The sequence below is a fragment of the Oryzias latipes genome, chromosome 3 (assembly GCF_002234675.1).
Source record: "Oryzias latipes chromosome 3, ASM223467v1".
NCBI classification, from domain to species: domain Eukaryota; kingdom Metazoa; phylum Chordata; class Actinopteri; order Beloniformes; family Adrianichthyidae; genus Oryzias; species Oryzias latipes.
In genome coordinates this window covers 4,560,972-4,705,150 of record NC_019861.2, presented here as the reverse complement: position 1 = coordinate 4,705,150, position 144,179 = coordinate 4,560,972, and the positions used below count along the sequence as shown (strand labels likewise).

The 144,179-nt window shown below is 42.5% G+C and overlaps 3 protein-coding genes and 1 long non-coding RNA gene across 7 annotated transcripts; 2 read left to right on the top strand and 2 right to left on the bottom strand.

Annotated features, from left to right (window-relative positions):
- Positions 1-33,324: 33,324 nt before the first annotated feature.
- Positions 33,325-92,490, top strand: ano1 (anoctamin 1). 3 transcript variants are annotated; one of them, XM_011486989.3, is made up of 26 exons: positions 33,325-33,418; positions 37,148-37,305; positions 48,445-48,792; positions 50,554-50,652; positions 52,691-52,842; positions 57,073-57,127; positions 57,529-57,580; positions 58,384-58,439; positions 59,893-59,928; positions 65,247-65,311; positions 66,188-66,322; positions 66,725-66,885; positions 70,410-70,495; positions 71,242-71,253; positions 73,961-74,032; positions 74,385-74,459; positions 77,865-78,063; positions 78,558-78,669; positions 78,824-78,881; positions 79,658-79,758; positions 80,317-80,453; positions 83,800-83,952; positions 85,147-85,199; positions 88,251-88,435; positions 88,608-88,713; positions 90,005-92,490. In XM_011486989.3, the coding sequence occupies exons 2-26, from the start codon at positions 37,207-37,209 to the stop codon at positions 90,248-90,250; spliced, it is 2,853 nt and encodes a 950-aa protein (XP_011485291.1). In that variant the 5' UTR covers positions 33,325-33,418; positions 37,148-37,206; the 3' UTR covers positions 90,251-92,490. The 3 variants fall into 3 exon arrangements, with proteins under 3 accessions (XP_011485291.1, XP_011485275.1, XP_011485285.1); XM_011486973.3 differs by lacking the exon at positions 33,325-33,418 and adding an exon at positions 34,342-34,982; XM_011486983.3 differs by lacking the exons at positions 33,325-33,418; positions 71,242-71,253 and adding an exon at positions 34,343-34,982.
- Positions 92,491-98,137: 5,647 nt separating this feature from the next.
- LOC110017065 lies at positions 98,138-98,601 on the bottom strand. Its single transcript, XR_002292376.1, has 2 exons — positions 98,547-98,601; positions 98,138-98,469 (listed from the first exon to the last, which is right to left on the bottom strand). It is a non-coding gene; the product is annotated as an uncharacterized LOC110017065 (long non-coding RNA).
- Positions 98,602-116,072: 17,471 nt separating this feature from the next.
- fadd (Fas associated via death domain) lies at positions 116,073-126,009 on the top strand. Its single transcript, NM_001104787.1, is given in 2 exon segments — positions 116,073-116,374; positions 125,622-126,009. Coding segments are annotated over 2 exon segments (579 nt in total). The 5' UTR covers position 116,073; the 3' UTR covers positions 125,900-126,009.
- Positions 126,010-129,154: 3,145 nt separating this feature from the next.
- Positions 129,155-134,328, bottom strand: mc6ast2 (astacin like metallo-protease). 2 transcript variants are annotated; one of them, XM_011486934.3, is made up of 9 exons: positions 134,151-134,328; positions 133,442-133,445; positions 133,245-133,322; positions 133,006-133,161; positions 132,414-132,534; positions 130,451-130,629; positions 130,161-130,242; positions 129,844-129,968; positions 129,155-129,296 (listed from the first exon to the last, which is right to left on the bottom strand). In XM_011486934.3, coding segments are annotated over exons 1-9 (807 nt in total). In that variant the 5' UTR covers positions 134,211-134,328; the 3' UTR covers positions 129,155-129,294.
- Positions 134,329-144,179: the final 9,851 nt, after the last annotated feature.

Here is a 144,179-nt window from a genome sequence, read left to right as displayed (position 1 = left end):
AAAAAAAGAAACAACATCAAGCCACCAGTCTGATGTCCATTTCAAATTTACTACTACGTCAGAGAAGCAATGGCACATGACTCGACAATAAATATGCTTAAAGATACCATAAACCAGGGGTGCTCATTACGTTGATGGTGATCGACCGGTTGATCTTCAAGAACATGAGGGTAGATCGCAGGCCAGCAAAGATAAATAACCAAACAAATAAAAACATATTTCTAAAAATTCTGTCAGCAAATTAAAATCCTCACTGAGAATTACGCGACTTAATTGACAGGCAGAACGGCTAATCGAGCATCTTCTGATAACATAAGTCACTGCACCTCCGTGTTTAAGGACACAGATCGCAAATTCTGTCTGCATCGGAAAGTCGCTACTTGCCCCACGGCACGTCACGTCCCCGGCAGAAGTCCACTGTGGCCCACTGGGGTGTTTTTTGGATGCCCGGTTCTCCTCGCGTGCCTCCAAAGTTCCCGCCCAATGGATCCGAGCTTACTGAGGCAGCAGTGTTTTCCTGTGGCATGCGCTTCTCGAGCGCTGGCCACGGAGCCAGCAACACTTTAGAGATGCCATGCTCCGCCAGTTGCATGGTTTACAGCAGAGTATGAAAAACGACAGTCACTGCTTTCTGTTTTTGTAATAAAACGCCTCATCTATTAATACAAAAGTATTTCCTCACCAATATTTGTGTACTCTTACTGTGTAGTTTTTGAATTATCAGTACATAAACAACTCATGTACTAACAGTTCCTAATAATATGTTCATTAAACAGTATTTTAGTGTCTCTCTCTCTCTCTCTCCCTCTCTCTCTCTCTGTATATAAATACACACACACACAGTGTATAGGTAGGTAGATCTTTAAGACATTGTTGTCTCTAAAGTAGCTCACATGCCAAAAAAGTGCGGGCACCCCTGCCATAGACAAATGCTGGCCTCAATACAGGAAGCAGTGTCCACCCCAACTGTGGGAATATTGGACATTTAGATGTGATCTTGTTTTGGAAGATGGTCTCATCCTGAAATGAGAGAAATTTGTCATTCGAGAGGCACTGAGAAATTACATTCTAGACATCCTTCATAGTGGTCACCAAGTGCCAGTAGTAGGATAACAGTAGGATAACACGTGCCGTTACACAGCACCGTAGATGGATGGAATAACACCACTGGACGACAATATGTCATCACCATATGAGCTGCCAAATGGCAGAAAACTAAAATCCTTACTGCCAATAAGCAAAGGAGCTCTTCTGTCACACCATCCACACGCTGACGACCACCTGAAGATGAACAGAGCAAAGCGAACGAAGCAGCAAGTGTTTAATGGCATGCGTGCTGGGAACGAGAGAAGTGACCTTCAGGACAAAGAACAAGTACATGTGAGAAACACGCTAAAACAGAAATGGGAGCCAGGAGCTATCTTGAACAGGCCTAATCCCATAAGAGAGCCCAGGACATACCTTGTTGACATTGAAGGGAAAACCTACCACAAGACAAGGGAACATCTGAAACCCAGACACACTGACACCCAGTGGGAATCGGCAGTTCAAATCCTCTCCAATAGATAAATCAAGACCAACTTCTTCATCACATCACTCACCAGAAGCAACCACATCTACCCTATCTGGCTCACTGGAGAAGACCACTCTTATTTACCCACAAAAGTCAGGAGATGTGGAGAACCCAAAAGAGAAACCCCCAGTGATGAACAACAAGGAAGGAAATCAGATGAGAAGCCGCAGTAATAGATCTGGAAGGATTAATCGCATACCACTAATGTTTAATGAGTAGATAAACTTATACTGTCCCTTTTAAAGTTAAGCAAGTTTGTTATTAAAAGAGGGGATGTCATGATACTTTTAAGTTAAGTTAGTTACAGTGTAAATAGACGACATAGATGTTGTAAGTCAAAACGAGTTTGTTATGTTCCACTAGATGGCAGTGTGAGACACCAGATGCTGCATTTCATGTTCAGAGTATACTGTTTTCGACTCTGTTTGACTGTTTTCACTGCCAAAATGTATCAAACGTTTGCTGCCAAATAAATTACAAGTTGGCTAATATCAAGCATCCTCATTTCTTCCCACACCTGTGACAGTAACATCAGTGTGTAAGACACCGCTGTCTCCAAAACAACACTTTTTATTCAACTTTCTGTTGCTGCTGTGAGTCCAACCGGTTTATTTTCCAGTTCTTGGATCCTGTTAAAAATCCTCACATGTCCGCTGCTTTTTTTTCTCAGCCTCGTGGAAGTAGCTCCTCTTTGCTTGCTGCTGTTTTCACATCTGCGCTTTGCGAGAGACCAGCGGACTGACTTTACTCCAAACAACTGAAGCGCAAGAGAGCTGGGAAAATAAAATCCAGATTTTCCCAAAAATAAATAGTCTAAAACAACAAATTCAAATCAATCAATCAATTGCACAGCCCTAGTTTGCTGTATTTTTTAAAGCATGCCCAGTAGTCTTTTCGGCTGCAGTGGCCCAGGCGGTTGATCAGGTCGGCCAATGATCTTCTTCTATAGCACTTTTGCACTTTGCTACAAGGCCCAAAGTCCTTTTTAGCCCAATTCACCCATGCACACACATTCACACACTGATTGTAGCTACGCTGCCTTACAAGCATCTAAGTGGGCACTGGTGATCAGTTTAGTGGTTCAGAGCATGAACTGTGCCCCCACCCCAACTAGAAGAACTCTGCCAGACCCGGGAAACAATGTCTCGGCGTCAGAAAAGCACCGTCTAAGGAACAGCTGAAATCCTCCAGAAGCTCCCAGGCCTCAGATGGAGGAGCTCAGTTTGACAAAGAGTGAGCCCTCCTGCAGGGGTGGGCATTTTAAAGCTCTCACCCCATCACTGTTCCATGCTTGCTAATTATCTGGATCTCTTTTGACTTTAACTTGATTAAATATTTGTTTGAATCAAAGCGACTTAGTGTTATTAATGGATACCATTCAAGTAACCAGAGTTTGGTTTCTCTGCATTTACAGCACAAATAGAGCAACCCAGTCTCATCCTAAAATGTGTAGTAGCTACATTTGTCCACATGGAAATGCGTGAGAGTTTTACAAAAACGCCCCCTAAACTGTGAGGGGGATACGTTTCATTTTTCTATTCATTTTCTACGAGCCTTCTCAGGATCACGTGACTTTGGAGGTTTGGCCTGCCGTGAGCAAAAAACATGGCGGATGCACGTTCATTTTTCGGTGGAATATCCCATAAAACAAGATATTTTGAGGACTAATTTTTATTTTGACAACATTTCTAGTGAGAAATATACCATTTTCTTTTAAAATATGCTTTCATTTTGGACATACAGTTTGTAGTTTGCTTGTTTCGTTCAACTTTTTCTCCGAAAGGCTCTGTTACGTTGGAGAAACACGTTAACTTTCATTCATATCTGCAGACGTGCGCGTGGGTCACGTGACTAATATGATTCTCTTTTTTTCCGCAGAAAATGCCATAAAATAAGAGTGATTGTGGACTAATTTATTTTTGAAAACATTTCTAGCAGTATATATCCCCTTTATTTTCGTAATATTGCAGACATGAAGTTGTTTGTTACGTTCAACTTTTCCTCAAAGGATCTGTAAGCGTCTGATCTTTTCCATTCATATATGCGGGCTGACGTGGGTCACGTGACGTGCCTTTCTCTTTTTTTCCTGTGGAAAATCTCGTAAAAAGGTACGTTGCGATTTACTAATTTGTTTTATTTACATTTCTAGGGATCCGTGTATAGGTTCTCTCGTTCCGTGTTGCTGTTGCGGCGATCAGGCTATGATTGACATGTGACAACAAACCGGAAAAATTTACACTACGAGTCTAATGGTGTGTGATAAAAAAAAACTATAAATATTATGATAAATGAGATGAAACAATTATTTTGATGGAGTTTATAAAATATTAGGATCTATTATATTCTTTTTTCTTTAACTGTCAATTTTTTGACGTATCTCATATATTATAGAATTACAATGAAGTGCTCTAATTTATCTGTTAAAAAAGGTTTCATCACTGTTTCCTGTAGTAATTCTCAATAATGTTTTAAATAGGATATATTAAATAGGATATATTATCTAAAGTAAACAGGCTTTTAAGCCTTCAATTTGCCCCAATTGACATGAAGTGCGCATTTCGAAAAGCCAGTGAACGCAGCGTCATACGGGCACCCCCACCCCACTCCCCCGGAAACCCCCGGATGAACCCGCAGGAAGGCGCGCGGCTGAAGAACTCTTGGACAGCTGGAAGGTGGGCGATGCTTTGAACTTTTCTCTGTAGAAATGTAATGTTTAGATTTGGGAAACCAGAGATGGGTTTTTAGTAAAAACGTGTTGGCTGTTTAGGATTAACGTTGAATGACGAGGCGTTTTTCCATCTTAAATTTAAAAGGCCGCAGGATCACGGTGAAGGCCTCTTCTGTATAGAGGACGGGGGCGGAAACGTCACGTGGTCTCCGCAGAGGTAAGTTTCCTTTTGGGTCATTTAGCCAGAAACGGGGGTCTGCAGCCCTTTAAACAGCTAAGAGCCTTTCAAATGTCTCACTGTCCAGAACTCAGTAGGACACACAAGGTGTCTCTTCAGCCTTTAGAAAATCAAACACTCATTTGCATTTATGTTATTTTGGAAACTGGATAACTACTGGGGTTTACAAAGGCTTTTTTTTTTACACATTGTAGATTTTATGTTGTTAGTACATCTCAGCCAGTATTTCTTTAAGGGCCTATATCATGCAACATCAACGTTTTAAAATTTTAAAGTGTATTATAATGTTAATTCCTCACAAAAACTAATCCACAGCGGTATTTTGATCCATTCACGCATCTCTCAGCATTCCTCTGAAACCCTCTGAGCACCAGCCCCTCCCAATTCACAATAAGAGGGTCCTCACATTGTGACGTCATCATAAGTGAGGAGCAGCCTCTTCTAGGAAGAGCCTGTGCAGCTAAAACCGCCTCCAGGCTAACAGACACGCCCACTTTCTCAATGGAGCTAGTGGTGATCAGCAAAATGCTTTCATTGCACAATATTCACATCCATCTTTGCAAAAGTTTGGGTGGAAGAAACGCTGCCGACGCCGACTCTAGGTTGATGTCATGAAATAGGCGACACCCACAAGAAGAGAAAGGCGGAGCCTCAGAGATCAAGGAAATAGTTTATTCTAAATGGCTAGCATGGTATAGGCCCTCTAAATTGTGCGTATTGACCTCAAATTGATTTTTTGTGGTACGTTGTCAGGTTTAAAAAAATTCTTCATAAATGCTGGAATTTCTTAAAATATTGTGCATCACCGCTTGATAGATTATTGAAGCATTATGGGTACTGTAGTCAGGAGCCTGGCACAGTAATACTTTGCTTCAACTGTTGAGTAGATCACCAAGTTGAGTAAAGTTTGACTTATCTGACTGTTTTGTTTTGCGTGATGCGCTGTGTCGTCTGAAAAATAGGATATTTGTTTGAATTAAAAACATTTTTATTTTTTGTCAGAGAACCGCAAAGGAGGGGTCAAGGAGCCACATGTGGCTGTGGAGCCTCAGGCTGCAGACCCCTGGTCTAAACAATTATGGCTGATTTGGCTGACCACATGTATTTATCCTAGCATTGTCAACAAAGTTAAAGAGCCGCTCCAATGGAAGTCATGTTTTTAAGATCAAACATTTTTCTCTTTATTGAGAACATTAACAAAAATATAAACACATACACAATAATATAAGATTAAAACTGTTTCTGAGTATTTATTCAAATCTCAATGGATCAGGAGAAGATGAAACTGTCTCAAAAAGCTTATAGTTGTGACGCTCTAACTGCCATGAATGGGCCAAAGTCTCTACTCCGCTCCAATTCTGATGCATCCACTTGCAGACAAATACCGGTAGATCCATTAATGTCCTGAGTTCCCTTGTCTGAGCTGGTATCTGGCTCAAAAGTGTACACATGGATAGCTCCAATGTTGCTCATTGATTTTTTTTTTTGCTATGCTAATGTCGGCTAGGGCTTGTGAGGTGCTATAAGCTAGCGGGAGAGAGAATCAACAAATGGTTTATGGGAAATTAGCAGAGGCAAACATCTGCACCACAGCTCTGAGGTGAAATTCTTATGAGCTGCTGTGCTGCAGAAAAATGTCTTAAAAAAACAAAATGATCGTAATTAAAAAAAACTCTGGGAACGATTTTATAATAGCTAAAAATTCTGTTGGAGTGGGACTTAAAGTCCCACTCCAACAGAATGTCTGATTCCTGATTCTTGTATGTATGTATATACATAAAAGAACCTCGTGTTTTTTTCCCTTTCCTCTCTCAGACTGGTCAGTTATGTTGAGACAACATGCACAAATAGTTCCTGGACTGATCAGAAGCTGTCAGGTTCATCTGTTTCAGGGTCCTGCATGCTCTCCCTCCATGTTGGCTGTAGCAGTGGATGGAACTTGCTAAATGTACTGTTTTGAGATCCAACTGGGTTGTGTAAAATTCTTTTCCACCTACATTTTTGATGGTAAATGTTTTTCTTATGTAAACTTTTCTGTTCTTTTAGGCTCAGTGGTTATTTGGAAGATGCGTTTTTGACCAAAAACACTGTGGTGACCTCCTTTGTGAACTGCATTCATGGGGAAATAGAATATGTAAGGTTATTTTCATGGCCTCTTCCTTAAGAAAATGAACATGCCTGCATATATGTTTTATTGTATTTTGTGTCATATCATCATGTTAATTTACGACATTTATTTGTTTTGATAGAATCCTGGAGATGGGAGATGTGGAGCAGGAAAGTTTGTGGCAGCACCAGAGTCCTCCAACAAGTCTTCTGGCAAAGTAAATGAGGAAGGATCGCAGTCTACCGTCGTGGAGTTTTGCTGAAAGGCCTGAACATGTTCCATCCATGCATCCATCTTCTTCCATTCATCAGGAACCAGGTTGTGAGGGCAGCAGTCTAAGCAAAGATGCCCACACTTCCCTCTCCTCCAGCTCCTCTTGGGGGACCCCGGGGCCAGCTGAGAGACGTAGTCTCCCCAGCGTGATCAATACTCATTGAAGATGCATCCTTTTTGTGTAGTTTGTTTTCTCAGTTTAATACATTTTGATCCTTTCATTCTGCACAGACATCCTCGCCGTTCAGCCCGGTGGCTGGAACAAGCGGAAGTCAGAAAAGCTGGAGCAGACGTGAACGGAATGATACCTCCAGGTAAAGACTGTGGTAATGTTGTAGATAAATGTTGGCTTGTTTCTTTCATGTTACTCTCATGCTGTTGATGTGGAATATCTCTTGATTTCTTCAGTATTATTAATACATTAATCTCTTCCCACAAGGACCAATCAAAATGACCCAGAGAAAAACACTGAAGGGCTTTGTCTGAGCATCAGGAAAACAAGAATCAGCTGTCATCAACAATTGTTAAAAATCTTTTGTAACCTTTGTGCTATCTTGTGACCCCACCCTCACATTGACGTGTTCTCCCTACCATGACAAAGGTGGATAAAGGTGGAAAGATTTCATGTAATCCATGGACACCACTGAAGATCACAAATCATTGAAGAAAAAAGGTTCAGAGCACTGTCTAGTGGGTCTAGATGACCCAACTCCCAATGGTAAAGTGCCTAGGATAGCACAAGGGTTACACTTTCTAAAGTTGTTGCATAACTGATCAAGCATGATGTGATGGATTGCAGGTTATGGTGCCATGGTAAAGAACTAAAGGCTCTAGGATGTCATGCTGCTGACCAGACTGTGGTTGGTGAAGTCCAGCAGCACTGCAGGTCCTTGAAGTGTGGTTGAAGAGCTCTCCTCCCAGCTTTTGGATGGTTCTGCCCCGCAAAGCCAGGAGGTTTCTCTTTGTGATCTGCATGGATGTCCAGGGCTTGTGGCATTTATGTGTTTTCTTCTTCATTTCATTTTTAGGCAGCACAGAATCATTGATGGAGAGAGAACATGAGGGACTAATTGTCTGCTGAGGAGGAGACTTTCTGCAGTTCAAGCCCCAGCTCCACCCCTAAAAAAAGGCTTATATAAAGGAAAACCTCATTTCATTTTTGTACCAATAAATGACTTTTAATTGAAATGAGAGATTTTTTTTCTGAACTGCACCAATGAAGGGTTTTTCAACCTAAATTTCAACAATTACATTGTTTTTTACCTCCGTTCAAGTTTCTACAACACTAGCTAAACATTTCAGTGCTCACACCTGTGCTGAAGACACTTCTCATTTTATCTCAAACGTTTGGCCTTTGATTTGTATGTCCAACACCTTAGAATGAAACACTGACCTATTAAACTCATATAATGTGCTATGCATCTCCAAATCCTTTGTCAGGGTACAGACTACATTTTAATTGTAGCAAGACTGAAGTAAAATGTAACAAAATGACAATGAGTTATCCTAAATTAGGGGTAAATGACATGAGAAATTAAGAATATTAGAAGTGTGGAGTGATATGTGTATCAGTATGTTAGCTGCAGGAAGGGTGCTGTCCTTGACACGTTCATTTACTCAGACAGGATGACAGGTAGGGAAGGGGGTAGCCGATGATCTGCTCCAGTATCTTCAGCACTGAAGCTTCTGTTGCTCTTCTTCAGTTTGATCTGAGAGCCAGACCATGATGCAGTTGGACTGGCTGAGCGGTAGGTTGCCAGCAGCTTCAGACGTGCTGATGTGCATTGTTGATAACGTCCTGGATGTTAGGAAACCAAGTTAGATCAGCTGAGATGGGGATGCCCAGGAAAGGGAAGCTGTGAACCCTCCTCTGTGCCTACTATAGTCCAAGATGACTTTCATGGTCTTATTTGCCGATCAGCCTTACACTATACAGTTTCCGCACTTGTCTACAAAGTTCACCTCAGTGACCTTTAATAAGTCTTTGTTATTGGCAAGTTAATTACTTATATCCAAGACATGGAGATGTGGGTCCAGTATGAGCAGGATTTGGGAAATGGCAGTTGCCAAATACTCGCATGAAGTTTCAAGGTTTTTCCCTTTATTTGGAGGAAAAAAAGTTTTTGGCCTTTGTTTGTTGTGCAGAATTGCAAACCTAGAAAGAAATCAAGTTGAAAGAATTTATATAAATGTATTTGCCCTTCTTTTGACCCTTCTACATCATGAATATTTGGTGGCTGTTGCTTGGCAACTGTGAGATCTCTCCATAGGATTGACATGGGCTGGGCCTCTCAATGACCTTGATATGATTGTTCTTCAGCCATTCCTTGGTTGCCTTGGCTGTAGGTTCTAGGTCACTAACCTGTTGGAAGACCCATCCATGACTGATTTGAAGGGTCCTTGCTTAAGGAGGGTAGGAAGTTCTCACTCAGGATTTTCCATTAATGGCTCCATCAACGTGGTGACGTAGCTCTGTGCAGAAAAATAGCCACAAAGCATAATGCTTCCACCTCCATGTTTGACAGTGGGGAAGCTGTTCTTGGGGTCATAGGTAGCAATTCTCCAAACCAATGGTTGAGTTGACGCCAAAGAGCTCAGTTTTGAGCCAAACATTCCATTATGCAGAATAAACTGATAAAGCAAACCCTATTTTTCAGTGTCTGATTTTCATTTTTTCATAAATCTTAGGAAAATTTAGATGATAAAAGTAATAAATATATGAAAACAGTATAATACAGTAAATATGTAAATATTTGATGTGATGAACAATGCTTATCTGATTTAGACCCAACATGGAATATTTTATGACAGACACACATCAAGTTGTGTTATTTAATGCACGTAATTTAGACACAAATGATAGAAATGTTTGGTTTATATGTCAAAGAGGCCATGTGAAAATTTTAGTGCAAATACGCATGCGTGCGCGCCGTGCACATTAAGCCACCCCACCCCCACGTATCCGCGCGCCGGTCGGTGGGTGTTGGGCGTCAATAAAGGTAATCTGGTTGTCGCGCGTTCTGCATCTCTGCACGAGCTAAAGAAGTCTCAAAGGTAAGAAATGTAAACACAAGAGGCATTAATGAAAATACTTTATGGTCATCTGAATGTATTTTCATCTGACAGATGAATGCAGCTGTTGTTATCACTGTGACGGCAGAGCGGTGCTTAAAAATACGGCCTCCATCGAGAGACTGAACGTAACACGACTGCAGGTTACTATGATCATCATAGAAAAATGTATTAATTATTTGTTTCGACTGTATAGTTATTGTGGTGGAGCAGAGGAAGGGAGGTTTGTGAGAATCGGGGTTACATTAGCTAATGATTATGGCAGCGCTCGCGCCACCGCCGGTTTCCCGGCAAAAAAAGGAACAGTAATTTACTGATATATTAAAGTGTTATGATTGACCTATTTAGGGTTTTTCTCCAAATTTACACACACGTTGTAACAACGATCATCTGGACTTGGTTTTGTAAATATTTTAAAACAGTCTCTGTCTCAGAGACCTGGACTGACTGACTCCTCCCCCTCACGTTCCAAACAGGAAGTACCCGCTGGCTCCAAGGAGCCAAAATCCTGTAGACTTCTAAAGAGAAACAAACAGCTGTTAGTTAGTCATTCTATGGGTCAGATTAACCATTCTTGTTGTGATACCCTTTTCAACATGTTTTTGCTAATTCCAGTTATTTGTTTTACAAAACTGTTTCTTTATCACAAGTTATTCAAATTATAGACTGACCAACAGATGCCTCAGTAATAGCATGTGCCACCTTGAATGTTTGTTTGACAAATTCCACCAAGCTCACTTTCAGTGGAAGCAGTGTGGACTTTCAACAAGCTTACTCCTGATTGGTGACAGTAGTTGCCATAGAATTGATACTCAGATCAATCACTGTCAACTGGCTCCAACGTGGTGACGTCTGTATCACAGAGAAACGACGACAGAATTGAATTTGTTATGATGGATCTGGAAGGAAATGGGTGACGTCACACTCGCTCAGACCTTTTCTCTGATCCAGTCAAACTGCTTTTTTACCAGTTTTATTCCAGAAATCATTTTGGATAAGAGGAAAGACATCTTCAGCTCAAAACCAAGTCTTCATGACCTTTTTTTATAACTTTTCTTTTTAAAATTCAGAAATAATAACCTGCACATTCTTACAAAACTGTTAGACTTCAATTGCTACCTTAATTTAATTGTAAAACTAACAACCATTAATTGTCATTAATATGGCAATATTTTCCCCAAATCTTATCAGAATGGGGAACTGGAGACATAAAAATTCTGCTTTTCCTATTTTCAGCTGAATCTGCCACGAGGCTCGACAACGTCTTCCATCAACTGTGATCGCTGTGGCCGCCAAAACATCCAAATGTAAGACGGGCTACAAAGATTTCAGGCCAAAAGAGAAAGCCTCACATGTGATGAAGTGTCTGTATTGGTATGTATTTACCATCTGTGACTCAGGGTAATTAACCAATTGTCGATCTGTTCACAGTGTTGTATGATAATTTAAATTTTGACGATGACGATACAAAAATTGCTGCCAAACCTGCCAAAAAGTCCCGCCTCTTACCACACACATGTTGTGCCCCCTAAGTTGCCCTAAGTTACCTGATCAAGCAGAAACGTGCTTTGACTGGATGAAGGCCTTGTATCAGGTATACTGGTAATAATAATTTTACATTCACCTCAGTCTGTTGTTGTTCCTCATTATTCATGGAAGCTTGATGACACGACATTTTCTATCTGCATGAACTCTAGTTTGATTAGAAACTGTCATTTTTGAACCGTCAGCAGATCTGGTCATGTCTCACCAAAACAACCACACTAATCATTTCATCATTTTCATCCATTAAGGTTGGAAAAACCAGCAGCCCTCCAGTGCTTCAGCCGTCCAACCATCAACCGTATCAGACATCCATCCTCTCACCACTTCAGCCCCACAGCCGTCCACCAGTGTCCCAACTCCTGACATTTAACTATCCTGGTACAATCTTATTTTTCTGCACAGTTAGCAAAAATGATATGTTTTTAAGAAATTCCTGTGTTTTTTTATCCTCAACAAATGTTTCTCCAAAGAAATGTGAAAATACAGAATTATTCATCTGGTGGTTATTTTTACACTTTTCCTCAAATATTTAATAAGAAAGAAATAATTCAGTTCAAGTTTACTTTAGCTTTTCTTTTTAATGGGCATTACAGTTGATATAAAACATATAACATGCAATTAAAATGCTTTGTAGTTAAAAACATTTTACACACTATTAAAAGATTCTATAAAATATTATTTAAAAAGAATCCTTTCCAAGAAAATGTTGACTACCGTATATCTTCCCATAGTAGCCCTGGCGTTTATTCCATCACAGACAGAACAGTGATGGTTAATGGGTTTATTTTGCAGCAAAACTTCATCAAGAAATGTAGACAAACACCAGCAGATGAACATTTCAGGATTTATTCAAATGATGAGAACATTGGATTGTGTTCTGATCAGCACTGGCTGTTGACGTTTCTTTTCTCCTTGAAGCATCAGCCTCCGTATCAAAAATCATGTTGGTTGTCATGAGGATCTCTTTCCTGGAGACACGCCCACCTTTCCGTCTTTGTGCAATAATTCATGTTCAAACCAGTTCTTCTAAGTTGTCGCTTTTCTTTGCATTTCCACCAGTAAAAAGTAATACGACAAAATACTTGCAGAATTTGTAAAGATTTGGATTTTGTATTATTAATTTGCCTTTTTTAGTCTTTTATTATAAAATAACTATGCATTATTACTTTATTTTAACTAACACATTTATCTTAGTTTACAGTAGTCCTCTTAAACATCTCTTAAACAAGTTTACACTTTTCATCTTTCAGAATGCAGCCGTGTGATTGTAGGAAAAGATTAATATGCAATGAGGACATTTAAAGAAAAAAGGAGCAGTTTTTATTTTACATTATTACTATTTTAAAGTAGAACTCTAATGTATATAAATGCTTTTTTTATTAATTTGTTTGGCATATTTACTGTGTTAGAGTTCTGATGATTGTTTTGAGTGGTAAACGTTTTTATTTTATTTATGAAACCCAGATGGAGTTAATGGAGTGCTAGTCATGTTTTATGTTGTATATATTATTAATGAATTTATTTATTTATTTTGAAGTGCCTATTTGCAAGTAAAGAAGCCGGGGTTATGGTTAAAATACGTGCGGACAATCCAGCAACGTGCCTCTTCAACATGAATTTCCATCAGTTTTTTTGCTTGGTCGCAAATAAATAAGTCCAAATAATAATCAGCCTAATTTGTTTTTTTGTTTATTTAAAATTATATAAATCTTTTCTAATTTTGTCAATAAAAGGACAAAAGGGGTAGATGATGGATGCATGTCCAAGTTTTATTATTCATGTTCTACGAGTTGTTAGATATTGATTATTTGATGCTTTTGTGCTATGCGTTAAAAATCAATGTAATATTGTAATTATTCATAAATATTTGAATAATACTAATATTTCCTACAAAGGATAATTGACACTAATCAAATTAAAAACAGTCGTCCTGTAAGCACTGAGTGAACAAACTGTAGCCCATCGTCTATCACTGTTTGATTGAACCTTCTCTACTTTTCTTGCAGGGGGGGGGTCATGGCCTCTACGCTGGATTCCAAAAAAGAGACAAAAAAACCCCGCCCTCAACCCCCACTCTTAGTCGGACATGTTTATTTTTTTTATTTACAATAATAAATAATATAATATGTATATTTATTTTGTTTTACTTTTTTATACTTAGTTTCCTTATTTCCTATAATATTTATTAGTAGTTGTTGTTTGTTGATGTTAGTTCTTTTTAGACCCTTTTATGTTAAAATAGACGTAAATGATCCAGATGCTGATATTCTAATATATAGACAGATTTATGAATGAATTATTCTCAACAGAAGTTCAACGCTATTGTGGTAGCAGTTTGACTGTTTTACTGTAATCTGTCGTGCCTCACCCACTGTCCATCCCATAAAAAAGAACAATTCTACATCATTAACCTTTTTTTATTTTTATTCATATGGCACATTCATAAATACAAAGTTATAAATCATACCCCCCATTTTTCTAACTTTATCAATGAGTTCAAACAAAACATGAACACAATAAGAAACTCTGACAATAAGAAAGCATTTAAAACATTCAATCTGTGCGTCAGTTTCAATGTTTTTGTGAAAAAATTCATAATAATCCCCTGGTTTGTTTCTTTCTTGTTGCTTTTTGGAATTGTTGTTTTGAATTGTTACAGTCAATAAAGTTTGTATAAAAAACAACTGCAATCTGTCATGCGACATGATACCTTCGCTCTGAAAAACATTTGATGTTTTGTTTCTTTAAGTACCTGCAAAACAAAAAGTTTGCATTAGCAATGGAAACATTAATTTCTATAAAAAATAAAAATAAACACCTGTTTGTCGCTGGGCTTATTTTTAAAACTTAATCTTCCCGATAAACGTGGGACTGGGAGCAATCACAAAACCAGTTTAGAGCCAAACGTCTTTTTTTTTATTATTTACAGTGTATTTCTTAACTCAACCAGTTGATGTTGAAAAAATACGCTTGCATGGGCGTTACGACAGAGTACATCGGTCCCTAGAAATGTTGTTAAACCTAAATATTAAACCTCAGACGATCTTATTTTACGAGATTTTTTTTCCACGGGAAAAAAAAGAAACTCGCGTCACATGACCCCACGTCAGCCCACAGATATGATGGGAAAGATCAGACATTGTACACAGCATTTAGACTTGTAGTGTGAATACTTTAACATGTAAAAGATTATTGAATAAAAAAATCGCTAAGTAAATTTAGAGAACTCTCCAGTCCGTTCATGAACAACATTCTTCCGGTTTGTTTAAATGTCCTTCAAAGTCGCAACTACACAGCATGAAACCTATACACGGGTCCGTAGAAATGTAAATAAAAATAATTAATAAATAGCAACGTACCTTTTTACGAGATCTTCTATATGAAAAAAGAGAAACTCAGGTCACGTCACGTGACCCACGTCAGCCCGCATATATTTATGGAAAAATATATGCGGCTGAAAGATCAAACGCCTTCAGATCCTTTGAGGAAAAGTTGAACGTAACAAACAAACTACGAACTGCATGTCTGCAATGAATGGATATTATGAAAATAAAGGGGATATATACTGCTAGAAATGTTTTCAAAAATAAATTAGTCCACAATCACTCTTATTTTATGGCATTTTCTGCGGGAAAAAAAGAGAATCATATTAGTCACGTGACCCACGCGCACGTCTGCAGATATGAATGAAAGTTAACGTGTTTCTCCAACGTAACAGAGCCTTTGGGAGAAAAAGTTGAACGAAACAAGCAAACTACAAACTGTATGTCCAAAATGAAAGCATATTTTAAAAGAAAATGGTATATTTCTCACTAGAAATGTTGTCAAAATAAAAATTAGTCCTCAAAATATCTTGTTTTATGGGATATTCCACCGAAAAATGAACGTGCATCCGCCATGTTTTTTGCTCACGGCAGGCCAAACCTCCAAAGTCACGTGATCCTGAGAAGGCTCGTAGAAAATGAATAGAAAAATGAAACGTATCCCCCTCACAGTTTAGGGGGCGTTTTTGTAAAACTCTCACGCATTTCCATGTGGACAAATGTAGCTACTACACATTTTAGGATGAGACTGGGTTGAATAGAGAGGATCAGTGTTCATGCTGAAGGAGGTTACTTTGCAGAACTGCTTGATCAGAACGTTCTGTATTCAGCTCATGCAATGAAAATGGGATTAAGTAAGCGTGATGTCACCCGTAAAAAATGGTTTACTTCTAGCTCCAAAATGAATTTAATTCTGTTGCCATTTTTCTGCAACATGGACGCCGCAATTTGGAGCCAGACCATGTCAGTAAGCAGTGATTGGTAAAAGTCGGTCTGAATCAAGGTTTCTATGACAACTCATAGAATCATTTGCCAATCAGGAGTGAGCATATTGGAAATCCACACCCCTTCAACTGAAAGCGAGAATCTGTCAATCCATCAGAACAAAGCATCAACTCATTTCTCAACAATATAAACCTGCCCAAGTTAAACGAAGATCAAATCACAAATTTAGACTCTCCGCTCTCGTTGTCTGAGCTTCATGAAGCTCTGTCACTTATGCCTAATGGTAAAGCACCAGGGCCTGACGGCTTTCCTGCAGAGTTTTATAAGGAATTCTGGGAACAACTGGCACCAACGTTTTATAAAACGGTAAAATTTATCAATGAAAGCCAATCTCTACCACCTAACATGAACTCTGCCAACATTATCCTTCTTCTAAGACCAGACAAAGACCCCACGAGTCCTTCAAGCTATCGCCCCATTTCTTTAATTAATGCAGATGTAAAAATTATCTGCAAAGCACTAGCACAGAGAATAGAAAAAGTCACTCCTCACATAATTGACTTTGATCAAACTGGATTCATCAAAGGCAGACACTCGGATGATAATGTCCGCAGACTCGTTAACATAATAGACTTTGCCACCATCAAAAACCAGGAAATGACTATACTATCACTGGATGCTGAAAAAGCCTTTGATAGAGTAAACTGGAAGTTCCTCATTGCTGCCCTCCATAAATTTGGGTTTGGAGAATCATTCATCAATTGGATCAAAATATTATATCACAACCCCAATGCATCAGTTAGAACTAATAAACAGACTTCCAACAGGTTTTTTCTTGGAAGAGGAACTAGACAGGGTTGCCCACTCTCCCCCTCTCTTTTTGCAATATTTATCGAGCCTCTAGCTGCAGCAATAAGACAGAATGAGAGTATTAAAGGAATTAAAACCAAACACAGCCATCATAAAATTAGTCTCTATGCAGATGACATATTACTGTTTTTAAATAATATACATTCTGTAAATGAAACGGCAACAATCATTAATGAATTCTCTTCTATATCAGACTATTCCATTAATTGGAATAAATCTGTTTTATTACCACTGAACAGTAATGCGGAGCAAGGACTCACAATACCAGTCAAATCAGGCAATATAAAATATCTAGGTATTTATTTTTCCCCCAAAATTTCAGAACTGGTGCAGCTAAACTACACCCCATTACTGAAAAACATACAGGACGATCTAACACGCTGGACCAACCTGCCTTGGTCCCTTATGGGGAAAGGTAGCCACGGTAAAAATGAAAATCTTACCCAAAGTTAATTATCTCTTCTCAATGATTCCCACACAACCGCCATTAAAATGGTTCAAAACATTAGACTCATCCATATCAAGCTTTCTATGGAACAATAAACCTGCAAGAATTAGTCTAAAAACTTTAAAATCTGCAAAAAGCTGTGGAGGATTAGAATTACCTAACTTCCACAATTACTTTCTTGCAAATAGATTACAATATATCTTAAAATGGTTAAAAAATAACCCAGAAACCAACTCATGGTTAGACTTGGAACAGGCGTTATGTGGAAAGATCAACCTGTCAGATCTTCCATTTATTAGCCAAATAGTTAAAAAACAGGATTGTTTCAAAAGTATTAATATAAATGCCACTTTAACAGCCTGGTGGGAATTTCTCAAAATATCAAAATCATCAATTCAACCGTGCAAAATGACACCCATCTGGAACAAACCAGACATCCTCATAAACAAAAAAATTATCCACTTCACAGCTTGGCAAGCAGGTCTCCGCAAGCCTCCGGTGCCTGGCGGGGGTTATTGGGGGCTCCGTTGGTCGGGGGATCGGGTCCGGCGCCTGGGTGGGGCGGGCTGGGGCGCTGCGTGGTCCTTTGGGCTTGGGTGTGGGGGTGCGTGGTGGGGGGGGTGGGGTGGTGGTCTGGCCTGGCTTGGGGGGGGGTCCCTTTTCCTGTGCTGGGGGGGGTTGGCGGGGGGCGCTGCTCGGGGGGGGGGGCCAGCGGCGCTGGATGGGCTTCCCATCTACGCCTGGGGCTGGGATCGGCCCTTCCCTGGCTCTGGGGCAGGACGGGACAACCCTCTTGGGGCCCCCGGTCGCTCTGGGTGTCCTCCGCTTCGGCTGCGGGGTCTGGGGGGGGGGGGGGGGGGTCTTGTCGGCCCTGACCTGTGGGGGGGCATTCTGGGGGAGGGGGGGGTCCACTATTGGTACGGGGCAGGGGGGGTTGACGGGTCGGGGTCTCCGCTGAGGCCATCGGCGGTTTCCCCGGCCGGTTGGCTGCCTCGGTCCCGTCGAGGCCTGACCAGAGCTCTTCTAGGGCCGGCGTTTGGGGGTGGGGGCCTGGGCTTGCTCCAGGGGGGGCCGGCGCTTTCTGGCTCCTCTCTCTCTGTGTGGGGGGGGGGTGGTGCTGGGCCTGGGGTGTCGGCGCCTCCGGGGGTGGGGCCCCTGGGCTGGGTGGGCCTGGCCCCCTTGCTGGGGGGGGGGGCGGGGGACAGCTGTTTGACCACCGGGGGACAGTCTATCAGCTGTCCCCAACTTACCCCCTTCCTCATATAACCTCATAATAGGGTGAGGGGGTGGGGGGCTTAGCCTGCGATGAGCCTTGGGGGGGGGTTTACTAGGCAGTGGCCCCCCTCCTATGGTTGCCGTATGGAGTGGGCCCCCCCTCTTTCGGTTTTATTTGCACCTTAGACATGTAGGGCCCTTGGTAGGGGGGGTGCTTGGACATCACTGCCAGCAAGCAGCGGATGTCCTCCTAGCACCCTACCCGCCAATTTTAACCGCACCTTAGACATTTAGGGCCCCTTGGTGGGGAGGGTGAGGGGACGTCACTGTGAGTAATCAGGAGATGTCCCCTTAGTGCCCTACCCGCCAATTTTAACTGCACCCCCCTTAGTACACACACCCCTCCCCCCTCAATATATACATCCCAACATAAACACACACACATGCACACACACACCATCTCAAACACACATACACGCACACACATTTTGCAAGGAAGGTGGGACCTGGGTCCATCTGTCCCCTGCCTCTTCCCTGGTGGGGGGTGCGGGCCCCTTTGCAACGGCGGCCGTGTCCCCGGGGTGCCGGCTTCCTGGGCCCGGCGGTGCTCTCTCCGCGCGGTGGGGGAGTTCACATTACATCTGAGCCGGGGGTGTCTGGTTCCTGGGGGGTGGGTTCTGGTCCTTGCTCCTGAGTGCTGGGCCCCGCCAAATTTCCAACTGTGGCCGAGCCTGGTCGGGCCATATTTATAACACCCCTTGTGGGCCCTCTTTTTTTCCCTGGGGTTCCCCCCTCCTGGGCGGGGGCGGCGGGCCCCCTGCCTCGCTCCTCCCTGGACCAACCGTGGGCCGGGCGGATGGCTGCCTGGAGTGCGGAGCGGGTCTCCCTTGGGGGGTCCTGGCTCGTACCTGGGGTTGGGGCGGGGGGATGCCCGGAACTCCTGGGTGGTGGTGGGGTGCTCGTTTGGGGCTGTGGGCGTCCTTCTCCGGTGGGGCTCTGCGTTGGGTTCTCCCGGCGCGGCGGGGGGGCTGCTCTCCTGGTTGGGCTGGGGCGGCGCTCTCTTTCCCTCCGTGCTTCCCTGGCCTCTGGCTCTGGGGGCCTTGCGGCGGCCCTGCTGGCCCTGGCCTGGGTGGCGGGCTTGGTCGCCCGGGCGGCGGTTGTTCCCTGCCGGTTCCCGTGTGGCGTTGGGGGGATTCCGGCTGCCGCTGCTGCTGCGGTGGGGGTCTTGGGGTGTGGATGGCTGGGCACTCTCCCTCCTTCTTTTCATGTTCCACCATCCATTTTAGAAGAACATAAAACCTCACCTGAGCACTGGTGTTAGCTCACCTTTGCACTAATAGCTTGCATGACTGAATGACTGAAATATTTCACACTAGTTGGTTTTAAGGCATAAGTATGCGTGTGTGAACACTATCTGTTTTGTGTACATGTCGACAGGTGGACATTTTTGCAGCTAGCAGGTGTGTTTATAACATTTGAGTGTGTGTGTGGACGGGCCCCGCCCTTTTTGTACTGCATTTGAACCTTACCATAATGATTAACAACCAGTAAACTTGTTGCTGTATGCTGCGTCATGGTCTTATCCCCCTTCCCCTCCTATTATCACCCCCTACCCCCCCCTCTCTCTAGCGTCCCTCTCTCTTCTTCCCCTCTTTCCTTTTCCGTCCGGTCCAACACCAAAGATTTTCAGACATGATTGAAATTAATAAAGTTTGGCCTCAATTACAAAAGGGGTTTATTCAGACATACCTTTGGTTTGTCAGAAGATTAATAACCCCTCTTGTTAAAGCAAAATATGTCCAACACAAAAGGCCCTCAGCTCTGGTCTGTCTGCCCAGCTGTTGGACAGGACAAGTTAAAAAAAAAAAAAAAAAAAAAAAGAGAATCTGTCAATCAAGGCAGTGGAGAACCGGGGTGATATGACAAAAGGAGATGGTGCCGGCCGCTTTCCGGCCGAGTTCTGGACCAACTGGAGAATAATTAAAGTTTTTTGAGGAAGACCGAAAAACAGGTAATTGCAGTAATTTAAGCGGGAAGTGACCAGACTGTTAACCTGACCCCTCCCATCTCACGTAGATGGGAGGGGTCACTGAGTCCAGTTCTCGTATACCCCTTGTGCTATCCTATGACCCCACCCTTACATTGACGTGTTATCCCTACCATGACAAAGGTGGATAAAGGTGAAGAGGATTTCATGTAATCCATGGACACCAGTGAAGATCACAAATCATTGAAGAAAAAAGGTTCAGAGCACTGTCTAGTGGGTCTGGATGACCCAACTCCCAATGTTAAAGTGCCTAGGATAGCACAAGGGTTAAAGTTAATGCTCTTCGCCCAATGTGTAAATGATACACCTTTAGCCACATGGTGGCAGTGTCCAACCCATCATACTGTCAGGAGTTTTTGTTTCCAGCGTGTGAGGTCAGAACCATGTGTGATGTTTCTGCCTCACGCCCCTTTTTCTTAACCAAAACCTGTCTGTCAGGTTTGCATGGAGGCTGGGTCAGATGTTAGTTCTGTCACTGGTAGTTTTCCACTCACAAGGAGTTATTTCACAATTTGGCAACTTGCATGTAACAAAACCTGTAGATACAGAGGGTCAAACTGGACTGAAGGAAGACAGGATCAGACAGTAACTAGAAAAAGGTTTTTATTTTTGTGTGTTTTCTGCAAGATGAATAAAGCCTTAACAACTTTTCAAAGAAAAATGATCCGAAATCTGCCAAAAGAGCTTCATTTATTTTCTAAATAAGAATAAGACACATGTAAAATCTAAGCATATACAAAGTTTTTTTTCATTGAGATTCCTTGGTCTGCTGGTTTTGATTTATGTGTCACAGGGAGATGAAAGGTCAGATCAGCCAAAATTTAAACTGGAACCGGGAGTTGACCTGTACTGGGTCCGTAACCCTTGTGCTATCCTAGGCATTTTAACATTGGGAGTTGGGTCATCTAGACCCACTAGACAGTGTGCTGAACCTTTTTTCTTCAATGATTTGTGATCTTCACTGGTGTCCATGGATAACATGAAATCTTTCCACCTTTATCCACCTTTGTCATGGTAGGGAGAACACGTCAATGTAAGGGTGGGGTCATCTAAGATAGCACAAGGGAAGGCATGAAAATGGAACGTACCATTTTCGTGTGTGTGGTTTGTATATTTTGAAGTATTAATAAGGCTACTGGAAGTTACATGTACTTATGGCATACAGGTGATGCTGTCGAACAGTGCCCTCACACCTGACTCCAGTTGTCATCAGGGGCAGACTTACCATCTGGCTAAACCAGGCGATTTCCTGGAGCCCTCTGGGGTCTAAACAGCTAACCCAAATGGCTTTTTCAGACAGCAAAAAAAAAAAAGAAGAAACAATGATAATTAAGGAGAAACAGTTGGGTTTTAAGGTTCTACTGCTGCGATTACAACTCAGACTACTGGATTCAGAGTCCAGAGTGCTAACCACTACACCATAGAATCCTACTAGCAGCTGCAGTTTCACAGGTTTTCACAAGAAAAAATTGTGTGAATTATATGTAAAAAACAATGTGGCTTATTTTAGACACTAACAGTGACGTGCATAGAATTTTGTTTTTTGGAAAAAGATATTTGTTTCTAGAGGCCAGAAAGCTGAAGGCATGAGGGTGTCTTTAACTTCCCTTATGGTAGTTTGAAGCACTGGATTGTTGATCATTGTTCTGTGTAACAATGATCTGTAGAGAGAACAGGTTGGGTTTCAAGGCGCTACTGAGATTTGAGCTCAGACTACTTACTGGATTCAAAGTCCAGAGTGCTAACCATTACACTATAGAACCCTATTAGCTACTAGTTTTTCACAGATTTTGTAAGAAAAATTGTAATAAATTGGATAATATGCTGACCAACACAAAAGATTTATGAATAAAATAAATATTGTTGCATATTTTGTACACTAACAGTAAAGTGCATACTTTTCTTTGGAGGGGGGGGGATTAGAGCGCAGAAAACTGAAGGTTTGTTTTAGGGTGCTGCTATTTTGGATTAGTTAATTGGAGGCACTGGACTGTTTAGATCCATGGAACAAAGATGAGTAAGGAGAGTTTCAAGGTCCTACTGAGATTTGAACTCAGACTACTTCAGCGTCCAGGGTGCTAACCACTACACCATAGAACCCTGTGTAGACTTACATTTTATATGTAAAAAATCCCAAGTTCCGGTACTAAAGGTGCTTGGTTTTTGAAAATTCAAGATGGCCGCCTCTTCCTGCGGTCAAATGTTGATGAAACTTTAGAGGTGGTTGTAGACTTAAGCTAGCGGCATGTGTGTGAAACGTTATGAAAATCAGTCTAAAGAAAGTTCATTTTCCCATATTGCGTAAAAACACAAAAATCATGTTATCGCAAATTTTGGCACAAAATGGCCGACAAACTGTTGGTTGTGTCGCCATCCCATAAAGATTTCAAAACTCCCTGTGGATATCCCCGACAAGGATATGTTGGTTTCAGTGGTCTTTTCTAAAATGGAATTCCAAATTTTTTCATTTGTTCCCACATTACTTTATCGACCTTGTAGTATGTTACATCATTTTGTTGAGCATGGGCCAGGGAATCGCATATTCATTTTTTAGGACATTCCGGTAAAACATATGCGTGCTAGCTAAGATCATAGCAGTTGCGAATTCGCCACCCACACGCTGTTCAAAATTCACGACTTCTAATTGCAACATTTCTTTTTCTCAGTATCTTGGCTTTGATGCCCGAGAAGTTACCAAACAATTGATAAAAATCCTTTCGTTTGTATCAGGAAGTAAAAGTGTTTTTTTTAATTCAAGATGGTAGCCTTTTCCCAAGGTCAAAGGTCAACAAAACTTCTGTGGTGTTTGTAGACTCGAGCTGGTGGCATGAAACAAGAGTGTCGTTTTCCCATAATGTAGAAAAACACAAAAATGGCCAATTCTCAGAGTTCTCCAGAAAATGGCCGCCAAGCAATAGGTTGTGTGGCCGTCGGCTCACTGATGTCATCGTCATGGGTGGGGTGTTGTTTAGTATGCCGAAAATTCATTTCGGCGGGTCGTAGGTGTGTGCAAATTTTGGTGACTTTTCACGCATTTGGTGGGGGTCATACTTTCGCTCAAAGAGGCAGAAATCTTTTTAATTGCGAAAACAGTATGGTCCTTGCAGTAAGTGACTGTTTCTGTGTGCCTTAAATATATGGCAAATATGCAGCGGTGATAAAAATAATAAAAAGTAAATATCTGATCAATGATCGGGAGACAACATCCGCTGCTGACTGCATCTGTAACTACTTAATTGGGTCCGATTTCTGATCACGTGATCCAATCAGGACATCCATAATTTACACTCTCCTCAAGATCTCCAAAAGGAAGTGGAGGCGGGACTTAGCATAGTTAGGTGGGTGGTAGGCCCCACCCTGGTGAGTGTCTGACAGACATCATTTCAGTCTTACTTTTGGATCAGACAAGGCATGATGATAAATGAAAATGCATTGCACCACGGGGAAGCTGTTTCGCATTTTGACACAAACAAACTACACTGCAATAGATTTAAAATTACTTCAAAAAGAATTTAAAACAAATAGTAAAGTAAAATGTCACAATTTAGTCATAAATAGAGAAATGTGATTTCAAAATGCATGACTGAATTCAACATTGAATTGTAAATTGCTAAATGCATTTTCAATTTAATTTTGGGAACAAAACCCACAATTTAAAATGCAACTGATTTTGCTCTTATTTAAATGTTTATTTTTAAATGAGTTCCATTCAATTGTAATTTCTATTAAATTCTAAATTGCAAAAGCATTTGCATATTGCAAGCCTAAATTGCATATTCAATTGTCCATCGGAAAATTAATTTTTCAATAGCATGATCAAATCGCAAATGAAATTGTCAATTGATAATTACCGTACATATTACTTTGGATTATGTGTGAAAGAACATCATAATAATGTAATGCTTTCTTAAATTTTGTATACATTCTTGACAATACTTTTACATTTCCTCACTCTCCATTTCTTAAGTAGACTAATGTTTTTTGCATTTGTCTTTTGGTTTTTTTGTTTTTTTGTGTCCAGATCTGAGGTGAAGCTGCGATGAAAAAACAGACTGAGGCAAGAAAACAACTGAGCTTTTTGTTCAAAACAATAGATCATTTGTTTTATTAATGCATATATACGTTTTTGGTAGGATTTTTACTGCTGATCACATTTAAATCAGTTGAAAAACTAACAATATCTGAAAAAGTTTTAAAAGCTTTTGACAGCCTGCAGAATTATACAGACGGCTGCTACAAAATCCTGGTTATGGAGAAGACCAGCACCACCACTAGTTCCTCCAAATGCGGCCATCCTGAAGATTCTCCCCGGGCTGCCTCATCTCAAGGCAGTGACACTTTAGATTCCAGCTCTCCAGCCTTGATTGTCGCCTGAATACTGGAGATCCTCCACAAAGAATTCCAAGGCTGGCCGGAGTCCCTGGAGTTCAGCCAGCAGCAGGTGCGGGAACTCACAGCGGAGAACCAGGCCCTCAGAGAGACCGTCAAGACCCTGAGCAGCGACACCGCTCGTCTCTCGAAGAACTGCTCCATCAAGGAAACCCTCCTGGATCTTCAGGCGAGGAGCATGAGGGACAACCTGGTGATCTCTGGGATTCCAGAGGAGGCAGGAGAAGACCCGGAAGCCATGGTGAAGTCCTTCATGGAAGCCTACCTGAAGCTCCCCAAGGAGGAGGTGCAGAAGATCGCGTTCCAGAGGGTGCACCGGCTCGGAGGAAGAAGGTCTGACAACCAGCGCCCTAGACTAATTGTTGCTAAATTTGAACACTTCAAGCAAAAGGAGCTGGTGAAGAGCCGTGGCCGGGAGCTGAAGGGAACCCACTTTAGTGTCATCGATCAGTGAACACTAGACACAACAAAGTTGAGGGTCTGCGGCGCCAAAAGATCCTTCTTCCGCTTAGAAATAAAACACCTCACCGAGTCCCGAGCTATGGTCGCCGTGGACAAGCTGTTTGTGGACGGCTCTTCCAGGACCCGGAGATCACCCCCTGGCTGTGCTGAAGACCTGATATCCATGCTGAGCTAAATACACCGGCTAAACTTACCTAAATGAATGGAAAACCGGCTCATCAACATCCACTCCTGCATCTTGTTGAAACTGTTTAATTTCTCTCCCTCTCATGTTTCTACGGAGCCCGCGATCTGACATGGGTAAAACAAATAAACAAAGCGTTCTCACAAAATAATATTTCGTTCCCAAGGAATAAATAATGCATGGGAACGGAATAATATTCTGATATAAATTTATCCTGTTGTCTTTGAATGCACCACAGTTACAGGGACACGTTGATTGGTCGAGATGCATTATGGCATATGTGTGATGCATGATGGGATACGTAGTATGTACCCTTCAGATGTTAAGTGAGTGCTAAAGAGTATGTTAATAAAAGACAAATCCTGAATATTATTATTCCTACTCGACCCTAAATTACAATACCCCATACCGCAGCTGGCTGTCTGTCTACCGGCCAGCCAGTTAACCGAATGCCGACATGACAAGCAGAAGAGCTCGGCGGCGGGCCGGAGCTCGTAGCACATAGCTCATAGCTCCAGCGAGCTAAGTCCGGAGAATCGCTGCGGTCTGGGGAAGCAGCAAGCTTGGGCATCCTAAATATTATATTATTTTTCTTATTTTCATCGAGACAAAAACGCATAGATCATTCTTGTGTTTATTTTTCCCCTCTTGAGTTAATGTGGGTCACAGAGGCTACGTTCACACTGCAGGCTTAAACGACCCAATTCCGATTTTTTTTTGCCCCTATGCAACCCAATTCCGATCTTTTCATGACAGTCTGAACGACACAGATCCGTTCTTTTCAATTGCGACCCAGGCCACTTGGGTATGCCGTCCTGATTCCGAAACGTATCCGATCTTTTCAATTGCGACCGCCGTCTGACCGGCCAGGCGGCTTGATTCCGAACCATACGTCATCGATACGCAACAAACGTCATCATTTTGCGTTGAAGTAGGCGGGAACGAGAACATAAACAACCATGGCAGACGATGCTGCTGAGACCAGTCAGTGGAAGGGAAGCGATGTCCCTGATTGGATTAATACTTGGGATGACAGCTCTATTCAAGCCAAACTCCAGGGCTCTTATCGCAACCGGGCGATTTTTGAAAAAAAATTCCAGCTAAATGGCCGAGCGTGGTGTTGAGCATTTCCCGCGATGACTTTTTTCTTTCTTTCTCCCCTTTCCGACCGTGATCAGAAGCGCTGGGGACCCAAGGCGGATCCTCCTCCTCCTCCTCCCTGTTCTGACCCTTAGATTCTCCAGGATTCTCCAGAGCGGGTTAATAGAGAATCAATAGCATTTATTCTGGGGGAAACCTTCTTCTATTACCGTTCTCCTTCCTCCGTAACACACAACATGAATGCGCGCCCACAATAATAATGATAATGGATTGGATTTATCTGCGCTTTTCAAGACACCCAAAGCACTTACATTGTGTCCATTATTCATTCACTCCTCATTCATACTTGGTGATGGTAAGCTACTGTTGTAGCCACAGCTGCCCTGGGGCAGACTGACAGAGGCGTGGCTGCCATTTCGCGCCTACGGCCCCTCTGACCATCACCGGGGTCAATCATGCGCATTCACACACCAGTGGAGCCACACTGGAGGCAAGGAGGGTGAAGTGTCTTGCCCAAGGACACAACAACATTTTGGCTGGCTGGTGGGAGCGAGGATCGAACCACCAACCCTTCGATCATTGGACGACCCGCTCAACCACCTGAGCCACTGTCACCCCCCCCCCCCCATTCTCCACCGCTGCACGAGCTCTTCTCCTGTCTGTACGGCGCGGGCGACCCAACACATCCTCATTCTACTGCAGTGGGTACAGACGATTTGCAAAAAGAGCTCCACTGTTGACATCCATTGTTCACGTTGGCTCCGCAAACAACGAGTGACGTCGTTCACCGTTGAGTACTCTTCAGCGCATGCGGGTCAGTTTTGGGTCGTCTCACGGTCACACTGGAGACCACAAAAGTTCGGATTTACTTGGAAATGTGAACGGTCTTGGAAAAAATTCAGATTTTTTCAAAAAATCCGAATTGAGCATTAAGCCCTGCAGTGTGAACGTAGCCAGAGACACGGAAGTAGTGGCGGAAAGCGGATTTTGCGGCAGGATGGAAGCGTACCGGGATGTGAATGAACGCAGACATGGAAACATGATTACAGATGCTTTTGTAGAGCTTTTTAAAATAAATAATTCTGATATCTTAACATCCTCAGTGTCTTCCATGCAATGTAATGAGACACACACAGACAGAAATGTGAAGGTATCTGCTGTGAATCTAAGTATGGCTAACACCCATGTTTATGAATGACTAATCACGTGAATAAATATTTCGTTGGCATCAATTAATTATTTCGAGGGAACGAAAATGTTATTTTGTGGGAACGTAATATTTATTATTTTACCCATGATGTCAGTTCCCGGGCTCAGTAGGTTTCTATTGTTTTTTCATTATATTTGTTTCTTTCTGATTTTCTTTTCCTCTTTTTTCTTATTGGTTCCCCCCTCTCCCCCCTCCTCCTTATATGTAAATCATCCAAAGGCAAGTTGTTATTTATTCATGCACAGAACGGGCAGGGGCACACAAGCCTGCACAAGGGCATGCACAGGCGATCCCGCAGACACTCGCTGACATCCCTCAAACATCTCACATGGGCTCACACAGGACGCACACAACACGGAGCTCACAGCCAGGAAACGTTCACGCACTCAAAACGCACAGACGGGCACACGCACTCACAAATTACAGACACACATTAAACAGCCTTATAGTCTCCCAGATCATTTCCTGTGCTGCTCACAATTTCCATGCATGTTTTCTGTATGTGAATTTTTTTTGGAGCCAACAGGTATGTTTGTAACATTTGAGTGTGTGTGGACAGACCTCGCCCCTTCTAGATTTGTATTACATATCTGTGAAAATATGTCCAACACAAGAGGCTTTCAGTCCTCATCTTTTGTCTCAGCTGTTGGACAGGAGACGTTAATAAATAAATAAATAATTGAGAAAAACATCTCTGGTGACTAAGAAAATTCAATAGTGCCAGTGAATTAAGTGAACTATCCATACAAGGATTGCATAGCACAGGACTTCCATTATTGCTTCTCTTGTTGCCTTGCCCCTCCCTCGTAATTCCTGACCAATGACTGAAGAGATCTTAACTTACATGCTTTTGTTTACAAGCTCTGGTTCGAAACAGAAATGTTCGGTGGAAAGACAGTACCTATTCAAACCAAAGACAAGGTTCAGGTCCAAATTAAGCGGACTCGGCTCGAACAAATGGTTTTTTCCGGTCTGAATACACCCTGAGATTAAAAGATCAAAAATGTATGTACTGGCCTTGAATGTGCATTATGAGTAAACAAAAGAACCATTTCAACACGTCTTGAGACACGATGTCTTCTTTTGAGTTTCTACACATGTGGACACAGCAGGTCAACATAACATGCGTGAGTGTGAAAAGAGCTCAGCTTCAGAAGCAATCCTCCAGTTTCAAACTGTATTTTAATCCCAGTACTTTTTGAAGTACAAGCAACGACAAACACATTATTCAGGTTGTGTCATTTTTACCTGGGATTTCCATGACTCTGATAAAAAACTGCTCTGCATGAGTGTGGAGGCTCCAAACAAACAAGTTTCCTAAATGTTTGGCCTAGTCATGACAGGAAGTGAGTGCATGTACTGCATGTGTGTGCACCAGAGGGATGAAGATATGGAGAATGAGTGTTTGGAGGGGTGGGAGGACAGCAGGAAGTGGTGAGGGTGCTGCATGGGAAACGGTTAATGGAGCTATTTTTGGTGGGGGTGCTTGTCTCACAACAGCTGCTTGACCTTGGTCTTGTTTATACTGATGATAAATATGGCAGCAAAGAACTAATATTAGTTCCACTAGTCATCTGAATTCAAGTTTTAATTTGATAAAAACAATAAAAAGAAATAAAAAAAAACACAAAAAGGCTGTGAATCATATTTAAGTTGGAAATTTGATGGAATTCCTTTGAAAGATGGTATTTTATCCTTTAAAGTCAGTTCATGTACATCACACAAAGTCTGGGGGAGGAGATTGCAGATACAACAGTGAAGAACATACTTTTTTTTACTTCTTAGCAGTGTCACAAACAGTAAAGAGTGGAAGCCCAGCACTGGTTTGTTTTTAATGGCAGCCTTTTCTTATACAGAGTCAGAGCAGACTAACTGAAGTCAGGGGGTAACCAGCATGGAGCACCAGTGCATCCTGGAGCCTCACAGCCATCGCAGAGGTGCACTGCTGTTCACTTTAGACTAGAAAGCCAATCTGACATCCATGTTTTTGGAACGTTTGGAGGAACCGGGGCCCCAACACATGTGAAGATAACAAACAGCATGCACCAAATTTACAGTTGTTGAGTAAAAAGGTCCAATGAAACCATTCTGATTTCTATCTCCTTGAAAATTGTTGGTGGGAATGAATTAAACTGTCTTTGATGATCAGCTCATCTGTGAAAGGATGAAAAAAACTGACTTCTGTCAGAAAAGACAAAGAGGAATTTCTGTTTTATATTTTTACCTCTTCATAATTTCCGATAATCGGTTTTCATTTTTATTCCTACTTACAGATGACAGTGCTCTCTTAACGCAAGTCGTTTTTTCCGTCATCTTTGATGGGCTCACACATTCTAACACATCTTTAGTTTGGATTTATTTACTCTTGGGCCTTTTAGTTATTGAGTGTTGTTCTGAATTACCTGCCCACGCTTTAAGCGTCATGTCATCGCTGCCATTCAAACAATCTTTAATGGGTATTTTTTTGTTGTTGACCTCAAACTTAAAGTAATAAAAGTTCGGCATGGTTAGGAAAGTTAACCAACAAAAATGCATAAATTGTATCATTTCAATGTTTTTTTTATTAGAGTCTGTTTTGTTCCAATTGCCTTTCGTGTTTTTTCTGCATCTTCTGCTGCCAAAACAATAAAAAGTAAACGGACAAGAGAATAAAAGAGGGAAGAAACAGACAAGGAAGAATTCAGACGGATGAATGGAAGATGACGGAGTATTACATCAAAATGCAAAGGCGGCTTTTTCAACATTTCTGTGGCTCATAATAACAGTGCGCTACTTTGATCAGTAAAAGGAATACTATTCAAATGATTGCACCTACAATTAATATTGAATGAAGTACTATAAGCAAAAACAAATACCGTAATGCTGTAAGCATGTGCTGACCCTGCCTGTTTACATGAGATACCAGATTAACCAAAAATGAAGTGAACAGGATACTCTGACATCCTAAAAGATTGCCGCATGAAACACAGCTGAATTTTTTCTCAACGGTCCATTGATTTCCTGCATGTTGCTTTCAGTTTGTTAAGTTCATCACAACTGAGTGAAAAAAAAAGAGGAAAACAAATCACAGGAAATGGAAGCCGTTGTGTGAACGAAAACCAAAAAGCCAAAGGCAGAAGCTCACTGAGTGACGGCCAACTGTCAGTTTCTCTTTTTGAACAAAGGATTGCTTAAGTGTGTGGACCTGTAAGCTCTGGGACTGTAGACACCTTGAGACCAAATGGGAGACGTTTTTATGCCTTTTCATGTTGTCAAAGTTTAAAGAAACCTGACCATGGACACACCCACCATGGGATCCCGGTGCTTTGTATTTTCGTTTCTCAAGTGCATGTTCATCCAGTGGCGTCTGGTTATTGCAGATTTCTAATTACTACCAGTTCTCTGACTTTGTGATAATGTAACCAGTATCACTGTTTATCCAAAATGGGTGATCTGAAAACCATCATAAGCTTCACATCTTTATGTTAGAGGAGACCTTTAAACGTCTAATCTAAACAGATTTTCCATCAATACGTGTGCTTAAACTTCCACTGCGATCATCTTTTCATCTATTGTAAAAGCGTTCACAGTGACGTTTGAATTACGATGATGCCAGGTGGAGCCAAAATCAAAAAACTGTCATTTTTACGGATATAGTTTCTGCAGAGCGGCAGGAGTTCCTCTGAGTTGAGGGCGAGACTGTTGGTGCGGACAAAGCCCACCCACACTTCCCGTCTGTTAACACGCTCTCCTCTTAGCTTACAGCCCCTCACAACCCCGATTGAACACTACTGAGCAACAAAAATGGTGAGCAATGTGGGAGCATTCCAGCTGTAAAGTTTAGATCCAGATTCCAGGTCAGACGAAGAAAACAAAGATGTACAGGGATCTATCTGTCTGACAGTGAACGAATCAGAATGGAGTGGAGCAGGAAGCTTGTATCCTGTTTGACACCACAAGTGTTTAGTGTATTTTCGTGTATTTTTTTATGTACGATCTTTTTTAAACGGCATCTTTTTGATTTGAAAAAAGAAATAATCAGAAATGCTATTTTAATCTGAATTTTATTTATATGTGTCCTTCAAATGCCACAAGAACATGTTAAAAAAGACCAAAAGCACCATTTTCATTGGAGTGGGTCTTCAGTTAAGACATTTTCACCAAATACATGTATAGATTACTGTGTCTGTTGTTGTATTTACAATAAAAACAGAAGAGCTCAGGAGGCAATACGGGAGGCATTACTGAGACGATCTCTCCGACAGCAGCCTTCTTTTCCGACGGATCAGGGAAATCTTTAGGAGGGTTTGGGTGTGGACGGCGTAACACAACACTGCAGTCATGAAAGATTCTGTGAGAAACAACAACTAAGCTCATGCAAATGTTCCCGTCCCTCCCCCCAGATCATGCCTGGGTCTTACCAGACAGGCCTGAGTCTTAACATGTCTTCATGTCAGACGGTATGTGGGCCCAGCAGTTTCCTTGGGGATAGCTGGTAAGAAGGGTTTTGAAAGAGGCTGTTTTGAAATGCTGATTTGTGTCAAACTGGAGAACAGACATGTGGTGACTTAGTTTGATTCTGTCATTGGCTGCCCCAGAATGCAGACATCCATGTGGGATGACACACCTGTCCACTCATGTTCCCCCTCCCCTGCAGGATTAGTTCCCTGTGTTTCTGGCTCTGTAAAATTCCACAGTTTCCACATGTGAACCACACCCTTTAGTGTGTGACTGTAACCCTACAGCTATACAATACAGGCAGCGCTAATCCGACCTTTTCTAAAGCCCACGCTGCCGCTTCACTGCGGCCGTTCAGTTTTCATGTTTCACGTTACCGCAGCGCAGCTGCAGCTGAAACCCATTTATGGAGGCAAACCCAGGAAGACGTCTTCTGGAAGTTTTGCTTTTTGAAAATATGGAAATGTTACATCCTCACTGATCTAGGTTTGAATTCAGACATTCTGAAAAAGTATTGTGTATTTTTCTGTCAGTCATCGACTCAACAGACTTTCCGACGTTTGGCAGCAAGACTGCTGGACTGTGACTTACACCCTCATGAGCAAGGCAGCGGTCTCGCTCACACAACAAGTACACATTGCTTGTAGATCTTGAATGAATGTTTGCTCCTTTCAGGTCAATTCGCTGTCTCAAATGCAACCTTTATGCTCCACATGCGGTTTGTTAGCTTCTCCTGGAAACAGCAGGGACCATCCTCCCCTGGAGCGCGGAAACCTGCCCAAAGCTTGGAGAAGAGAGGCGGAGGGATTTGTGTCTTTGCCCTTTTGGGTGAACTCTGGGAAGATCGGGGCTGGAAACCTACCTGCCAGCATTCTGCAAGTCGTCACACGTCTGCTCTGAAATGTTTGCTTGTGGAAGGTTCCTGGTCTGTCTGCTAGTGGATTCACTACCTTAGCAGGAATGAAATAAGCTTTGCACCTCACCGTAAGATCATGTTTAAAGCTACACTGGTTGCGTTTACTTAGGCAACAATATGAATGATGATTTCGACCTCTTTTTTTGCACACAAAGCTCAGTCTGTCAGGTCACACAGACAGACCTCCTCACTCTGTCTATAAAGACTGGCAATCCTAAACATGCGCGTTGTCATCATCAGCCAATCAGACGACTTCATGTTTACCTAGGACACCCTTCTCCGTATGGGAGGAGCCTAATCTCAGGTGCGCAGAGCACTTCTGTCTGCAGGTGATCCAAGAGTTCACTGAGACCGACGCCTGCCTCCCACAGCTGCTCCGCGTGAAGGAGGAACAGGTAACTTTTAGCGTCCTCTCTGCTCTGCTTCTCTCGGGACTTTTCTGTTTGGGTTTCATTCTCTCTGCACTCCCCGCTTCTGAGGCGTTTTCGTGCCACAGAGGAGCGTTCACTGGTTGGCCCTCATAATTCCCTTTCAGCCCCAAACGGTATGCGTTCGCGGTGTGCGGCGCGCGGGTGGTGGCGCCGGCGCTGACCACGCGCGCGCGCGCGTCTCCTGCAGCAAAAGCAAACGGGAAGCTTCCAGGAGAACTCCTGAGGCGGCGCGTGCTCGGTATGTGTGTGTGTGTGTGTGTGTGTCTGTGTGTGGGGGGGGACATGTGGACATGTGCCGCGCGCGGCTCCGCTTAACTCACTCGAGTGGGCGGAACCACAGGGAATCAGTGATGCTGGAGCTGGAGGAAGATGCTGCGTTCACGTCTCCTGGAAAACAGCATTCGCGTGAAACTCCCCGCTTCCGTTTGGAGCGACAGCTCGAAGCTGCGCTTTGAGTCAAAAGGACCCGTTCACAACCCAACAGGCTTCTCGTTGACTTCTTTACGGTTATTTCTTTGCTTAAGAAGGAAAACCAGTTCTGTGTTTTTGACATTTGATGTCTTAAAAAAGAACAAGAACAAAATATGAGGGTTTAAATGCTTTTGGGTGACATAAGAGACAAAAATGGGGTTTTTGGCTGATCTTTAGTTAGTTAGTTTAGTTAAGTTAGGACTGATGAACATCCACACTCTGCTTGTGTCATTTCTTTCTCTGAATAAAACCTGATGGATAAAGATTTCTTATTCAGCTCAGACTTCATTCACTGAGGAATCGTTTCGGTTTTAGCATCTTTGGTCTTTGTTTTCTGTATGTTGGTGCACCTTGAGCTGCAAATGGGCTCTAGCTCAAAAGAGGAGAACCGGACCTGCTTGATCGAGCCTGGTGCCGGAAAAAAACTGTGAGATCTCAAAAAACGGCTCTGTTTGACCCTGAGCAGCTCTGCCACCGACTTCCGGTCCGTTCTGTGACCTCAGTCATGGGTTCTTTGGACCAGTCCGTCCCATCGGTCAGACTCCGGTCTGTTTGAGCAGTCAAGTCAACTGCAAACACGCAACTCTGCGTGCAGACAGCCCACTTTTCCCTGCTTCTCTGCAGGAATTGAATGCATCCAGCTATTTTTTTTTTTGTTTTTTTTTCTCGCCATCGCTCCTTCTCATTGCGCGTAGTGTAGTCCATGCCGCTCTGACAGCTTCCACGCGCGCGGACCGACCGGAGCGTTTCCGTGCTGCTGGCAGATGATGAGCGGGAGTCCCGGTCCGCGGAGACCTGCAGCGTCCATCAGGCACCTGTGCTGCAAGAAGAGCGGCGTTTCCCTCTCGGCTGGACTCACTCGGTGCGCTGGAGCGGGTCAGTCCAGAATGATGAGAAGATCTGGCTTCAGCGCGTCCACGCTAGTCTGAGGGAGACCACTGCGTGGATCTCAGTCCGAGGGTCTCCGTGGAGAGCATACGCGCCCTCACCATCCCGATGGAGCGGCACCGTGAACCGGTGGGAGGCTCAACCGATCCCGATGCCGCGCAGGAGCTCGGTAAGAGATTTTCATCGTGACTGAGGAGCCAACAGCCAGAGGAACTCTAGAAAACAGCGGCTCCAGAGGAAACATAAAGCCTAAACATTGATTAGATCCGAATCAAAGGGAAACAAACGGATTTCTCCATGCATGAGGAAAACTTTGTTCTTTTATATTTTATTAAGCCTGTAGAGCCATTTGACAGATGGGCACCTCTGCGGATTTAGGGTTGAACTGTGTGTGTTCACATCATAACAAATATGAAAAAGAAATGCTGACATGTTTTCTGACGTCTGAACAAACACTTGATGTTTTGGTAGAATTCCTGTCACTGGAACAGTCATTTCGTCTTCGCTGCTATAGGTTCCCTTGCACTGCATTGGTAAAAGAATACATTTTTAAAAAGAAATGACTTATTGATATCCACCTCTTCATGATTAAACTTCACTAAATTGACAGGTTTAGAATTTGATTTATGACTCTTATTTCATTCGCTTGATCCTCTTGGCTTTCTGATGATGATCTGGGAGCAAAGCCGTCATAGAAGTATATACCCTTCATGGTGCCATTTTCTGGTCTTTGGTGTTACCTGACTGCACACTCAAAAACGCAATCATCCAGTTTCTGGGTGGACACTCCTCTGGCAGGCCACCCACCTGAGAGGTCAGGTTGTCTGGTGGAGAATTCCCAAAGCCAGACGATGAAAGAAACCAGTCAAACTAGAGCAGCGACATCCCTTTTTTTTAGGGGATTCATGTTACCGAAACCACTCATCACTAGCGGCGTTTCCATTGACTGTGAAATTGTGCAAATTGGATTTGCCATATTAACTTCATCTAATGGAAACAAGACAATTTAAAAAAAAACGAGTTTTTGTGCTCGTAGATGGTTCTTAAAGCCTATCAAAATTGACAAATTTCGCAAAACTGCAGTCACATGACCAACAGTCGGATGGCATTGCGCTTCTCGGTAGGAACTGGCCGCCTTGATGGCTGTACAGCGGGCGCCACTAGAGATCCCACAGCATCACGCAGCTCATCAAAAGTTGAGCGTGTAATGTGGAATTGTTGGATCCACAGCTCCTCTGTCAAATCACCAACCACCATTTCCTAAAATGGCTTAATCCGTAGCCACTCCCACGTGTAAGAACCTCGCCGCTTCATGGGCTGAATGAAACGCCGACGTCTTCTTTGATCGATGATGATGAGCGCTAGTGCCGTGGCAGAAATCTGAATGTATCTGCTGTAAATCAAAGTATTGTGGACATCCATGTTGTTGAATGGCTTATAGTGTGAGGTGGTTTGTAATTATTCGCATCATTAGGATTCAATGGAAACAGTGCTATTGTGAAATTGTGTTGTTTCAGCATTTCTAGAATTTTTGGTAAAGTTTTGCGCATATGTGTGACGGAAACAAAGCTACCGAGTCACTACTCTCAAATTAAACTGTCTACATCCGTTACTCCATCCATCCAAACAAACACACATGGGCTCTGACAGCCTCAAAGGCAATCTGCCATTTAGGTCTGGTTAAAGTGGAACAGAGGAGCTCTCAGTGAAGACGCTAAATTGAGGGGAGGAGGGCCTTCATCAGTATCTATAGTGAGAGCGTTTATCCAAAGGTCTGGAAAAGAGTCTTCTTGAAAAGTGTAGTCATTTCATGCTCTTCTAGCCCACAGATTGGTGGTAAAAGACTGATTCCACTGGATCACGACAACATGCTTTGCCAGAGGGACTCATGCTGGCAAAACCAGACGGTTTCCTTTTGAATGACACTAATGTTGATGCAGGACATGTAAACATGGAAAGACTTTTAAGTTGCGGTTGGTCTGGGATTTTTTTTGATTTTTTTACATTTTTTATTTTTTAGTCCTTGGAGGTGAAAATCTTTGTTCCAAACGATTGTTTGCACCAAGAATTTCACAGAACAGCAGAAATCTGAAAACCATTTAACCCCAAGGAGCCTGACGAGTGTTTGGAGTGAGAGTCTCATGGTTCCAACCGAAATGTTCATCCATGGATTGACTCCTCTTTTCATTTGGGTTAGAAGGATAAAATACAATCGTTTCAAGAATAAACAGCACAAGAGGATCACTTGATAATGACAGATGACAAACAGCAAAAGGAAAACCTAAAAGAAAAATGCTTTACCATCTCTTCTTCTGTGTGTGTTTTGTCTTCCAGGTTCGCCCGTGTCCTCCTCTTGTGAGCACTTGAGCAGTTATCAGGAGGAGCAGTCCACAATGATGAGGAGGAGTGACAACTACCTCCCTGTCCCTGGGGAAGAGAAGAACCATGATGGGAACCAGGACTGTGCAAAACCCAGGAACAATGAGTCAATAGTAAGATGCTTAGATCAGTCGTGTTTTTCCCCCCACATTTTTACAGTGACGTTCTTTGGCAATATATTGAAATGCTGGTCTTAAAGGCTACGTTCACACTGCAGGCTGAAACGACCCAATTCCGATCATTTTATATATATTTTTTTATTTTATTTTTTTGCCCCTATGCGACCGGGGGGTATTCCAGGAAGCAGGTTATGCTAGCTCCCACGGTAAGTTTGAGGCTAAGGAAGTGGATAACCTCAGTTTTCGGTTCCAGAAATGGAGGTATGTTTCAGGGTATGCCAAGTTGCCGTAGCAACTCATGCTCTGAACATAACCTGGTCTGGAGCAGGTTTAGTTGAAGGTTAGTTTGTTTACAGAGAGGTGAAGCAGCGTGGCATGTCCATTTGAAGATGATTTAGTGGATGAAGAAGCTCAGATAATACTTTTTCCACCGTGAGAGGGTGATAAGACCACATATGGATGTTGGAAAGATAAACTTTTTTACTTTGATCTAACTTAATTATTTGCTTCAGTTAAGAAATCATTTTTTTGTTGAGTCAGTTTAAAAATAACACATAGTTATCAGACAGTTATTTTACTTTCATTCAAATTAATCCAATAAGTAGGTGTAATTTTGGTGCTGCTGTTAGATCGGCACCGCAAGGGATTGTGGGATACCATTCCCTTTGCCTGTCTGGACGGATTTTGGTTTAAGTGTGGGTTTTTGACCAAATGTGTTTAGTTGTTTAGCTGTTTTACTGTGTTTTACCGTGTTTTGCTGAGTTATTTTGTCCTACTGTGGTTATGTCTCTGCACCATGAGTGAGAGTGAAGGAGAGGATGATGAGTTTATATAGCACCCCTACCGCTTGCTGATGTAAGGACAATGAAGGAAAATTCTTCAATGAATTTATGCGCAACGTTTATTTTTTCCCCGTCTTTTTTATTGTTATAAAAATGAGTATATCTGCCGGCTCATACTCATACATATGAGAGAAAAAGAAATATAATTAAGATGGAAAAAATATTAATTGAATTGGAGTAATATTACAGTTAGATAAATACATAAATTTGAGTTGTATAAACAATTATTGAGTTTTATAGACGTAAGAAATTAGGTTGAATAAATTTAACTCAATTATTTGTTACCAATAGAAGTAATTTATTTAAGTTGGCATTATTGGATAAGTTGTGCATATGTGTGTATATATATATATATATATATATATATATGCGCGTCACAAGGAAAATGGAAATAAGATCAGAAACTTGAGCGTTTACTTTGTCTGTTCTTTTTCTACAAGCAGAAACTCTTTCTTTTGATGATGCAGCCGTGTTACTTTTTTGATGGACGTATAATCTTCATCTGCCGTCATTAAAATCTCAGACTCCGTCTCACTGAAGTATAGCGCTTTTTTTTTTCACCACGCGTTCCCATGGTGACTGTAAATTGGCGATCCATTGAGGATGTCTTTAGGTGCATGCTGTGCACGTGCATTAACCCAGGGTTACCAAGTCGAGCGTAATTACGACAACTCATATCCGGTCTTTTGGAACCGACATAACCAGAGTAAGCAAGTTCAGGCGGCTTTCAGCCAGAGTTCAGGGTTAAAGTCAGGCTAGTTCAAACATGCTTCCTGGAATACCCCCCTGTATCTGATCTTGTCATGACAGTCTGAACGACACAGATCCGATCTTTTTAAATGTGACCCAGGCCACTTGGGTGTGTGGTCCTGAATCCAATACGTATCCGATCTTTTGAAATGCAACCTCCTTTCCGACCGTGGTCAGAAGCGCGGGGGAGACCGGCTTCTCCAGGGCCAAAGGCGGATCCTCCTTCGGGGTTCACTTCCCCGTTCGGACCCTCAGATTCTCCAGAGCGGGTTAAGAAAGAGTCAATAGCAGTTCTACTGGGGGAAGCCTTCTTTTATTATAGTCTCCTTCCTCCGTAACACACACACACACACACACACACACACACCCACGCACACACACACACACACACACACACACACACACGTGCGCCCAGCCCCAGCACACACACATCCCTGTTCCACAACAGTGGGTACAGACGATTCTGGCTCCAATGCCTTCTTAAAATGAGAAGATTGTTGTTGCACTGGCTCCTTTTGAGAAAATAAATTTAATAATCCAAAAAGAGCTCCGCTGTTGACAACACTGTCGTTGACATCCATTGCTAACGTTAGCTACTTCAGCAAACGAGTGACGTCATTCACCGTTGAGTACTCTTCTGCGGATGTGGGTCACTTCTCGGTCATTTCACGGTCACACAGGAGATCACAAAAGTTCGCATTTAATTTAATTTAATGTGAACGGCCTTGCAAAAAAATCGAATTTTCAAAACATTTAGCTGTTGCTGTTATGTCATGAAAGAACGTCCTCCCTAAAAGCCAAACGGGAATCTTTTTTTTTTTTTTCAATTTCAACCACTTAGTCCGCTTCATCTTCCTCATCGCCAAAGTCATCCTCACATCACCATCCTAGGATGTCTCGCTGCACTCCTCAGACACCACTTTGCAGTCCTTGATGTCTTTCAGACTGTAACATCTGAAAAAGATATGATCAACTTTCCTCCCTCCACTCTTAGGCATCACCCCATGCTCCTCCGTAAAGTCATGACCCTCAAAGATCAAAACAACAAACTTTGGTATTTAACTACCATCAAAAAAAAAAAACAACTCTTGTGATCGTCTGCATTTCTTCTGCCTAAAGAAGAACCCTTCCTGTGAAATGTTGCAAACACAATTCTTTACTCAGTTCTGTCTTTTCCAGAATCATGTGGAGAAAGTTGAACAAAAAACCTTCAGTTTCATGTGTGAAATTCCACCCCAACAGTAAAGCACGTGCTAATTTTAGACTCTATTTCTCATTAGAAACAAACTTTTTCACTGATTCAGCACAAACGATATCATCGAATGTTTCTCAGACTATCACAAAGTATGACCTTAAAAGGGGAAGGGACTGGAAAAAGAAAAAAGAAGGAAGAAAAACTGTCATGTGTTTTGTACTTGTCAAGACACCAATATATCAATTATTTATTAATCTTTGACTCCAAAAAGCCCCCCCCGAAGTGCATCGGATATTAGTGTGCATTTTTCACATAATGTGGTTTGACTACACTACCCAGAATGCCTATGTTCAATTGAATTTTATTTATATAGCCCAAATTCACAACAACGGACGTCTCAATGGGTTTCATACCTGTAATTGTTCGGTGAACATACAATCAAAAAGGATCATAAATGCATAAAATTCAAAAGGATAATACTAAAACCTTAAACAAACTAAACTAAACTGGACATCCCTGCCTTTAGACCCTCCCATGTTGTTCTTCATGTTCTCCCCTTTTATCTGCAATATTCAACCTTTGCAGACAGACCAATAATAAAACTTTATTGACAGTAACTCTTTACATTGTTCAGATGTAACACATGAAATCCAAAACCACACTCTCGCTTTTCCAGTTTATTAAGTTAAAGCTCTGTGGTTATCGCTCCATCCGGCTCCTGGCTACAATACCCACAATGCTCCAACAATCCATCATCGGGTGCGACTATGTTTTAACAGATTTTTGAATGCCGTTTAACACAGAAAACTGGTTCCAAGGCAGTAAATACCAGAATCAAACATACCAAGCACCGTATTATTGAAGACACTATGAGAAGATTTAAGGATTTTAAGAGTATTTAATTTAATCCATAAAGTAATTCACTTCATAAATGAATTACTCTTTAAAAAAGTAGCTAGTTACCTAGAAAAGTAGCTATGGTAAAAGAAAAGTTAAACGTTAACGTTTCTGATCAGTTCTCATGAGTCTGTTGACTAAAGAACATCAGACATGTGCTTATGACATGTGCTTCAGTATTTAGTACACATCAATTAAAGGATATCCTGTATTTTAAGGATTACCTGTGTAATTAAAGTAAACAGATTATAAAGCGAGTTTTACTTGATTATAAAATAAATCAAACTCTAACAGCTTGATACAATATGTCAGAAGTTGTTTTTATAGTTTCACAAAAAAAAAAATTCAAACTTTCCCTCTAACACCTGAAACTCAGCTCAAAGTCAGAAGAGAGAAACGTTCAGAAGGCGTTCTAATGCCCGAAAACATCAGTACCAAAAAAGGACCACGGTGAGACTGTGTGAGCAGCACTGCAGTGTTTGTCCAGTAGAACATTTGCTGAACAAGTCCGTTCTGAACCTTAAAACATGCTGCAGTTCAGACCCAAACCCACAAGACCCAAAGACGGATTTTCTGTCACAGAAAACAACAGTTTTTCATCTGATCCTGAGTCACAAAGATTTGATTAAATTACTACTCAGAAATGCAATTTGGAGTTTAATTAATTATTTAATTAATAAAAACACAGTTTTCTTAAGAGTAGGTCTTTCATATGTTTATTGAAAATGGCTGAAAATGTGTAGATTGAACCTTGTTCTCCTTAGTCAGTGTGGGCAGAACACTTTCTATTACAGTTCAAATTCAGTCTCTCTACTCAGTTTAGATCTCATGAAAATGTCACATTCAGCAGCAAAAGAAACTCCAACCAGGTTCCACAACTATTTCGATAGGATTTCACTTCCCCTTCTAATTCCAAAAAAGGAAGCGAGTTCATACAATCACATGCATTCTGTCTTTTAATTCCAGTTTCTAAATAACTCGTCCTGACGGAGTCTCATTTTCTGATTCGATTTGGCGCCGATCGTCATAGTTGCCTGTGGTTGAGTTTGAGCTGAATTAAACCTGACCTGCTGACTCTCCTTCACACCAGCCAACAGCTTTCAACTGCACCTGGCAGAGGGATTCCAGGCTCTGCCCACGGATGGAATTAGGCTTCGAACCAACGGAGACGGTTACAATTTAGCGAGGAATGCCTAAGTGTTCCATGTGTTGTGTTAAACTGATTTAAAGCTTTATTAATGCGATGTGTGGGAAAAACGTTTTAAAAATTAAGCCAACTTTTTATTTAGTGCAGATACTTAATGTATTTTCCGGTTTTTTGTTCTTGTTTGTTTCTATTCAAGGTTGGTCTTGCTGATTAAAAAAATCTTTAGAAACCCACTCAGATGAAAATTGTTTTAGGTGATTTTTTTTTAAATGTTCTTGTGGCGTTATTTAAATAATGGATGACGTATGCACAGAAAAACAATGCCTAAATTGCATTTCTAAGTATTGTAGTGTAGTTGTAGAAAATACGCTGGCTGGGAAAAGTCTCCCTCCTCTGTTCCATGCTGAGTACGGAGCCCTTGACCTGACATGGGCAAAAAACACAAATTAGTTCCCATGAAATATTTAATTACCAAGGAAACTATTTTGTTCCCACGAAATAATAATTCAGGTGATTAGTCATTCATAAACACAGATGTGAGCAATACTAGGATTTACAGTAGAGACCTTCACATTCTGTGTGTATCGTATCTCATTGCAATGCATGGAAGACACAGAGGATTTTTAGAGATCAGATATGTTTCTTTTAAAAAGCTCTACAAAAGCATCCGTTATCACGTCTCCATGTCTGGGTTTATTCACATCCCGGTACGCTCTCTGTCCTGCTGCAATACATCTGTGTCTTTGTAACCCACATTAATTCATGAGGGGAAAAATAAAAACAAGAATCAAACTAAGGGATGTATTTAGTATTGTTTGAAGATTTAGGATGCCCGAGCTTGCTGCTTCTCCACACCGCAGCAGTTGTCCGTCTGCTGGCCAGCCAGCAGCCCTGATGCCGGCGTGACAACCAAACTTGCTCCGGATGGCCGCGGAGCAAGTTATTCCCGGCCGCGGGGCTTGTTTGCTTGTCGTGCCGGCATCAGGGCAGCTGATTGGCCGGCAGACGGAGAGTCGCTGCGATATGGGTTGTTGCACTTTGGGGTCAAACAGGAACAATAATATTCAGGACGTGCTGAGGTAACTTGTCTTTTATTAACATACTCGTCAGCAGTCACTTTACATCTGAAGGCTACATGCTACGTTTCCCATCATGCATTACACATTTCCCATAATGTATCTCAACCAATCAATGTGTCCCTGTAACTGTGGTGCAATCAAATAGAACAGGATAAATGTATATCAGAGTATTTTTTCGTTGGAACAAATCGTTTATTTTTTTTTTACCCATGTCAGGTCACGGGCTCCGTACTGATGTCTCCGCTTGCAGACAAACGGATCCATGACCGTCTTTGTTTTCCTTGTCTGAGCTGGAATCTGGATCTAAATTGTACGACTGGATAGCTCCAATATTGCTCATCATTTTTGCTGCACCAGCTTTCTTAGGTTGGGGTTGTGAGGGGCTGTAAGTTACCAGGATAGCTCAGTTATGGTTGACAGGAGGGTGGGGGGTGGTTGTGTCGCTAAGAGGTGAATTTCTAATGAACTCCTGCAGCTCTGCAGAAACTATGTCTTTGATTTTGGCTAAAAACTGCATAATCATAATTAAAAGGCCACCAGGAATTCTTTAAAAGTAGATCAGAAGATGATCGGAATGGGGCTTTAAATTAAAGCCACAGCATCCAAGCTTCAAAATGTTTTTTCCTGAAAATCTGGAAGAAAACTCGTGGATATTTCTAAAGCTGTACATCATTGATTTCTTCTGTTTTCTGATCTCTGAGAGACGATCCTGTGAACGTTATATGAATGCAGATGTGACGCTGATGCCACTCTTCCTGTTGTTCCTTTGTCTGAGAAATGAATCAGTGGAGTCGACAAAATTCTTCATTTCCAATTACAAAAACATTATTTTCACTGGTTATTTGGCAAACATTTAAATTCTAGTGAAGACATTCATGTTTGTGTCCAATGTCTTTGTTACAGCGTTGAGGTATTTTGTACAGACAACACGACTGTGTGGAGGAAAAGCTTTGTGCTTCAGCTTCCACATCATAGTGCTGCTGTGAAATAGGCTGCAGGCTGGAGAACTGTCTGACTGTTTCATGACTCATAAGTGTGTGTTTGTGTGTGTGTGTGTGTGTGGGGGGGGGGGGGGGGGTGTACATGGAGAGACCCAGTGGAGAGGACAGCCTCGTTTCCAGAGGGCTTGGTGAGAAAAGCCTTCTTAGTGGGGAGTTCTGCGCTTGCCACAACATCCTCATCTGCCCTCTGAGAAATGACCTTTCACCTCTGCAGCTCTGACAACTTCCTGTTTGGAAGGAGCTGAGCATGTGTGAATTTACCAAAAGAGTCCCTCATTACCCTCCAGACATTAACTGTTCTTTTAGGGCAGGTGTCTGACAACGGAGGAGATATTTTATTTTATTTTTTGATGTTGACATGAATGGATTCTGTACATTTTAACCTCGACATAGAAATGAACATGTGAATATGCAGAAATCTGAACCTAATCTTCATATTATCCTAAAATTTGAATCCTTTTAATTACTTTACATTCATCTAAGCCACATGTAGACGTGTGTTTGTGTCAGAAACCAACACGAGGTCTGTTTTGCTAGAAGTTGTTGGCATTTTCTCTCAGGTGAAAACCTGAGGGAGTCTGAGTAGAAACACTTCCTCCATGTGTTTGCGTGGGCTGTTCCCTGAAATCAGCTCAAGACTTAACTCTAACTGAGGTGTTTCTTCAGGTGATGTAGTGACTGTATGACTTTATGCATCACAAACGCCAGACAAACATTTTTTTAAATCCTGGATCAAGTTATCTGCTGGACTTTTCCTCACAAAGGGCCAAACACCCCCTGAATCCAGGTGGCCTCTTCCAGCAGCACTAACCCCACTCTCACTTTTATTACAGAAATAGAAAGTTTTTCACAAAGATTCTAGAACATCTGAAGAACGTTCCTCCGAACAAAGCGGGATTCTGCCTTAAAGGGCCAAAAATGTGCCTTTCTAAAGCCTAAAAATATATCCAAACTATACCTGTATATGATCAGATATTGCCTTTCGCACAGGCAAAACGATTTTTCTTTTCTTTTAAATAAAAAGAGGTATTTTCACAGCTTATTTTCTTACCTGGAAGTAAAACAACTCAATCTCTGAATCCCCTTTTCTATCCTTGTGGGTGCCGCCCATTTCATGACATCATCTTTGAGTCGGCCTCGGCAGCGGGTCTGCGTTACACCCATGAAAACAAACATCCGAACTTTTGCAAAGATGGATGTGCCTTTGTGCAAATAAAAGGGAAAACATTTAGCCGATTCTCCGTGGAGAAAGTGGGTGTGTGTGTTTTAGCCTGGGGGCGGAGCTGGCAGTGTCTTCCTAGAAGGGGCGGTTCCTCACTTATCTATGTCAAAATGTGAGAGCACACTCGTTTTCACGCATTGGGAGGGGCTGGTGTTCAGACCGCAGGGTTTTAGAGGAATACTCAGCAACGTGTGAATGGATCAAAGTAGCACTTTGGGGTTGATTTTTGTGAGGGATAAACATTACAATACACTTAAAAGCTCAAAGATTTGATTTAGCATGATATAGACCCTTTAATCATTTTCCACATTCACATAAACAAAAAAACTTGTGCACTGTTCAGCATCACTACAAAAGAAAAAAAAAGCAGAACAGTTTAAACATCGTCTGTCCGCCTCCCTCCATTGGTTATTAAGCAATGACCTGACCTGTATGGAAGCGATTCTGTAGCATATCTAAAAATAAAAGTCAAAACCAGAAATGCTTTTTCATTTTCAAAATGAAGCTGCATTTTTTGACTCCGCCAAAATGCTTTTTCAGTTTCTTCTTCAACACTGCTCATTCTGTTAATTAAAATGATAAAGAAAATGGTATTTGACATTTCATTTTCAAAAGGTTCTCTGGTAAATGTGTAGCAAAATGCATTTAGAAATGTCTGATTTGACAATTAAAATGGATTAATAGAAATGCTTAGAAGGGAATTGTATTTTCACTCTCGGAAGTATGGACCTAGTTTTGGATGCAGCGGATGCACTGGGTCTCTCCATGTAACACCCCCCCCCCCCCCACACACACACACAAACACACACTTATGAGTCATGAAACAGTCAGACAGTTCTCCAGCCTGCAGAATTGTATTTTAATTTTAACATCCACCCTGCGAACATTGTCGCATTATTCAATTGGACTTGGCATTTCCAGAGGGGAGGCGGGGCGATGACGTCACTGCTATCTCCGTGACAGACACATGCTAGGAGCAGTAGAGCTTTGTGTTAGCGGCGTAGGAGAGGGCTTTGTGATGTTTGTGAACTTCTGATGTTTTCACACAGCTTCTCATTACTATGTAGCAGCATTTCCGTCGAGAAGCAGTGTTGAAGAAGAAAATGAAAAAGCATTTTGGTGGATTGCTTTTTCATTTTAATTTTGAGTCAAAAAATTCATTTTGAAAATTGAAAAGCATTCCTGGTTTTGACTTTTATTTTTAGATATGCTACAGAAGCCGGGTGCAAACTTGGCTTTGGGAGACGGATAACAGATCTGTTGGTCTCCTTATTTAAAAGTTTCCCACCTGCTGACTTTATCCAGACTGTTCCCACTGCTCACATATGGCGTTCCTTCTAACATGTCTGCCAAACCCAGCAAGAACCGCTCAGCTTAGTGGCCTCACCCCTGCATATCAGTTTCAAAATCTCAGTGACATGTAGGAATGTTGAATCCACCCACTCTCCTTTTTTATTTTTACAGAGGGATTGCTAGTTACCTTGAGGAACCTCACATTCTTCCACCTGTAGAGTGCATAACTAGTCAAACCAGGAATACCTGAAGGGCTGGTTCAGAAGACGCTTCCAATCCAACATCTAACATAATCAGAAAAAGGTTACGGTCACACGGCAGATGTGGGAGAAGGGGTCCGACCGTTGTGGTCATCACACTGATCTGTGAAAGTATCTTCAGGGCGTTTTCCTGGAATCTGCTTTGGGAGCTGTGGTGAATCCTTTTTTAATGCCCGATTGTGTTGGAGACCAGATCTGATTCAGTACCAGCCTCCCAAACACTTCATCAGTACTGTGGGTTCACAGTATGTGTTGGTGAATACCATGGCGACGTGTCGAGAACATGCTGTACGTACCTTTTGAGGTAGCTTTGGTTTGGGACCTCGTCTGCAGATTGTCTCTGGGACTGGGGGATGGGGGTGTGTGTGGTGGTGTGTGTGCTGTGATCAGATGTCAGCCTGCAATCCAGTTAGAGAAAAATGGGTTGTAGGAACGTTGTTGTTTGGGCAGGAAACCCAGAAGTGCAAAACAATAGAAACAAGGAGAACTTTCATTTGTTCAGGGTCATGTTACTTCCCTCGCTTCAGAATACTCTTCCTCTTCAGACATGGAGACTGTCATGACTAAGAAATAAAACGGGTCTTTCTGGCTTTTGGCAGGCCACCATGGGGAACTTCAGTGTGTTAACGTGTGACATTAACATGTGAATACATAAATGCAAAGAAGGCTGAAAGTGACATTTGGCTGAAATCAAAGATTACACATAAAACAGTGGTGCATCATAGTTTTGCAATCCTTTTTTTGTCTTGTTGTCTTGTTTTTAACAGTGCATTGTGTTCTGCACAATGATTGTCTGTAGACCATTGTCAGCCCCCTCCATGCCGTTTCTCCGGTACAGGATGCGTTCAGCTCATCAAATCTATAGAAATCTTTGAGCGCAATCAGATTTTTGTTTTCATTCCATCATACTGGACTTATAAAGTGTATCTGTGATCCTATTTCACAGATTTCCCCTATCGCTAGTTATTTTAGAACGTTGCCCCCCCACGATTCATGAGGAACCACTGTAGTTGAGCTGTCAGTGAACGTGTTCGTCGGGCAGGAAAAGCAACAGAAAAGAGTGAAGATGACGATAATTTAAGCCTTTTACAAACCCAGCAAGAAAAGAGAAACTATTTTGGTTTCTATTTCTTGTTGCTTTGTTTTAAATGATAAACAAAATATTTTCTATATGTTTGGTTAGCAGATACCAACACGATGGAATCATGTTACCAGGTGTTCCAACATGCACAGCCCCCCCCGGCTTACTTCTGTCCTATTTAATGAAGTCAGTGCATGTATGACACGTTCTGCAGGAACCACGGTCTAGATCCGTTCCTTTTGCTGCAGACCAAGTGTGACTGTAATGAAGGCATGTTAGTTCGGCTCCGGCTCCAGTTGTGTCCTCACGACAAACACTTTTGTTGATCAATCTTGTAATCTGTGGCGTTTTCTTTTGTTTCTCCAGCCTATGAAGAAAATCCACGCAGACGAGGGCTCGCCGCTGCATCCAAAACTAGGTCCATACTTCCGAGATGGACACCGCCGCGTGGACTACATATTGGAATACAGCATCCAAAAGCCCAACAGCGCTCGGCGCCACTCGACCATATTTGGGAACGACAACTTCTTAAGACGATTACGGCGAAGCTTGAGCACGCGAAACAGTAAGGCCCCACTGCAGCCAAAAGAGGACCCGGAGTTCGCTGCACAGGAGCATCGAGCTGACTACCATGAGGATGACAAGTCCAACAAGCGCAAGGAGTTTGAAGAAAACCTCCAGGAAGCTGGACTGGAGCTGGAATGGGATGAAGAGGTGAGAGTGGTTGAAAGATGGCTCAGTGGCTCTAGAGTTCACCTGATCCTGCATGAGCAGGCACAGCGGGGGAAAGGCGTGTTCACTCGGAACCGGGTCAGAGAGAAAACAGAGATGCATCCCTCCACATGGCATCCTTACCGCAAGATGAGACGCACTTTATCGAATTTCAGTTAAAAAAAGTTTCCTCTGGCTCTGAAAAAGACGTTTCCCGTGTCTTAATGCTTTTATTTACAGATCACCATTTTCATTTAGTGAGGACCTTTATTCTCTTTGTTATAATTTCAGGATGACGGGAAAATACTCAAAATGACGTAAAGACTCTGAGCTTTCCGTTGAAGTCTAACAATTTCACAGTTTCATTCATTAATGGGAGAAACGTTTTGTTCCTTGATAAACAAAATAAACAAAACGTTTATTTTTTTATTGTTCCTCTGCCCCCCCCCCAGCTGTAACAAAAAACGTTTAAAATAATTTTGCTGAGGATTTTATTTTCAAAGAAGCAGAAGTTATGCAGGAGCAGTAGCTCTTCTCCTGTTCTGTTATTTCATGACAATAAGTTTTGATAAAAATTTCATCTCAACTTTCCACCATTTTATTTGCTTTAGAATGTTGAGAATGTCAGATATTTTCTAAAGATGAATTATCATACGACTGATATAAATATAGATCAATATTTACAATATGGACACCAATTACATATCAGTTAATTCCTCTGAGCAAATATTTTAGGAAATGTCAAACTTTGAAGGTTATTTGTTGGATTGTAGTTATGACATGAAAGCATATTATGGTATGTCCTGTATTACGGTAACATATTACATTAGCAGTCTGTTCAGTATCTTGATCATTGGAGCAGACTAAGCACCAAAATGTGATCATATAAAGCAGCCAGATCACGAGGCTGAAAGTACAGTGGCCCTGAAGTGCCAATCGCACCAACTAATATTAAGATTAAAGATCACTATAACAATTAGAAACGCTAAACAAATGATGATAAAAACCAAAAGGTAAAAACAAAATACATTTGGAAGACAAAATCTCCAGAAATCAAAATGAAATGCTAAAAAATGAAACAAAACAAAGAAGCAGAAGGAGGAAAAGCAGAAGGATGTTTTACCTTTTGCAGTGGGCGTGGCCAGCAGCTCAAAGAAATACCATCTGTCGGAAGATATCGCCATGCTAAATAAGTTCCTGTTGGAAAAGATGAAAATTCGACCAGTGATTTCCTTAAAACACCTCCCTTTTCCGGTTTCTTGTTTTATTTCAGTTTTTAAACACTTCACTTTGATTTCTTGAACACACTTTTGTTTTTCTGAAATGTTTCATTTCTACTTAGTTTCCTTTTTTAGAATTGTGTTTAGATTTCTAAAATGTAATGTGTTTTTATTTGTTTGTCAGTGAAACCTTGAATATGTTTTTATGTTGAGAGATTTTCTTGAATGTGGTTTGACTTTCAGGGCCACCGTACTTAACGAATGACAGACACCCAAAAACAAAATCTGTTTACTGCTCTTGTTCACTTTCAGCTTCTTTTCTTCATTTCAACTTCAATGATTTCCTGTTAGATTTTAATTTTTTGTGTTCTCAATGTGTGTTTAGTCCCGTTTTTCCCCAGAGCCATGCTCTGCTGTCCTTTCCAGTCAGTCCGTTTGCTAGAATGGATGTGGTGCGTGTAGTGGAAGTGGACAGCAAAACTCCAAAGCTCTTTCTGCTGAAATCAACATCAAATGTTTGGCTTTGATTGGTTTTGTTTTCCAGAACCACGTCCCCGGAGTTGGCTTTTTGAAAATTCACGCTCCTTGGGACATTTTGTGTCGTGAAGCTGAACTCATGAAACTCAAGATGCCGACCAAGAAGGTATGTATGTCAGTGTTGGGGGGGGGGGCATCTGGGATGTGGAGGGTCACTGAACCGTCCACGTGCCGAAGACGATTGGGCTGTTCACACAGCAGTGAAAATGCTGCATCCAATCTTGGATCATTGTTTCGGTCCATTTGCTGCCTCTCCTTCATGGCAGCAGTAAATGACTTCACATAAAACGGAACCAAAGCCCGACGATCAGAACCAGAGGCTGCCTTTTGCTAAACAAAGCAGCAGAAACACCACAGTGAAGCTCGGGATTATTTTGAAGTGATGTTCAACAAAAGGAATAGAGTAGAATGAAACTTTAATAGATCCCACAAAGGAAAAATTCCCTTGTTACCGTAGTAGTGATGTAACATTTGCTAAACATCAAATCTTTTGAACGGCTCATTAACATCACTGATGCAAATCAACGGTGTAATTTCAAAGCCTGCGGTCCACATCTGGCTCGCCGTGTATCCGGCCCGCGAGATCATTTTATATTATTGTTATTGGTGGCCCAGTGAAATGTAGGGCTGATAACATGTTCACTACAGATCCCATAACGCATCGCTTCAGCTGCACGTCGTAATGTAGAACTGGTAAGATATCAACTACATATCCAATAATGCAGTGCTTCAGCTCCCCTGGTGAACCCTCCTGCTAGTCTGCAGCATATTCCTATTTGGAATATGTGTAATTTTGATAAGATATATTTTTTTGGAGAGATTTCTTTTTGGGTATATTTAAATTTTAAAATTATTTTTTATATAAAATGACATAAGTGTAAAGAAATGTCAATGTTTTTTTTCTTTTATTATTTACTTTTTACCTAACTTGACAATATGTATTTATGGACAGAAAATATAAGTTAAGATTCAAGTGGATTTATCTCCTAATAATATTTTCTGTCTACTTTTTTCATATTTATGTTAAAAAAAAAAAGTTACGTTTTGAAAGTTTAATTTTGGTGGTCAAAAACGTTTATCCATGTCGGCCTGTGACCTTCAGTGTGTTTTGGATGTTGGTCCCCTGAGCAGCGACACCCCTGCTAGACATAAACCAATGAACCGATGCAGCATCTGTGGGAGGAAGCTGGAGGCCAGAGAGAACCCACACATGCATAAAGAGAACATGCCAACTCCACACAGAACGGTCCCAGCCAGAAAGGCCTTCCCACTGTGTGGTGAGAGTGCTAACCGCTGCACCACCATGCAGCAATGAGTATTGTCCAGCGTCTGTAAGGCGTTGTAGAGTCTAAGGGACGGCCCTCCTTCCTGCAGTTAGGTTTCAGTCTCCTCATTGGACCCACAGTTCCATGTAGAGAATGATGATCAAGACGATTGTCCATGATGGATTTCAGTGTCCATTGCATCCTCTTCTGTGGACATCCCACAACAGAACCGGATCTCTGCACCAATTTTTCGACCCTTCTCCTGCTCCTGATGGTGCACCCGCAGCCTCCCCGCCTCCCAGCATCCCACTCTGCAGAAGAGGGCAGATGCAGCAACGGCATCATAACAAAATCATTTGTCATTTTTATTCAGGTAGCAGCCACTAAATCAGCATGCCCATCCGCTCTGCCAATGCCATTAAAAACCTGTTCAGCCTGTCCTCCAGGGACGATGATGGTCTGGATCAAACCCTCTAAGAATTTCAAACTCTGTTTGCTCTGTTAACACTGACTTTACAGTACAGTAAAACTTGTTTTTCTTTTCAACAAATCACTGTTTATATCCAAACACCTCCAAATTTATGACCATTTTTTCAACCTCTCTTCACAGCTACCTTTATCACCTGACATGCCATTTCAGCCTTTTATATTTTAAAATGTCATTCTTGCCCCTTTTACCCCCTTTTGTTTTTGACAAACATCCCATCCAACAGTTTTGAAGACATGGATAGGATTAGTTTATCAGCCCAAGAGGGATTTGTCATGAAAACCCTCATTTCTGTCACCACTCTGTCATTTACACATGGAAAACATGCAGGACTGAGGATCTGCAGGGATCCCATTCAGAGGCAGTGACCCACACATTTGTTTCTTCCACAGACTTATGAGATCAAACAGGGCAGTAACCTGGTGGAGAAGATCCGACTGTTCATTCACAAAGCAACGGCTCCTCTTCACCCGAAGGTGGAAAGCAACCAGCAACCAGGCCTCAAACATCTGTCACATCCCTTTTCCAGGGAGAAGGAGCATCTGTGAGTAAAGGCCGTTCCCGCTCCATCCGTCTGTCTATACTGCATATCCGAACATGTGTCCTTCGTTTCTATTCTAAACATGGAAACTGTTAAAGTCTTAATTTAGCAGACATGAAACTGAGCTGGTTCGGTACAGGGCTGGTTCGGTACAGGGCTGGTTCTGAGCAGGGCTGGTTCGGTACAGGGCTGGTTCTGAGCAGGGCTGGTTCGGTACAGGGCTGGTTCTCTGCAGGGCTGGTTCTGAGCAGGGCTGGTTCTGTGCAGGGCTGGTTCTGTGCAGGGCTGGTTCTGTGCAGGGCTGGTTCGGTACAGGGCTGGTTCGGTACAGGGCTGGTTCGGTACAGGGCTGGTTCTGTGCAGGGCTGGTTCGGTACAGGGCTGGTTCTGAGCAGGGCTGGTTCTGAGCAGGGCTGGTTCTGAGCAGGGCTGGTTCTGAGCAGGGCTGGTTCGGTGCAGGGCTGGTTCGGTGCAGGGCTGGTTCGGTGCAGGGCTGGTTCGGTGCAGGGCTGGTTCGGTGCAGGGCTGGTTCTGTGCAGGGCTGGTTCTGTGCAGGGCTGGTTCGGTGCAGGGCTGGTTCGGTGCAGGGCTGGTTCGGTGCAGGGCTGGTTCGGTGCAGGGCTGGTTCGGTGCAGGGCTGGTTCGGTGCAGGGCTGGTTCTGTGCAGGGCTGGTTCGGTGCAGGGCTGGTTCGGTACAGGGCTGGTTCGGTGCAGGGCTGGTTCGGTGCAGGGCTGGTTCGGTGCAGGGCTGGTTCGGTGCAGGGCTGGTTCGGTGCAGGGCTGGTTCGGTGCAGGGCTGGTTCGGTGCAGGGCTGGTTCGGTGCAGGGCTGGTTCTGTACAGGGCTGGTTCTGTGCAGGGCTGTTTCTGAGCAGGGATGGTTCGGTACAGGGCTGGTTCGGTACAGGGCTGTTTCTGAGCAGGGATGGTTCGGTACAGGGCTGGTTCTGTGCAGGGCTGGTTCGGTACAGGGCTGGTTCGGTGCAGGGCTGGTTCGGTGCAGGGCTGGTTCGGTGCAGGGCTGGTTCGGTGCAGGGCTGGTTCTGTACAGGGCTGGTTCGGTGCAGGGCTGGTTCGGTGCAGGGCTGGTTCGGTGCAGGGCTGGTTCGGTGCAGGGCTGGTTCTGTGCAGGGCTGTTTCTGAGCAGGGATGGTTCGGTACAGGGCTGGTTCTGTGCAGGGCTGTTTCTGAGCAGGGCTGGTTCGGTGCAGGGCTGGTTCTGTACAGGGCTGGTTCGGTGCAGGGCTGGTTCTGTACAGGGCTGGTTCGGTGCAGGGCTGGTTCTGTGCAGGGCTGTTTCTGAGCAGGGATGGTTCGGTACAGGGCTGGTTCGGTACAGGGCTGTTTCTGAGCAGGGATGGTTCGGTACAGGGCTGGTTCTGTGCAGGGCTGGTTCGGTACAGGGCTGGTTCGGTGCAGGGCTGGTTCGGTGCAGGGCTGGTTCGGTGCAGGGCTGGTTCGGTGCAGGGCTGGTTCGGTGCAGGGCTGGTTCGGTGCAGGGCTGTTTCTGAGCAGGGATGGTTCGGTACAGGGCTGGTTCTGTGCAGGGCTGTTTCTGAGCAGGGCTGGTTCTGTACAGGGCTGGTTCGGTGCAGGGCTGGTTCTGTGCAGGGCTGGTTCTGTGCAGGGCTGGTTCGGTACAGGGATGGTTCGGCTTTTCAACTTGTTAATCTGCCAGAAGAAAACAAAACAACAAAGACCACATGTCACAGATTTGATCAGATGTAAAGAACTGGATGATGGGAGAACATTGTCGTCTTGTCTTCACTTTCTGTGAATGATGTGAAAATCAGGTTTTCTTTTTTGCTCTCAGACTGCCACGTCTCTCCTCACCACTCTGTTCTAGTTTAGGGATCAGTGCAGCCACTTTAAGAAAGTCATGGACGTATTTTTAAGATGTGACTGAGCAACTTAACATGCGTCAAAACTAAGGCAGATGTGGTGGATAGAACCCAGTAATTTTCAAAATAAAACTTCCTTCAGAATCTGCTTATAAATAAAACAGAAACAATCAACTGTCCCAAGTACCGGTCTGCAATCCGGGGCTTAGAGACCACTGCTCCATCATCAGTTATGTGCTTTTGCACCAGCTGTGCTGCCTCCTTTACCCCACGATACCTTTGGGTTTTGTTCCTGTACTGCTTGTTTGCTTTAAGGAATGAAGTTGGCTCGGTAGAGGTTGGTGGCCTATTGGGGTAGTGTCTGGCAGGTCATGGGTTCAAATCCACGGTCTAACCCTAAACCAAAGACCCTCTGTGACATTCTTCATTAAGGGGTTGGATTGGGGTGGGATCAAACCACCACATTGTGATGGATCACATGCAGAAAGCTAATGTCACAAGCCCAGGAGTGGAGGCCAACTCTACAAAACTACAGCATATTTCAAATGATAATATATAGATAGTTATTGTGGAATTGTTGGAATTTTTTTACAACGTCACACATTTAGGAGATTAATAAACATCAAATAAAAATGTAAGTTGAAAGCAAGAAATGTTCTGACATTTGTGAGTGACGTAGCGAGTCACTGCTGACATCTCTCCAGCCATGAGCAAAAACATCCTGCAATGGTGTAAAAACAGTCCAAATAAAAAAAGAAGAGAGGTGTTTTCGGCTGTTCAAACACTTTGGAAATTCTAACCAATGTTTGGGAAAATGTTGCAGCAATACAAAATCTGCAAACGTCAGAAGATCGAGCATAACCGTAACAAATCTAGGAAATGTCTTCACATGAAAGCATGTCTTTGGCATGAATGCGCAGCCAGCAGACGTCTGCATGCCTGCTTCAAAACAAACAGTTTGTGGGGCGTGTCAGGTCATGTTTAAAGCTCATGTCTGCCATGTTAAACCTGTTCCTTTGCTCTCATTGCATGTTTGCTATTGGAACTGGATGCAATGTTTTCATTCTAAAATCATTCAGAGTTGTTGCCTACTTCAGATTTTAGCTTGTTTGTGTGTCATATTACAGTAGAAGTGCTTAGAAAGGTACAGCGCTTCTTAATTAAAAAATAATGCTTCCCACTAAAAGTTCCCTGCTTCTGCTAAACAGGGTGGAATCTCAGATGTTCAAGTAACACATGTTAGCATAGCAGAAAAGTCATGGTGTCAATTAAAAGATGAGATTCTGTAGAGAAGACAGAAGTCCTTCAGCGTTTGCATCCAGCGTTTGCATACAGCGTTGGGATAAATGTAGGAGGGAGTGTTCAGGAAGGCATCATGTTTTCTCCTCCCACTGCACATCTCCAGTCAATCAGAACCCCCCCCCCCGGTCGACTCCCAGTCACGTGACACGGTTATAGATCGGCTCTTAGGGGATGTTCATGCAGACGAGCTCTTTGCTTTTTCTCCAACCTTCCTTCTGTTCAGGCTGTATAGAACACACCTCAAAGCATGCTCACTGAAGCCCGGACATGAGACGTGATGAGCTTTCTTTATTGATTTCTATTGATTCATTGATCTCACATTTGGGGAAATTCACTTGTTAAAAAGCTTCAGAATATGTGACACTGGAAAGGGCTGCCAAACCAACGACTTTGAGGGGAAAAGCATTTACAATATCTTCATATTGCAGATGGAAATCAGAATGTATTTCTGAATTGGTCAGTTTTGGGTATCAAGTTAATCGTTGCATCCTGGCAGAACTGATCCAGGGTTTAAAGCACATTATTCTGGTTTTAAGATCATGATTGACATTGACTAGTTAAATCATTTTGCAGAATTTGGAGAAGTTGTTGGGATTCTTTCTTGAATCAGGGCCCGATCCCCATAGAAACCTGCAGCAGCAGGACGTTTGGGTGGAGTGGGCTGTACATGCCTGACTTCACAGTTTACGCTTATAGAGGTCATATTTCATGGCCTACATGGTCAACCAAGTCTCTGACTTCCTCCGCCTGCTGCATCCTCATGGTCATGTTTTTGGAAAACCAGCTTCCCATCATGGCCCTCTGGTCGCATTGGGGCTTTTTCTGCTCATTCACTACATATTTAAAAAAAAAAAACGTTTCTAACGTTCATTTTCCGAAAACTTCCAACCATTTGGATGTAAGATTTTTCTATGAAATCCTTAAAGGAGCCTCCTAAATTTGAGTTGATTGTGAATTGTGAAAACAAACCCAATGTGTAAAATGCTGGAGTGTACATATCATTTTGTTTTTTAAATGTGTCTGAACCCCTCCCAGCTTGTTTGGTCTTTGCATGGACCTGAAACTTTCCTTCTTTGTTTTTCTATTTCAGATTTGATCTGTCAAATAAGGACAAGTTCTTTGACAGTAAAACCAGAAGCTCCATAGTAAGTCTTTGCCTTAGTGGGGGTAGGGGTGGGGGGTCATGTACTGTATGTAATGCTCCTGCACATTGGGGGACTGAAAGGCTTCTCTACATGTCATTTTCTTCAGCTTGTTTCTGAGCAACAGAGTAGCTTTCCTCTCCTGCATCCTGTGCTTCTACATGTGGATAGACATCCACTCACACCTACACAGACCTTCACTAATGACTACATAAAAACACAGAGCTCGCAGTATTGGATGGAGCTTTTCAATCACAGCCAAATTGCTCTGGTTGCTCTCAGCTGCTTTTTCATTCTCATAGATCAAAGTCTGTAGTTGGGTTTGTCAGCTTCTCTGCTGCAGACAGAGGGGTCAGAAATAATCCCCCTCTGCTTCTGAAATGCTACTTTTGTTGTACCCACAGGTGCATGAGGTGTTGAAGAGGACCAAATGTGAAAGAGACCACTATTCAATGGGTAATGGACACTTTTACTACAGTTCTGATCGTGAAGCCAACCCGGAGTTGGTCTTTCTTTCATGGGATGGAATTAAAGTGAACCATAAAGCACACCTAAAATCTTAGTTTCCAAAAGCCAACAGTGCATCTTTTTCTGTAGGACTTCTTGCTCAGATTGTTTTCTGTGGTACGCAGCACTAAAAACCAGTTGAACTGTTTTAGTGCTGCTTTGGTAAACTATCAAGCTACATTGATGGACCATTATGATGGATGGACGGGTGGATGGATGGAATTTATTCCAGACTCATTGTCCAATCAAAAAAGCTGCACACAGTCCCACTACATTAAAAAAGTGTCAAGAAAACACAAGTTAAGAAGCAGTATACGCAAAATTACATTGGGTAATAAAAAATAAAATCGATTAAAAACATAAGAATAAAATAACAAGATAAAAACATTACTTATACATACCACACCATAAAAATTAGTTACAAGGACAAATAAAACAGTCCCTCCATAAATAAGACTGGAAACGTACGGCACTAGATCTAATGTCACTTACAGCCAAGATGAGAGTATTGTCTAAAGCATTTAGCCTGCAGATAAATGACCACGAGTTCTGGAGCATCTTAGAATCTGGTGCACCTTTTGGTCCAAAAAATGTGGTAATCTGGTTTAGTGGTTGTCCGACCTGCGGTTGGCGGACCAACAATTCTGAAACTAGAACCGTTCTTAAAGCGTTTCCTTGAAAAGAGCCGAGTGTCTTTAGGACGGGTTGTGTTTCCGTTTTCTGTTGTAAATTCCAGTTTATTGCTTTCTCAGGAATCACCAGCCTGCTGGCCAACAGCATCTACATGGCGGCTTATCCCCCTCATGACGTGAGTATCCACATCACTGATCTGAAGCCAGTTCATGAGTGAACATGCTGACGTTTGTCTCTTCCGTTGCATCCATGATGGGGCTGCCAGTTTTCTGAATACATTTGATGTTACCGCATCACACTGAGAAGCCCAGTGAATGGGGTATTTTCTATCAAGATCAGTTCAAGAGGGATCCACGAGTCTCAGCCCATGTAGATGGTCTGAGGCTGTTTCCCTTTTAAACCATCAACCTGATCTGCTGATCTTTCAATAGAAGGGCCCTTTGGGAAAAAAACAGACATGGTTTCTTCCCCTCGGTACTACAAAATAAAAGACACTCTCGCAGAAATCCTTTATGTTGGAGGATTATTGATTTTCAAATGTAGAATCTTTGAATACATTTCTAACCTTGTTTAACTTTTAAACAACTTTTTTCTAAGTTTTTTTGGTCAAAGTCTTAGTGAGGACAGGAAAGCAAAACTTCATAAGAAACTAATTTAACCTGCGAGAAATCAGTATTTACAAAATAATCAACTTTAGTATTTGGAAACAACATCCCAAATATATAAAGATACAGACATGAAATCATTTCTGAAATGACACGTATAGTAGATAAATAGCTCGGTACTAATTATTATAAGAATGAAATGAATGAAACGTGACCAGTCTTTTACTTTGAAAAACCACCAAGTTTATATTTCAGTATAAGTGAGTGGTTTTGGTGGGAGTTGGTCATCTCTGATGTGAGTCCCAAACTAAACAGCAAATTAAGTGAAATGTATTTAAAGAGTTGCATTAGCGCAAACTTCAAAGCTACGTTCACACCGCCATCGGGGATGTACGTTTGGGTGACCGCTGTCAATGGATAGTCTATGTAAACGAGCATATATGCCTGTTTTTTTGCTTCAGCTTTGAAAACTCTCGTGCTCACGCATTGCTATGCTGGTTTCTGGGCTCTACGTCCAAAACGTCAACCATTGAAGCATTTCGTAAGTTAATCCATGTCAAACTTTGACCTATCATGGACTCAGATTTGGTGGTGACGTATGCATAGCATCCTTTTTAATTCACAGAAGTGCCAGCTGTTAAAAAATTGATCACGAAGGAGAAATGAATAATTTTGGTTTGTGTCTGGAGGGATTTGTCTGTAACACCAAGTCTTTCACGTATCAGAATAGAGCAGTGAAAGAAAAAGTATGGAGCAAGATAACCAGATTTACACCGCTTTGACATTTCACACTGAGCCTCTTCGACTGTACGTGGCCGACGTGCGCTGGTGAACAGTAGAAAAAGTGAAGCCCCTCCCTTACTGGATGGAACGCCACACGTTGAACGCAGGTTCAAAAGTGTGTTTTCATAAGCCGTGAGGCGGAGAATGAGGCGGAGCTGCACAGGAACGCTCTTTGCATAAACTTTTGTCTTTGCTGTGAAAATTGCACAAACCTGAAATGGAGTGTTATTTGTGTTGCAGGGAGACATCAATGGGATGGACCGTAACGACAGAAGGGTGAGTGGAGGACCTCCCATGAACTCCTTTGATTCACCAATGCTCTTTCAGAAAAAGCTTGATGGACAAATGATAAAAGAACAGTGACGTTTCCATAAAAGTTCCTCTCCTTTACATGACGATTCCTGCATTAACAAACCTCAGGCAGGCGGCAGTAAGATCCACGTCTTTCACTTCAGCCTATCAGAGATGGTCACATGCTGACGCATGTTCAAGAGAGGCTCCATCAAGTTACAATTAAAATCTAAATAAAAAACTTTATCTGCAACATTCAGCCACACTCCCCTTAACACTAGAAACATGTCTGTCTGGGTAAAGGTGTGTTTTTTAGCTGGTTTAGTTCAGATGATGAGGGACTCTTTCATGTCATTGGAAAAGCATCAAACTGATTGAAATTAGACATCATACAACCTTTCTATGTTTTTTTTTTTTTTACCTAAGCTTGCAGAGGAAAGCTTTGGACACGTCTCTTATTCATTCTTCTAATTATTCTCCCAATAGTAAAGCCGTTATGTTTATTTGAAGCCATATTATCATGATTTGGATGGATGGATGGATGGATACTTTAGGAAATTAGGTAACTAGATTTAGTTCTAATCCAAAGAATTAGAAGAAGATGGACCACTCCTGCTCTATTTAAAGCCCAATATTTTTGTGAAATAATGTATACTTTGTCCCTATGACCAACAATTTTTGTAAATATCATAAAGGTCTAATTGGTTTTAACCCATCAGGCTGCAACTTATGTGCCTGTTCCATTGTGCTTTCCTTTCTATGATCAATCAATCAAGCTGAAGAGAACCTTTAATCAATGTACAACACAAGGACGTATAAAAGACACATGTAAACATAGGTTAAAAGCATAAAAAAGTCATAAAACACAATTTGTTAAAAGTAACAACAATTAAGATAAAAAAAATGGAGAAAACTCAGTTTGAGAAACAACTGTACTGCTTAAAAACAGAAAGGGTAAAAATGTACAAATGATAATCTATAAGAAAACATGAAGTACTAAAATGCCACACAAATAAATACATTTAATTATGGAAATACAAAGTTATAAAGCAGAGTCTTTCATTTAAAAATCCCCACACATGCAGGAACTCTCAGATCCTCAGGCAAGTTATTCTACTGGAATAACTGGAAGGTTTGTGAGGAGGACTAAGGAGAACTGATGAATAAGAAGGTCACAATCCATTAAGACCTTAAAAACTAGAAGGAGAATCTTCAAATCATTCCTGAAGCTGACAGGAAGCCAGAGCAGAGACTTAAAGACAAGAGGGATGAGGTGATGAGTGATCTCTTCCTCTCATTGGTTAAAACACCTGCAGCTGAGTTCTGGCCCAGTTGCTGACGGACCGCCCTGGAAGACCAGATAAAGAGCATTACAGTAATCCAGTCTACATGTGATAAAAGCTTGGATATAAACTTCTGTGCTGATTCTGGTGATAAAAGGTCAGACTCTGGAGATATTTTTAAATGACATATTTGAGATGTAATCTTTTAAGTTAAGATCTGCGTCAAAGAAAACTCCACATTTTTGTTACCTAAATTTATGCTGGATCCAAAGTCTGTCGCGTTAAAGAGAAATGGTAAATGGCGTTTTCCTCTTTAGCGCTTTTTTACATTGCCTTAGGGCCCAATGAGCTTCAGAGTTCCATTCAGCCACGCACACACATTCACACACATTCACACACTGATGGCGGCTCCGCTGCCAAACATGACACCAGTCTAGAGCCACCAGGAGCATCGTGGGGTTCAGTACCAGGCTCAGAAACACTAACAAGGGAACAAAATGTCCAACATTTTACCGCATGATAGTATTTACGCAAGTATGTAATCTAGGCATCATGTCTGAGGATGATTTTGGTTGATTACATTAGTTATCATGAAACTTTGGAAGATTTTTTGAAGTCATTATCTGGAAACACTTCAGTTTTATTTCCCCTGCCTCCTACGTTGTTGGAATAAAATTAACTACAGTATTAGACACAGAGGAGCTCAGAAGACTGAAGTCGCCTCCCACGAAGCTCTCACTCCCTATTATTTAGTGTTCTGTGTTACTAAGGCAACAGTCTAAATATCCCTCTTCTTCTTCTCCTTCTTCTTCTCTCGGGCTCCAGAAAATAATGGAATAGATTTGTGTGCCCCATCAGCACACTGCAGCCACAGATTAGTACAAGTATTCAAATTATGTCTTGATACTGAGCTGCGACTCTGATTGTGTTGTTATCAGTCAGGCTGGGTGTGTCTGAGCTTCTGCTGTTTGTCATGCTGCCTGTGACCAGTTTGTCATCTGTTGCTAGAATGTTCCCTGTTACCCAATGTCTGATGGTTGCCTGGCAAAGCTTGAACTCCCCAAACTCCTGCGTTCAGCTGCTGAACAGTGGCCTTTGGCTTTTGGCTGCTCCCTGCAGGGGGCGCCACAGTGACCAAACTCGGACCACATCTGATCTGCCATAGGAGTTCTGTTTGGGATTTGGTTTCACGTCAGATGACCTTCCTGACACAATCCTCTACATTTCTACCAATTGAAACATTTTGTTTGCTAACAACATTTTAATAGAATGGAACTCTGCATTTATGAATTATTATGTTTATGAACAAAGAATATTAACCTGATATGGCAAAGGTCACTTCTTAACACAACAAGATAAACTGTTAAAAGGCTAAGCTCATTCAACGTCTGCAATGAAATGTTACACATTTTAGTATCGTTGCATTGAGGCCAGAACTGTTTTTTTATGGTCTGTAGTCAGCCGGGACAACAACATCACAGCGAGGGCCGGCTGAAGGAATTGATAAGGAAGTGGTTTCCTGTGCTGGGCGAGGGGGTTCAGGCTGTGGGGTCCCTCCCTGGTGGAGGACAGAATGAAGAGCAGGATGCAGGCCGTCCTCAGTAACACAGATAACCCGCTGTCCAAGACTTTGGCTTCTCAGTTCTGCAGCCGCAGTTACAGGTTTAACTCACTGCACTGCAGAACTGAGAGGTCCTGTTGATCTTTATCCCAGTCTAAATAAGAGTTTATACAAATTAATTAATTATTATAATAGCTTTTATGATTTTTTTTAAATAATATCTTTAAACAAGCTTTTTAAGTACTTATTTTATTTTACTTTCAACTTTAATTGTGTGTGTTTGTGCGTGTGTGTGCGTGGCTTTTGGGTTGTCCAGGCCTGTGGAGGGCCGTACGTAGGAGCGGCCGCATCATAAAGGGAGCGCGCGTGTGGCTTGTGCGTCCATCTTAAAGGATGTCATGAAAGCGGACGCAGGTCGCGCTTAACTCATCTAGTTGACAGCATTCACCTCTCCTACAGTTTTGTTGCCACAGAAAGGCCTCAAGGCTTGTAATGGGACCCTTACTGTTCATGATCTACCTTCCCCCCTTGGCCACATCTTCCGTAAACCCAACATTCACTTTCACTGCAGATGACACCCACCTGCCTTCCTCTCCAATTGCCTCCTTGAAATAAAATCCTGGTTCACTTCAAACTTTTCACTGAACTGTTCACTGTAGGAATGAAGACCACCTTAAATAAGCTCCATAACCTTTCCATTTACTGGTCCATCCTCCCCTCAGGTCAAGAGCCTGGGTGTCATTCTCGACAGCACTCTCTCCTTTACCGCCCACCTGAATAACATCACCGGGACCGCTTATTTCCACCCTCGCAACATCCGCCGTCTCTGTCCCTCACTCAGCCCTCACTCCACAGCCGTTCTAGTGCTCAGTCACATCACCTCCCGTCTGGACTACTGCAACTCCCTTCTATCTGGACTCTCCTACAAAACTATTTGCAAACGTCAAAACTCTGCACAAACCCCCTTCACTCTGCACAGCTCCCCTTTTTTTGCAGCAGTCTTGACAGACTTTCTGATGGACAGCTTCTCAATCCAGATAAGAAAAGCTGAAGAAGAACTCATACATTCGAGTCAGATATTAAGGTCTTCAGCAAAAACGTTTTGCAGCTTTTTTTTCTTTTCTGGTTGATAGTAATTCCTCATGATTCTTAGGGTTCCAGGCTGGCAATCTGTGGTGCCAATCAAATTTATGCACAAGTGTCATAGTCTTAAAAAACATTTATGAGACATTATTAAATATTTTCAAAGAAGTCGACGTGCCTCTTTTCACCTCATCTGTGATGTCTAAGGACTTGATGCTTGATGAGAAATAGCTGTGACTCTCACAGGAGACCTTAGAGGAGGGGAGGGCATCCAGGAGAAGTCACAGCCTGCCAGACTAATCAAAACATAAAACCACAACAATAGGCATTTCATGATATAATGCCTTTTTTGTCATTTTCCAACATCATTTAGATGATTTGTGGAAATGTCCAGGGTCCAATTTTAACTGCTGCTATTTGGTGTTTTATGGCCTTTTATAATCAACCTTGAATTTTCCCATTTCTGTGTCGGCTGAAAAAGAAAAACCTCTTGGAAACGACGCTTTTCTTTGAGACTGACTGGCTGTAGATAATAAAACATAAAATTGTAGTCTTTTTATTTTTACTGAAGTTAAGTTATTTGTAATTTAACCCCAACAAGGTGTGCATTATTAAAATTAATGAAAAATGTGGAGGTCTGAATTGTATGATAAGTAGAGGCTAGTTGCTTTTGTGAAGTCATTTAATTTCTGACAATGGACACCTTGAAGGACATTATCCTGCTTAAACCATGAACACTTACAAAAGAAAAAAAACATCAAATCAATTATTAGTACTTAAATCTTGTTATTTTTTAGATTAAATAAAATCTATTTATAGATAGTCATAGTAATGTGTTCTGAGGTTCTGTTGCTCTATTTAGGCCATCGTAACGATATAGAATATTTGGGATATGTGACCCGGGACTTTTTTCATAGGTGTGCATTATCAATGTGGTTTATCACTTTTTGATCAACACCCAACAGCCAATCGCAATCGAGTACACACCCGGACCGTGTTACAATGCTTTTCAATGCCTTGTGCTTTTGAAAGTATGTATTAATACTTTTTGAAGATCAACGGCTACCATTTCCTTGTCACGTTTTTCTTTGGAGAGAACTGTCCTTACGTTTTAAGCAACCACATTTATACTGAAAATGCAAATGTAGTGAAAAACTAGAACCAAGCCTCAGACAGGTCCACCTCTTGTGCATCAGATACTTCACCCACTGATTTGGCCAGAAGCTCCACTTCACCCTTTTTCAATGAGATTCATCTGCAGTGTTTAAGTCATGAGCATTTTTTTAATCCACTAGCGGGTTCAAACATGGGAACCCAGGTTTCCACTGCTCAAGACCCCTACACCTTATTCACAGACTCTTGCTTTTTCTCCACAGCTGCTGTATGAGGAATGGGCCAGCTACAGTGTGTTCTACAAGTATCAGCCTGTTGGACTCATCAGGTCAGACCCACACTCCAACTGGTGCTCCATCACACATCTGACAGTTACGACTTTAATTATTGTTAGGTAGGCAGTCATCAAGCACCATAGGTTTCTAAAATTATTATAAAGTCATCAGACACACAGGCCACAACTTCCTGTGTCAGCTCATCTGACACACACACTAACTTATTGACCAAACAGCCTTTAGTCACCAGAAAGGGTTGACTCTTTGTTAATTAACTTTAAAAAGAGACATGTTCCTGAGTTTGTAAACCATTATGGACTCATAGGATTGTGATCTACAGCAGAACTGGACCTTAAAAAGTGGTCCAGACATTATTAGACTGCTCATTAGAGAAGCTTCTTCCGTTGTAACTGCTGGTGGGAATTTCAGGTTTTGTGCTGACTGCTTCAGAGGTGTGGCATCAAAGTTAAACAGCTCTGTGGATGGATTCAAGTGTCATGGATCCAGGGATTATCAGAACAGTCAGCTGAATCCTGGGGGTGTGGCTCAGAGGTGGTGACATTATTGTTTGGGAATGGGAGAAGAGTTCCAGATCCCATCCCCGTTAAGCGAAGGCTTCTCCATTATATTAGAACCTCAGTTGTGAAAGTCCACCTGAACTCAGGAGTGGACCAAACGGGCAAACTCTGGCTAAATAACATCAAATGTTTGGTCTATTTTGCTCCACCTCTGAAATCAGCACTTTGATTGACCTGAATTCTTCATCATGTGTTAGACGACTACTTGGATTTGCAGTGAAAGATTTTCTAGATTGACATTCATAGTCCAATTCCCCAAAAACAGAATCCTGACATAACATCAACGACTGAGAACATCTGCAAACATCATGGTAGACTCCAGACCAATGACTTGTGTACTTATTCCCACAGGAAGTATTTTGGAGAGAAGGTTGGTCTGTATTTTGCCTGGTTAGGGGTGTACACACAGATGCTCATCCCGGCCTCCATTGTTGGAGTTATTGTGTTCCTCTACGGCTGTGCCACCGTCGACAGCAACATACCCAGGTACATAAGTCTTTCCAACTGCAATTGATTCTCAAGGCCAGTTTTTCAAAAAGTATGGATTAAGTACAGTTTAGTTTTTAAGTTTTACAGCTACATTATGGACCCCACTGTATGTGTACTAATGCTTTTCTAAACATGACTATACCTAATGGCTAAGCTCCTCGACCTTCAGGAAAATGTAACCATGTCTGTGCAGGAAGCTCATTTAAGAAAAGCATGCCTGCTTACACTCAACAAAAGGGGTAACACCCTCACCACCTCCTCACCCCTTTATTCTGAAGAAAAAAACCTGTTGGAGGTTTTCACCTCCAGGGATTGTTGAAATATCAGAACCAACAACCAATGTGCAGTTAAATGATAAGTTGAATTTCCTGCCTTTTCTTTCTGCCCTGCACCTGTTAGTATGGAGATCTGTGATCCCAGAAACGACATCATCATGTGTCCACTGTGTGACCGAGCTTGCAGCTACTGGAAGCTGGTGACGGCGTGTGGCACAGCTCGAGCCAGCCACCTGTTCGACAACGAAGCCACAGTCTTCTTCTCCATCTTCATGGCTCTCTGGGGTGAGGAAACACAAATGCTACCATCAGACTGAAAGAAGAGGCTGCTGTTGGTTGACCGAGTAGACCGTAAAAAGTGGGATTACTGAACCAGAGGGATACAGGAAAGTTCCAGCACAAATTCATAATGGTCTGATGCAGATGGTCTGTCTTTGATGTTCTGCCAGACTGGCTGCCATCTGTCAACAGCAGGGGGGGTTCGGGCTCCAGAGAAGTGCTTTGTTGAAGCCCGTTGACTTGGACACGCCTGCTGTAGATCTACAGAAATACGTCCATTGCTTTTATTATCAAACATTCATTCATTCACACATTTTTTCAAGCATTTACATATTTCTAGCTGTCTTTATTTATTTAATAGTTAATTAGTTGACTAATGATTTTAGTTTTCTTCAGTGAAGATCTAATTTATTTTGTATGTTATTATTTTTTATGATTTGAACTCAAAGTTTTTAAGCATTGTGACAGAGAAAGGAAGCAAATGTGTTGAATCGAGACTCTGTTCTTCATGTGTAGGTTTTTCTGGTGTGACCTTTACTCGCTCTTCAGGTTGATGATGGCTCTCCTTGTTCAGCCTCCTCCTTCCTGTGCGCCAGCTGAGCAGGACACACTTTAGCCTCAGTAGATGCTGAGCATCCACATAGATGAATAGAAAGTGAAGGCACGTCGTTTGTGTTTCATGTCTGGCTTGTTATCAGCACAGTGCTGAAGAGCCAGGAGGCCTTTTCTGTCTGTGAGGCTTCATCAGCTGCACACCGGGTCGAATCCTATCTGTGCTCTGAGGCTTGATGAGCCGCTAACGACATCATCAATGTGTTTCTGAGATAACGGTCAGTAATGAAGCATTGTTGTAATCAAAATACATTATCTGGGTAAAGTCTCGTTGGTCTTGACTCAGATTAACAATCAGCCATAATTAACCCATTGGATGTAATATTGGAGAACAATGATTGTTGGGGATTGACGATAAATATCTAGACCTTTAAATATTTATTTGGATAAGCTGACTTTTCAAGAAGGGGGGGCTGGAGGTTGTGGTCCAACTATCGGGGACTCACAATCCTCAGCCTCCCTAGTGAAGTATTAACCAGAATACTGGAGAAGAGAGTTCGTCCGATAGTCGAATCTCAGATCCAGGAACAACTGAGTGCTGTCTGTCCTGGTCATGGAACAGTGGACCAGCTCTACACTCTCTTTAGGGTGCCGGAGAGTTTGTGGGAGTTTGCTGATCCAGTCAACATGTGTTTTGGGGATTTGGAGAGGGCGTTTTACCGCGTCCCCCATGGTGTCCTGTGGAAGGTGCTCTGAGAGTATGGGGTCCGGGGAGTCTTACTGAGGGCTGTCTGGTCTCTGTATGACCGGAGCAGGAGCTTAGTTTGCATAGAAGTGTAAATTGGACCTGTTCTCGGTGCATGTTGGATTCCGGCAGGGCTGCCCTTTATCACCGGTTCTGTTTATAATTATTGATAAAGGGCTGGGCAGCCAGGGGATGAAGGGGGTCTGGTTTCAGGACCACAGGATTTCCTCTCTGTTCTTTGCAGATGATGTTGTCCTGTTTGCTTCATCGAGCCAGGACTTCCAGCGTGCATTGGGGCAGTTTGCGGCCAAGTGTGAAGCGGCTTGGATGAGGGTCAGCACTGCTAGATCTGAGGCTGGAGATGGGTGGTTTGTCCTCTCTGGGTGTGTGGAGGGCTCTTGGCCCAGCTGGAGGAGTTTAAATATCTTAGGGTCTTCAAAAGTGAGGGAAGATGGGAGTGGACGGTTGGAAGGCGGTTTGGGTTGTAAGGCAAGGCAAGTTTATTTGTATAGCACAATTCGTACACAAAGTAATTCAAGGTGCTTCACAAAACAGAAAAATGCATTAAAATCACAATACATCATAGAAATAATCAACGTAAAATTTACTTTAAAAGAAAAGAAAAGAAAAAAAATAAATAATAATAATTGAAAATTGATTTAAAAATAAAGGAAGGAAAGGAAAGAAAAGTGCAGATAGGACCTTTCAGTCATATACACGGCTAAGCAAATCTAAGTCTAGATTTGAACATGAACACAGAAGAGGCCTGTCTTACGACTTCAGGGAGGCTGTTCCAGATTTTAGCTGCAGTATATTGAAACGCTGATTCCCCTTGTTTAGTTCTGACTCTGGGAATCAACAGGAGGCCGGCCCCTGAGGTCCTCAGAGTACGAGATGGTTCATATGGCACTAACATGTCAGAGATGTACTTTGGTGCTCGGCCATGGAGAGACTTGTACACAAGCAGAGCTGCTTTGAAGTTTATTCTTTGAGGTACAGGGAGCCAGTGCAGAGACCTGAGCACAGGACTAATGTGATCATACTTCCTGGTTCTGGTCAGGACTCGAGCAGCAGCATTCTGGATGTACTGAAGCTGTTTTACAGCTCGTTTGGAGAGGCCGGTGAGCAGGCCGTTACAGTAGTCTAACCTACTGGAGACAAATGCATGAATAAGTATCTCCAGGTCTGGCTTTGACACTGTTTTTGATTTTGGCAATGTTTTTCAGATGGTAAAATGCCGCTGATGTTACTGACTTGATATGGCTGTTAAAGTTCAGGTCAGAGTCCATGATTACCCCTAGATTTCTGACTTGATTTGAGGGTTTAAGAGACAGAGAATGAAGGTAGCTGCTGACACTTTCTCTTTGTTTCTGTGGGCCAAAAATAATAACTTCGGTCTTGTTTGAGTTTAGCTGGAGAAAGTTGTTCTGCATCCACGCACTGATCTGTTGGAGGCAGTGGTTGAGAGAATCCACCGGCCCATATTCACCTGTTGTCAGTGACACATAGATCTGAGTATCATCTGCATAGTTGTGATAAGATATGTTATTACTGCGTATTAACTGCCCTAGTGGCAGCATGTAGAGGTTGAACAGAAGGGGTCCCAGGATCGATCCCTGGGGCACACCACAAGTCAAGGCCATGTAGTCTGAGACACAACTCCCAATTTCAACAAAATATTTCCTGTCTTCCAGATAAGACTTGAGCCAACTTAGGGCAGATCCAGAGATGCCAACCCAGTCTTGGAGTCTGTGCAAAAGGATACCATGATCAACAGTATCAAAGGCAGCACTCAGGTCTAGCAGGATTAAGACAGTGTCTTGTAGTCGCTGTACTTGTCTGTTGTGGTGAAGGAGAGAGCTGAGCCAGAAAACAAAGTTCTCAATTTACTGGTAGAACTTTGTTCTAAAACTAACCTATGGTCATGAGCTCTGGGTCATGACCGAAAAAACGATCTCCCAAATACAAGCCGCTGAAATGAGCTTCCTCTGTAAGTTGGCTGGACGCTCCCTTAAAGATAGGCTGAGAAGCTCGGTCACCTGCAGAGAGCTCGGAGTAGAGCCACTGTTCCCTCACATCAGTTGAGCTGGCTCAGGCATCTGGTTTGGATGGATGGATGGATGGATGGATGGATGGATGGATGGATGGATGGGTTGAAGTTTTCAGGGGTTCAGGGGTTGAAGTTTTCAGTTAGTTTCAAGTCCTAACTGGACTTGTTTTTCTTCTTCCTCAGCTGTTCTTTTTATGGAGCATTGGAAGAGACGACAAATGAGGCTGAACTACACCTGGGATCTGACTGGTTTTGGTGAGGAAGAAGAGGTATGAAGAACTTGTCAGTACTTTAGTGCATGACTTGGATTTTAGTTTAAATTTCTATTGTGTTTGTTTAATATCATGATATTTTTGTGACAAAAAGCAACATGATTTTATTATTTCTTTTCATAAAATCTGTCAAGAATCCTCATTACTAAAATGTATCAATAAAATGTGGTGATAATGTTCCTTATGCTTTTGACCGGACCATAAACGATTTAACAGGTTCATTAATTACCAATATTAATGAGAAAAACTGCAAAGAAGCACTTGATACTTTATCAGAACATATCTGCAGGTGTTGATTTGTGTTAGCTGTTTCATCATCATGATGGCTTTCTCTTTTGGAGTAGTTACCTCTAAACCTGGTTTGTTTTCTCAGTCTGGAGAGAAACATCCACAGGCAAACTACTGAATCATTGTTGATAACTTTATGAGGACTGGCTGCTTTTTGAGAAATTCTGAAAGCTTCTTTATTATCAGGGAACATAAAGATCTATTAGCATTTGCACTATAGAACAACCTAAAAAGCAGAAGCCTGTAAGAACTTTGACCAGAGCTATTATTTTTTTTATGGATTTTGCAATGATTCCTTTAAAAAACATCCATGTATTTTTCTTATTGCCCCCCCTTTTTCTACATGCTATTGTTGATCTATGAAGCATCATCTAAGTAGAACACATTTCTGTTGTCTAGGATTTTCTTTGGACACTGACATCGTCTCCCTTTGTTTTTATTGTTTGACTTTACAGGAGGACCATAAGGTTTGACTTTAACTTGTTCTCTTTAGTCCCGGTTTCCAGCTAAACTTCTGCTTCCTGTCCGGGTGTTGGCTTACATTTTCTTCCCTCAAAGTGACTTACATGACATCCTCTTCTTACCTTTTCTGTGGCGGTGGGCCTGTGACTGATCTCTGAGGTTCACCCTCATTGGTGGAGATGTTCAGCTGTCTCCTTACATTGGCTGGTGGAGCTGAAGATCTCATAGAAGCCTAACTGGACATTTTCTTTCTCACTTCTTTTCATGCACTAACAATGTGCTGTTCACTGTAGAAAAAACCTCCAGCACTCCACACCCCAGTACTTAAAGAGTAAATGTAGGTGAGAGATATGCCCAGGCCTTCCATACATTCAGACTCTGACTTTAGTGATGCTCCATCAATGCAGAACATTTACACTTGTTGTTAGAAGTATCAGTATGTGATTAACTTTTTCAACCAACGTTTACCGGCGGAATCGTAGAAAAAAACGGACACACAAGAAGGGAACTAGACGAAACAATCACAAAAAAATGGACTCGTGGACTCCAGTCGCATGACTTGGACTCCAGTCACGTGACTTGGACTCCAGTCACGTGACTTGGACTCCAGTCACGTGACTTGGACTCCAGTCACGTGACTTGGACTCCAGTCACGTGACTTGGACTCCAGTCACGTGACTTGGACTCCAGTCACGTGACTTGGACTCCAGTCAGACTCGAGTCTGACTTTAGACTCAACTTGACAAAATTTGAAAATACTTGCATCTTGACTTAGAACTTTACCAGCAGTCCCACTGGACTTAACTATGACTTGAGCCTTTTGACTCAAAGACTTGCTACTTTCCCCGACACACAACGATTAAAACACATGTTGACAAAGACTGCAATCTCGCTGTCTGTGTGGATGTCTGCATCGGTCTCAATCAGGTCCACATTGTTTAATTTGACATCATCCAACCAATCAAATTGCAAGACTATCTGTCAAACAAGCAGACAGTTTCAGTTCCCAAAAATTATATGGTTGCAGGTTGAAATTCTAAACAATCCATAGCAGTAGACTTTTTTTTTGTGTGTAAATAACGGAACAAAAAAATAATCTGATCTTCTATTTTTTCTTGCTTTCTGCATCTTCTGATGACACAAAGCCTCTGCACACGAGGACTAGAAGGACGTATTTTTTTTTTTTTTACGTTTCATTTACCGTAGTAGAATCTCATTTCTCTCCTTTAAAGAGAAAAAATAAAAGGCTGCATATTACAGCCTCTCTTCTGGATCCACAATATTAAGTGTGCGATTTACCAATGTGGGGTTTAATCTCTTTATAGCACTTTTTTCAGGGCTGAGGCTTTATGCTTACATCAAGTAAACAGACAATGGAAACACTGACATGAATGAAATAATTTTTTTTAATCTTTGTGGTAAAAAAAGTTTTTTTTTGTCTATTTTTATACCTTCTTTGCTTACATGAATGGAAGATGGAGGGACCTTCAGGCCAGAAGTGAAATGTTTCCTCTGCTTTTAAATAACTCACTCATTCACTGGCGGCACAGACCCGTTAGTAAATGCTGCCTCTTTTTGGAGCTGCGGCTTCTTTGTTACCTGCAGTGCATGTTCACTCACTCACTCACTCACTCACTCACTCACTCACTCACTCACTCACTCACTCACTCACTCACTCACTCACTCACTCACTCACTCACTCACTCACTCACTCACTCACTCACTCACTCACTCACTCACTCACTCATCCACGGAATTCCCTTTCATGCACCTCTGCTCCACCTGGCTGTATGAATAAGCTGATCCACCAGGGCAGAACAGGCTAAAACCTTTCCAGAGGAAACCAGTGAGCCAAATCAGGGGCTGAACACACATGTGCCAGGCTGCTTGGAGGCTTTGGGGGGAGGAATTATCTGCATATTCTAGATGCTATCGACAGTCACGACTCATTCAACATGTTTATGCATGTCCAAAGCCTCTGCAGAGGTTCGGAGAAACACTTTGATGGTTGAGAGCTTTGGCCAAGGGGAACATTGTCTGCTATAGCAACAGTGTGTGTGGGTGAGCTTCGTCATAGGACAGTGTATTACTGATACCTATAGTATTGTATAGTACAGTATAGTGTAATATAGTAAAGTATGGTACAGAAGTGTATAGGATGGTATAATACAGTATGGTACAGAAGTTTATAAGACAGTACAGTCCTGTGTAAGACAGTATAGTACATTAAAGTGTAGTACAGTACAGTGCTGTATAAGACAGTAAAGTACATTAAAGTGTAGTACAGTATAATACAGATTTGTTTAAAACAATGTGGTATAAAACATTGTAGAACAGCTTAGTATAATAGAGTATTTTTACAGAACTGTACACGACAGTAAAGTATAATTTAATATAGTATGGTACAGTATAGTACTGTATAGGTTGATTGTCATTAAATTCTATCCAGACTTTAGAGTTTTTTGGTTTGTTTTCTCCACTTCTGCTTGAGTTTCCATCAACTGAAGAACCACTGAGTGTAACTGAACACCACGGTTGGTCGATGTGCTCCTCTTGGTAGCTGGAACACGTTCCTAAGCTTAGGCTCTGATTGCTCACTTTAAAAAACTTCCTGCATCCAAGCGGCACCTCTGGCTCACTTTTCACTCCCGGCAGGATTTTCTCTGCTGTTGAATTTCTGTATCCTAATGATTTTATCCATATTTATTGCAGGATCACAACCGAGCAGAGTATGAAATCAGGGTTATGGAGAAGACCATGAGACAAGATCAATCAGCTCCAAAGGTAAAACTGTGAACTTTGGTCTCAGTCTTTTACTCTAATGCTTCTGTCCCAACTTCTATTTATAGTATTATTTTATGTTATTCATGAGGGATTTTCCCGGGTTTAACACGCTCGAGTGTTGTGTTCAGAGCTGGATCTTTTGTGGATCTGTGGCACGGAAAGCTTTGCTTACTTATTTCTTCAAATCTTTTTTTTTTCATTTTTATTTTTTAAGCTTTAGTGTCTCATCCTACTTCAGACAATCCAACAGATTGTGAAAGTTGCAGTCATGTTGGATCACTCGGGTTCAGTGGAACGTCTTCATCCTTTAGCATGTGTCCATCTTTGCTGATGTGTCTGCCGTGTTTCACAGGAGGAGAAGGTGAAGCTGACGTGCATCGACAGAATGCCGGCTTACATGACGGTTGTGGCCATGATGGCCTTTATGGTAAGTTTGTGACCACAGTGAAAAATCTTTTTCTCTGAAAATCTCCTTGTTGGGGTCTCACCATGACATCACACCTTTCATTTGTCTTTGAGCTCCTTTCAGATGAACCAAACACTCAGTCTGAGAGGCAGTCACTCACACACATACAAGCAGCCTCAAGCTTGAACACTTAGACACGCAGAGTTTGGATCCAGATGGAGACGATGTTTTTACGCCTTTCTTTTTTATGTAACCGCCAGGAGCCTTTTTCTTTTAACAACTGTTTTTTTATTTCAACAGTTTGTCATTAGATCAGCAGCACCGTTTATTAGCTTTCCTTATCCTGCTTACTGTTTATGACTTTGAGCCTCTGTGTTTGACTTCCTCTCAATTTCAATGATGTCATTATGACCGCTAACATAGCAGTGATTGGGAGACGTGTGAGTTCAGTGTTTTTCATTGTGTTTGGGAATTCTGCTTCTTCTTTGGAGGCGGGGCTCCACCTGGACACTAAACCCATGATGGCTGTTGTTTATGTTGAAGGCATCCACACTCAGATCAATTTGGACAATTACTACACACGTCAAGAAAATGTCACCAGGAGCTGATCTTCACACACATTATAAACTCAAACCGGGGGAAAGTTCCAGCATGATCAAAGCGTTCAAAGAGCATCACAGTGTTTATGAAGCACAAAGCATTGGACTCTATTTACTTTTTTCTTTCAGTCTGCGAAGGGATTCTTTCAGTCTCACAGACGGAAATCAGCAATTCATTGATTGTTTATGCTACAGTCACTGAAACAACTTTCGGCACACTCTTCAAAATTTCATGCTGCAGTCAAGCGGGGATGACGCCATCCATCATGAAATCGTACTACAGCTGGGGGGGCCACAGGGAGGTGGCAGGCTGGATTGTCGGCTGGCAGCAGCTCTGATAGGATGATGTATAAATGTCTCCGCTGTAGGTACCATAACCATTTGGCCTGCAACAACCGTTTGGGGTCCTGGGACGAGTGCTGACGGCACATAATGTGATTAGCTGTCCGTTGGTCCGATGACGTGTCATATAGAGATTGGTCTGGACAAATGACGATACTACCATAGAAGAAGATATTATGCGGTCCGTTGTAAACAAGCAGAGCTCCGACACAGAGCGAGATTATCTTCTAAACATGCTTTTATTATTGTTATGATTATTATTAAGTGCTTTTGCAGCCGAACAGACTGCGGTCAGAACCCTTCTCCGGACCGCATGCTATGACAAATCATCTTCCCTGTGAACATGAAGCTATGAGACTCCAGCTGCTCTGAACAGAGACACAGTTCACTTGTGTGGAGCAGCAAGTTCATTCTAATAGCCACAGATCTTTTTATAATTATAATAATAATTGATACTTAATTTATCCCACAATGGGGAAATTCTTCTCCGCGTTTGACCGATCCCCTGGGGGAGCGGTGAGCTGCAGCCTAACCACACTCGGGGGGGGCAGTTGCCTAAGAGCCCTCACTGGTTGATGTTTATTGCTCACCATTGATATGGTAATTGACCCAGTACCATTGTTTATCCCCCTCCGGGAATCGAACCCTGGATTCCTGTGTGGTAGCCTCTTACCTTACCAACCGAGCTACCCAGCCGGTTGGTAAGGGTGTGGCCGGTTGTGCCAAAATCTCTCTATAAAGACTACAAAATTCATGTCAGACACAACTTATGAAGGAAAAGAACTTTAAGGCCTGTACCGGGACGAATATTCACCAGGCGTTATTCGCCAGCGTTTTTCGCCACGTTTTTTGTGTTCACACCCAGGCAATTTTCGCTGACAATGAGCTGAGCCAACATGCAATTTCATTCCCTGACATTAGATGGCGCTTAATGTAAACATAAATACTCCTGTACACAAGGTGGCGCTGCGCAACTTTACGCTTCTTAAAGTCGCTTTTCACTCAGAAGAAGAGAGCAAGTATTTACGTGCTTGTCAGAATAATACAAAGAAAACATGAATGTTTCAAGCACCAGTAGCTCCAACTGGTGCTTGGTTCGGGGATATTTTAGAATGTCCGTCATTATTTCATCGCGGCTGTGTAGACGCTACTTGGCGTCTATCTTCTTCGCTGGTATGTGTGCTCAGCAAGGCAGTTTTGTGTTTGAGCGCCCCCAAGTTGTGTTTTACTGTAACTTCAGAAGCTCCAGACACGTGTGCAAAAGCGCCATTCTCATTGGTCGAATAGATTTCGACGCGAGGCGTCCAAAAAAAAAAAACGAACCCGAGGCGGGGTTTTTTTTGACACTTTGACGCGTGGCGTTTTTTCGCGTCGGTGTGCACACTCTCATTGGTGTCTTTTGTTTAGTCACGAGGCGTTAAACATCGGCGAAAATCGCCGGCGAAATTCGTCCCGGTGTGAACGGGCCTTTAGGTTACACAAGGAAACGCGAAATGAAAATATGTAGAGCCCGAGCAGATCTCCACACTACGTAGTTTGTCCAAGTGGGGCTACCGTAGTGTGACGTTATCCTCAGTCGAAAGGACCCCGAACAGTTATTGCAGGCCGAATGGTTACAGTACCTACACCGTGATTTGCTGTTGGGTTTCAGGGTCTGTTTGAGCAGTAAAATCAACTTCAAACACGCAACAGCGTGCAGACAGCCCACCTTTCCTTGCTTCTCTGCAGGAATTGAATGTATCCAGCAATTTAAAATTGAAAAAAAATGTTTTCGCCATCGAACGGTTATTGCAGACTGAATGGTTACGGTACCTACAGCCGTCCATATGAAGTACCACTGGTTGTCATTCACCTGGTAGCCGGGGGTTAATAAAAAGCAGCAGACATTATTATTTTCACAGCATCAACGCAATTCGACAAAAGCAGGTCCCGGAGCCGCTGTGGTGTTATGAGTTTTGTGCAGCATCAATGCCGTCTCCCCGTGACGTCTGGTCATCGCCGGGCCTCGGTCCATGTCAACAGCCCTCATCGTGTGCCCGTTCTGCCTCTGTACGATTGCTAACAATCTGACGGTGGCAACACGGGGGCAGGGGGGAGGTGGTTGGAGGGTCAGACATTTTTGGGGACCTTGGAGACCCTCCCACCAGTCAATTTATCCCGCTGCTGCCTTCCTGCCTGTTACTGGTTCACCACAGCGCGACCTCCAAATCCGCCTGGGTGACAACTGACCCACGTCACAAAAATTGTCCAGTCGCTGTCAAATTTTTACTTTTTCCTAAAATCTCTGTTGGCGCCGTGCGGCGAGTAAGAGTGCAACTGCCACCACACGGCCACCTGCCGATTTAGCTGATAAAGGTCCCGGCGCTGTGGCATGATGAGATATGTGACCATCGTCTGAGGCACTAAGATGTTGATCTGTCTCACATTTGTTCTTGGATTTTCGTCAGCAGACAGTCAGGTGGGATGTTTTCTCCTTTTCTCCCAGATCACCTTGTCTTTCACCATGGCCTTTGGTGTCATCCTGTACCGGATCAGCATTAAAGCTGCCCTGCATATGGCCAGCGCTGCAGGGCAGTCCAACATCCGAGCCACTGTCAAAGGCACTGCAGCTGTCATCAACGTCGTCATCATCATCATCCTGGATGAGATTTATGCCAAGGTCGCCCGCTGGCTGACCATTCTGGGTGAGGACCTTCACACCATACCAGTATGTCGTCTGGATGGACTCCGTCAGGGATTGGTGTTGACAACTTTCTGAAAAAGAATTTTTTTTTCATTGATTAAAAAAAGAAGTAACCTCTTTTCCTCTATAATGATAATAATGAGAATGTGTTTCCAAACCCTACAACAGTCTAGTGTCTTCCATCTGAACCCGTGCTTTTTCCAGCATCTGTTTGTTATTAAACAATGTCAATGAGGATTTTTAAAGAATAATCTATAAAAATCATGAATATTCATGAAATAAATGCTATAACGGGGATGGATGAAGCACCAATTATCCTAAAAAGGGTCAATTCCTATTTTTGTGTGCTCGCAAACAGACAAAACTTGTTTTACTGCAACTAAAGGGGCACCTTTGAAAAGTTTAGATTTGTTTTGGTTTTTATAGAAGGTTTTGCTTCTTTGTTTTTATTTTTTTATTTCCACATTTGTGTTTGATACATTTTCTGTTTTTCAGAGGTTCCAAAGACCGACAAGAGTTTTGACAATCGTCTCATCTTCAAAACCTTCATCCTGAAGTTTGTCAATGCCTTCACCCCCATTGTCTACTTGGCTTTTTTTAGGGGCAGGTAATTGATGCTGAATGGTGATATTAACTAACATTTCTGGTGGATGTGCATCCATTTTTAAGCTTTATCTTGTCATGGATTGAGCCACTTGTGCTGAAGACATAGGAACAGTGACTACCGAATGAACTCATGACTTATAGTTGTTTGTTTTCAGACTCGTTGGGAGACCTGGAAAATACTTGTATGTTGTTGGATCCTATAGAATGGAAGAGGTAATCTTTGATAACTGGTCCTTTGAAGACTTCTGATCAATGTAGCATTCAGCAGGAAGAGTCTTTGCTCTATCTTAGATGACCCCACCCTAACATTGACGTGTTCTCCCTACCATGACAAAGGTGGATAAAGGTGGAAAGATTTCATGTAATCCATGGACACCAGTGAAGATCACAAATCATTGAAGAAAAAAGGTTCAGCGCACTGTCTAGTGGGTCTAGATGACCCCACTCCCAACGTTAAAGTGCCTAGGATAGCACAAGGGTTACACATAGATCCTCCTTAGTTCATCTTGCTGAACACCAGTGTGTGAGACAATAAGCTAAAGTGTCTTACTGTTATTTTCTGAATATTTTTGCATCAATTGCAGAAGAAAAGAGTTTAGATTTTGGCAAAAAGATTTATTCTTAAAAGTTGACACCTGGTCCTGAAATCCCACAGGATTTCTCTTTTAAAGCCTTGATTTGTTCACATTCATTGGAACGGCCGGGATGTCTGTGAAACATGAGCTAAAATTCACCTGTAATGACAGTTGGTCTTTACATTATCGGAATGCTGTCAGATGAAACTTTTGCTGCATTCTTCCACCCTTGAAGAAGTCTGTTCTACAGGGCAGCATTTATGTTTGTAATGATGATGCATCATAAATCTGTTTATCCTAAAACATGAGAATAAAATGATTTTGCATGTATGGTTAATGTCAGTATTTACTCTCTTCACACTCTGTTGTGTTCTCCATTAATTCATTTCTGTTTGGACATTTTTCTTTCCAAAGTGTGCTCATGCAGGCTGCCTCATGGAGCTGTGTATCCAGTTGTGTATCACTATGCTTGGCAAGCAGTTCATTCAGAACAACCTTTTTGAGATTGGCATACCGTGAGTGCAGCACAGAGGCTGGTGGACGCACACAAACACAAACACACACACAGACGTAGGGCTGAGCACAAATACATGCACTCTTGCAGGTTGCAGCATGTGGGTGAGGTGGCAGGACGCACACCTCCTCTTTCCTGCCAGACAAATGACAACTTGATTAATTCTTTCTGATTCTGATTTTGTGAAATCCGATGTCCTTGGGACAAATTGGACCAAAAAAGACTAAGACATGATCATTCCAATAATGCAATCCAGTGTTTGTATAATGAAGGACATTTCTGTTTTAGTTTTTACTGGCATCAATTTTGAATCTCCTTCAAATAAAGAACTCTCATTTCCATTAGACCAAATGCAGAGTTTAACAAGTATCAAAAAACTGCTATTTAACTGTCACCAACGTACAACCAGCTCGGCCTTAAAGCCGCCAAAGGATCATTAATTCAAAACCACCTTCACCAACGTTTGCACCCAAATGGGGCATTTAATAAAGGTCTGTTTATAATTGTTAAATAATTCAAGCCCCTAAGAAGCTAAGTGATGAATTTCTCTAATGGGCAGGAAGCTGAAGAAAATGCTTCAGAAGAGGAAGATGGATCCCCAGGAAGAGGAGAAGCAAAATAAGATCCTGCCACGGCACCAGAAAGACCACTTACTGCTTCCTTTTGCTGGCCTCAACCCCGAGTACATGGAAATGAGTGAGTGGTCTCATCGCTCCTTTACTTCGTTTAAACCTTTCTAACTTGTGTTATTAAATAATGTACTTGTAGGACCAAGCTGTTAACCCTTTGTTAGTAATGTTTATGATGGGGGGGGGTCGTTTATAATGCAGTAAGAATGGTAAACAAACTTAACTTCCTCCGCCTCCTTCTATCAGGAGAGCATGTCAATCCCTGTTCAGCTTATTTCAGATGTTGACCCCCGATTTAGAATGTTCCTTTAATGAACCTCCTTTCCATAGGAATAGAATTATTTTCAAATAACAAAAAATGGAATGAAGCCGATCCTCTCCAATTTCAGAGAAAGGGAACAGCAGCTGAGGGGATGTGTGACGGGAAAAAAGAGGTCCTGCTAGGAGGTGCAATCCAAATATGGGGTTCCCCTCTTTGGGTTTTTTTGGGTTGGGATGAAGCACATGTAGGCGAGTTCCACAGGTCCAAAGAATTCCTCTTTGTCGGTTCTAACCCCCCCAACAGGAATGTAGATGCTGCATCCACAGATTTACTGGTTGGACGACACGCCTGCTTTGCACAAACACAGCTGCTGAATCTTCAGGTTGAGACCTTCTTCCCTCACATTGGCCCCGCCCTCATGCAGCTGAGTGGACGGAGGTTTCTATCAATTTATAGAACAAAAATGCAAAACCGACAACATGTTGGGTTCTGGACAAAGTCATCACATAAACGAGACCAAAGCTTTGGTTCCAACTGCTGCAGCTATTTATGAACATTAAACAGATGATAACAGAAACACATTTTAATCACTTTAACAACCCCCACCCCCCCACCCCCTATAATTAAGTCAGTAATTATTAACATTTGAAAAAAATCTCTCTAAAAAAGCAAAAAAAAAACAGTTAAAGGGCTAAAAAAAACATGCTTGTGTACATTTTAATTAGAATTATTTCAGAATTGAAAAGTTTTTTTTTTTTTTGAAAAGATGTATTTTTCTCCTAGGGCAGAATTTTTTTTTTCCCTCAAGGATCTTTTCACTTAAGATTCCATTTATGCATTGATGTTATTTGGAAAAAAAAACATTGCTCACATAAGAAAACTTTAGCCTGAAGTTTGGGATGAGCAGGTTAGACTTGGCTGCATAATTAATAGACTGACGTTTAGCATCATTATTATGAGTGACGCACAAAAAAAGATGCACAGCTGCTTCATCCGATTTCAATTTATAAAAGTCTCAGTTTTTGGGAAACAGAAGGACAGCTTTGCTGAAAAACACAAAGATCCATATTAATATTTAATATCAAGTACTTACAAAAGCACCTATAAGTCAGAATGATATAAATGACAACTCAATAATTTCTTTCTGATTCATTTTTATTTTGTGGCCCCTCCAGTGTGTTTTATTTCTCCAGGTTGGTCGATTGAAAACAATTCCTCATATACAAAGACAACCAGGGTTTGCAGCAACAATAGAAAACGGAACGACAATGCAGTATAAGTTACACACAAATAAAACATGACGCCTTCACACATCAATATTAACAATAAATAAAAGTCTACAGCAGGCACCAAGTTATTGTTTGGAATAAAAACACAGATGGAGACCCATAAAGACATCTAAAAACATCTGCATTCATCACAAACCACATCTGTTGAAGATGTCTGAAAGGCCGCTAAGGAGACCACGCTTTGGTGTCTAGAGCGTCTGATGACTGGAGCTCATTGGCTGAGACTCGCTGACTTTGCTCACGGATGTTTGGGACCTCATTTTATTTACTGTATTTACAGATTTTGTGAAGCGCTGAGGGCAGCAGGTGTTTGTTTCTGCAAGAACTTGGGCTGCTGTGGTGGAAACAAACATAATCAGCCTACAGGTTCCAATGTTCCTAAAAGAACCCTCTTCGGTAAACTGAACACCACTGGTAGATGTCAGTAGACAGAGGAAGTTTGGACCAAAACAGCCTTAAGGCTGAATAATCTTTGCTACAAAGTACTACATTGCATTCATGCCTACTGTTGGCTAATACTATCGGTGTACTGAAACTTTCGCCAGTCTGTTGCAGGACCGCGCAACCGCTCACATTCACGCCATGGGACCATTTAGAGAAACCAGTTGATAAATGTAGCATACTGTAGTTTTTGGACTATGAAAGGAACCTGGAGGAACCAGGGAGAACATACAGTCACTGAACGGTCCCAGCTGGGATTCGAACCAGGACCTTCTTACTGTGAGGCAAGAACATTAACTCCATGACAAAGTCAAGGGAATAAAAGAAAAGGCCTCATCATATTAGGATTGTTATGGAACTTTGTCTTCTGGTTAAAAAAAACAAAAAACAAAAAACAAATGACGTGAAAAACGATAAAGAAAATGACTCCAACGATCCAGATTCCTCTTCAGTTCCACGTCTGTTGTGTACTCTGGTTTATACTTTGTAGGGAAAATGGCAAAAGGCCAGAAGCGTCGTCATGGGTCTCAGGTAATGGACGTGAGTGTTTCCACCTCTCACCGACATGAAGGCCTCTCGGTGCTCCGAGTCATGAGCTGTGAGTTTCAAACCACATCCACCTGGGGGCAGAATGTCCTCCTAAGATCCTCAGAAACTCTGTGTGTCATGAAGGGACGTGAATGCACAGCCTGCAATTCATCATTGATGTTCAATGTATTATGTCCCCGTTTTCTTGGTGATAACAGAAATGTAAATAAACGCAAAGCATGCATTTTAAAAGGACTCGGTGAGGAGGGAGGGGACATCGGGGCGTGATTGCTAGTTTGGGATGTTGATGACACGGGGATAGCGGGACAAACCACTCCTCCAGAAGCCAGGGGGAGGTGGGTGGGGATGAAGCGGAGTCGATGTGAAATAACTGACGGCTGGAGATGGACTGTCCAGGCAACGGACAGGCACCAAAACGGGACTAGTGTAAATCCAGGTTCAGCATAGCTCATACTTGTGGCTGTGCTGCTACTCTGAAACATCTGGCCTTTGTGTCTGAAAATGGAACACAGCCTCTGCAGGAATGACTTTTGAATGTCTGATTACTTTGAGGTATTTCATTGTAGATTGTGGTTTTGTGTATGAGAGCCGATTTGAGAATATAAGCAGCTTTTTTTCTCCACAATAAAGCTGTGTTAAGCCAAAGATGGATTAGTGTGGAATAATCCTGGAAATAAATCGGTAGTTTGGCTGATTCTAATAGAGAGAACGGTTTCAGTCTCACAGATGAGAGGACTACATGTTTAGTCCCACCTGCCAGGCTTTGAATGGATTCCACTGAAACACTGGATCACTTGTTTTCATCTCTGTTTGCTTTTGTCCTCCTCCTTCACTCATGCTGTGTTGGTTTCTCCTCTCATTGCTCCCTTTAGTTATCCAGTTTGGAATGGTGACCCTCTTCGTGGCCTCCTTCCCTCTGGCTCCACTCTTTGCTCTCCTCAATAATATCATTGAAATTCGCTTGGATGCCAAGAAGTTTGTTAAGGAATTGCGCAGACCAGTGGCCGCTAAAGCCAAAAACATCGGTATGCTCCCCCATCTTCAGTTATGCTCATCTGCTGTTCAATAAGGAGAATCCACTGACTGTATCTGAGAACTGGACCAACCGAGTGCGACGTCATTCATAGAATGGGGCTTATTTCCAGCTTCGCCATTTTTTTGTGAAAGGACGCTGCCTTGCTGACATTAGTAAGCAGTGATTGGTCTGAGTCAGCGTTTCTATGGCTACCACTCTCACCAATCAGGAGTGAGCTTGTTGGAAGTCTGCACCTCTCCCATTGAAAGCGGACTTGGGAGAATGTGTAAATACATTCATTTGAACTACAGAAAACATGTTAAAGGTATCAGAACAAGAACAGTTATTCTGACAAATGGATTAACTGAATAACAGCTGTTTGTTTCTCTATAGAAGTCTGTCAGTTGTTGGCTTCTTGGAGCCAGCAGGTACTTCCTGTTTGGAAGGCCAGGGGGGAGGGGTCACTCAGTCCAGTTCTTGATACAGTCAATGGGAACATTTTTGTTTAAGTCAGCTGTGTTAAAAATATAAATATTGTACTGAATTAATTGTAAAACTTAGATTATGATCCATGATATCATCCTCTGTGACAGTTGCTGTGTGATCTGAAACTTATTCTGTGTCTTAACGTCCATGATGTGCCTCTCATATGTGTGTTTGGTTTGCACTTGTCTTCACTTGCAGCTTCAGAATGCTCAGTTAACTAGTTTCTTAAAGTCCCTGTCACTGGGAACTGGAGTAACATTAATGTTATTTTAGTTATGATTATGCTGTTTTTAGCAAAAAAGACGAGGAAAACAAAGACGATCAAGGGTCCATTTGTCTGCAAGTGGATGCATCAGAATGGAGCAGAGCAGGGAGCTTGTGGCACATCCAGTGTATTCTCTGTTAGAAATATCATCTTTTTCGTCTCCTCCTGATTTACCACAATTTGTATAAAGAAATACTCAGAAATGCAGTTTTAATCCTAATTTTCTTTATAAATGTCCTCCATCATGGGAAAAATGCCACAGGAGCATGTAAAAAGACCACAAGAACACAATTGTGACTGGAGTGGATCCTATAAGTAAAGATATGTTCCCCATGCATGTGGACCTAACAGCAGCTGCAGCTTTCCTCCTCTCCATGATACAGGAAGGCCTTCTGCCATCTAGTGGTTCATGTTGCTTTTGTTTTATGACTGGCTGTTTGTCTGACTTTGCAGGTATCTGGTACAACCTCCTGAGAGGCCTCAGTAAGGTGGCAGTCATAGTAAATGTAAGTATGTGGGGCAGGGGTGTCAAACTCATTTTCACCGAGGGTCACATCAGCATAGCAGCTGTCCTCAAAGGGCCAGATATAACTTATACCTGTAACTAAATGTAATGAAAAATAAATGTAACTACTCCTTAATGTTAAATAACTCATTATTTATTTATTATAACTTTTTAACGTGACAATTACAGTTCATAGAAAACATATGTTTGCTTGTTACTCTAGAATAAATCCTGACTGAGAACAGAAAGCATCACCAACATGTACATGAGCACTAGGGGTATGTATTGGCAAGAGTCTGGCGATACGATACATATCCCAAAACGCGCCCCACAATACGATACGTATCCCGATATTGTACCGGAACACATTTTCTTTCTTTCTTTCTTTCAATATATGACTGAGAAAAAACTCTACATGAATTTCAAGACGTCTTCCATTTTAATAAAATTGTCAAATTCTGTTTATTAAATGATCACAATATTAAGCACTGCAACTGTATCTCATATATAAGTTGCTTTTACTCAGGCAAATTCATAGTGCTTTTATTTTGGTAACTGAAAATAAAGAAAGGGAATATTGTTTGATTTCGACAACAAAATATATTTTGTATATGAAAAAAAAATGAATGAATGTGATTCTAAAGTATGATTGAGGAAATAAAGTGCTGCTTACTTTCAATATTGCTAATTGTACTTCTCCAGTACTTTTAACAGAGCGTGAAACAGGAGCCTGAATGGTACTTCAAAGATAAGAAAAAACAATAAGTCTTTGCAGAGACAATAAAGTATGATGATGATGCAGCAGTATGACAGGGTGAAGGAGATGCTTTAATGTGGCAAAAATGCTTTAACATATCAGTCTGCACTGCACCGCTGCAGCTCCACTTTCTCACACACACGGATGTAAAACAGTAACCGTCATGGCCACAACGTTCGCCTTTTTAGTGTTGTACACGTCACTCTGATCGATCAGGTCACTAAACTAAAATCTATTGCTGAGAGGTTCTGCAGAACTTTGTCCCGCTTTGCCAACAGCATTTTGGCTGTTTGGCGTTTCATGACTGCCATAAATTGAACGAGCATAAAGACAACTGAGCGGCGTATTCAGGAACCGAGTGGGGAACCTTACAACCTCGCAGGCGCAATTCTAACCGAGCGACCCCGCATTTTACAGCTGCAGGCCTGCAATCCTAACTGAGCGGTGATCCTGCGCGCTCACTGGGTCTGCGCGCAGTGTTGAGGCCTGTACACACCAGGGACGTATATTCGCCAGCCGTTTTTCGCCAGCGTTTTTCGCCACGTTTTTTGTGTTCACACCCAGGCGATTTTCACTGACGATGAGCCGAGCGAACATGCAATTTCATTCCCTGACAATAGATGGCGCTTAATGTAAAACAGAAATACTCCTGTACACAAGGTGGCGCTGCGCAACTTCTTGCTTCTTAAAGTCGCTTTTCACTCAGAAGAAGAGAGCAAGTATTTACGCGCTAGTCAGAATAATAAAAAGAAAACATGAATGTTTCAAGCACCAGTAGCTCCAGCTCCAGTTCCAGCGATGAAGAAATTATTGTTCTGTAGAATGATGAAAGACGCCGGAAAAGACGCCGATTTTTGGGTACATCCCATAGTTATGAGAAGAGAAGAACATGGGGAGTTTTGACTGGTACGAGAGCTGAAAATGTATCATGAGCGTTTTCGGGGATATTTTGGAATGTCCGTCATTATTTCTTCGCGGCAGTGTAGACGCTACTTGGCGTCTATCTTCTTCGCTGGTATGTGTGCTCAGCAAGGCAGTTTTGTGTTTGAGCGCCCCCAAGTTGTGTTTTACTGTAACTTCAGAAGCTCCAGACACGTGTGCAAAAGCGCCATTCTCATTGGTCGTATAGTTTTTGACGCGGCGCGTCAAACCAAAAAAACGAACCCGAGGCGTTTCTGAAAAAGTGACGCTTTGACGCGTGGCGTTTTTTCGCGTCGGTGTGCACACTCACATTGGTGCCCTTTGTTTAGTCACGAGGCGTTAAACCTCTGCGAATATCGCATGGAAATTCGTCCCAGTGTGTACGGGCCTTTAAGGGGGGTTTTTTGTCACTTGGGGGGGGCGGTGTTCAGGGGTGTGTTTGTCACTTGGAGGCGGTAACCTTTCTGGCTAAAATTTGTCAAGGCAGCGGGGCGGGACTTTCTTTTAGAGGCTTTAATAGAAAAGAAACAGCGGATATAATGTGGATTAAAACGTTAGTGAATGCAGTGAATTTCACATGAAAAAAACTTACAGCACAAAATAATCCGCTTCACTTTCTTACCTTGGTCTTGGTTCATTGTTTAACATTTTAATCCACGTTACATCCACAGTTTTTTTTCTATTAAAGCCTCCAACACAAACAGGGGTGGCGAACAAGTTTGACACAAAGAGCCAAAATTTTTAACTGTGATAGTCAAAGAGCCACACACACACACACTGACCTGCCAGACATACACACACACACAAACATGCACCACCACCACACAACCTCCAAATGTGCCCAGGGCGGCCACCGACTGATGTCAAAAAATCGTGCAGTCATCGGTTACTTTTGACTTTTCCTGAAGACCTCTGCGGTTACTTGTTGAATTTGCTGAAAAACCTGCTCTAAAGTTGCCGCTCAGTGGCATTTTTGAATTTAAATTGGTTTTAAATTGACTCTTAGGAAGTTTGTGTTGAACGTTTTTGATCTTTGTGCGAATGTGACTGGACATATCTTTAAGAGATGGACCTTAGTCTGGGAAGTTAAGGCTTGTCTGGAAGTTTTTACCATTTTTATAAAAACACAGTATGATGGAACAAAACCCTCAGCCTTATGCATGTTGATACTTCATACTTAGGTTTTTTAATTTCTTGTCACAGTGATTCAGTCCAAGTAAATCGGTTTTATGACACTTGAATCACAGAGCTGGACCCACGTTCAGCTTTCTACTCGTGTTTTGCTTGATGTGACCAATGTCCGAAAAAACAGAGGGAAGCAGCAGTTTCTCCTGTCCTGAAGAACAGTAAACTGAGGAAGTGTTCTTTCCTCAGGCTTTTGTCATCGCCTTCACCTCTGACTTCATCCCCCGCCTGGTCTACCAGTATACGTACAGTCCTGACGGCACCCTGCACGGCTTTGTGAACCACACTCTGTCCGTTTTCAACGTCCGTGACTTTGAGCCAAACACTCAACCCATATACCCCAATCACTTGGGCTACAATGTAGAGACCTGCAGGTAAAATGGCATTTTATCAAATCTTTACAAGGTTAAAATGTGGAAAATTCATTGAAGAATTAACACGTTTTGTTGCAGTTATGTTGTTTGTGATCTAGTGGCTGTTTCTATTTACATCCTCAAAATGCTAAACAGCCGATGAATGCTACAGCTAAATGTGGTTGGCCTGCAGATATAAGGACTACAGGGAACCACCGTGGTCCAGCACCCCCTACGAGCTATCCAAGGAGTTCTGGTCCATTCTAGCAGTCCGCCTGGCCTTCGTCATCGTCTTTCAGGTTTGGGACGGCTCAAAAACATTCATGCCACTGCAACACGTTGAAGCCTACGCATAAGTCACTGTGAAAAAATGCTGCAAACAAAGAAACCTTTCAGAAATATAAATATTTGTTTATTTTTTTACAAAAATGCAAACAGAACAAATAAAAATCTGATTTAAATCAATACCCAGCAGCCATGCGCTTGTGTTTACTCGCAAAGAGTCGAGGGGTTCTGTATGCTGGTGTTTATTAAAGCCGTGTCAGCAGCTAAGAAAAATCTGTGCAATTTCCATGTATGTAACTTTGGTCTTTCATGATCCATGATAAATGTAATTCATAAGTGATTCATGCGTTCGACATCCGTCGATGAATCTTAATAGAAATTCCATTGAGAATTACACCGTTTATGAGAATTTTACGTAGTTTATACACAATTAATATATAATCACAATGACCCAATTGTGTTCGATTTTTGGAAGATTACACAAATTTGTGGCTTTCAGCGTATGTCTGACCTATTCACACATGTACCACGATGTATGACTTTAATATCGTGTATACAGTGCACATATCAGGTTAAAAATACGTAACTGACGCACAAATCACTAATAAATTGTATACGAACAGGGCAATAATCATGCACGGTTCATGTTCTACGTTGATTTACGTGCTCTTTGCGTGGTTAATTCATAGTTTTTCCGTGGTTTTAACGCCATTTACTCGAGATACATCTGTGGAAATTTTACGTAAAGAACCACAACTTTTGTCACTTTTCCCAAATCTTTGGGCCAATTTTCATCCGTGCACTGTGCAAAAACTGTCAGTAGTGGCTGTGTGACACGGCCTTCAAAGCAGTGGGATGGAAGCCGGGGACTCGAGCTGTCTCACAAAGCTACACCTTTATTTTGAAGAAAGTCAGCTCATTTGGAATCACAACTCTGTCTGGATGGATTCTCATTCATCCTGGTTGATTCCATCAAGTTGGAATGTAAAAAGCAGTCAATCATAGAAGATGTTGGTCACTTTTTATTTTTTTATTTTTTTTGATTAGCCAAGCCTAGTTTAATACTTTAGAAACAGCCTCCTTTGGTTTCGTTTTGGCCTGGTTTGCGTTTTCCAACTTTTGATGTGTTGCATGTTTTTTGTATTGTACTTAAATCTAATCAGGAAAAAACTTGACAAATGCCCTCCTGTTGTACCCCTGTGGAGGCACTTATTTGGTCAAATCTGAGAAGCCGTTTGTTGATTTTACTGCTCCAATTTTCTGTGGCTGCTCCTCAGAAATGTCTGTTGATTCTGTGTCTTGCAGAACGTGGTGATGCTCATGAGTGACTTTGTGGACTGGCTGATCCCGGACATTCCCAAAGACATCACCCTGCAGATCCACAAGGAGAAAATCCACATGATGGAGCTTTTCATGAAGGAGGAACAGGGTAAAAGGCGTGCAGCCCGCGACAGCCGCGGCCTGTATAATTGCAACAGTCCGACCTCAGATGGTCAGAGCCCACCACAGCCGCGCTCACGCCCCAACACGCATGCAAGAGTTGGCTGGTAAATGTTCACGCTCACAGTCTGCCACCATCAACAGAACATTTACATTTACTCTCTTTTCGAACAAAAAAGCATTATGCCCAACCTGATCAAATGGGATCAGATCAGGTACATACTTTGAAGCTGCTTTCCTCCTAACTTCAACGCAAAATTGGACGCAAACTTCCCCCTAAAGCTCAACATTTCTTTTATCTGTATTGAAAAAGTTGAAGTTTGTTGACTGAGGTCGTGCCAGACTCCACGTGGGCCCCAACGATGGACCGCTGCACCGGCCGCCTTCTGCCATAACGGCGTCTGAAGCAGACTCTGTAAGGACCATCTCCATGATTCCGTCCAAAAGATCCTCCTGATGCTTTTTATTTGAACACTGGGGCAAGTGTGATGAGGAAAGCTCACAAAGGCTTCTTTATATGTTTATATGTGATTTAGCAGTGTTTAGCCCATGCTCTTTGTCTTTGTGACAGACGTACCGTAATGAACTGCAGTTGGAAGACGTGTCTGCTGGACCGTGTGGGTCTTTGGGTTTGGTTTGGGTTGGATCTGATCTTCATCAAAGCTGAACTCCTGAAGCTGTAACAGGCTGTAGGGGATGCAGAGACACTCCTGTCTCTGTGTTCTCGTGTTCAACTCTAGCATTCGGTGGATGTCACACATTGAAAGAAAGGCGCCTCATGTCTAGTTTTTCTATGTGGGTACAGAGAAACACTTCAGCATTGGTTTATAAATGTGTTGTGAATATCTTACAAAACAGTTAAGGAGCCATATTTTCCTTGTGTTAACATCTGCAGTAGATGTTTCTCATAGTTCTGTCATTAATATATAATCAAGAGACGGAGACGAAAAAAAGTTTTGCACTTCAACACTTTAATGTTCAATTTCATCCAAGCACAACTTTTAGATCATAAATGCTTTAATGCTGAATAAGAATAGAATTAGAGTAAAATCTTGATTTTTTTTTTTTTTTTTTTTTTTTTTTTTTAAATGTGATTACTCTACAGTCAGAAATGAAGTAAATTTACCTCAGATGTGGATGATTGTTGGTTCTAAAACTGCAATTAGGAAAACCAAAAAGTTCCTTTGTGCCCATATGAAGAAAAAAATATGAACTCCATCCTCGCTTCTGATTCACGTTTGAGACTTTGACTTTAGTTTTTAAAAGCAATCATTTTATACAACCATATTTTCCAACCATGTTTGTTTTGGTTGTAATTGTATGTTTGGTTGTGTAGAAGCAGATCTTCGTGATTCTTTTTTTTTTTGTAAAAACCACAGCTGGGTCACATGACACTTGATAGAGTGACAGCCTCCGGTAAACGCCAGTCAGTTTAGGGTTTGTGTCTTAACTGCTGGCAGCTCAGTGGCAGCTGGAAACCACGGCAACACTCTTCGTACCTTCAGACAACGGATCAAGCCGTGACGTGATCTTTTCCCGGATCATAGAAACATCCTTTAAGCAGATTTGCTCAAATGATGAACTCTGGCGAAGAAGATCCGTTTCTGCATCATTTTCCTTCATGTTCTTTTTATCGTCTTTGACTGAACAATGTTTTTTTTCTCTTTAATTTTATTCATCAACCTACAAAACTGTACTACTGTATATGTGAGTGACTGGATTCCCACTTCTACTGCTGACTGAAAAACAACCCAAAGGTCAGATGAACCCAGAATTGAAGACCTCAAACTGACCAAATTGTATTTTTTTTTTATTGTTATCATTATTGTTGTTTTTTCGTGTTTTTAAATTTTTGAGTTTTTATTTTCTATTTTATGTATTTGTCAGTCCACTTTGATCCCACGGCATCTTCATGCATCAGGAAGAAACGTTGAAAAAAGCAAAAACAAAGGCTTTTCCAGTTCAAATGGGGACTCTTTAGAAATTGGAAAGAATAAGGAAGTACACATTTGATGAGACAGATGAGTATTTTATGTTTTTATTGAAAGTTGTCATTCTGACAGTTACTTTTAAAGAGAATGTTTCCATAAATGTGTCTTTCCCTGCCTTGAAACATTAAAATTGTCGTGTTTTATTAGTCTTTGAGCGTGCCATCACATGTGGTGATTCTTCCTTTTTGTCTGCTGCCTCGTTGTTTACTGCTTCAAATACTTTATTTTCTAAATATTTTTACTGTTTTAATAGCTTTTCTTATTGATGTGTGTACGTGCAGACACACATTATTACCCTTTCACGTAGTCTTTTTTTAATGTTTTTTTCTGCAAAGAAATAAACAGTGAGTTGCTCTGAAACTGATTTTTTTGGGACGAAACTTTCTACCAAGATTTTTGGAATGACCCAGAATCCCACAGAGTATCTGCTGTTGTTCCACAGACTGACTGGGATCTGCACAAAGGTCACTGAGAACACTGGGTTGGTTTAAATATTTACTTCACTTAAAGGACTCTCTTCCTCTCATTCACACGCGGATTATCTGTCTTGCTGTAGCTGATCTTTAGTCCTCTACTTTCCCAAACAAACCTCCACCTCTCTAGATGTTCTTCCACTTGCTCTCCGCTCTCACTACAGATCAGTGTCGTCTGCAAACAACATGATCCACAGAGATTCCTGACTAACCTCATCTGTCAGTCTGTCCAAACGAGGAGACGCTCAAGGCTGATTCTTGGTACAACCCCACCTCCACCTGAACCCCTCTGTCCCAAAACTACCCTCACATAAATCCTTATGAAGATCAGGTAGGGGCTCCAGGCCAGCTTTTGTTTAAAACCTTGTAACAACTGCACACATTTCAGGTTTTTGGAGACTTGGCAAATCCCTCCCCAGAATACAAACTTCAGATAATTTATCAACAACCCCCACTTGCAACAAAAATTTCTGCCCACCTACAACTACAGTAACTCCAGTTGTTGGATATTCTCTCGGTTCCCCATAAACACATTTAATGTTGGTTTTGGTCTTTTTGTTGGCACTGTTGGACAGACGGTCTTTCTTAACCAAAGACATGGAATTCCCACTATGTAATAAACCAGCCTATTTTAAACAATTAACATCCAGAGTGAAGGTTATCTACTTTTTTGAATAAATCTTTATGGGTGACGTAGCTGTAATGTGAAAGTTTAGACTGTTTGAGGAGACGGTCTGAGGCCTTATGGCAGTAGTAACAGATGTAGTGGTCTGCTTTAATCCAACGTCGACATAGAACTTTTAAACATTGGTAGGTTTTGGTTCCTTGGGGATACAGCTGTTTTCCTGAAACACTGTTAAGTCTTAGCAGAAATGTCCAATTTGGCCAGTAGGGCTTGCTTAGGATCCGAGTATGTATTTGCCTCCAAAGCTTTCCCCGTCAGTAAAAGTACCAATCTGTTGGCCCACTCAGTGTCTGGCCAAGCCCAAGTTATTGCAACTTGATCAAAGCAAAGGAAAAAATGTTCAACATCCCCAACGGACTTACGCAGACTGCTGCTGTGGCATCGGAGAACCTGTGAAGAGTCCCATGAGAAAAACGGCGGTCTCCGCCCTGGAACAATCTGATGGTGCCAGTGACAGTCTGCCCTCTTGGATGGCAATGCGCAGACCTTGGAACTCCCCTTGATCACCGCCTCATCTCTGCTCCTCTGGCCACGGATGCCTCAGCTGAAGGTCCCCGGGATCGCTGGACCAAAGGAACACTCTCGTCATTAGTCTCCCAGTCTTCACTTTCGTCAGGCTGAGGTGACTCCAGATCAACCTCAAGTTTGGCAGCTTTATTCGTTGTAGATATTTCTTGTTCCCCACCCCTCACCCAAGGGGTTTCTCTGAGTAGTCATCCCACTTCTGACACCAAGGTGTGACAATCCACTCCAAAGTGTGGGCTGAGGACCTAAGGAAACAACCTTAATAAGTTGATGTTTTCTCTTTAGATTTAACACAAAATAGAAATATCCAGAAGTAAAAAAAATAAATAGAGCAATGAAGAAACAAGAGATGGATCTTAAATATTTACAAATAAATCAAAGTGCATAAGGATTCCTTTTACAAGCACCACTTCACCTAAACAACTGTCTGTACATGTTTATATGTATCTGTAATATTAAATGATGGCAGAAAAAATTTGATTGGGAGATCGAATCATTTGGAACAATTGTTCCAGAAATCTTATGGAACACTCCAAACCCCTCACCACATCTAAAAAACGGCAACAATGTTTTTAAAATCCTGACCTTAAACTAGAATGTTACGTGAGTTTTTGCTCTTGTTTTTAATATCATAGGTTGATTTTTGTAGTTTCATCTGAAAGGGCATTTTATTCTATTGCCGTTCACCTTTTAGCTAATCCTGTCAGGGGTCGCCACAGGGAATCTGCTTCCACTGATCCACACCGGTGGTTTGGCAGAGATTTTTACACTGGATGCCCTTCCTGACACAGCCCTGTATTTTATCTGGGTTGGGGGACTGGCACAGGGCGATGCAGACTTGGGCCCCCCTTGTGGCTACATAGTTAAGCAGTAGTGTAATGGATCTTGCCCAAGGACCCACATTGGGAATCGAACCCTGGTCTCCCATGTGTCAGTCCTACATGCTGAGCCGTCCAGTCGCTAAAGGACATTTGTTGTAAATATTACAGTTAATTTTTACAATGAACACAGTAATTTTCTAAAACAATGTTTATTTTATAGAGGACAAATAAAATAATAATGAATTTGAGTAAATCTAGATGTACAAATCATTATTGGACACATCATTGTGTTGAGTTTAGCTCAGACTGGATGAAACATTAGGATTATGAAATGTATTATTTTAAAATGTCTCCAAAAAGTTCAGAATTATACCAAATAGATGTTTTAAGGCACTAAAACCCCTCACACTTTTCTCTTGTTTAAAGAAAAATTACTCCAGTATTATAGAATGAAACCCATAATCGTATTTGCAAGCTGAAGACATTCTGTACTGTATTGAAGACACGACTGACAAGACTTAGTGGACTGGTGTCAGTACAGCCGACTCATCAATGATGTCAGGGAAAACCAAAGAGATGGTGGTGGACTTCCACAGACATCAGCCTCTTGCCCCCTTATTGGTGAACATCCAGTGAAGGGAGATCAAGAGAGTTGATTCTTACAAGTTCCTGGGTGCTGAGCTCACTAGCAAACTGAACACCGACATGCTGTACATCCAAAGCAGGCCGTACCTGCTGAGGAGACAGCGGTCCTTTGGAGTTAAAGGGTCGCTCCTGACGACCTTCCATGACTCTGCTGTGGCTTCAGCCATCCTACATGGCGCCTCATGTTGGAGCAGTAGCATCACAGAGAGGAAGAAGCTGGGAAAAATCATCAAGGAGTCCTGGGCTGGCCCCAGGAATCATTCAGAGAGGTGGATGTTGGTGATTGTGGTTAGAGGACAAGCCAAACGAGATCTCTAAAAATCCTCCGTGTCTTCCATGCAAAGTACAGTACACATACAGACAGAAATTTGAAGGTATCTGCTGTGAATCCAACTATTGTTCACATCCGTGTTTATGAATGCCAAGACGTGAATAAGTTAATGATGGGCTTGGTAGCCTACGGATGTAAAGTGACTGCTAATGATTATGTTAATAAAAGACAACTCCTGAATATTACTATTCCTATATTCCTATATAGACGGCCTGCAGATGGCCAGCCAGGTGCCCGAATGCCTGCATGACAAGCTAAAGAGCTCTGCGGCGGAGCTAGGTGCTATGTCCGGTGAATCGCTGCGGTATGGTGAAGCATAAAGCTTGGGCATCGTAAATCATATATTTTTCTTATATTCATTAAGACAATAATAAAGACATCATTTTTGTTTTCCTTTTCCTTTCTTGAACGAATGTGGGTCAGAGACACGGAAGTTACTGCTGAAAGCGGCTTTTGCGCCCGGACGGATAGCATATCAGTGTTTATGAATGACTTATGACGTGAATAATTATTTCGTTTTAACGAATTAATGGTGTCGAGGGAACGAAATAGCATTTCGTGGGAACGGAATATTATTTCGTGCGAACAAGATATTAATTTGTGGGAACAAGATATATTTTATTTTTTTAATGTCAGGACACAGGCTCCGTAGTTTACTTATATCACAGAATTTGTTTGTAACAGCCTGAAACCTGACAGCGCCCCCACTCCACAGCTGCGCCCTTTCCTTGCTTTGAGAAGAAGAAGCAAATGTGTGTGAAGAAGGAGAAGGGGAGGGGGCGTGGGGTGAGCACGGAGCACCGCCGCGATGCACAAAACCTGGCTGGATCATCTTCAACGGGGGTGAAGGTCGCCGGCCGCGGCTCAGGGCTTTATGAAAAAATAAAATAAAAACTGCGACTGCTCTGCCATGTAGCAAATTGGCGCCCCTGGGTCCAGCTGCATGCGCTCCTGCTGGAAATGTGTGACGAAAAGGGGGAGGGCTCCAAGGAATCAGTTCAACTGTGGGACGCTTGCAGATGAAGTGGTCAGGTGGGGGACAAGGGCTTAAAACTTTTTTTAAAGTCAGTCATATGGTGACATTCTATCACCTAAATTTTAATAAAGGCATAAAAAATCATGTGTTTTTCAGGGTTAATTTTTTGTAAAATGCCCAAATAAAACTGGGAACACAAAACAATGTTGTCACTAAGGTGACAGTTGGTTTAGTCGACGAACTTGTTGCCGTCGTGAGGACATTTATGCTAAATGGCAAAAACATCTGAAATATGGACAAAAAAGGTCAAAGCCATCTGGTGCCTAATTTAGTTCGAAAAGGAGAAAAGAGACAAAGAAAAGCATATGTCCTCACAGCTAGATGCATGTTTTCCAATGCTACCTGGCCCTGCAACAACAACGTTGCTGATGAAAACTTTCTTTTGGTCGATGACCAAAACTGAAGTAGGCCCAAATGTTGCAAATGACGTCATTGTTTATTTTTTAAGATTTTCTTATTAAACGTTAGCTCTGCCTTAACTTGTATCATTAGTTATGATTGGTGTGTCTGTTTGCTCTGCTGTAACACAAAGGTTTTGTTGTGTTTTGTTGTTGTATAATTAGTTCATAAATGTTAAATGAGCTGTGATGGTAGCCTGCTGCTGCCGCCGCTGCCGCTGCCATAACATAAATAACTTCAGATTGGCCATTACTTTAATGATCATTTCTGGCAGCCTAAATGTTTTCACAATGTTTTTTAGCAGTTAACTGGGGATTTAGGGGTTCATTTTGAGACTGCATGTATGAAGTTTATTTTTTATTTATTTACAAATGTTGGGTTATATTATTAGTCAATAGAATTTTCATAAATCTTTTGGTAGTTTTAAAGATGAATATTTACCATTAACTACAACTCTATGGTGACAAAACATAATTCAACAGGTCATAACTAAAAAATGTGCCAATCAAAACATTGAATACAGCAAACATGAGCTAATTTTTCTTCTCTGAAGTAGAGATTGATATAGAGCATGACAATTTAAATTTCCAATTCATAAATGTTTTTTATAAGGCCTATATTGCAGATGAGGAGCTGACAGAGCAATGAGAGGCACTAGACGACATGCTGCATTTTGTAGGGAACTGTGATTTAAACAGTAGAGAGTTTGTTCAGGAAATCAAGAACTTGCCTAACTTGCCATCAACAACTCTAAGTGTCCTTGAGGTTATCACTTTCATGTCTGATAAGGATCTATCAGAAATCTATCCCAACTTTTGGACTGCTCTCAGGACTGCACTCACCTTGCCAGTCACTGTGACTCAAGCAGAGAGGAGCTTTTCAAAACTCAAGTTGATCGAGTCATATCTGAGGTCAACAATGTCTCAGGAGCAACTCACTAACCTTGCCGTTGTTAGTATCAATCATTCAGGAGGGGAGCAGATTTCTTATGATGACATTATTGACGAGTTTGCATCAAGGAAGGCTTGTCATGACGTCGTAGACGTGGTAGACCCAGTTGCTGAAACCCGGAAGTAAACTCTCGACCAGAAATAGTTTGCAAAGAGGTTTTAATTCTCCTGGGGGTTTACAGAGTCTCCAAGAGAGCGTAGCTTGAATAATCTTCGGATGAAGATCTGATGTCCCAGGAGCGCGGCGGACCGTGGAACCTGAGGAGCGTAGCGTGGGGGGAGCCGAGGACGGCGGAACCAACTTGAGGTCGAGCGGGACGCTGAGGACGGCGGAGCGACTGGAGGCAAAGCCTGGATGCCGAGGACGGTGGGATCACCGTGGAGTGAGGCGTGGGCGCTGAGGACGGCGGGACCAGCGTGGAACGTGGAGAGGAGCTCTGCCGCGGGAACCAGCGTGACCAGTGGGAGATGAACCTGAAGGTGAGCACAAGCGAGGTAAGTAACGTGACTTGACTAGGTTTAGAAGATACTAAAAGGCCAGACATAAGCACCGGAGTGAGTATAACAAACTGGCGCTGGATACTGGAGAGGAGAACCCTTATGAAGGCAGGCAGGAGATGAGGAGATGCAGGACAGCTGGTTCCAATCAGCAGAGCAGGAGCAGGAGTGCTGGGAGGGGGAGGTGGCTGACACAGGCACCGTGACAGTACCCCCCCTGAGCGACCGCCTTCAGGCGGTGTGGGACGGCGATCCGGGTGGGCCCGGAAGAAGTCGTCCAGGAGGGAACGGTCCAGAATCAGGGAGCGTGAGATCCAGGAACGCTCCTCTGGACCGTAACCCTCCCAGTCCACCAGGTACTTGAAGCCGCGACCCCAGCGGCGGACGTCCAGGATCCGACTAACGGTGAAGGCAGGAGTGCCGTCGATGACCCGGGCGGGTGGTGGGGAAGTGGACTTTCCTGAAAGGGCTTGATGTTTGAGATATGGAACGAGGGGTGTACCTTTAAAGACGCCGGGAGCCGCAGTCTGACACAGGTTGGGTTAATGATTCTCTCAATAGTATATGGACCAATATACCGGGGCGCCAGTTTACGAGAGGTAGATTGCAGAGGTATATTCTTGGAGGAAAGCCAGACTTTTTGACCGGGTTGGTAGTCGGGACCCGCTCTCCTGCGACGGTTGGCGATCCGACAATTACTGTCCCGTGTGCGCAGGAGAGCGGCTTTGGCCTGGCGCCAAACGTGTTGGAGGTGGTGTTGCACAGAAGGGATGGCCAAATCTAGTTCATGAGAGGGGAACAGAGGGGGAGAATAACCGAGAGAGGCTTCAAATGGCGACATACCGGTGGCAGCGGAGGGATGGTTGTTATGTGCGTACTCAATCCAAACGAGGAACTTGGACCAACTGGAAGGGTTTTGGGCCGCCAGACAACGGAGTGCGGCCTCCAACTCCTGATTTGCTCGTTCAGCTTGGCCACTAGACTGGGGGTGGTATCCCGAGGTCAGGCTTACGGTGGCGCCAAGAGCAGAGCAAAAAGAACGCCAGACCTGGGACATGAACTGGGGACCCCGGTCCGAAACAATGTCTATGGGTATCCCGTGATGCCTGAAGACCTGGTGAACTAGAACGTCAGCCATTTTGGTGGCCGTAGGAAGTTTAAGTAGGGGAATGAACTGAACGGCTTTGGAAAAACGATCGATTATGGTGAGAATAACTGTGTTACCTTGGGAAGGTGGTAACCCAGTGACGAAGTCTAATGCGAGGTGGGACCAAGGGCGCTCGGCGATGCGCAGAGGGTGGAGGAGGCCGGCGGGAGGTGAATTGGAGGACTTGGATCTGGCACACACCGTACAGGCGGCGATGAACTCCCTGGTATCCTGCTCCATGGAAGGCCAGAAAAACCTGCGTTTTATGAGATTAAGAGTCCTTTGGACGCCCCCATGACAGGATACCCGGGACGTGTGCCCCCACACCAGGACATCCGAACGGAGTGAGGAAGGAACGTACAGAGTGTTAGCGGGGGGACGAGGATGGTCGGGTTCTTCACCTTGGGCCTGCTGGACACTAGTCTCGACATCCCAGGTGAGGTTACCAATGACACATGTTGGGAGAATGATGGGGACCGCCTCAGGATGATCGTGGGTGCTGAATATGCGTGAGAGGGCATCAGGTTTTACATTGCGACTACCGGGACGATATGTGATGGTGAAAGTGAAGCGATTGAAGAAAAGACACCAACGGGCCTGACGAGAGTTAAGGCGTTTAGCCATTCGGAGATAAGCGAGATTTTTGTGGTCTGTCCAAACAATGAAGGGATGCTCAGCCCCCTCAAGCCAATGACGCCACTCTTCCAGCGCGAGCTTAATGGCAAGGAGTTCGCGGTTGCCCACGTCATAATTTTGTTCCGCGGGGGACAGTTTACGCGAGAAGAAGGCGCATGGCTTGAGTTTGCCTGTGGTGTCTTCACGTTGGGAAAGGAAGGCTCAGACCCCAGAATCTGAGGCATCAACCTCTACGATAAATTGACGTCGCGGGTCGGGCTGTATAAGAATGGGAGCGGTGATGAACATTCTCTTTAGGGTTTCAAAGGCAGTTTGAGCCTCTGGGCTCCAAATAAACGGTTGATTGATGGACGTGAGTTTGGTTGAGAGGGGCGGCGAGACTGCTATAGTTCCAAATGAACCTACGGTAAAAATTAGCTAAACCAAGGAAACGTTGCAATTGTTTACGTGAGCTGGGAGTCTCCCAGTTAGCGACTGCGGAGACTTTTGCCGGATCAGGACAGATGTTGCCAGCTTCAATAATAAAACCGAGAAAGGAAACGGTGGAGACATGGAATTCACACTTCTCGGCTTTAACAAAAAGTTGGTTCTCTAGGAGACGTCCGAGAAACTGGCGTACGTGGAAGGTGTGGAGTTCAGGATTGGGTGAATAAAAGAGAATGTCGTCGAGATAGACAAAAACAAATCTATTAAGGAAGTCACGGAGGACGTCATTGACTAGGTGTTGGAAGACTGCTGGGGCGTTAGTGAGCCCAAAGGGCATCACCAAATATTCAAAATGCCCAAGCGGGGTGTTAAACGCAGTCTTCCATTTGTCCCCCTCCTTCATGCGAACCAGGTGATACGCGTTCCGGAGATCCAATTTCGAAAAAACACGCGCTTCTTGAACAGAGTCTAAGGCCGAGCTGATGAGTGGCAGGGAGTATTTGTTTTTAACAGTGATTTGGTTTAACTCACTGTAGTCGATGCAAGGGCGGGGGGGAGCCAGTTTAGCTCGTGCTGGTTTGCGGCGCCTTCCGTCCGTGAAACCCAGGTTCGACTCCAGGCTGCTCCCTGTTCCCTTCTCTACCTCTGCCGGTTCCAAGCCCGGTTAGAGAAGGTTGCGTCAGGAAGGGCATCCGGCGTAAAACATTGCCAAATTTACCATGCGACTTGTTCGCTGTGGCGACCCCTGATGGGAGAAGCCGAAAGTGGAAGCAGTCGATGCAAGGGCGCAGAGTCTTGTCCTTCTTCTGGACGAAGAAAAACCCCACTCCGACGGGAGAGGATGAGGGGCGAATATGACCAAAGGCGAGAGACTCGTGAATGTATTTCTCCATAGAGAGCTTTTCTGTGTCATAGTTTGAGTTTGTTGTGTCTTGTTTTTCGTTTTAGTTCTTGTTCTGTCTTGTTTGGTTCTGTTTCCTGTTTTATTTTGAAAGGTTTCCTGTCATGTCTTGTTTCTTGAGTTTACTTCCTTTGGTCCCCATTCTGCCCTGATCCTGTTCACCTGTGTCTTGTCTGCCCTGTCTGTATTTAAGTCTTGTCTCTGCCTTCCTCCTGTGCTGGTCCATTACCTTTTGTCATGGTGTTCATGTCTCCATGTTTCTAGTCACGCTCACGTTCCATGTTTCTAGCCACGCCACAGTAAGTTTTGTTTTCTTTGTGATCCTGCTCGGCAGCGCCTTTTGTTTGTTTGTTATTAAACCCCCTTGTCCTTGAACCGTGTGCCTCCGTCTCTACATCTGGGTCCTACCGGCTCTCAAGCCAACCCCTCACCGTGACATTCTGGACCGGAAAGATTAAATAAATGGCCCTTGGGAAGGGTGGCGCCGTTTAATAGCTCGATGGAGCAGTTGCAAGTCGGTGAGCGGGTAAGGCACCCGCCTTACTTTTGCTAAAAACAGCCTTGAGGTCGTGATAACAAGGGGGTACCCTGGAGAGGTCGATTTCTTCTGGAGTGGAATACTGATCAGGGGGAACTGCGGGGATGGCGGAGTGGAGGCAGTTGGCGAGACAGCGAGGGCTCCAGTTGGTGATGTGATGGTTCACCCAGTCGAACTGAGGGTTGTGACGGCGTAGCCATGGAAATCCTAGAATGACAGGAGACTGAAAGGATTGCGTAATATAGAATTGGGTGACTTCATGGTGATTGCCGGAGGTGATGAGATGCACAAGCTTGGTCCGGTGGGTGATGCGTGTGAGTAGCTGGCCAGCCAGGCCTGCCGCTTTGACAGGGTGATCCAGCGGTTCAATGGGGAGACTGAGCTTGGAAACCAGTAGACAGTCAATAAAACTCTGTTCAGCTCCAGAGTCAATGAGAGCTCGACATTCATGTGTGTGAGATTGATGACTTAATTTGACAGGTACATAAAGGAAATTACTTTCCTGATTAGCAGTATGAGAACCCTCCCGCGGCCTGTCTTCTAACGGGGGGCTCTTGAGTTTAAACGCAGCATGCATTGTTGTTCATGGTGACCAGATTGACCACAAGAAAAACAGGTACCCTCCTCCTTGCGTCTGCGTCGCTCCTCAGGGGTGAGCTGGGAATGACCGATCTGCACCGTTCCCGAAGCCGCACATCCGACTGTAGGGCCGCAGATCATAGATGATCTTTGATTTGGTCGTTCAACGACTGGTAAAAAAATCCCTTTAAGGGCGATGTTTGGCCAACCAGCCTCTACCGCTAGGATACGAAAGTCAATGAGGTGATCACTTACAGATCGGCTGCGTTGTTTTAACCCTAGAAGGCGGCGAGTAGACTCCTCTGCTTTCCAGGGTTGGTCAAAGACCAGGCGAAACTCCCAGATGAAGCGTTCAAAAGGCACTTGGAAAATGGGGTTAGCTGATAAGGGGGAGGGCTCCAAGGAATCAGTTCAACTGTGGGACGCTTGCAGATGAAGTAGCCAGGTGGGGGACAAGGGCTTAAAACTTTTTTTTTTTTTTTTTTTTTTTTTTTTTTTTTTCTCAACTTGTCCTGTCCAACAGCTAGGCAGACAGATGAGAGCTGAGGGCCTCTTGGGTTGGACATATTTTACTTTAACAAGAGGGGTTATTAATCTTCAGACAAACCAAAGGTATGTCTGAATAAACCCCTTTTGTAATTGAGGCCAAACTTTATTAATTTCAAACATGTCTGAAAATCTTTGGTGTTGGACCGGACGGAAAAAGAAAGAGGGGAAGAAGAAAGAGGGACGTTAGAGAGAGGGGGGGTAGGGGGTGATAATAGGAGGGGAAGGGGGATAAGACCATGAAGCAGCATAAAGCAACAAGTTTACTGGTTGTTAATCATTATGGTAAGGTTCAAATGTAAAAAAAAAACAAAAAAAAAAAGGGCGGAGCCTGTCCACACACACACTCAAATGTTATAAACACACCTGTTAGTTGCAAAAATGTCCACCTGTCGACATGTACACAAAACAGATAGTGTTCACACGCATACTTATGCCTTAAAACCAACTAGTGTGAAATATTTCAGTCATTCAGTCTGTTGAGCTGACACCTGTGCTCAGGTGAGTGTTTATGTTCTTCTAAAATGGATGGTGGAACGTGAAAAGAAGGAGGGAGAGTGCCCAGCCATCCCCACCCCAAGACCCCCACCGCACCAGCAGCGGCAGCCGGATTCCCCCCAACACCACACGGGAACCGGCAGGGAACAACCGCCGCCCGGGCGACCAAGCCCGCCACCCAGGCCAGGGCCAGCAGGGCCGCCGCAAGGCCCCCAGAGCCAGAGAGCAGGGAGGCACGGAGGGAAAGAGGGCGCCGCCCCAGCCCAACCAGGAGAGCAGCCCCCCCGCCGCGCCGGGAGAACCCAACGCAGGGCCCCACCGGAGAAGGACGCCCACAGCCCCAGACGAGCACCCCACCACCACCCAGGAGTTCCGGGCATCCCCCCGCCCCAACCCCAGGTACGGGCCAGGACCCCCCAAGGGAGACCCACTCCGCACTCCAGGCAGCCATCCGCCCGGCCAACGGTTGGTCCAGGGAGGAGCGAGGCAGGGGCCCGCCGCCCCCGCCCAGGAGGGGGGAACCCCGGGGAAAAAAGAGGGCCCACAAGGGGTGTTGTAAATATGGCCCGACCAGGCTCGGCCACAGTTGGAAATTTGGCGGGGCCCAGCACTCAGGAGCAAGGACCAGAACCCACCCCCCAGGGACACGAACACCCCCGGCTCAGATGTAATGTGAACCCCCCCACCGCGCGGAGAGAGCACCGCCGGGCCCAGGAAGCCAGCACCCCGGGGACACAGCCGCCGTTGCAAAGGGGCCCGTACCCCCCACCAGGGAAGAGGCAGGGGACAGATGGTCCTAGGTCCCACCTTCCTTGCAAAATGTGTGTGCGTGTATGTGTGTTTGAGAGAGTGTGTGTGTGCATGTGTGTGTGTTTATGTTGGGATGTATATATTGAGGGGGGAGGGGTGTGTGTACTAAGGGGGGTGCGGTTAAAATTGGCGGGTAGGGCACTAAGGGGACGTCTCCTGATTACTCACAGTGACGTCCCCTCACCCTCCCCACCAAGGGGCCCTAAATGTCTAAGGTGCGGTTAAAATTGGCGGGTAGGGTGCTAGGAGGACATCCGCTGCTTGCTGGCAGTGATGTCCAAGCACCCCCCCTACCAAGGGCCCTACATGTCTAAGGTGCAAATAAAACCGAAAGAGGGGGGGCCCACTCCATACGGCAACCACAGGAGGGGGGTCATTGCCTAGTAAACCCCCCCCCCCAAGGCTCATCGCAGGCTAAGCCCCCCACCCCCTCACCCTATTATGAGGTTATATGAGGAAGGGGGTAAGTTGGGGACAGATGATAGACTGTCCCCCGGTGGTCAAACAGCCGTCCCCCGCCCCCCCCCCCCAGCAAGGGGGCCAGGCCCACCCAGCCCCGGGGCCCCACCCCCGGAGGCGCAGACACCCCAGGCCCAGCACCACCACCCCCACACAGAGAGAGGGGAGCCAGAAAGCGCCGGCCCCCCCCGGAGCAAGCCCAGGCCCCCACCCCCAAACGCCGGCCCTAGAAGAGCTCTGGTCAGGCCTCGACGGGACCGAGGCAGCCAACCGGCCGGGGAAACCGCCGATGGCCTCAGCGGAGACCCCGACCCGTCAACCCCCCCTGCCCCGTACCAATAGTGCCCCCCCCCCCTCCCCCAGAATGCCCCCCCACAGGACAGGGCCGACAAGACCCCCACCCCACCCCACCCCCAGACCCCGCAGCCGAAGCGGATGACACCCAGAGCGACCGGGGGCCCCAAGAGGGTTGTCCCGTCCCGCCCCAGAGCCAGGGAAGGGCCGATCCCAGCCCCAGGTGTAGACGGGAAGCCCATCCAGCGCCGCTGGGCCCCCCCCCCCCGAGCAGCGCCCCCCGCCAACCCCCCCAGCACAGGCAAAGGGACCACCCCCCCAAGCCAAGCCAGACCACCACCCCACCCCCCCCACCACGCACCCCCACACCCAAGCCCAGAGGACCACGCAGCGCCCCAGGCCGCCCCACCCAGGCGCCGGACCCGACCCCCCGACCAACGGAGCCCCCACCACCCCCGGCCAGGCACCGGAGGCCCCGACCCCCACCCCGGCCCACGGCAGAAGGGCAAGGAGCAGCGACGACCATGCCCCCCCCACCCCCTAAGTCACGGAGTTAGCTATGGGAGACCAGAGAGACCGAATTCTTTCAAAGTTACTTGAACTTTGGGCTGACATTTTTTCCAAGCTGATATGATCAAGCAGCAGATTTCTGTGTTGACTTATATTTATATTTTTTTTGCTTTTCCAATTTATTAAAATAGTTTTTTTAGCAATGCAAAGAGTTATGAAAATGATAGAGCCTAATCCTCCTTCTACATCGATGGCACTCATGTCACCAAGCACACAAAGTGACGGTGAAGCTGTGATTGAAACCTTAAGCCAGACTGATAGATCGGCACATACCTGCTGCCAGAGAGCCTGGACAGGCGTGCAGAACCATAGTGCATGCATGTAATTGTCGGGTAGATTACTGTCACAGTGCTGACAAATGTCTGAGTTACTGAGACCCATCTTGAACATCCTCTGTCCAGTGTAGTAAATTCTGTGAAGAGTTTTGAAATGGATTAGCTGCAGATTTGGATTTTTTGTCATTTTAAAGGTGTTTAGACAAAGTTCTGACCAAAAACTTTCATCTGTGCTGATGCTCAAATCCGCATCCCATTTTGTTGTCGGAAGTGAAATATTGTTATCTAAATTACATAAAAGTTTGTATATTTTGGAGAGAGTTTTATTCATTGAGAAATTGATCAGAGTGGTAACTACATCTGGTAGCTTTAAATCGTTGTCTCTGTATTTAAACTTTTTAGTAATAATTGATTTAAGTTGCTGATATTCCAAGAAGTTATATATTCCATGTTTGTCTTGAAGTTCCTGGGGAGTTATGAATCTTCTATCAATAATTATGTGCTCTAGTTGTTTTATGCCCCCTGCTTGCCAAGCTGGGAAGTGGATAATTTTTTTGTTTATGAGGATGTCTGGGTTGTTCCAGATGGGTGTCATTTTGCACGGTTGAATTGATGATTTTGATATTTTGAGAAATTCCCACCAGGCTGTTAAAGTGGCATTTATATTAATACTTTTGAAACAATCCTGTTTTTTAACTATTTGACTAATAAATGGAAGATCTGACAGGTTGATCTTTCCACATAACGCCTGTTCCAAGTCTAACCATGAGTTGGTTTCTGGATTATTTTTTAACCATTTTAAGATGTATTGTAATCTATTTGCAAGAAAGTAATTGTGGAAGTTAGGTAATTCTAATCCTCCACAGCTTTTTGCAGATTTTAAAGTTTTTAGACTAATTCTTGCAGGTTTATTGTTCCATAGAAAGCTTGATATGGATGAGTCTAATGTTTTGAACCATTTTAATGGCGGTTGTGTGGGAATCATTGAGAAGAGATAATTAACTTTGGGTAAGATTTTCATTTTAACCGTGGCTACCTTGCCCATAAGGGACAAAGGCAGGTTGGTCCAGCGTGTTAGGTCGTCCTGTATGTTTTTCAGTAATGGGGTGTAGTTTAGCAGCACCAGTTCTGATATTTTGGGGGAAAAATAAATACCTAGATATTTTATATTGCCTGATTTAACTGGTATTGTGAGTCCTTGCTCCGCATTACTGTTCAGTGGTAATAAAACAGATTTATTCCAATTAATGGAATAGTCTGATATAGAAGAGAATTCATTAATGATTGTTGCCGTTTCATTTACAGAATGTATATTACTTAAAAACAGTAATATGTCATCTGCATAGAGACTAATTTTATGATGGCTGTGTTTGGTTTTAATTCCTTTAATACTCTCATTCTGTCTTATTGCTGCAGCTAGAGGCTCGATAAATATTGCAAAAAGCGAGGGAGACTGCGACTGCTCTGCCATGTAGCAAATTGGCGCCCCTGGGTCCAGCTGCATGCGCTCCTGCTGGAAATGTGTGACGAAAAGGGGGAGGGCTCCAAGGAATCAGTTCAACTGTGGGACGCTTGCAGATGAAGTGGTCAGGTGGGGGACAAGGGCTTAAAACTTTTTTTAAAGTCAGTCATATGGTGACATTCTATCACCTAAATTTTAATAAAGGCATAAAAAATCATGTGTTTTTCAGGGTTAATTTTTTGTAAAATCCCCAAATAAAACTGGGAACACAAAACAATGTTGTCACTAAGGTGACAGTTGGTTTAGTCGACGAACTTGTTGCCGTCGTGAGGACATTTATGCTAAATGGCAAAAACATCTGAAATATGGACAAAAAAGGTCAAAGCCATCTGGTGCCTAATTTAGTTCGAAAAGAAGAGAAAAGGAGAAAAGAAACAAAGAAAAGCATATGTCCTCACAGCTAGATGCATGTTTTCCAATGCTACCTGGCCCTGCAACAACAACGTTGCTGATGAAAACTTTCTTTTGGTCGATGACCAAAACTGAAGTAGGCCCAAATGTTGCAAATGACGTCATTGTTTATTTTTTAAGATTTTCTTATTAAACGTTAGCTCTGCCTTAACTTGTAACATTAGTTATGATTGGTGTGTCTGTTTGCTCTGCTGTAACACAAAGGTTTTGTTGTGTTTTGTTGTTGTATAATTAGTTCATAAATGTTAAATGAGCTGTGATGGTAGCCTGCTGCTGCCGCCGCTGCCGCTGCCATAACATAAATAACTTCAGATTGGCCATTACTTTAATGATCATTTCTGGCAGCCTAAATGTTTACAGCGGACGTCCAGGATCCGACTAACGGTGAAGGCAGGAGCGCCGTCGATGACCCGGGCGGGTGGTGGGGAAGTGGACGGCGGGCAAAGTGGACTTTCCTGAAAGGGCTTGATGTTTGAGATATGGAACGAGGGGTGTACCTTTAAAGACGCCGGGAGCCGCAGTCTGACACAGGTTGGGTTAATGATTCTCTCAATAGTATATGGACCAATATACCGGGGCGCCAGTTTACGAGAGGTAGATTGCAGAGGTATATTCTTGGAGGAAAGCCAGACTTTTTGACCGGGTTGGTAGTCGGGACCCGCTCTCCTGCGACGGTTGGCGATCCGACAATTACTGTCCCGTGTGCGCAGGAGAGCGGCTTTGGCCTGGCGCCAAACGTGTTGGAGGTGGTGTTGCACAGAAGGGATGGCCAAATCTAGTTCATGAGAGGGGAACAGAGGGGGAGAATAACCGAGAGAGGCTTCAAATGGCGACATACCGGTGGCAGCGGAGGGATGGTTGTTATGTGCGTACTCAATCCAAACGAGGAACTTGGACCAACTGGAAGGGTTTTGGGCCGCCAGACAACGGAGTGCGGCCTCCAACTCCTGATTTGCTCGTTCAGCTTGGCCACTAGACTGGGGGTGGTATCCCGAGGTCAGGCTTACGGTGGCGCCAAGAGCAGAGCAAAAAGAACGCCAGACCTGGGACATGAACTGGGGACCCCGGTCCGAAACAATGTCTATGGGTATCCCGTGATACCTGAAGACCTGGTGAACTAGAACGTCAGCCATTTCGGTGGCCGTAGGAAGTTTAAGTAGGGGAATGAACTGAACGGCTTTGGAAAAACGATCGATTATGGTGAGAATAACTGTGTTACCTTGGGAAGGTGGTAACCCAGTGACGAAGTCTAATGCGAGGTGGGACCAAGGGAGCTCGGCGATGCGCAGAGGGTGGAGGAGGCCGGCGGGAGGTGAATTGGAGGACTTGGATCTGGCACACACCGTACAGGTGACCAAAGGCGAGAGACTCGTGAATGTATTTCTCCATAGAGAGCTTTTCTGTGTCATAGTTTGAGTTTGTTGTGTCTTGTTTTTCGTTTTAGTTCTTGTTCTGTCTTGTTTGGTTCTGTTTCCTGTTTTATTTTGAAAGGTTTCCTGTCATGTCTTGTTTCTTGAGTTTACTTCCTTTGGTCCCCATTCTGCCCTGATCCTGTTCACCTGTGTCTTGTCTGCCCTGTCTGTATTTAAGTCTTGTCTCTGCCTTCCTCCTGTGCTGGTCCATTACCTTTTGTCATGGTGTTCATGTCTCCATGTTTCTAGTCACGCTCACGTTCCATGTTTCTAGCCACGCCACAGTAAGTTTTGTTTTCTTTGTGATCCTGCTCGGCAGCGCCTTTTGTTTGTTTGTTATTAAACCCCCTTGTCCTTGAACCGTGTGCCTCCGTCTCTACATCTGGGTCCTACCGGCTCTCAAGCCAACCCCTCACCGTGACATTCTGGACCGGAAAGATTAAATAAATGGCCCTTGGGAAGGGTGGCGCCGTTTAATAGCTCGATGGAGCAGTTGCAAGTCGGTGAGCGGGTAAGGCACCCGCCTTACTTTTGCTAAAAACAGCCTTGAGGTCGTGATAACAAGGGGGTACCCTGGAGAGGTCGATTTCTTCTGGAGTGGAATACTGATCAGGGGGAACTGCGGGGATGGCGGAGTGGAGGCAGTTGGCGAGACAGCGAGGGCTCCAGTTGGTGATGTGATGGTTCACCCAGTCGAACTGAGGGTTGTGACGGCGTAGCCATGGAAATCCTAGAATGACAGGAGACTGAAAGGATTGCGTAATATAGAATTGGGTGACTTCATGGTGATTGCCGGAGGTGATGAGATGCACAAGCTTGGTCCGGTGGGTGATGCGTGTGAGTAGCTGGCCAGCCAGGCCTGCCGCTTTGACAGGGTGATCCAGCGGTTCAATGGGGAGACTGAGCTTGGAAACCAGTAGACAGTCAATAAAACTCTGTTCAGCTCCAGAGTCAATGAGAGCTCGACATTCATGTGTGTGAGATTGATGACTTAATTTGACAGGTACATAAAGGAAATTACTTTCCTGATTAGCAGTATGAGAACCCTCCCGCGGCCTGTCTTCTAACGGGGGGCTCTTGAGTTTAAACGCAGCATGCATTGTTGTTCATGGTGACCAGATTGACCACAAGAAAAACAGGTACCCTCCTCCTTGCGTCTGCGTCGCTCCTCAGGGGTGAGCTGGGAATGACCGATCTGCACCGTTCCCGAAGCCGCATATCCGACTTTAGGGCCGCAGATCATAGATGATCTTTGATTTGGTCGTTCAATGACTGGTAAAAAAATCCCTTTAAGGGCGATGTTCGGCCAACCAGCCTCTACCGCTAGGATACGAAAGTCAATGAGGTGATCACTTACAGATCGGCTGCGTTGTTTTAACCCTAGAAGGCGGCGAGTAGACTCCTCTGCTTTCCAGGGTTGGTCAAAGACCAGGCGAAACTCCCAGATGAAGCGTTCAAAAGGCACTTGGAAAATGGGGTTAGCTGATAAATAGGCTTGGGCCCATTGAAGGGCTTTACCTCGTAAGGAGTTAACTAGCGCAATTTTACAGTGGTCTGCGTGGTAATACCGCGGGGCCTGCTGAAAAATTAACTGACACTGCAGCAAAAAAACACCACATGCGCTTACATCACCATGGAAGGGCTCTGGTTGCAGACAAAAGTTTTCCTGAGTCCATAACGTGGTGGCTTGGTGGGAGCTCCCAGCTGCGGAGGCTGAGGGAGTTGAGCTGGCGTTAGTTGACTGCTGGCTGGTTAGTTCAACTAGAGCTTGAGAGATGCAATCCAAGCAGTGAAACAGATCTTGCTGCGCAGATGCCATCTGGTGGAGAGTTTCAGTTTGACGGCTGAGGGCTGTGCCTTGATGCGTGACGGCGAGGCGGAGTCTTTCCGGGTCAGCTGGGTCTGGGTGCTGGCCAGTTTGTTCTGTCTTGACGTCATAGACGTGGCAGACCCAGTTGCTGAAACCCCGAAGTAAACTTTCGACCAGAAATAGTTTGCAAAGAGGTTTTGATTCTCCTGGGGGTTTACAGAGTCTCCAAGAGAGCGTAGCTTGAATAATCTTCGGATGAAGATCTGATGTCCCAGGAGTGCGGCGGAGCGTGGAACCTGAGGAGCATAGCGTGGGGGGAGCCGAGGACGGCGGAACCAACTTGAGGTCGAGCAGGACGCAGAGGACGGCGGGATCAACGTGGAGTGAGGCGTGGGCGCCGAGGACGGCGGGACCAGCGTGGAACGTGGAGAGGAGCTCTGCCGCGGGAACCAGCGTGACCAGTGGGAGATGAACCTGAAGGTGAGCACAAGCGAGGTAAGTAATGTGACTTGACTAGGTTTAGAAGATACTAAAAGGCCAGACATAAGCACCGGAGTGAGTATAACAAACTGGCGCTGGATACTCGAGAGGAGAACCCTTATGAATGCAGGCAGGAGATGAGGAGATGCAGGACAGCTGGATCCAATTAGCAGAGCAGGAGCAGGAGTGCTGGGAGGGGGAGGTGGCTGACACAGGCACCGTGACAAGGCTAGAAAGATTAGGTTTTAGTTTGTGTTTTCTGTTCTTAGTGTATTGGTGCTGCAGTTGTATTTATTTTAGCGTGTTATTTGTGTGATAAAAGCTTTGTACTTTATAATATTGATTTTATATTATTTATTTAATATTGTGTTTGATTTAATATTTTCCTACCTGACTGTATTATTGCCATGCTTATGGTCTTTTATTTTTATGTTCTGATAATTGTTATAATGCGGTGCAGAATTGTGATAAACATCTTTTGTATCAATTTCTTAATTTCAATGACAATAAAACATGTCAGTTGACATGGACAAAGTTCTGATGTGACTCTATGGGGGGGGGGTCTCCCCCGGGGAGTAATTCAGGGTAGAACCGCCACTGGTCGGGTAAATCTGTGCATTAACCTCCTACAGCCACGAGGAGGCACAGGAGTTTGGAGAGGGAACAGGTGAGTAATGGCCAACAAGAGGACAGTTATTTATGGAGTTTATTGTGGCTTCCTGCTTTCAAGATGGAGTAGTCTATGAGTTAGTGGTGATCGACTAAACACTTTCCTTTTATCTGCACCATATGCACACTTATATCTGCAAAAGTTCAGATGTTTGTTTTCGTGGGAGAAACGCAGACACACTGATGAGGCCAACTCTAAGTTGATGTCATGAAATGGGCGGTTCCCACAAGGAGCGAAAGGCGGAGCTTCAGAGATCTAGTCATCTTACTCCTGGGTTTGAAAAGCACTTACAAAAGTAACTAATATTTCATTAAAAATGTGTTCTTTAATGTGCTTTGATGTGTCAAAGGCAATATATTCATGTATATGGATATAGTTTCCTCTGAAAGGCTTAAGAAGATCAATATGTAAGCTCTTTAATATAAACGTTCTAACAAGTAAGCAGTTGGACGGCTTTTTCCATTTAGTAACTTGACAATTGTTGCTTTATATTTGTCTGTGGCTCATTCATTGCTTCTTGCCTAATCTTTTTACATCATACGGTTGTTCCACTCTGAAGACAGATTGTTTTCACACTAGCTGCGCTTGTATGGACAAAAGTAATCAGAATAAACTCTAAATTAGAGTAAAAATGTGTCATGTAAACACACTGTTTGGGAAACTCTGCCCCAATCAGACACATTCAGATCAAAATGTCCTTCCTATCTGATGTTTATGATCAGACTAGCAGCAAAATTGTTGTATGTAAAATCATAAAACATGTCTCGAAGTTGGACTTTTATTCAAAATGAAAAGTAATAACTAAAGAATGATCAATTACTTGTACAGTGATCCCTTGCTATAACGCGGTTTACTTTTCACGGTTTCGCTACTTCACGGATTTGCATCGTGCATTGTATTCTGCAATCTGATGGGCTAAAAAGTCACTCTGCTTCTTCTCTACCTGTGCGTCAATAATGTTGCAGTTTAAAGTGTACAGGTATGTAAAACAGCTTGCCAAATTAACATTACGTACGTGCAAATTCTCTTACAATTTCGAGTTTCTCTAAAACCCATAGAAAAAAGAGCGACAACAACTGCCTATCACTATGTTCTTCTCCCGAACAAACACAGCTGCACCGCGGGCTTCAAAAGAAGAAAACACTGCAGAGCGGAGTCAGGATGCAGCGGCTCAGTCTGTAGAGCAGTGAAATACACCTGAGTTACTATTTGTCCCACTGTACTTTGTATTTTTTTTATAATCATTTTAAATTTTCTCCCGTTCAATCCAATTACTCGGGTCGCGGTGGGCGGGGCTTATCTCCGCGATTTGAAGCCTTCTGTTCACATCGATGATTAAACTTATTTGACAGTAAAGTACAGAAGTTATTTGTTGAAAAAAAACATTTCAAAAGTACCTTTATTTTTTTTTTAAATGCTTGAGCCTGTAAAATGGTCTGTTCTTTCTTTTCAATGTATAATAGAGTATTTAATTGTATGATAATTGTAAGAAAAAAATAAAGGTTTCTACTTCACGGATTTTGCCTATCACGGGTTCTTTTCGGAACGTAGCCCCCGCGAAAAATAAGGGTTTACTGTAATTAAAGACAATCAATCCCTTGTTGGGCAGTTTTTTTGTGTGTGTGGGGGGGGGGAGAGATTTGGCGGTTTTTAGATGACTTTTGGGCTGAAAACCGTGACTATTTGGCAACCCTGGAGCTCCAGTGTTTTGCCCATGGCGCCAAATGACCTAGAACCGTCTTATGGAGTGATATTTCTGCCACCACCTGGCACAAAAATCTTTCTAACTTGCACACAAAACCTTTCTAAGTTGCAGGTGAAAATATTAAATATTTGCTTTTCAATAATTTATTATTCTGCTTTGATATATATTTTTTTACTTAAAAACATTTTTTTTGCTTTCAAAAACTTTTTTTTTTATTTCAAAAACTTTTTTTGCGTTTGCAAAACACATTTTTTTACGTGCGTTGTGTCAAATCTCGCTTTTGTCCTATCTTTGATTTTGCCGACCACTTTGAGCGCGACTTAGCGTGATATGACTGCCACTGGCATTGCCAAAAAGAAATTCGCATGCGTTGTGTGTCATCTCACTTTTTTTCCTATCTTTGAATTCTTTAAATTAAGTTTCAGTTTGGCGTGACCAAGCTGCCATCAAACAGCTGCTGATTGGTCCAGATTCTAACCAATCAAGTGTCTCTGTGTCATACTGACGGTACTCTGAGGCAGACATGGACTTTGTGTTGGTTCTGTTCGTACGGGGTTCTGCCGTTTTCAACCATTCTGGCCCGTTTCTCTCAGAGTTAAACCCAGACGGAGCAGCAAGGCAGCTAAAATCAAACAGAGTTTTGTATTTATTTATGTCTGTGTAGAGACCAACGTGTTTAAAACGTCTGCAGCAGAAAAAAAAACGCCCGAGCTCCGACTCCGTCCAGCCGGAAGAAGTTAAACTTTTTAATATTTGTATCTGAACTATTGTTTTATTTTAATCAATAATTATTGAAATATTAAGAGAAAATAGCATTTTTGATGGCTAATATTTTTGAACTTTGGACAAACGCTCACAAGTTCTAAAACATGAGACACTGTGAAAATGAACATAAAGTTAAAAATGCTTCTTCTGTTAAATACATTGAGTCTCATGTGGTGAGCCATCATTCTTTTGATTATTACTGCTGGTCATCTGATCCCAAACACGTGTGCAGCATAAAATAATGTGCTTTAAATCTTTTATTGTTTTGTTTTAACGAACAGACCTCAAAGAAAATCACACTTTTCACTAATAATTTGCTCTGCAGGATTCACAGATCAAACAGACGTGTTGATTTAATGTCAGCAGATAAACTTTACAGTTTCAGGAGATCCTCAGCCATAAATTCACAAATCTGACTTCATAAAAATGAACCAATGCTAAAAAAAAAAAAAAAGAAAGTATGAATTATTATGAATTATTAAAAAAAATGAAAACGTCTTCATCCAAAAAGACAGAAATTAGGGTAAAAATAGCTGGTTCAGCCTCTGAGCCTCGGCAGCAGACACCATGTTAGATTCATATGGCAATTTTATTGGTTAGAATCTGGACCAATCAAACCGAACTCAGCAAAGATAGGAAAAAAGTGAGATGACACACAACGTATGCGAATTTCTTTTTGGCGATGCCAGTGGCAGCCATGTCACGCTAAGTCGCGCTCAAAGTGGTCAGCAAAATCAAAAATAGGACAAAGGCAAGATTTGACACAACGCACGTAAAAAAATGTGTTTTGCAAACGCAAAAAACGTTTTCGAAAGCAAAAAAAAACGTTTGAGGTCAAAAAATAAGTTTTTGAAAGCAAAAAAAAAAATTAAGCAAAAAAAAAATATCAAAGCAGATTAATAAATCTTTGAAAAGCAAATATTTAATATTTTCAACTGCATCTTGGAAAGTTTTGAGTGCAACGTGGTGGCAGAAATATCACTCCATACAACCGTCTCTGTATAATCGGCTTCCCCGGCAGGCCGCTCTAGTTGTTGCAGATCTATGCTGAAAGTCGAGCCGCCAGTGAAACTCGAAAGTGAAAGTTAAAAAAAAAAAAAAAAGAGGTCGGCGCGGCGTCGCGGTCATGAGCTCAGAGACGTTTAACGCGCTTCTGCTGGACATTTCAAACCAGCTGAGGGAAGAAGACCTGAGCAAGATGAAGTTCCTGGTTCGAGACCATGTCGGCAAACGAGATCTGGAGAGGATAGCGAGCGGCCACGGCCTGTTTCAGGCCCTGGCGGAGAGGGGCCACCTGGGCCCCGAAAACCTGGACTTCCTGATCGGCGTCCTGCAGGGCATCCCCCGGGTGGACCTCTCCGAGAAGCTGCAGCAGTTCGCGGGCTCGGAAAGAGCCGCCAACGGAGGTCCGAGCGAGGAGGAGACAGGTACCGAACCTGAGCCGGAACCGCCTGTCTGACACTGTGCCTCCAGGGGGCGCTGTTGCCCCCGAGCTGTGGAACAGAGCGGAACCGAACCTGCAACTCCACCATAGAAGTCTTCACATTTCACAGAACTATTGGACATTTATGAAATAGTAGTGAAACAAAATTACAAAAAAGATTTTTTCCGTCAATTGAAAGATTACCGGATTTCCTGCACTATGAGACGCACAAAGAGCACAAATGTTTTTCCAAAAAAACGGTTTTAGGATCCAAAGCAGCTTATTATATGTGCATTAAATTAAGATACAACAAATACTGAAACACAACAGCCAATCCCGTTACAAATGACCAAATCTAGAATAGCGAAAGCGGAGACACAGCTTCTACCAGAAGAGGACGTTAAGGTTGTTACGATACGCTAAAACCTCAGTTTGGTTCAAAGGCTCGGTTCGGTACATTTCAGTTCAGTGCTGCTGTTTTACAAATCTGCCTGATATAAACTGCTATTTTATGAACTATTATTTTATCGTTATTTATTGTGTGTGTTTTGCTGCCGGACACCTGAATTTCTCCCTTGGGAGATTAATAAAATTTTTTTAGTATTAACATGTTTTATTGTTATTTTGAGAAAAACAAACAGAAACAGTAGAAGAAAAAAAACATTAAAAAAATTAAAATAAAATAAAAACAAGAACATTTCCAGTACAACAAAGTCACAGCACGGAGGCAACACATCAGCTAGTTACATACAACTAGTACATTACATAGATTATGTCATGGGGAACCTAGTCATTATTAGTTCAATCAGAGGACAACATTTGGACTGCCTTTATAAAGAATGTTGACTAGATCACCAGGAAGATGATCAAGCAGAGGCCTCCATAATTTATAAAAAGAATCAGAGTTGCCTTTTAAGAGGGCACTGAGGCGTTCAAAAAAGTTTTTATCGATCTATTTATTTTATGTATTTTTTCGGTACAAAAAACTAAGGCAGAAAAAAAATTACTTACAAAATGCATTTATTGGTTTAATATAACAATAAATAAAACTGACTTATGTCGGTGATCTGCTTTGTAAAATAAGGAAAACTATTAGCTGCCAGGAACCAAAAACTTTGGATACTCAACACTGGCCTGAAAAAAACATTTGAACTTGCACAAAGTTAATACAGTGGCGACCTGGGGGTTAGCCCCGCCTATAGCCACTAAGGCCGCATTTACACTGCATGGTTCAAGTGACCCAATTCCGATTTTTTCCTCTCATGTGGAACAGATCGGATATGACTGGTGAACGTGTAAGCAGGACAAAAGCGCATGGATTCCGCTTTTCTCAGATCGGACTCAGGCCTCATTCATATGTGGAAATAAATCGGATCCGAATCGGATACGTGCATTTGCGTGTGCCATGTAAGCAGACAAATCGGATATTCCCAAGTAAATGCGAGTCGTACGTCAGTGACGTCAACTCAGGATACCACCAACTGAGATCACATGACTTATTAAGGTGCTTTTGTGTGCTGGTTTTGCTGTTCGAGGACAGCTGAAGCCCCATCAGCGTGTTACCTTTCAGCCTCAGGCTTCAGACCGTAGTCGGAAAACGGCTGTTTTTTCCGGTCAGGACGCAAACGGTAACTAATCAAGCGGGACACCGTTGCTCTGGAACAGGCTAGAAGCCGTTTATTTCTTTGGATCAAACTGTTAGTACAGCACAACGTCTGCAAACACTTCCTCGTTCAAAACTCAGAGAGAGCACATAAGCCGGCCGAGCAGCCCTCCTTTTTCCTCTCCCGCGCATCCCCTCTCCTGCCTCATCCAGGAGCGCCCAAGGCCACGCCTCCTTCCGTCGCTGCATTGCCTCCATGACAACCGCAGTCACACAAAAGAAACACAACTAAAAGGGGAGGGTTTCGTAATGCTAAACGTTTGCCGTTTGGACCAACACGCATCTTCTAAATGTGCTTTTATTACTGTTATGATAATTATTGAGGGCCTGCTCGCTCATAATTTTTTAAATCCGTGCGGTCAGTGCTCAGGTCCGCAGAAGGCGGAAATGCTGCTACGTTACGTAGTCCTCAGAGCGTCTACGTTTGATAGTTTCAGCATTGTATAGTGTAAATGCAAAAATCAGATACGGGTCACTTTTATAAGATGATGTAAGCGGGTCATCAAAAAAATCGGATATAGTCAGAAAATCGGATTTGGGCACTAAGACCTGCAGTGTAAATGCGGCCTATGAGACATGGGAAGTATGAAATCTTGAATCCTTCATCATCACTGAGAGAGCTATGAAGAGAAGTTACATTTATGTTACGCTGTTCGTATTTGTACATAATAAATGAGTTTTAATGCCGGACAGGGGGATTAGCAATCGGCTTGTCCGTCTACCTCTCTGACACTGTTTGAGGCCGTGTGGAGTATGGGGCAAGAAGAACAGTCTTAGCAGCTAGTTCATTAGCAGCTCAGCTCTCGTTTCCCCGCTACGAGTGACAAAGCAGCTGAGTCTTTACAATGCTTATGCGGAAAAAAAAGAAAAAACTTACCGAAACGGTACATGAGTGAACCGAACTGAAACGGTCGTACCGAAACGGTTCGGTTCAACTACGTGTATCGTTGCACCCCTAGGGGACGTAATTTACAGCCAGGACCATAAATATTTGGACAGAGACACAGTCTTTCTAATTTAGTTTCTGTACATTACCACAGGGAATTTTAAATCAAACAACTCAGATGCCATTGAAGTGCAGACTTTCAGCTTTTATTCCATGGGCTGAACAAAAAGATTGCATAAAAATGTGAAAAACTAAAGCATTTTTTAAACACAATCCCTTCATTTCATGGGCTCCTAAGTAATTGGACAAATGAAATAACTGAAAACAAAATGGTCATTACAAATATTTGGTTGCAAACCCTTTGTTGGCAATGACAGCCTGAAGTCTTGAAGTCATGGACATCACCAGATGCTGGGTTTTCTCCTTCTGAATGCTCTGCCAGGCCTTTACTGCAGCGGCTTTCAGTTGCTGTTCGTTTGTGGGCCTTTCTGTCTGAAGTTTAGTCTTCAACAAGTGAAATGCGGCTCAATTGGGTTAAGATCAGGTGACTGACTTGGCCATTCAGGAATATTCTACTTCTTTGCTTTAATAAACTCCTGAGTTGCTTTGGCTGTATGTTTTGGGTCGCTGTCCATCTGGATTATGAAACGCCGCCCAATCAGTTTGGCTGCATTCACCTGGATCTGCGCAGACAGGGCTGCATTCACCTGGATCTGGGCAGACGTATGTCTCTGAACACCTCAGAATTCATTGGGCTGCTTCTGTCCTGTGTCACGTCATCAATAAACACTAGTGTCCCAGTGCCACTAGCAGCCATGCACGCCCAGACCATCACACTGCCTCCACCGTGTTTTACTGATGATGTAGTGTGCTTTGGATCAGGAGCTTCTCCACGCCTTCTCCATACTTTTCTCTTGCCATCATTCTGGTAGAGGTTGATTTTGGTTTCATCTGTCCAAAGAATGTTTTTCCAGAACTTTTTTAGATGCTTTTTAGCAAAGTCCAATCTAGCCTTCCTATTCTTGAGGCTTATGAGTGGTTTGCATCTTGCAATTTTTTTTTTCTGTTTTCTCAGCTTAATGATGGCTCCTTTCACCTGCATGGAGAGCTCCTTTGACTGCATGTTGTCTGTTCACAGCAAAATCTTCAAAATGCAAGCACGAGTCCTCTAATCAACTCCAGGCCTTTTACCTGCTTCACTCATAATGACATAACAAGGGTATTGCCCACACCTGCTCATGCAATAGCATGGAAGTCAATTGTCCAATTACTTAGGAGCCCATGAAATGAAGGGATTGTGTTTAAAAAATACTTTATTTTTTCACATTTTTATACTATCTTTTTGTTCAACCCATGGAATAAAAGCTGAAAGTCTGCACTTCAATGGCATCTGAGTTGTTTTATTTAAAATTCACGGTGGTAATGTACAGAAACTAAATTAGAAAGAATGTGTCTCTTTCCAAATATCTGACTGTAAAACCAATCATGTTTGACTTTTTAAATTTTTACTGTTTTCTTTATGTGGACATTATAAATAGATGAAACAGTTCAAAAGCCGTTTTTTTAATTGTATTACAACAATAGAAATTACAACAAGGTTTTCAGTTATAAGGGGTATTCCCTTTCCGTTAGCAGCTGCTCGCTTTCGTTAATAATAACTTTAAAAAATCCAACACGGTTGGTTTATATTACGTCCCTTTCTGTTCAAAGCCGTGTCTCCGCTTTGGTTGTTGTGTTTCTGCATTTAGTCATTTGTACTGGGATTTGTTGTTGTTGTATCCTGAATGTAAACGTGTCTTGCACCTAAAAGCAAAACACAGACACGCTGCCGAGGCCGACATGGGGATGATGCCATGAAATGGGCGGCACCCACAAAGGAGAGAAAGGCGGAGCCTCAGAGATAAAGTCGTGTTACTTCTACACAGGAAAATGATTTGTGAAAATAACTCATTTTATATTTTAAAAAATCGTTGCTGGTGTGCCAAATGTAATATATTATCATCTATATGGATATAGATTACTCTAAAAGCTAAGAAAAGCATTATATAGACCCTTTATGTCTGGTTGTGTCACTGATGTCGAACTGATTTTTGGATGAACATGAAATGTCTTGTTATTTTTTTACGTTACTATAACTTTGGAGTTACCACAGTTACCGTTTTTTTACGTGTCATAAAAACGGTTTGGTTGTAAATACGCTAACATGGCCATCGTGTAACGGTGTTGGACTGTGTTTCGACTGTGTTTGTGTTGCATGTGACTAACAAAGTTGGGACTAAATGTAGTCGCAGTAGCATTTTTCTCAGAACCTTTCAAACAAGGTTAGGGGTTACAGGTATTGTGAATATGCTAACGCGACTTCGCCCAACAGTAGCCGGATCCGGCTCCGGTAACCCCAAAAAGGATATAGCGGATATAGAAAGTGGGTGGACAGGCAAGCGCCACAAACGTTTAGCTTATTACAAACAAGTCAAAAGGTTAAACTGATGGACTCACCTTTGACTCTTTTGTCTCGCTTAATACGCCTTATAGTTCGGTGCGCCTCATATATGACGTAAAAATAGACCCTTCAGTGACGGTGCGCCTTTGCAATCCCTGTAGTGCAGAAAATATGGTAACCTTAAGGAAGTGAAAAACAAAGACAACAGTAAACAAACAACACACCACAGAAAACGATAGTAGAAATCAGGAAATTGTTTTTATGTAATTGATGAGTAAACATCTTTAAACCATATTTATAGGAAAATGAAATCTTTAAAAGGGTAACAGTTATTTTCATTTATTTTTTGTTTTATCTCTTTTTTAATTGAATATAATTAGTTGTTTTTCCAACGTCATTGGTCTGCAGTGTTCTCCAGCCAGGGTCTTCAGGAACTCTGTCCTGCATTTTGCCAAACCTTGTGTGCTCAGACACACCGGCCCTGGATGATCGCCATCTTCAGGCTTCTGAGCAACATGGAGAACGTACAGAACGATGTTCTCCAGGGTCGCTTAGTACTTTTCCTACCAGAGTTCTACCTGAACATCTGGGGCTTCATTTATAAACGTTGCATACGCACAAAAGAAGGCGTACGCCACTCTCTACGCAATAGTTGAGATTTATAAAAAGCAAACTTGACGGGAAAATGTGCGGTCCTTCACACAAGCTCTGACCCAGGCGTTCGCACAAAAACGGGGGAAATGAGAAACGGCGACACCGTCGGCAGATGGAAGAAACACGTGAAAGTGAAAATAACAATACTGCCTCTCATAAATAACATGAAGACTTCACAAAGCAAGTCTTACAATTAACAGCCTACACGAACACCCGTTTGATCGATCAGCAGTGAAACAAACAAAAAAAATCAAACAGAAATTACAACAGAAATTCAAATGAACACTTATTTGCAGAAAGAAAAGTGAAATATGTTCTGCAATATTGGCATGTTGTGCAATTCATCCTCATAAATAATATAGTTAACAGAACGAAATAAAGTATAAAACTGATATTCCCGTCAATGTGTCCGTCTGGCGGAGCAGATATAGGTGCGGACGGACGGACAGACGTACTAATTGTCCACTGGGAAAAGTTGTTTTCATAGTAAAACATTTCTTCATAAGCTATGGAATTATGGTATTCATGCATATGCCTTTAGTTTGTTTTATTTTTGATAAAACAATGTATGGCGTATGTCTCAACCATTCAGAAAGCAACAAGAAATTACATTTGCGCTGATCAATTTCGATGATTAATTAAATGGAGGGAAATAAAATGCCCCATCACAATGCGTAATGACGCACAATGGCTGATCTTGCGCTCTTAGAAGATGTGGCAAATGGAAGAATTCGGAGTGAACGCATCTTTAGACAGCAAGAAGACTTGCTGGCAAACGAGGACGAGTGGCTTATGAGCCGGTTCCCACTTCCTCGAGCCGTCCTGTTGGACCTCTGCGGGCTTTTGGGCCCGGCGTTACAGAAGAGCACTCGGAGGAACCACGCGTGTCACCCGGTGCATCTGGCGCTCCGGTGCCCCCCCCCCCCGCGCGGTGGCAGACACACTCTGGCGATGCAGCGCCAGACGTTTTTTTTGCCTCGACTTCGATGTCCGACCATTTCTTCTTTATTTCGGCCACGGTCCGAGGTTGTGAGGCTACAGCATTTGGCGTCTGCCACCGTTTGCCGCTCACGTGCCTTTTTGGCATTAGTAATGCCCACACTGTGCCCTCCAAACAACATTTTTCTCCTCTTTTCCACCTCGCCAACGATAAATTCTACTTCACATTGAGTGAAGTTACGTTTTTTTGAATTCCTCTCTGTGTTTGCCATGATTTCACAAGCCATGAATATTCATTTGTGGGCGTTTCACGGACTATTTATGGGCAACCATGGGCGTGTCATGAAGCCGCAAAAGCTGCGCTTCATTTAGAATCGGTTGTGATTTATTAAGGGAAAGATGCGTAGGATGTGCGTGCGCACGGTTTTATAAATCCGAATATTTCTGTGCGTACGCACGTCCTATGTTTCATCCGTACGCCACTTCTGACGCAAATCCTACGCAAAGTTTTATAAATGAGGCCCCAGGTAGGAGAAGACCTTTGTGCTCATGAGCCAAGTTAGGAATCATTTGGGGTCCTTTTAGTTATTGAGTTTCATCTTCAGAAAACTCTTCTCCTGTGGAACAACATTCTGAAGTCAATTCTGACCTTTTCATGAACCTTTCCAAAGCTTCCTCCTGTTTCTAACACCAGGTGTTGAAATTCAGCTCTGGCTGTCACATTTGGAGACAAACAAATTCAAAAAATGAACTGCTGTTTCTCCAAAACGTCAGCGTTTACACCAGGGGTCGGCAACCAGGGGCCACAGGGACAACAATACGCACTTGATCTGTCATCTGCTGATCTGTCATCGGTTGGAAAAAAAAAAGTCAGGTTGGAAAAATCATCTCTTCTCACTTGAAATCTTTTTTTCCCGCATGGCGCCATAAGGAAAGGGTCCGATCACGCAGCACTGTTATTGTGACCCCGCCCACCTATAGCCTATAAAAACAGCCTCATTTAAATTAATGCACGCCGTAGAAAAAAACAACGTTTGCCCAGTGAAAATATTGTAAAAATGCTGCTGTGAGATGACAGGTGGGGGGGACGTGAGGGGGCGAGTTAGTGGGGAGAGCGGGAAGCTGATCCACAAACTGTTGCAGACGTTCATGACTGCTTAGCTGTTTTTGGCGTCGCAGCAGCTGACATTCATGAAGTTAAGAGTTCAGTTTGCTAAATAATCACCCAAAAAAAGTCAGATTTCACCCAGACTTTCTGTCTGTTCTGACAAATGTCAAAAAAAAGTTTCAAATAAATACAGCTGATCGTCACTCCATTTACTGGTAAATATGTATTACTATAACTAGCAGACTAAGGAAAAAGTAAAAACATCTAATCTACGTCCAATAAACGCTCCATCACAGAATAACCTCGTGTTAAGTTACTCAGGCCCGGTCTCATAATGTAACAAGAGATGAATCAGTCAAAATCTGCTCATTTTTTAATGTTAATGGTTGTGAAGTTATTAGAACTATTGATGGAATTTTGTTCTGATGTATGCAATCCTATTGGTGTAGATATAACAGACCATAAAGCAGTGTACAATATTGTTATGAAAGCATTTTTTGAGGTATTTGACCTGCAGTTTGTGAATGAAATACAATTTCAGATACAGTGGAATTTTTTTGGTTTTGGTTTGTTTTAGAGTTGGCATTAAGGCCCGTTCACACCGGGACGAATTTCGCCGGCAATTTTCGCCGACGTTTAACGCCTCGTGACTAAACAAAGGGCACCAATGAGAGTGTGCACACCGACGCGAAAAAACGCCAGGCGTTAAAGCGTCAAAAAAAAAAAACGCCTCGGGTTCGTTTTTTTGGTTTGACGCGCGGCGTCAAAATCTATTCGACCAATGAGAACAGCGCTTTTGCACACGTGTCTGGAGCTTCTGAAGTTACAGTAAAACACAACTTGGGGGCGCTCAAACACAAAACTGCCTTTCTGAGCACACATACCAGCGAAGAAGATAGACGCCAAGTAGCGTCTACACAGCCGCGAAGAAATAATGACGGACATTCTAAATTATCCCCGAAAGTACCAGTTGGAGCTACTGATGCTTGAAATATTCATGTTTTCTTTGTATGATTCTGACAAGCGCGTAAATACTTGCTCTCTTCTTCTGAGTGAAAAGCGACTTTAAGAAGCTTAAAGTTGCGCAGCGCCACCTTGTGTACAGAAGTATTTCTGTTTACATTAAGCGCCATCTAATGTCAGGGAATGAAATTGCATGTTCGCTCGGCTCACCGTTAGCGAAAATCGCCTGGGTGTGAACACAAAAAACGTGGTGAAAAACGCTGGCGAATAACGCCTGGCGAATATTCGTCCGGGTGTGTACGGGGCTTTAGAGTTGGTGATGACAGTTGTTAAGGGGAACATTTGGAATTGGTTCCTCATGTCAGAAAGGTTGCTGACCCCTGGTTTACACCATGCAGGAGCATGATTGGAGCGCAGGAAAGTCTCTTTTCTGAATGAAGGTGCAGTCTTTAGGACCAGAGTCTGGTTTCTTTTTCATCCCCGACCATGCAGCTTCTGTTTGACCGAACGTCCACACTATGGGAAGAAGACGCAGGATGGTGGTCTTTATTTCTGATGTTTAAACCTGCACCTCTAACAACCTGTTCTGCTCCCTCAGCCAAGCTGAACATCGCCTCTGAGGTGATTTCAGAGAACCTGGGAAGGTATTGGCGTAAACTGGGCCGCAAACTGGGCCTGAGCGATGCCAAGCTGGAGTCTATTTCCAAACGGCACCCCACAGACCTGGAGGAAACGGCGGTGGAGCTCCTGAAGGAGTGGAGGAAAAGTCAGAGGGCTGAAGCCCAGACGGAGAAGCTGCTGAAAGCTTTGAGGGACTGTCAGTTCAATCTGACTGCTGATAAAGTGCAGGACAGACTGACAACCGAGGGGTTCTGATGAAGAGAAACCTGAGCTTTGTTGTACAAAAAAAAACTCTGGAAACTTGCTGAAATCAACAATAAAGGCTCTTATTTTGTTAAGATGAATAAACTCCAATTCTGAATCTGCACGTGTGCCCTGTGTTGCAGCCATAAACCCTACTTCCTTTCTGAGATAAAGATTTACTAATTTATTCTGACTCTGATTTTACAACGTCGATGACTTTTCAATAATAGAAGGAAACATCACTGGGAAAACAGTTATTTAAAACTGGCAGCAGTGGTTGTCAGGATGAATATGTAAAAAACACTTTATGTAAACAGCCTTACAGGCACACTGTAAATTTGTCATTTAATGTTTTTATTTACATACACAAACTGTCATTTAAAACTCTTTCTTGATAAAACTTACAAATACAGTTTGTACATTTGCTGTACTTTAATGTTATTTTCATATATTACAGCATATAAAGAATTTTAGGGTTAATTTAGCAAATATTACAGCTAAAGATAAAAACAAAGGTTTCACGTAAAACTAAAAAAAGCTGAAATCTTTTACAGACTTAGAAGGGTTGCTGTATTTACAAGATTTCTATGTTAAATTTATGCAAAATTCTGTGAAGTTATCTTTACATTTTTACTGTATTTTCATTGTGGCAACCACTGCAACCAAATTGTTTTTTAAAACTTTCGAAAAATATTGTTTTTAACACACAGTTTGTTTTAACAATGGTTCATATGATAATTTGTGGTTGATTATATGATTCATAGTCAATTTTGGTTCATTTTGAACGATTTGATTCATTGACCAAAATGGATCCAGGACATCTTTATCCAAAACTTCAACCAGTGTGACTCAAAGAGAGAAACCTGGTACTGATGAGTGTAGAGGAAGTTTTCCAGATTCCTCGGATTTCTTCAAGATCATCAAGGGTAAAAGAAACGTGTGTCCAAACAAGTACGGTCAACAAGAATGAATGTCAAATCCATCCACATTTTAGTGTACTAAAGTTCAGCCCACTGTTGTTTTTCCACATCCAAAGGGAACATTACTAGAACATTCTAGCACACTGTGTGGTCACATGACTTTGCTAAATTCAAAGTGTTTCCACACATTGGACTGGAATGATGGTTGATCAGTTTTTGCTGACATCCCATGTGTGTTGTCTGCTTGAATGTACTTGGTTGTTTTTACATGATAGCAAATAAATCTGTCATGTCTCATTCCGAATACACTTTGCCTACAACACTCAACAGACTAATACCCTTAAAACTACCACATTCATACTTATCACCCTTACCCCTGTACAGGGGAACCACACACGCACACATCCAATCAAGCGGCACCTGCCCACTTACAAAACACACATTCAACAGTCTCACAAACCACTCAATCACAATCACTCCACCACACTTCAGGCATTCCACAGTACACCCATCCACACCTGCAGCCTTTCCTACTTTCAACTTTCCCACAGCTTGCTCAACTTCCTCTCCCGTAATCAATGCTTCATTCAACTCTCAATACATTCAGTCTACTTTCCCTTCCATACCCACATGCAACCTTCCTTCCACCAAATAGTGATCAGACATACCTCCACTCTCTCCCCCCTCACACTTACATCCAGCAATCTACTGCATGCAACCTTTGAAACCACCACATATTGCATCAGTGCTTTATCAATCACTCTTCCACCACTCTGCCTCACCCACGTATACTTATGGATCTCTTTCTTTCTGAACCATGTATTCCCAATTACCATCTCTCTTTCAGTGCACATTCCTATCAGTCTCTAACCATTGTCATTCTTTCCAGGAACACCATGCCCGCCAACAACACCCTCAATTTTCTCATCACCTACTCTAGCATTCAGATCTCCCATCAGCACTACATTCACATTTGCTCCAAATCCTTGCAAGCACTCATCCAAGTCGTTCCAGAAGGTCGCTCTCTCCTCTTCATTCCTCTCACTGCCAGGACCATATGCACTCACGAACGCCCACAACGCCTTCAGAAATTTCACTTTCACCCACATCAGCCTTTGTGAAACCTCCTTCCATTCAACCACACATCGTCTCACCTCACAGCTAACTAGCAAAGCCACAACTTCTCTTGCTCTCCCGCTCTCTACACCAGGCATTCTCCCACTCACACTTCCAAACACACACTCACCCTTCCCTTTCATCTTTGTCTCACTCAGTGCTAACACGCTCATTCCCCTCCTTCCAAACAGGGATTAGAATACCTGATTCTGATCATTTGGATAGGTGGCCAATACTTTTGGTAATATAGTGTTTTTAGGTGTTGCCAACATCATCTCCAGTATTAAAGGGTTAGGTTACCAGTAGTCAATATTAGGGCTGCATGATACGAGGGAAACTTGCAATTTGTGATATTAATAATCAATATTGCGATGACGATATAAATTGTTATACATGAACAAATAGCAAGAAAACCCAAAACATAATTTATATTTTTCTGCAACAGTTAATTTAAATAAGAGTCAAAACACCTTAAATTATACTCCAAATGGGAGGCAATCATTCATTCATTAATTTTCTATTCCGTTTTTCCCTTCTGGGGTCACAGGGCTGCCGGAGCCTATCCCGGCCACTTGTGGGCGAAGGCAGGGGGACACCCTGGACAGGTCTTCAGTCTGTCGCAGGCTAGAATGTACACAATCACACACCCACGCAGTCTCACACATATGGACAATTTAGAGTTGCCAATTGACCTATCTAGCATGTTTTTGGACGGTGGGAGGAAGCCGGAGATCCCAGAGAGAACCCACGCATGCACGGGGAGAACATGTAAACTCCACACAGAAAGGTCCCCCATTGATGTTCTGTTCCAGGTCCCCCAGCCAGGACTTGAACCGGGGCACTTCTTGCTGTGAGGCAAGAGCGCTGACCACTGCGCCACTGTGCAGGTGAGCATCTAAGATAAAAGAGTTCCATCCGATAGGACAAATGTATAAAGGGATTTATTTGATTACTTAAATACTTCAAGCTGTCATAAGATTGTTTTAGCACATTTAAGCTAAAAGTTTATCGCAATTTTTGCCATCTTTTGCAACATGCGTATTGCACAGCTTGTTATCACGATAACGATAAATTAGCGATTTATTGTGAAGGCTTACTCAATAGCATAAAGTTGTGAAAGGAGGTAACTGATATCATTCCTTCTACTGTCTTTGTATAGAATAAAAAGGGATCTCATGGTTCAAGCAAAGCTAATAAATTATGTTCCAGGGGGAAAAAACAACAGGAGTCATTTTTTCAAACTCAAACATCTTTATTTATTTGACTTTAGAGACAGCATTAAACCATTTAATGTGTCAGGGCGTGGATGGAAAACTGATCCCAGATCCAGGAATGCGTCCAGGTTTCATGTGTTCCAGGTTCAGGAGCAGTTTCTACAGAGAAAAACACGTCAGCTGGGAAAACCTTTCTCATCGTTACCAGACATGTTTAAGTGGCTGTGACTGATGCTAAACATGTAATCTTCTACAACAGTAATCATATGGCCACTGAATGACATGGTCCATTACACACTAAGAAGTTGGGATTGGTAACTTAAAAAAACACTCAGAAGGCTAATACCACAGTTTTATTTAGTCTTTACAAATAAATATTTCTTTGCGTGTTTGCCGTTTCACTCCTCCAGACTTCCATTACAGCTAACTGGGTTCTCCCTATAACATTGGAACCTTTTCCACATCGTCCTTTTTAGAAGCTAAGATTTGAGGCTTTTATTTTGTTAAGTTTTATTGAGACTGGCTCCATGGCTTAGTGTCAAAGTAGGATGAGGAAGAGAATAAAGGATTAACATTAGAACAAATAAGTGGATCCAAGCTTGCTCCTGTTTATTCTACCCTAGTCTTGCTTTGTGCCAGTATTGTTGTGGGGCTTTTATTTTGAAGTGTAATTTAAAAAGATTTACTTTGGGAAGGGTAAACTTACAGCAATTATAGAGGCGGTTCAACCTGTCAATATCATTCTTGCTCATCTGGGTGGCCTGGCCAAAGGAAACGTTGCTGTCGGGAATGGGCTCCATGGTGGGAAGGTTGTTCTTTGAGAAGGCATACCTGAAAGGTCACAGTGAACACAAAGAATGATGGGAACGACTCAGGGGTAACACTTCATCCTTTGGGCAGGCGAAGCAGGAGCCAAATTTGTAACCTTCAGAGGTGGACTGCTCTACATTTGCACCACAGCCATCCCAGAGATTAATAAAAGACATCAACATACACAAAGGACACAAGCAACTTCTGTTTTACCTTTCATATTGCATGACAGAGTTGTAGTCATAAGGAGTTCCCTGGTTCAGAGTGTCGATCTTGTAGAAATTGTACTCCATGTCTGCAAGTATAGGAGACATTTTGACTGAAATGAAACAGGTTTCAGCTGTTTTGGGGAAGTTTTTGCTAATCAAGTCAACTTTTTCCATTTCTTACACTTTGTCTTTAACAAGCTAAAATATAATTCATATTTTATTCAGAAGGCAGCTTCACTTCGATAAACTGAACAATATATTTAGACGAGTGGTGGAAAACGTTGATGATCTGACCATCAATGATGTTTTCCCAGTGCACTTTGATGTGGTTATCCCTGTCGGAGCGAGTCTGCTCGTGGTTGAAGCCGAGGGCATGGAGCAGCTCGTGCTGGACAGTGCTATGGTACAGACAGCCCTGTCTGCTCAGGGACACCGTCTGACCGCCGCCCTGACGACCCACGTAGGAGTAGCAGCTACCATGCAAGAAAGAACAGCAGGGTGTTATGCCCAATCTATTAAATACAGGACAACTGCAGTGAAGCAGCAGAGAATGCAAAAGTTCTGTAGGATAAAGATCAGGGGCATTTTCAATCTGAGCCACATTCCAGTACTGACACCGAAACAACCGAGAAGTACCAAATTATGCAGGTCATTGTAGGACTGTTTTGGGCTGGTGGGAGGAGCTGTGAGAGGACTCAACAAAACTGTCAGTATACGTTGTCTCCAATATTGAACTGGTAGCGAGTTGGACAGAGTCAGTATGGCCACGGACCCTTTGGGCTCTGTTTTCTCCATCAGGAACCCATTGGTTTTGTTTATGCGGGTCTGTGGTTTTCCCTTAAAAAGGAAGTTCCATTCATTCAAGGCGATGATCTTTATTTTTTTTACTCTTAAATGTGCTTTGGTTTATTCCTCTTTTTTTTTTTATAAGAGCCAATTTCAGCCAAGCTCCGGCTGTTGGTTATGGTATATTTCGCACTATAATTTATTTCCGAGCATAAGTCACAACAGCTAAACAAAAAAAAGCAAGGCATAAGGTTGAGTGGCGCTTCTTCTGCATTGCTGTCAGTAGCAAATACTGATGAACCACACTGCCTTCTAACTTTGATTAGTGGGAAAAGAACAAAAATATGAGCCTATTTATTTGTTTTAAATCATATATAAGTCACACCTGAGTATAAGTTCTATACCTGGCTAAACAATGCAAAAAAAACTGTGACTTATACTCCAAAAATCCTGTCTAGTGGTGTTCCCCAAGGTTCTGTTTTGGGCCCTATTTCACTCATACTCTATATGATCCCTCTTGGGAGACTCGTCAGCAAATTAATCACATTTCATATCATTTATATGATGATGACATTCAGATTTATCATCTCTTTGGTGATATATATATTTACTTTACCATGTCTGATTTACCATTTACTTCGAAACTCTCAAAGTACGGAGACATAAATTTTTGCCCCAGTCTCTAAAATACCCTCTTCTAAAAGTCACCTTGGTTCACTGAGCTTCTCAGTCCAGTCTCAGGAATCTGTCACGTGACTCCAAGTTGAAGCTCCTGGTAAAAGACACTTTTTATCACCTGAAGAATAAACTTTTACCTCATTCTGACCTTGAGCTCATCATCCATGCTTTTATCTCTTATTGTATAGACTGCTTTACTTGTTTTAACAAACATTATATCTTAAACGACTCCAATTTGTCCAAAAATCTGCAGCAAGGCTTTTAACCAATAGGTGAAGTCATGTCACCCCTCTGCTTTTAATGCTACATTGGCTTACTGATCAATTTTAAACAGATTTTAATATTATAATTTGAGTTGTTAGAGCTTTGCAGCCTAATATTTGTGGCCTTTTCACTCCCTGCACGTCTGCATCTCCCTTCAGGACAAAGAAAAATCCTTTTAAACGTTCCTAAAACAAATTTTAAAACTAGAGGAGACCTCCCTCTAGATTGACCTCCCTCTGTCTCTGCAGCAGATTGACTCCGTCAAGTCATTTAAAACTATTTATTTCATTCTTTTTTTTTTAGCTCTCTTAACTTTTGTTTTACTCAAAATGTGTGAGTATGTTTTATTGGGTTTACCTGCTTTAAGCAGCTTGTATTATCTCTCTGGTTTTATCTAGTTTTAACATTCTGAGGGACGTGTAAGTTGTTCTCTGGGAATAAAGATTTACTTACTTCAGTGCTTTGAGTTGACGGCCTGACAGCCACTGTTCAACAAGACCATTAAAATATAAAAAAACGCATGGCTTACCCATTTCTAGACTCAATGCTCAACCACTCGTGATCTCCATTCTGGTAGGGTCTAAAACGAATGCAGGAAACATCTGAGAAAGACTCCAGCCCACGGACGATGATGGCTCTCTCCCTAGAGGCTGGCAGATCAAAGAAGACATTGAGCTGTTTCCATATCCAGCACGGTACCTCCGCTAAACCCAAGTGCATAACCAACAGCGTTCATTCTAAGATAACTCTCAGTCGTGAGTGGTCTGTCGGTCGGTCTGTCTGTCTGTGATGCAGGTCTTTGCAAGGTCTTTGCAGGTCTTGAGGTTGAATCCTGGCTCCTGAACTTAAGGGCTTCTTTCACCACTCATCCATGCAGCTTCTTTTTCTCTATCAGATGTTTTCAACAGACTGATGAAGAGCCTTGGATGAGTGGTGAAACATTTCAGGAAGGAAGACTTTGAGTCCAGATGCAATGATGCAACTTCAAGACAACTTTACTGGGATGAATGAGAACCGTCATTGACAACGGGATAAAAACAGTAGCTTTGAAAAATGGAGTGTTGTTTGACGCTGATCCAGTAACACCCATCACTGTGATGCCTGAGGCAGCTTAAGCTTACTGTAGTAGTCAGCGATGTAGTATGGGATGTAGACATTCCCGTCAGTGTATTTTAACCAAAGACAGCCTCTGGAGGTGCACGGGTCAGCATTCTTGTCGGCCTCAGAACGGATTGCAATGTCACCTCCAATCAGGAGGGGCTCATCAAGGTCGGGTTCTGCAGGAGCACCACAGGAGAGAGCTGAACAGATTCTGGACTGGATGTTTAAATGAGTGAGGGCAACAATATGGTTGACATACTGCGGTCTCTGTTGGCTCTTTCCAGTAGCTCGCCAACAGATGGCTCCCTGGATACACCCTCCTCCACAGCAGCGACCTCTGCACAAGACATTGGGTCCAGATTCTGTGACATCTGGATCACATCTGTACTAATTCTGTTGAATTCATGTGGAGCCTTTGATAAGAGCATCAAAGTACAGTAGAAAAAGGTTTCTTACCTTCCTTTGTTGAGTCAGGTGTCATGAAAAAAAGAGTAAATTGGATTTCAGCTCAAGAACAGAGTTTATGTCGGCTATGCTAATGTAAAAATACAGAAGCTAAGTCAGATCTTCAGTCGATGGCACAATCCAGTTTATGAAAATCAGTGTTCTCTTCTCTGAAACATTTGAGTCCCTGCTATGTGTCTAACTTCAAAAAAGTGCTAAAGATTGACTGATTGCTTATTTCCCCCTAAAACCGCATGAAATGTCTCAGAATGGGCACATGGGCAATAATAATAATAATAAGTCTGTGTAGACTCACGCAGGTATATTTCATCAGAGTGAAAGCATAAAGACATTTCATTGTCTGAGCGATTGTTTTTTCAGTTGAAAAGCGTCTTCAACACTGAAAGCTAAACCAAGTGGACCGCTTTTTTTTACTGCTAATGTGAGAGACATGACAGTATTTACAATAAAATAAAAACTTAAAAAACGGAAAAAAAACTATAAAACTTGAGCATAACTTATACAAATGTTGCATTGTTTTAAAAAATTCCATTGCCAGATGAAAGAATAAAGCTTTAACTTTGAATTCACAAATAAAAGAGTAGAAATGGAAGCATTTGTGTTTTCTTAAATGCATTGACTACTTTTTATTTCTTAATTTATGTTTTTGAATGCTGGAGAATATGCCGTGCAATATATGATAATGTCAGGTGTTTGTTACCTGAGCCCAGGAGGAGGAGACCAACAGCAGGGCCGCAAAAAACCAGGAGAAAAGGATCATGGCTGCAAGGAAGCTGTGCTGACTAAAGATCACAACACAGAAGAGAGTCTGGAGAAGATGCCGCCTCAGGTGATGCAGCTCACTGGAGAGTAGGGGTCTTCCTGCTTCAGTGGGTTTTATACTGTCACAGAACTCCAAGAATTACTGTACAAAAGGTGTAAAAAAAGTGCCAACACAGCATTTATCAGGCCTTTATCACAAACGTGGGAGACCTAAGGGACAGTGTTTACACAGGTGTTACTGTGATCCAGCAGGGGAGGTTTCGCTCATCTGGCCCTTTCCAGATCAAGTAAAAAAGTATTCAACTTCAATTTCAAGTTTTACCATACCCCACCTTTTAAAGTGAAAACATTCATTTCAAACCTGCTATCATGCTCCTTTAAAACATTTAGTTGGGAGACAATAAAAAACTGTTGGTCTGAGTTGCGCAAACAGTTAAGGATTTATGATAGTTTAAACAATTTAAACACTCGGTTGTGAAAAGGATAAGTGGAATCCAAGTCCAAGTCCTCAACTCTAGTGGTAGCATGGACTCACGTCTGCAACTAGAATTGATAAGTCATGATCAATAACTTGTTCCAAAGGTTTAAAGTCTCTCTCCAACTATATTTATTTGTCTATTTTCACATCATCCTCGGTGGAGTTTATCAGAAATTTACATCTGAGTTGTGGGCGGAACTGTTGGCTCAGAAGTAACCCTCCGTTGATATCCCATCATTCCTTTGTTTACACTCTCTACCACTAGCTTACAGCCCCTCATAAGCCAAAGCCAGCATTAGCGCAGCAAAATATTACTTAGCAGTATTGGAGCTGTCCAGCCGTACAGTTTAGATTCCAGCTCAGACGAGGAAAACGAAGACGTTCATGGATCTATTTGTCTGCCAGTGAAATTTTTAGAACTAGAGTAGAACAGGGAGACTTTAACCCTTCCATGGCAGTTGCTGCGTCACAAATCTGAGCTTTTTTAAACTGCAGGTTTTTATGTGGGGGTTATTCCAGAAGGCATGTTTAAACTACCCTGACTTCAACCCTGAACTCTGGCTGAAATCCGCCTGAACTTGCTTACTCTGGTTATGTCGGTTCCAAAAGTGATATGAGTTAGCGTAATTACGCTTGACTTACGCTGGCTTAATGCACGTGCACAGCAGGTACATAAAGACATTCTCAATGGATCGCCAATTTCCGGCCGAAGTCACCATGGAAACGCATGGAGAAAAAAAAAGATGCTTCACTCCAGTGAGGCGGAGTCGGAGATTTTAATGACGCCGTTTGAAGATTATACGCCCATCAAAAAAGTAATACTGTTGCATCATCAGCAAAAGAAAGAGTTTCTGCTTGGAGAAAAATAACGGACAAAGTAAACGCACAAGTTTCTATCTCATCTCTATTTTTATTGTGAATCTATATATCTATATATCTATATATAGATATATAGATATATATGAATTACTTGAATTGGTAACACGTAATTTAAAATAATTCAACTCAAATTTACATATTTATTTAACTAAATGTCATTTTACTCCAATTCAATTAAAGGTTTTTCCATCTTAATTTATTGTAATTCTTGAACTCTCATATGTCTAAGTTTGAGCCTGCTGATATACTCATTTTTTTAACAATAAAATGAATGAAACAAAATGGATTTGCAACATGAAACATAATGTCTTAACATTTTTTCTGACTTGAACAATATATGCAGTAGGGGTCCTAAATAATCTCTCTCCCTCTCCCTCCCTCTCACTCATGGTGCAGAAAGAATTAAACATAACAGGACAAATAACTCGGAAAACACAGTAAAACACCTAAACAACTAAACACATTTGGTCAAAAACCAAATGGTATCCCACAATTCCTTGCGGTGCTGATTTAACAGCAGCAAAGTTACACCTACTTAATTGAATTAATTTGAACTAAAGAACAGAGCATTTTGCTCTGCGTTCCTGATTGGCTGTAGACCTTGTCAATCTGCTCTGTGCCATCTCTCCTGTACAGAATCCGTTCAGTTTACTGAAGTTACATAGACCCTCTTTCCTGATCAGATCTTTTTTTTCATTCCATAACACTGGACTTGTTTTTCTATGAAGGTTTCAACTTTGAGAGTTTAAAAGTGTGAAAATGTTCAAGTCTGTCTGAGAAAAGTCTACAAAGTTTGTAGTATGGGGGTTAAACAGCCTTAAAACATCTGTAACTCAACTTCACAGATTTTATCTGTCAAGGGAAATTGTTGGAATGTATCCCCTGCAATAAACAATGGATCATTGTATTCAAATAATATGAACACTTTCATCTTAAGTGCAACAAAGCAATAATGATTCATTTTTCCAGAGCCTCAGCTCTGCTGGTTTATTCAGAACATGCAGCAGTCCTGAATGGATGTCAACCTCAAGTTCTTCATTTTTCTCTCTGGCTTTATTTGCAAAAGTCTTATGGTTGAGAGCTGGCCTGGCATCAACCATGAGGATCTTTTTAGACCTTGTTAGTGCCATCTTGTGGCTGATCTATACAAACATGTTTCTGCCATGATCGGTGGTGTGTGTTCCTCGGCATGCTCTCCAACCTCCTGGTCTCCACTGGTGTTCCTTATCACTGTCAATCATCCCATCTCTGAGCCCTTAGTTTTTAGGACTGACAGTTCCTCACACTTTTTACCAGTTCGTTGGTCCAGCGGGTCACAGGTTCATAGTTTTTGCTCCTTTGACCTACAGGTGTAGGAAAAAATCATTTTGGCGACATACCGCGATGTTTTATTTGGCAATACTTGTCTCGATTCAAAATGCTGTCAGGACGATCTTTATTTGATTATTTATAAGCGTCCTTTAACTATTTCTTAAAATTAGGGGTGTGCGGAAAAATAGATTTGTTGATATGTCCTGCTCAGAACCTTACAGTTTTATTGCCATCCCCTTCTGAATGGCCTCCAAGGCTCTCCAACTAGGCCTTCCTGCGGGAATGGAACTGGCTCCACACAAAGACTATGAAACTTCTGAACTTGCCAAGCTACCAGAACTGACCAACACAGTCGTGACCCTTGTGCTATCCTAGGCACTTTAACATTGGGAGTTGGGTCATCTAGACCCACTAGACAGTGCTCTGAACCTTTTTTCTTCAATGATTTGTGATCTTCACTGGTGTCCATGGATTACATGAAATCTTTCCACCTTTACCCACCTTTGTCATGGTAGGGAGAACATGTCAATGTAAGGGGGGGGGGGGGGGGGTCATCTAAGATAGCACAAGGGTTAAACATGATGAACAAGGGAAACAGCAGCTCAATGCATATCTCAACCTTAATGCTAGTCTGTTCCCTGTGTCTTTGATAAAAAAACCCTCTGGCCTAAAAAACTCCAAACTGCCCTTATCAGTGTGGGACACACAGCACACGTCCTGCCGCTGCCGGCAAGAGGCCACACGGTCAACGGCTGGAGACTCATTTGAAAAAAAACAAAGACGGTTCATTTGCTGTTTTCTTCAAGAATACACAAAAAACAGCAACATTTCTAGAAGCCATGCAGATCGTCATTACAATCATGACCGGGTGTAGTAACTTCTGTTTTAGCTTATAACCTTAAACAAAACTCTACAGTTAGTCATAACATTCTGAATTTTAATTTAATCTATTCAACGTCTTTATGTTGAATGGATTAAATTACCTGGGAGAACCTTAAAGAGGAAAATATTTCCATCACTCTCTGGTGGTTTCAGACACTTGGTAGTTTTGAAATTAAAGGTTATGTAAGCTTCAGTCTAAACAACAGAGAACGTTTGGCAACCAAAGACCTCCTGGAAACACTGAACTACGAAATCATGTTGTGACAGAGTTGACAAGAAAAGACAGGAAAAGAGAGAACTTGCTGCTGTATTTTATTTGGACAAATATGTTTAGTCATGAAGAAATTAGGTTAAGCTCATTAAATAATCAGAAAAATGTTCATATATCAATGTCAAATCTTATTTTGAAAAATTTGAAGAAGGTGATTCAATAAAAATCAAACTGAAACTTTACTATTGTTCTACTCATTGAAAAAAGGTCAGAACAAAAATTCACATTTTCATGGAGGTCAAAGTTTAAACCTCCTGCCTCCTATTAGCTGTTTTTCGCTCCTGGTGGCTGAAATCGCGTCATTGAGACACTGTTTTGTACTAGAAATGTGAAAAGCGTCTAAACCTTAACACAAGAGTTTAAATTGGCTTAAAATATTGTTAATGTCAAGTAACATAACATAAAATCACTGTGATGTTGAAATTGATATTAAACGTCTATTCATGCAAATGTGTGGGAAAATATAGTCCTAATTTTTTCACATGACTGCATGTATGTATATATATACAGTATATATATTATCACATTTTTACTGGTTTCTATCTTAAAGGCTGTTTCTATTTTGTGTCAGTGAAAGGATCTGGAGTCTCAGAAAACTCTTGAAGTACTGACCGTTTTGTAAGTAACAATTCTGTTCAGTCCACATCAGATGAAGACCTTCAATAGTTCAAATTGTGTCTAAAGGTTAAATCTAAATAAGAAATGTGTCTGAACTGAAACGTAGTGGTGAGCTTTCCATGAAAAGTTTGTGTCCTGTAAAGACGTGCAGTCTACGGTGGCCGAGAGGTGCATTTAAGATTCAACCAACAACAAATCCCAGTCCAAATGAACAAATACTGAAACCCAACAGCAAATCACGCTGTAGGTACTGTAACCATTCGCCCTGCAATAACTGTTCGGGGTCCTTTCAACTGAGGATAACGTCACACTACAGTAGCCCCACTTGGACAAACTATGTAGCATGGAGATCTGCTCGGGCTCTGCATATTTTCATTTCATGTTTCCTTTTGTAACCTCACGTAACCTCGTAACTTCTTTTTCCTCTTAAGTTCTGTCTGACATTAATTTTGTGGTGTTTATAGAGAGATTTTGCCACAACCCACATTGTAAAAAGATCTGTGGCTGTTAGAATGAACCTGCTGCTCCACACAAGTGAACCGTGTCTCTGAGCAGAGACACAAATAATCATAACAATAATAAAAGCTTGTTTAAAAGATGTCGGAGCTCTGTTTGTTTACAACGGACCGTATAATATCTTCTTCTATGGTAGTATCGTCATTTGTCCAGACCAATCATTATCTGACACGTCATCGGACCAACGGACAGCCAATCACATTATGTGACGTCAGCACTGGTTGAAGGACTCCGAACGGTTGTTGCAGGCCGAACGGTTATGGTACCTACAGCGGAAGAAACTACAGAGTCCTGAAACACAAAAGCAAATCCGGGTGCAAATGACCAAATATCAAATTACAAAAAACAATCCAGTTACAAATTATTAAAGTGTTTGCATCACTTCAGGTATTAAGGGTATTTCTTTTCCATTAGCAGCTGCTCGCTTTTGTTCATTTTTTCTTCGTGTTATATTTGGAGTGTGAACTCAAAAAAGGGAATAAATACTCTAAATACCAGAAGTGATGCAAACAATTTACCTTGCTAAACATTGTTGTAATTTGTACTGTAGTAATACAACTTAAAAAATGCTTTTGGACTGTTTCATGTTTTTTTAAATGTCCACATGAAAAAACCCCGGAATAAATAACTTTAAAACAGCGTGCCGTGGGAGATGGTCAGGTGTACCGTGGGAAATTGCCCTCATTGCCTGATCTAAAAACATTTACCATCTCCAGGATATCAGCTCTGTGTTCATCCAAACAGGCCCTGATAAAACACTGAGTAGTTAGGAATATAAAAGATCATAAAATACTTTTATCTTTGTGATATTTGATTCTATTAAAGACATTTTGATAAGAATGACAGTACCACGATTTAGCCGTAGCGTCAGCTGTTTTTTGGAAATGTCCCGCCCCTTCAACTGACTCCACCAATCATTCTTGGAGGCTTAATCACACATCATCAGTCTGACCAATCAGAAGTGGTTAAAGTCTTCACTTCCTTGTTCTGATTCTGCTCATAAAGTCTCTCAGTTCTAACAAAAATACCAGCTAAAGCTCGTCGTTAGCGGTGTAGCTTTCCACAGAATCCGGTGTCAGACCGTGGAACAAGTGAACAAAACAAAGAAGCTCAGAGACGCGAGTCGGTCTGCCATCACTACATCTCCCATGATGCATTGGGTTAAAGTGACAGCGTCTCAGCGCACAAGAAGTCTTCGTTGTTAAACGTCTTGAAACCACAACGAACACACATCAAACAGTTTTTAAATCTTCTAACTTAACTTTTATTACATCTTTTAGAAAAAAAAGCTGCAGCTTCCAGCTCTTTCTGCCACAATTATCACAAAAATGCACGTGAGATTGCAGAGGGGCTGTAGATCAATACAGACTATGAGTTTCTCCTTTTTTTTTTTTGGGGATGCTGGTGTGCCGCGGGATTTTTGTCAAGGTTAAAGTGTGCCAGGACTCTGTCACTTGTTCTGTGATTTGCTGATGTGTTTCAGTATTTGTTCATTTGTACCGAAATTGTATTTAGTGCTTCATGATTTGTTAGTTTGATGGGGGATTGGTTGTTGTAAGCAGCTGTTGTAATGACATGTATGCAACCTTCTCACTCAAACCACCAGCCCAGTCTTTGTCTGTTTCAGCGACGCTGCGTTACTCCATAAAACACAAAAACAGGGAACTATGGGGTAAGGATGGGCGGACCGAGCGGTTTCATAAAGCTGCGGCACACAGCTTCCTTAGAGGCATTACACAGCAGTTAAACGCCTTATGGATTCGTTATTATTTCTTTTTACAGTTAAGCCTCAGTTTTACTGTGAGCTTTACAAGAAGGAGTTGGTTTATTTTACGCAACTAAAAGAAAAAAGACAAAAATTGGAAATCTATATTTATATAGCAAACAGAGCATTTAGATGTGAATTAATTGGAGAGAAAAAAATAAAAAAATAAGCGAAGACATAGAAGTGTGTGTGTGGCCACAGAAATATCAGGAAGAAGGAACATAACTGGAGAAAGCCTGGAAAGTGAAGGTGACAGTGGTGCCTGTGGTAATTGGAGCACTTGGGGCAGTAACCCCCAAGCTGGAGGAGTGGCTGCAACAGATACCTGGAAAGACCTCAGACCTCTCAGTCCAGAAAAGTGCAGTGCTAGGAACAGCTAAGATACTGCAGGACCCTCAAGCTCCCAGATATAAATGTTTTTAGGAAAAAGACAATTCTGGGAAATATCGCAATATTTCATTTGGCAATACTTGTATTGATTTCAAATACCGCCAACATTAATTATTTATTAGCAAACGTGTAGTTCAGAGTCTTGCTTTTGAATTCCACTTAAACTCCAGACGACGACCGATTTCCGTGAAGAAGAAAAAACAAAAAGAAAAAGTAATTTCCAGAAATCAAAACACAAGAAGTAACCGGAAAAGGTAGATAGTCTGGGACATCCCTGATTGGACATTGATGACACTTGTCCATCATTTGACATGAAGCGATACGGGATATCATCATCCAGTCAGCGATGTCACATACTTCCTGCCTTTTGGGGTTTTTCATTGGGTTCGTTTTAACATTTCTTATTGTTTTCTGGAAATTACTTACTAACTAATAGTACTGTATGAGGCCAGAAATGATTAATTAAACAAAAAATGTCACTTTAGCACAGATGCCATGCAGAATTGTACCGTGAATGTTTTGTACCCATCTGTAAATAGCAATACGCGTATTGAATACACACATCATCAGGTTTTGTAGAAAAGGGGTGGGTTGGACTGTGGGTTTCTCTTCAACCCACTCCTTTTCAAGCACACTGTATTGTTTTATGTCTTTTTAAACCACTGTGTTGATTTTTCATTTGTTTTGTGTTTGAAAAGAAAACAGAAAAAAATGACTTTAGTTTCACTAAATGTTTTTTTTTTACATTTAGTTTTTTTTTTTTACTTGTCTTTTGTTTTCCAAAATGTAATGCTGTTCTTTTAATATTTGTTTTCTTTTTTACTTGACTTTGAGATCTCTAAAATGTCTGCGTCAAGTGATTTCTTGATGTGAATTGTCCTCCAGGGCCACCGTACGGGCCTGCTGTTTGTTGGAATTATTTGAAAGAGTCTGAAGTGGCGTGACTTCAGTCACATTACAACAGACTCAAAATGCAACAGGTTCCATAAAAAATATAAGTCGTCACAGTTGCAACATTTTCACAGAAAGAAAAAGAAAATTTCTGGTTCAAGCAGCAACGACAACAAGATATTCCGGGTTCGGAGCTGAAACTAGTCGGTTTTACCATAAACCTTTATGGTTAAAATTTGAATTAGGGATTTGCTGCAAACTAAAATGAAGAGGCACACGGCCTGAGAAAACGGCCAGAAAAACCTCCATGAACTTAGCAGAGCTGCAACTAGAGAAATGGCATGATGGCGTTGCAGCTCTCAATGGAAGCACAGCCCTCACACTGCAACAGGACTCGATTTTTCACTAACCTCAAATCACTTTCTTATTTAAATTGTAACTTTTTGGAATACATTTTTTTGTTCCCAACTTGTCAAAGTGTTTTTATTCTTTTTCTATTGCGAACATTTTTCTTTCAGCACAGAGAAGAGACTTTTGAATGATAGTTTAGTAACGTTTTCTGATTGATATGATAAAGTCTGGGGGGTCTGTGACCTTTAACCCTAAAATAACCATATGGGTCAGGTTGTTATTGACTAAAACCCACTTCATCATTCCTAAAAAATACACTTTATTTATGTTTTTGTGGCCATAAACCATTTATTTTTAAACTGTAGCTTGTAAATACGTACACTAACTGAATTACAATAGTGTTGTGTTTTTAAATATACAACAATATTGATTTCTTTCATGCTGACAGCAGCACATACTAGTTCCTTTCATAGTTTAAGTACAGTCTGTGTTAAAAGAAAAGATCCTTCTTGCTGTTGTTTTAATAAAATGTTATCCTTCGAGAACTTTGCTTCTGAACAGAGAGTAGATATTATTGTGAAGGAGAGAAAAAGAACACGTGCTTAAAATTATTCTAATAATAAAGGGGTCTGATATTGGATGTAACCATCAGTATACATCTGACATGTGTGTTTTGGAGGATTGGTAAAGCACACAAGGCTTCTTTCTTCATTCTGTGTCATGTCATGAGTGGTTAACAAAAACATTTGAACCGGTTAGTTCAAAAGGGGCCCAAGTCCAAGAGGTCTGTTTTTCCAGGGAATTATTTCAATTGCATAGCTTAAAGGGAGGCTACACCAAATGATTAATACTTTACCCAGATTTAGCACCAGTTCATAGCTTACAAATGCTAGAATATGAAGCACCTCACTTTTATCACTTCAGAGGACTAGAAAACATAACTATAACTAGCGCTGCCATCTATGGGATAAATCTAAACCCATGCAAGAAAGGCCCAAGTCCAGGAATGTTGCATTTTAAATGTCAAGCATAGTCAATACATTACAACAGACTTGGGACTATTTGCACATAATCAGATGGCTTTTCCCTTGAAGACCATTGAACAAAGAATATCTCTATTTTGAAAAATTGTGGACTTGGGCCCCTTTTGAACTAACCGATTCAATTCATTTTACTAATATAAGATCCCCTCGTTAAAAAAAAACTTGATTGACATAATTTTACTAACAAACCCATTATCTATTCAGACCATTAACATTTCCTTTCAAAGCCAAAGAACCTCAGCGGAGGGTCAAAAGAGCCACATGTGGCTCCGGAGCCTCAGGTTCCAGACCCCTGACCGAGGCGTTTCATTGTCTTTTTTTTCCCTCTTTTTACACCTGAACGCCCAAAACTGTCAAACCTTCTCCTTCAAAGGAGCCTACAGATCTAGTAATTGTAGAAAAAAAAAAAAAGGTTTATTTGCTCGACAGGAACTGCATTTAAATGAACCCCTGTGTTTTTATTCTGTATGTGAAGAACAACAAGACATGTTTGGCTTTTACAGGCACGTTCTTGATTTTAAATGCACCCGGTTAGAACTATCACAACAAAGGCAGTAAATGAATGTAAATGT

Coding starts and splice junctions, on each gene's coding strand:
- ano1 (XM_011486973.3), top strand. CDS start 34,922: ATGGAGCGGCACCGTGAACCGGTGGGAGGCTCAACCGATCCCGATGCC. Junction 50,653..52,690: donor TCAAGATGCCGACCAAGAAG/GTATGTATGTCA, acceptor TTTCTTCCACAG/ACTTATGAGATCAAACAGGG. Junction 65,312..66,187: donor CAGCCTGTTGGACTCATCAG/GTCAGACCCACA, acceptor TTATTCCCACAG/GAAGTATTTTGGAGAGAAGG.
- mc6ast2 (XM_011486934.3), bottom strand. CDS start 134,210: ATGATCCTTTTCTCCTGGTTTTTTGCGGCCCTGCTGTTGGTCTCCTCC. Junction 132,535..133,005: donor CTACATCGCTGACTACTACA/GTAAGCTTAAGC, acceptor TTGATCTGCCAG/CCTCTAGGGAGAGAGCCATC. Junction 130,243..130,450: donor CTGGGAAAACATCATTGATG/GTCAGATCATCA, acceptor CTATACTTGCAG/ACATGGAGTACAATTTCTAC.